Source organism: Bos indicus x Bos taurus, chromosome 3 (genome assembly GCF_003369695.1).
Source record: "Bos indicus x Bos taurus breed Angus x Brahman F1 hybrid chromosome 3, Bos_hybrid_MaternalHap_v2.0, whole genome shotgun sequence".
Lineage (NCBI taxonomy): Eukaryota > Metazoa > Chordata > Mammalia > Artiodactyla > Bovidae > Bos > Bos indicus x Bos taurus.
The window spans coordinates 9,304,622-9,426,608 of NC_040078.1; the positions used below are offsets into that span (position 1 = coordinate 9,304,622).

General features: G+C 44.5%; 4 protein-coding genes across 9 annotated transcripts; 2 read left to right on the top strand and 2 right to left on the bottom strand.

Moving 5' to 3' along the window:
* Positions 1 to 28,242: 28,242 nt before the first annotated feature.
* On the bottom strand, positions 28,243 to 30,357 carry NHLH1 (nescient helix-loop-helix 1). The gene has a single exon (XM_027528641.1). The coding sequence runs from the start codon at positions 30,345 to 30,347 to the stop codon at positions 29,946 to 29,948; it is 402 nt and encodes a 133-aa protein (XP_027384442.1). The 5' UTR covers positions 30,348 to 30,357; the 3' UTR covers positions 28,243 to 29,945.
* A 71-nt stretch (positions 30,358 to 30,428) lies between these two features.
* On the bottom strand, positions 30,429 to 55,716 carry NCSTN (nicastrin). 4 transcript variants are annotated; one of them, XM_027528617.1, is made up of 17 exons: positions 55,595 to 55,716; positions 54,047 to 54,151; positions 51,585 to 51,708; positions 51,039 to 51,160; positions 50,483 to 50,628; positions 49,568 to 49,718; positions 48,992 to 49,101; positions 48,603 to 48,755; positions 47,843 to 47,947; positions 47,585 to 47,662; positions 46,568 to 46,740; positions 44,702 to 44,804; positions 44,498 to 44,593; positions 43,929 to 44,016; positions 43,503 to 43,657; positions 43,046 to 43,258; positions 30,429 to 30,519 (listed from the first exon to the last, which is right to left on the bottom strand). In XM_027528617.1, exons 1-17 carry the CDS (start codon positions 55,677 to 55,679, stop codon positions 30,475 to 30,477), a joined length of 2,052 nt encoding a protein of 683 aa, XP_027384418.1. In that variant the 5' UTR covers positions 55,680 to 55,716; the 3' UTR covers positions 30,429 to 30,474. The 4 variants fall into 4 exon arrangements, with proteins under 4 accessions (XP_027384418.1, XP_027384399.1, XP_027384428.1 ...); XM_027528598.1 differs by lacking the exon at positions 30,429 to 30,519 and adding an exon at positions 40,689 to 40,922; XM_027528627.1 differs by lacking the exons at positions 30,429 to 30,519; positions 55,595 to 55,716 and adding exons at positions 40,689 to 40,922; positions 55,093 to 55,483.
* COPA (coatomer protein complex subunit alpha) lies at positions 55,477 to 99,881 on the top strand. 2 transcript variants are annotated; one of them, XM_027528585.1, is made up of 33 exons: positions 55,477 to 55,937; positions 61,118 to 61,231; positions 61,417 to 61,490; positions 64,696 to 64,776; positions 66,250 to 66,326; positions 67,061 to 67,170; positions 71,380 to 71,489; positions 73,060 to 73,159; positions 74,006 to 74,141; positions 75,435 to 75,517; positions 80,813 to 80,963; positions 81,903 to 81,969; positions 82,915 to 82,990; positions 84,894 to 84,976; positions 86,048 to 86,187; positions 86,900 to 86,985; positions 87,100 to 87,238; positions 90,225 to 90,387; positions 90,489 to 90,635; positions 91,375 to 91,564; positions 91,687 to 91,782; positions 92,935 to 93,023; positions 93,413 to 93,536; positions 94,421 to 94,510; positions 94,677 to 94,786; positions 95,596 to 95,673; positions 95,840 to 95,908; positions 96,425 to 96,561; positions 96,793 to 96,979; positions 97,069 to 97,179; positions 97,717 to 97,878; positions 98,779 to 98,973; positions 99,230 to 99,881. In XM_027528585.1, the coding sequence occupies exons 1-33, from the start codon at positions 55,898 to 55,900 to the stop codon at positions 99,287 to 99,289; spliced, it is 3,675 nt and encodes a 1,224-aa protein (XP_027384386.1). In that variant the 5' UTR covers positions 55,477 to 55,897; the 3' UTR covers positions 99,290 to 99,881. The 2 variants fall into 2 exon arrangements, with proteins under 2 accessions (XP_027384386.1, XP_027384377.1); XM_027528576.1 differs by having other exon boundaries at positions 55,792 to 55,937; positions 87,073 to 87,238.
* Positions 99,882 to 105,086: 5,205 nt separating this feature from the next.
* On the top strand, positions 105,087 to 110,547 carry PEX19 (peroxisomal biogenesis factor 19). 2 transcript variants are annotated; one of them, XM_027528652.1, is made up of 8 exons: positions 105,087 to 105,177; positions 106,563 to 106,672; positions 107,084 to 107,249; positions 107,683 to 107,768; positions 107,984 to 108,145; positions 108,869 to 109,045; positions 109,204 to 109,248; positions 109,417 to 110,547. In XM_027528652.1, exons 1-8 carry the CDS (start codon positions 105,108 to 105,110, stop codon positions 109,498 to 109,500), a joined length of 900 nt encoding a protein of 299 aa, XP_027384453.1. In that variant the 5' UTR covers positions 105,087 to 105,107; the 3' UTR covers positions 109,501 to 110,547. The 2 variants fall into 2 exon arrangements, with proteins under 2 accessions (XP_027384453.1, XP_027384463.1); XM_027528662.1 differs by having other exon boundaries at positions 107,105 to 107,249.
* The last annotated feature ends 11,440 nt before the right edge of the window (positions 110,548 to 121,987 follow it).

Sequence of the window (121,987 nt, forward strand, 5' to 3'; positions counted from 1 at the left end):
ACATGTGTGTGCTAACTCACTTCAGTCGTGTCCGAGTCTGTGCAACCCTATGGACCATAGCCCGCCGGGCACCTCTGTCCACAGGATTCTCCAGGCAAGAATACTGAAATGGGTTGCCATGCCCTGCTCCAGGGGATCTTCCCAATCCAGGGATTGGCCCACGTCTCTTTGTCTCCTGCATTGGCCAGAGGGTTCTCTACCACTAACACCACCTGAGAAGCCCCTCTGTTCCTCACCTATCCCCAAGCTTTACTAGTCCCTATGCGTCCAATCTTTATCAAGTGTGAGCTTCCTCAGATCCCATCCTATTATCACCAATTTTAAAAGTTGCCTATAATTAAACCAGTGGTTCTCAACCGTGACTGCAGATTTTAATCACCAGGGAAGCTCTGAAAACATACCAATACCCAGGACCCATGCCAGACTAATTAAACCAGAAACTTCCAGGTTGTAGCCCAGCTATCAGCACTTTTGTGTGTGTGTAACACTGGATATTTGTTGCTGCACAAGGGCTTTCTCTGGTTGTGGTGTACAGGCTTTTCTTTGCAGTGGCTTCTCTTGTTGCGGAGCACAGGGCTCTAGGGTGCTAGGTTTCAGTAGTTGTAAAGCATAGTTTAGGTGCCCCGTGGCATGTGGGATATTCCCAGACCAGGGATTAAACCCATGTCTTCTGCGTTGGCAGGCAGATCCTTAACCACTGGACCATAAGGGAAGTCCCAGGTAAGTTACCTTAGTAATACTAATGTGAGAACCACTAAATCAAACTCTTTGTGATACTCTTCCTCCTTTCTTGGCACAATGAATGCCCCCACCTCCCTTGCCTAGGACTAATCCCTCCATATTTCATTAGATCCTGTCCATTCCCATTTCCAACTCTTATCCCCAGGCTCTCCTGTATCTATTATAACTTCCAACTCTAGTAGCAAAATAAAACATCTCCCACCACTCTGCAGCCTCTTCTTGCTTCAGCCCTCTCTTTTATTTTCTTATCGTCCAGTGTTCTCTAAACAGTAGGTTCCTCTCTTGCACATTGGTGGGAATGTAAACTGATATAGCCACTATGGAAAACAGTGGGAGACTTCTTTAAAAACTAGAAATAAAACTACCATCAGTTCAGTCACTCAGTCATATCCGACTGTGCAACCCCATGGACTGTAGCACACCAGGCTTCCCTGTCCATCACCAACTCCTGGAGCTTGCTCAAACTCATGTCCATCAAGTCTGTGATGCCATCCAACCATCTCATGCTCTGTCATCCCCTTCTCCTCCTGCCCTCAATCTTTCCCAGCATCAGTATCTTTTCCAAGGAGTCAGCTCTTCACATCAGGTGGCCAAAGTATTGGAGTTTCAGCTTCAGAATCAGTTCTTCCAATGAATATTCAGGACTGATTTCCTTTAGGATGGACTGGTTGGATCCTATTGCTGTCCAAGGGACTCTCAAGAGTCTTTTCCAACACCACAGTTCAAAAGCATCAATTCTTTGGTGCTCAGCTTTCTTTATAGTCCAACTCTCACATCCATCCATGACTACTGGAAAAACTATAGCTTTGACTAGACAGATCTCTGTTGGCAGAGTAATATCTCTGCTTTTTGATATGCTGTCTGGGTTGGTCAGAGCTTTTCTTCCAAGGAGCAAGTGTCTTTTAATTTCATGGCTGCAGTCACCATCTGCAGTAATTTTGGAGCTCAAGAAAATAGTCTGTCACTGGTTCCATTGTTTCCCCATCTATTTGCCATGAAGTGATGGGACCGGATGCCATGATCTTAGTTTTTTGAATGTTGAGTTTTAAGTCAGCTTTTTCACTCTCCTGTTTCACTTTCATCAAGAGGCTTTTCAGTTCCTCTTTGCTTTATGCCATAAGGGTAGTGTCATCTGCGTTATCTGAGGTTATTGATGTTTCTGCCAGCAATCTTGATTCCAGCTTGTGCTTCATCCAGCCCAGTATTTCTCATGATGTACTCTGCACATAAGTTAAATAAGCAGGGTGACAGTATACAGCCTTGATGGATTCCTTTCCTGATTTGGAACCAGTCTGTTGTTTCATGTCCAGTTCTAATTGTTGCTTCCTGACCTGCATACAGATTTCTCAGGAGGCAGGTCAGGTGGTCTGGTATTCCCATCTCTTGAAGAATTTTCCACAGTTTGTTGTGATCCACACAGTCAAAGGCTTTGGCGTAATCAATAAAGCAGAAGGAGATGTTTTTCTGGAACTCTCTTGCTTTTTCGATAATCCAGTGGATGTTGGAGATTTAATCTCTGGTTCCTCTGCCTTTTCTAAATCCAGCCTGAACATCTGAAAGTTCACAGTTCATGTACTATTGAAGCCTGGCTTGGAGAATTTTGAGCATACTTTACTAGCATGTGAGATGAATGCAATTGTGCAGTAGTTTGAGCATTCTTTGGCATTGCCCGTCTTTAGGACTGGAATGAAAACTAACCTTTTCCAGTCCTGTGGCCACTGCTGAGTTTTCCAAATGTGCTGGCATATTGAGTGCGGCACTTTCACAGCATCATCTTTTAGGATTTGAAATAGCTCAACTGGAATTCCACCACCTTCACTAACTTTGTCCATAGTGATTAACCCTAAGGCCCACTTGACTTCATATTCCAGGATGTCTGGCTCTAGGTGAGTGATCACATCATCATGGTTATCTGGGTCATGAAGGTCTTTTTTGTATAGTTCTTCTGTGTGTTCTTGCCACCTCTTCTTAATACCCTCTGCTTCTGTTAGGTCCATACCATTTCTGTCCTTTATTGTGCCCATGGTTGCATGAAATATTCCCATTTCATGTCTCTAATTTTCTTGAAGAGATCTCTAGTCTTTCCCATTCTATTGTTTTCCTCTATTTCTTATAAAACTAAATAGAGTTTTCTATTTCACATAAAACTACCATATAACCCAGCAATCCCACTACTGGCCCTATACCCTGAGAAAATCATAATCAAAAAAGATGTATGTGCCCCAGTGTTCATTGCAACATTATTTATAATAGCTAGGATAAGGAAGCAACTTAGATATTCATCAACAGATGAATGGGTAAAGATGTAGTACATATATACAATGGAATATTAGTCATAAAAAGGAATGAATTTGAGTCAGTTTTAGTGAGGTGGATAAACCTAGAGCTTGTTATACAGAGTGAAGTAAGTCAAAGAGGGAAAAACTAATAATGCATGCATATGGAATCTAGAAAAACCGTACTGATGAACCTGCTTGCAGGGCAGGAATAGAGATGCAGACCCAGAACAGAATTGTGGATACAGTGGGGGAAGGAGAGGATGGAATGAATTGAAAGAGTAGCATTGAAACACACACATTATCATATGTAAAACAGATAGTTAATGGGAAGTTGCTTTACAGCACAGGGAGCTCAACCTGGTGCTGTGTCACAGCCTAGAGGTGTGGCATGGCATTCGAGGTGAGAGCGACATTCAAGAGGGAGGGGCTGTATGTACACTTACGGCTGATTCATGTGTTGTATGGTAGAAACCCACACAATACTGTAAAGCAAATATCCTCCGATTACAATTTTTAAAAAAAGAATAGGTTCCTTACCACCATCCTTCACTCTTCAGCTCCTTATAACCAGCCTTCCTCTCAATAACTCCCCTTTTCCTGATTTCACATATCTATATTTCGAAGAATGCAGCCTTTGGCCCCTTGACTCCTTACCTTAAATGCTCTCCCGAAGTAATGTCATTCTCTCCCTTAGCTTCAGTCAGTACTTATTTATTGATGTTGTTCAGTCGCTAAGTCGTATCCAACTCTTTGTGACCCAATGGACACAGCACCGCAGTCTTCCCTGTCCTTCACTATCTCCTGGAGTTTGCTCAAATGCATGTCCGTAGAGCTGATGATGCTATTTAACCATCTCATCCTCTGCCACTCCCTTCTCCTTTTGCCTTTAATTCTTCCCAGCATCAGGGTCTTTTATTGATGTTCCTAAATCCAGATCTCTCTTCTGAACATCAAGCTCATATTTCTAGGACATTTTAACTTGCCTATTCTTTGGGTCCACTAAATGTAATAGGTTTAAATGAAACATATTATCTTCCCTCCCCCATCCCAAGTCCTTTGGCTTATTCAGACCTTTCTCACTTCCAAACTTGGATCACTCCCTTCTACTCTATCTTTCTCTCTGTTGCCACTGTGATTTTTCTGAAAGAGAAATCAGTCTACCCCTCCATTGCCTAAAACAATTCAGTGACTCCCCACTGTCCACAAGATGAAGTCAAAACTTCTTGGCACTCTGTGTAAGGACCTTGAGTCTCCTCCTCCAGCCTTATCTCCTATTGCTCCTTGTGTATTCAAATCTCAAACTTGCAACATGCACATTTTCTAACTAGACCCACCAACTGGTTGTTCTACCAGCTTGAGGCTTTGTTACTGCCTCTGCCTTTACATGGTATCACAAAAGTCTTCGCGACTAAAACAAAGTACTCCCTTTACATCATGTTTTTTTGCCTGATATCTCATCCCCCTCCTCTCTGCCTAGAGATTCTGTATGTCCTTCAAGATTCGGCTTTGGTCTTCTTTTTGTGCACGTGTGCTCAGCTGTGTCCAACGCTTACAGCCTGGAGTGGGTTGCCATTTCCTTCTCCAGGGGAATCTTCCAAACCAGGGATCAAACCCACGTCTCCTACATCTCCTGCATTGGCAGGCAGATTCTTGACCACTGGAGACTTCAGGGATGCCCCATGTCTCCTCCTTGACTCCTCCTCAACTTTCCTGAACAGAATTAGATGTTCCCTTCCCTAGAGAGCCTCCTTTACACTCTCAGAGCTCTGCATTTTATGACATTCTATGGTGATTTTCTATTTACTTTTCTCTCTGTCCTGCTGGTCTGTGAGCTTCTGGAGTGAAAGAAGCAGTGCTTAATGTATCTTTCGACACCCAGAACTTGGCTCAGTAAGTGAGAGTCAGCAGTAAATGTTGTCTAGTGAAACAGAAAGAAGAAGAGTATGAGAGGAGATAAACTAGAATGCTTGATGTCAAAGGGATCTTTCTGTATTTTACAGATAAGGAAATAGGGGTGGAGCAGGTAACTCATTGTCCCAGAATCATACAGCTAATTAAATGGCAATACCAAAACTGGAAACTAAATGTCCTGATTTCTTGTTCAGTAGTCTGTCAACTATACCATATTAACTGAATATTCATTGTTTCACGTCAAATAAAGCTACAAGGCAGTGGCTCTTAGCTTTTTGTGGACCCATGCTCTCTTTGAGACTTTGGTGAAAGCTACAGGCTCTCTCCAAAAAAAAAAAAAACTGCACGTAGAATTTCACATTCATTTTCAGGGGATTCAGGAAGTTAGTGGTTGAGTGAAGGATGACTGGAAGGAAGAAGAATCTAGAAATGGAGAGACCGGTGGAAGACTAATGCAGTAGTTGAGGAGTGAGACAGAACAAGCAGGCTGCAAGAGTAGGGGAATAGAAATGAAAGTCCAGCTTTCAGATGTGACCTGCAGGTGGGATGCACAGAGCTGAGAAAAGAGGAAGCATTTAAGATGACTCAGGTTTCTGGTATAGATGTTAAGGAAGATGGTGATGCCACACATCAAAGTAGGAGCTGCTGAGAGAGTAGGTTTGAAGGGTAGATAAGGTGTCTCATTTGACAGGTGTCTTAAATGTCTGCAGGCCATCAGGGTGGGGATATCTATAGGAAGCTGGCAACAGCACAAGTACCTTCCACATCTACTCCCCCCACTCTTCCTCAGGCCATCTGGATGATCTATTTTTCCCCGAACCAGATGCATACTTTCCTGCCTCCATCCCCTTTGTTCATCCCACATACCTTACACTACATTCACCCTTATCCAAAATATTTCAAGGTCCAATTCAGGCGCTGTTTTCTCTGTTAAGTTATTCCTGACACCACCAATGTGATCAGTTTAATCTCTCCCCTCTCTAAAATCCTAAATTTTTCTCTGAACTTCTCTTACCATATTTTCTATTTTGAATTTCAGTTGTCTTATTGAGAAAAGGGCAGAAAAAGAGAGAGAAAGAAACCAAGGAAAGATATCACAAATACATGACAAATAGCGAGATGGAGAATTTAAACCTAGCTATATCAATAATCATATTAAATGTAAATGGTCTAAACACACCTATTAAAAGGCAGCATTTGTCAGACTGAATTATAAAGAGTGATATTAAACTATGTACTGCCTACAAGAAACACCTTTAAATATAAAGTTATGAATAGGTTAAAGGTAAAAGGATGGGAAAATATATGCCATGCTAACACTAATCAAAATAGAGTTGGAGTTAACTATATTAATACTGTGCTACTGTACTAAAGTAGATTCCATGGCAACCTACTCCAGTACTCTTGCCTGGAAAATCCCATGGACAGAGGAGCCTGGTAGGCTGCAGTCCATGAGGTCGCTAAGAGTCAGACACGACTGAGCGACTTCACTTTCCCTTTTCCCTTTCATGCATTGGAGAAGGAAATGGCAACCCACTCCAGTGTTCTTGCCTGGAGAATCCCAGGGACGGGGGAGCCTGGTGGGCTGCCGTCTATGGGGTCGCACCGAGTCGGACACGACTGAAGCGACTTAGCAGCAAAGTAGATTCCAAGGCAAAGGTATTAATAGAAATAAAGAGGATCATTTTTAAATAATAAAGAGGTCAATTTATCAAGAAGACATAATAATTCTAATCATGTGTACGCCTAGTAACAGAAATAAGTACATGAAGCAAAAACTGATAGAACCACAATGAGAAATTGACACAGTTATAATCAGAAATGTCAATAAACATCTCTCAACTCATAAGACAAGAAGACAGAAAATCAATAAAGATATAAAGGACTTGACCACCACTATCAACTCACTTGACCTAATTGACATTTATAGACCATTCCACTCAACAACAACAGAATACACTTCTTTCTCAAGTGACATGGAAGACTGTCAAAGATAGACCATATCTTGGGTCATAAAAATAGGCTTGATAAATTTAAAAGGAATCAGATGGTACAAAATATATTCTCTGTCCAGAGTAGTATTAAATTATATATCAATAATAGAAAGATAGCTGGAAAATCTTGAAATATTTGGAAACTAAGTAACACATTTCTAAGTAATTCATGGATAAAATAAGAAATCAAAAGAGAAATTAAAGTTTTTGAACTGAATGAAAATAGGAACACAAACATAATCAAATCTGTGGGATGTATCTAAAGCAGTACTGAAAGGGAATTTATAGCTTTATCAGCCTACGAACAGAAAAGGAAATATCCTCAAGTCAAAGATACCAGCTTCCACTCTACAAAATTAGGTGAAGAGTGCAAGTTAAGCCCCAAGTAAGTGAAAGAAAGGAAATAATAAAAACCAAGCAGAAATCAACGAAATAGGAAATTAACAGAGAAAATCAATGAAACCAGCAGCTCGTTCTCTGAGAAGATAGGCAAAAGAGATAAATCTGCCAGACTGATCAGAAAAACAAGGGAAAAAAAAAATACAAATGACTAATATCAGTAATGAAAGAGATGACATCACTGCAGATTCTAAAGGTGTTAAAAGGATATTAGAAAATAAGTATGAAGGTGGCTCTACGCCGATAAATGTGACAGTTTAGATGAATGTAAAAGTCTCTTGAAAGTACCAATATGTCAAACTCACTCAAGAAGAAATAGATTATCTGAACCACCCTGTAACTATTAAAGAAATTAAATTGTAGTTAAAAACCTTCCCACAAAGAAAACACCAGGTGTAAATGGCTTTACTGGTGACTTTTACCAAATATTTCAAAAAGAAACAATATCAATTTTATACAAGCTCTTCCAGAAAAGTAGAACACAGGGAATACTTACCAAGTCATTATATAAAGCCAGCATTACTCTGACACTGGAATAAGACAAAGAAATTACAAGGAAACTACAGACCAATATCCAATATAAAATAGTTAAAGAATCCTTAACAAAATTTTAGCAAGTCACATACCACATCATGTAAAAAGGATAATACATCCGGACCAAAAAATTCTAGGTGGATTTAACGTTTGAGACATTGAAAACATTTTAAAAGATTAAAAAGGAGGCAAAGGGAATACATGGTCATCTCAATATCTATCAAAAAAACATTTGACAAAAATTCAATATCAATTTTTAATTTCAAAAAACCTTTAATAAATTTGGAGTGATAATAGTGGGCATCTACAAAAAATTATGGGTAACATCATATTCAAAGATTGGTTCTCTTAAGATCAGGAAAAAGGCAAGGATGTACATTCTCCCCACTTTTGCTCAACATTATGCTGGAGGTTCTAGCCAGTGTAATATGTGAAAAAAAAAAAAAAAGCATTGGAAAGATTGGAAAGGAAGAAGTAAGATTGTCTTTATTCAGAAACAACATAATCAGACTTCCCTGATAGTCCAGTGGTTAAGAATTTGCCTGCCAGTACAGGGGGCACAGGTCTGATCCCTGGTCTGGGAAGATCCCACATGCCGTGGGGCAACTAAGCCGTGTGCCACAACTACTGAGCCTATGTGTCACAACTGCTGAAACCCACATACCTGGAGCCCATGCTCTGCAGTAAGAGAAGTCACTGCAATGAGAAACCCACGCACTGCAAGCGGAGAGGAGCCCCCACTCCTTGAAACTAGAGAAAAGCCCATACGCAGCAATGAAGACCTAGCCCAGTCAATAAATAAAGGAATAAATAAATGAATAATTTTTCCTGCTGCCGCTGCTGCTAAATCACCTCAGTCGTGTCCAACTCTGTGCGACCCCACAGATGGCAGCCCACCAGGCTCCCCCGTCCCTGGGATTCTCCAGGCAAGAACACTCGAGGGGGTTGCCATTTCCTTCTCCAATGCATGAGAGGGAAAAGTGAAAGTGAAGGCGCTCAGTCATGTCCGACTCTTCGCGACCACATGGACTGCAGCCTACCAGGCTCTTCTGTCCGTGGGATTTTCCAGGCAAGAGTACTGGAATGGGTTGCATTACCTTACATAATCATCTTTAAAGAAAATTCAATGACATCTTTTTAAAAAGTTATTAGAACTAATAACTAAGTTTAGCAAGTTTTCAATATATAAAATCAATATGCAAAAATAAATTACATTTCTGAATACTAGCTATATGAATTTCCTAAAGCTGTCAAAACAACAAAATATCACAAACTGAGATGGTTTCAAACAGCAGAAATGTATTATCTCACAGTTCTCAAATCCCTTATGATTATATGGTGGAGGTAACCAGTAGACTGAAGGGATTAGATCTGGTACACAGAGTGCCTGAAGAGCTATGGACAGAAGTTCATAACACTGTACAGGAGGAGTAACCAAAACTATCTCCAAGAAAAAGAAATGCAAGGCAAAGTAATTGTTTGAGGAGCCTTTAGAAACAGCTGAGTGAGATTGAAGCTTCCCTGGAAGCTCAGATGGTAAAGCGTCTGCCTACAATGCAGGAGACCTGGGTTTGAAAATGGCAACCAACTCCGGTATTCATGCCTGGAAAATCCCATGGACCAAGGAGCCTGGTAGGCTACAGTTCATGGGGTTGAAAAGAGTCAGACACGACTGAGCGACTCACTTCACTTCATACAAAGAGCTGAGAAAAGAAGAGAAGCCAAAGGCAATGGGCAAAGGGAAGGATTATCCAACTAAATGCTGAGTTCCAGAAAATAGCAAGGAGAGAAAAGAAGAAGTGAAGTGAAAGTGAAGTCACTCAGTCGTGTCTGACTCTTTGCAACCCCAAGGACTGTAGCCTACCAGGCTCCTCCATCCAAGGGATTTTCCAGGCAAGAGTACTAGAGTGGGTTGCCATTCCCCTCTCCAGAGTATCTTCCCGACCCAGGGATTGAACCCAGGTCTCTGGCATTGTAAGCGAGACGCTTTACCATCTGAGCCACCAATGAACAATGCAAAGAAATAGAGAAAAACAATAGAGTGAGAAAGACTAGAGATCTCTTCAAGATAATTGGAGATAGATCAGCCCTGGGATTTCTTTGGAGGGAATGATGCTGAAGCTGAAACTCCAGTACTTTGGCCAACTCATGCAAAGTGTTGACTCATTGGAAAAGACTCTGATGCTGGGAGGGATTGGGGGCAGGAGGAGAAGGGGACGACAGAGGATAAGATGGCTGGATGGCATCACTGACTCGATGGACGTGAGTCTGGGTGAATTCCAGGAGTTGGTGATGGACAGGGAGGCCTGGCATGCTGAGATACATGGGGTCTCAAAGAGTTGGACACGACTGAGCAACTGAACTGAACTGAGGGAACATTTCATGCAAGGATGGGAATGATAAGGGACAGAAACAGTAAGGATCTAATGGAAGCAGAAGAGATTAAGAAGAGGTGGCAAGAATACACAGAACTATACAAAAAAGATCTTAATGACCCAGATAACCACGATGGTGTGGTTACTTACCTAAAACCAAACGTCCTGGAGTGTGAAGTCAAGTGGGCCTTACGAAACACCACTAGGAACAAAGTTAGTGGAGGTGATGGAATAACAGCTGAGCTATTTCAAATCCTAAAAGATGATGCTGTTAAAGTGCTATACTCAATAGGCCAGCAAATTTGGAAAACTCAGCAGTGGCCACAGGACAGGAAAAGTCAGTTTTCATTCCAATCCCAAAGAAAGGAAAGGCCAAAGAATGTTCAAACTACCGCACAATTGCACTCATCTCACATGCTAGTAACATTATGCTCAAAATCCTTCAAGCTAAGCTTCAGCAGTACATGAATCAAGAACTTCCCGATGTACTACCTGGATTTAGAAAAGACAGAGGAACCAGAGATCGAATTGCCAACATTCATTGGATCATCAAAAAAGCAAGAGAGTTCCAGAAAAACATCTACTTCTGCTTCATTGACTATGCTAAACCCTTTGATTGTGTGGATCACAACAAACTGGGGAGGATTCTTAAAGGGACAGGCATACTAGACCACCTTACCTGCCTCCTGAGAAACCTGTGTGCAGGTCAAGAAACAACAGTTAGAACTGGACATGGAACAATCAACTGGTTCAAAATTGAGAAAGGAGTATGACAAGGCTGTATATTGTCACCCTGCTTATTTAACTCATATGCAGAGTACATCATGTGAAATGCCGGACTGAATGAAAAACAAGCTACAGTCAAGATTGCCAGGAGAAATAGCAAAAACCTCAGATATGCAGATGTTGGTGTTCAATTACTAAGTCGTTTCCCACTCTTTGTGATCCCATGAAATGCAGCACACCAGGCTTCCCTGTCCTTCACCATCTCGGAGCTTGCTCAAATTTATGTCCATTGAGTCAGTGATGCCATCCAACCATCTCATCTTCTCACCCACTTCTCCTCCGGCCTTCAATCTTTCCCAGCATCAGGGTCTTTTCCAATGAGTCATCTCTTCACCTCCGATGGCCAATGTACTAGAGCTTCAGCTTCAGCATCAGTCCTTCCAATGAATATTCAGGGTTGATTTCCTTTAGGATTGACTGGTTGGATCTTGCAGTCCAAGGGACTTTCGAAATCCTTCTCCAACCCCACGATTCAAAAGCATCAATTCTTTGGCGCTTAGCTTTCTTTATGGTCCAACTCTCACATCCGTACATGACTACTGGAAAAACTATAGCTTTGACTATACAAAACTTTGTCATCAAAGCAATGTCTCTGCTTTTTAATACACTGTTTAGGTTTGTCATAGCTTTTCTTCCAAGAAGCAAGCATCTTAATTTTATGGCTGTAGTCACCATCTGCGGTGATTTTGGAGCCCAAGAAAATAAAATCTGTCACTATTTCCACTTTATCCCCATCTATTTGTCGTGAAACTGGATGCCACGATCTTCATTTTTTGAATGTTGAGTTTTAAGCCAGCTTTTTCACTCTCTTTCATTTTCATCAAGAGGCTCTTTAGTTCCTCTTCACTTTCTGCCATTAGAGTGGTATCATCTGCATGTCTGAAATTGTTGATATTTCTCCTGCCAATCTTAATTCCAGCTTGTGCTTCACCCAGCCCGCATTTCACATGATGTACTCTGCATATGAGTTAAATAAGCAGGGTGACAATATACAGCCTTGTCATACTCCTTTCTCAATTTTGAACCAGTTGATTGTTCCATGTCCAGTTCTAACTGTTGTTTCTTGACCTGCACACAGGTTTCTCAGGAGGCAGGTAAGGTGGTCTAGTATGCCTGTCCCTTTAAGAATCCTCCCCAGTTTGTTGTGATCCACACAATCAAAGGGTTTAGCATAGTCAATGAAGCAGAAGTAGATGTTTTTCTGGAACTCTCTTGCTTTTTTGATGATCCAATGAATGTTGGCAATTCGATCTCTGGTTCCTCTGTCTTTTCTAAATCCAGGTAGTACATCGGGAAGTTCTTGATTCATGTACTGCTGAAGCTTAGCTTGAAGGATTTTGAGCATAATGTTACTAGCATGTGAGATGAGTGCAATTGTGCGGTAGTTTGAACATTCTTTGGCCTTTCCTTTCTTTGGAATTGGAATGAAAACTGACTTTTCCTGTCCTGTGGCCACTGCTGAGTTTTCCAAATTTGCTGGCCTATTGAGTATAGCACTTTAACAGCATCATCTTTTAGGATTTGAAATAGCTCAGCTGTTATTCCATCACCTCCACTAACTTTGTTCCTAGTGGTGTTTCGTAAGGCCCACTTGACTTCACACTCCAGGACGTTTGGTTTTAGGTAAGTAACCACACCATCGTGGTTATCTGGGTCATTAAGATCTTTTTTGTATAGTTCTTCTGTGTATTCTTGCCACCTCTTCTTAATCTCTTCTGCTTCCATTAGATCCTTACTGTTTCTGTCCTTTATCATTCCCATCCTTGCATGAAATGTTCCCTAGATATCTCCAATTATCTTGAAGAGATCTCTAGTCTTTCCCACTCTACTGTTTTTCTCTATTTCTTTGCATTCTTCATTTAAGAAAGTGAAAAGTGAAAGTGAAGTTGCTCAGTCGTGCCCGACTCTTTGCGACCCCATGGATAGTAGCCTGCACCAAGCTCCTCTGTCCATGGGATTTTCAAGGCAAGAGTATTGGACTGGGTTACCATTTCCTTCTCCAGGGAATCTTCCCAACCCAGGGATCTAACCCAGGTCTCTCACATTGTAGACAGACGCTTTACCATCTGAGCCACCAGGGAAGTCCCTTCTTATCTCTCCTTGCTATTCTTTGGAACTCTTTTCTCATGACAATAGAAGGGGAAAAAGTGGAAGCAATGACAGATTTTATTTTCTTGGGCTCAAAGATGGAGAAGCTCTATACAGTCAGCAAAAACAAGACCAGGAGCTCACTGTGGCTCAGATCATGAGCTCCTTATTGCCAAATTCAGACTTAAATTGAAGAAAGTAGGGAAAACCACTAGACCATTCAGGTATGACCTAAATCAAATCCCTTATGATTATACAATGGAAGTGAGAAATAGATTTAAGGGAGTAGACGTGATAGATAGAGTGCCTGATGAACTATGGACGGAGGTTTGTGACATTGTACAGGAGACAGGGATCAAGACCATCCCCATGGAAAACAAATGCAAAAAAGCAAAATGGCTGTCTGGGGAGGCCTTACAAATAGCTGTGAAAAGAAGAGAAGCGAAAAGTAAAGGAGAAAAGGAAAGATACAAACATCTGAATGCAGAGTTCCAAAGAATAGCAAGGAGAGATAAGAAAGCCTTCCTCAGCAATCAATGAAAAGAAATAGAGGAAAACAACAGAATGGGAAAGACTAGAGATCTCTTCAAGAAAATTAGAGATACCAAGGGAACATTTCATGTAAAAATGGGCTTGATAAAGGACAGAAATGGTATGGATTAACAGAAGCAGAAGATATTAAGAAGAGATGGCAAGAATACACAGAAGAACTGTACAAAAAAGACCTTCATGACCAAGATAATCACAATGGTATGATCACTCACCTAGAGCCAGACATCCTGGAATGTGAAGTCAAGTGGGCCTTAGAAAGCATCACTACGAACAAAGCTAGTAGAGGTGATGGAATTCCAGTTGAGCTATTTCAAATTCTGAAAGATGATGCTGTAAAAGTGCTGCACTCAATATGCCAGCATATTTGGAAAACTCAGCAGTGGCCACAGGACTGGAAAAGGTCAGTTTTCATTCCAATCCCAAAGAAAGGCAATGCCAAAGAATGCTCAAACTACCACACAATTGCACTCATCTCACATGCTAGTAAAGTAATGCTCAAAATTCTCCAAGCCAGGCTTCAGCAATATGTGAACCATGAACTTCCAGATGTTCAAGCTGGTTTTAGAAAAGGCAGAGGAACCAAAGATCAAATTGCCAACATCTGCTGGATCATGGAAAGAGCAAAAGAGTTCCAGAAAAACATCTATTTCTGCTTTATTGGCTATGCCAAAGACTTTGACTCTGTGGATCACAATAAACTGGAAAATTCTTCAAGAGATGGGAATACCACCTGACCTGCCTCTTGAGAAACCTATATGCAGGTCAGGAAGCAACAGTTAGAACTGGACATGGAACAACAGACTGGTTCCAAATAGGAAAAGGAGTACGTCAAGGCTGTATATTGTCACCCTGCTTATTTAACTTATATGCAGCGCACATCATGAGAAATGCTGGGCTGGAAGAAGCACAAGCTGGAATCAAGATTGCCGGGAGAAATATCAATAACCTCAGATATGCAGATGACACCACCCTTATGGCAGAAAGTGAAGAGGATCTAAAAAGCCTCTTGATGAAAGGGAAAGAGAAGAGTGAAAAAGTTGGCTTAAAGCTCAACATTCAGAAAACGAAGATCATGGCATCCGGTCCCATCACTTCATGGGAAATAGTTGGGGAAACAGTGGAAACAGTGACAGACTTTATTTTTTTGGGCTCCAAAATCCCTGCAGATGGCGACTGTAGCCATGAAATTAAAAAACGCTTGCTCCTTGGAAGAAAAGTTATGACCAACCTAGATAGCATATTGAAAAGCAGAGACATTACTTTGCCAACAAAGGTCCATCTAGTCAAGGCTATAGTTTTTCCAGTGGTCATGTATGGATGCGAGAGTTGGACTGTGAAGAAAGCTGAGCGCTGAAGAATTGATGCTTTTGAACTGTGGTGTTGGAGAAGACTCTTGAGAGTCCCTTGGACTGCAAGGAGATCCAACCAGTCCATTCTAAAGTAGATCAGGCCTGGCTGTTCTTTGGAAGGAATGATGCTAAAGCTGAAACTCCAGTACTTTGGCCAACTCATGCGAAGAGTTGACTCATTGGAAAAGACTCTGATGCTGGGAGGGATTGGGGGCAGGAGGAAAAGGGGATGACAGAGGATGAGATGGCTGGATGGCATCACCGACTCAATGGACATGAGTTTGAGTGAACTCCAGGAGTTGGTGATGGACAGGGAGGCCTGGCGTGCTGCGATTCATGGGGTCGCAGAGTCGGACACGACTGAGCAACTGAACTGAACTGAACTGAAAATCACTGTGGATGGTGACTGCAGCCACGAAATTAAAAGAAGCTTGTTCCTTGGAAGGAAAGCTGTGACAAACCTAGACAGCATATTAAAAAGCAGAGATATCACTTTGCTGACAAAGGTTCATATAATCAAAGCTATGGTTTCTCCAGTAGTCACTTACAGATGTGAGAGGTGGACTATTAAGAAGACTGAGCACCAAAGAATTTATGCTTTCGAATTGTGGTGCTGGAGAAGACTCTTGAGAGTCCCTTGGACTGCAAGAAGATCCAACCAGTCCATTCTAAAGGAAATCAACCCTGAATATTCATTGGAAGGACTGATGCCAAAGCTCCAATACTTTGAGCACCTGATGTGATGAGACTATTCATTGGAAAAGACCCTGATGCTGGGAAAGATTGAAGGCCAGAGGAGAAGGGGGTGAGAGAGGATGAGATGGTTGGATGGCATCACTGACTCAGTGGACATGAGTTTAAGCAAACTCTGGGAGATAATGAAGGACAGGGAAGCCTGGCATGCTGCAGTCCATGGGGTAGCAAAGAATTGGACGTGACTTAACAGCTGAACACTTCCCTGGTGGCTCAGACTGTAAAGCGTCTGTCTACAAAGCGGGCGATCTGGGTTCGATCTCTGGGTCAGGAAGAATCCCTGGAGAAGGAAATGGCAACCCACTCCAGTACTCTTGCCTAGAAAATCCCATGGACGGAGGAGCCTGGTGTCCATGGGGTCGCAAAGAGTCGGATACGACTGAGCAACTTCACTTCATTTAGCAGCTGAACAACAACTCGGTTCTGGAAGCTAGAGGTCTGATATCAAGTGGTTGACATATCCATGTCTCCTCTGAAGGATCTGGGAGAGAATCCTTCCTTGCCTTTTTTAGCTTCTGTTGTTTTCTGGCAAGCCATGGGTTCCTTGGCTCATAAATGCATCACTCCAATCTCTACCTCTGTTTTCACATAGCCATCTGTTCCCTGTGGATTTTTACATTATCTTCCCTCTCTGTATGTTTGTGTCCAAATTTCCCTCTTTTTATAAGGACACCAACCATATTGGATTAAGGACCCACCCTACTTAATAAGTATGACCTCATCTTAACTCTAATTACATCTGTAGAGAGTCTATTTCCAAAGAAGTTCACATTCATAGGAACTGGGGGTTAGAATTTTTACATAACTCTTGGGCGAGATACAATTTAGCCCATAACATTAGCAAAGAACACTCAAAAAATTAAAATTATAATCTATAACATCATTAAACAATATAAAGTATTTAAGATAAGTCTGAGAAAAGATGTGTACTGGAAACTAGAAGACATTGCTCAGATGAATTAAAGATGACCTAAATAAATGGGAAGATAAACACTGTTTATGGGTCAGAAGACTCAATGTTGTTAACATTTCAGTTCTCTCAAAACTTATCTAAATATTCAATGCTACCCCAAACAAAATCACAGCAATCTTTTTTTAATATAAACTGACAATATGATTCTAAACATGATATAGAAATGCAAAGTACTTGGAAGAGTCAAAACAACTTTGAAAAAGAAGAATGAATTTGAGCAATTTATATTATATAAATTCAATATTTATTATAAAGCTACAGTAATCAAGACAGTAGAGCATAGGCAAAAAAAGATAAATAGATCAGTGGAACAGAATAAGGAGTTCATAAATAGATCACATACATATGATCAACTGATCGTTGATAAACATGCAGAGGATAGTCTTTCTAATATAGAGCATTTGGGTATCTACATATCCAGGAAAAGAACATCAATCCATATCTTGCATCATACATAAAAATTAATTCAAAGTTGATCACAAAACTAAATGTAAAACATAAAACTTCCAGAGAAAATGTAAGAGAAAATCTTTGTGACATTTGGATGGGAAAAAAGCTCTTAGATATGACATTCAAAACATGGTCCTTAAAAGATACAAAATGATAAATTGGACTTTACCAAAATATAAGAACTTGTGCTTTCAAAAGACACATCTAATAGGTGAAAAGATAAGTCACAGACTCAGGGGAAGTATTTGCAAATCACATATTTGATAAAGAATTTATCCAGATTATAAAAATAATTCTCAAAATTAAAAAAAGAAGTGATACATAAAAATATTGCAAAGGTATAAATAAAATTGCTCTTTAAAAAAAAAGATGGATTGTTCAATAAATGGCATTGGGATAATTAGCTAATCATTGGGAAAAAGAAAAATTGGATTACTATCTCATTTCTTATATCTAATGAAATGCAGGTAGATCAAAGGGCCAAAGGTAAACAGCAGCAACACTAAAACAATAATTATAAATACTAGAAGGAAGCCATGGAGTTTCTTTTTTATCTTATGATCTTGGAGCAGGGAAGGCCAAGGCTTAAATACAGAGTCCATAAAAGAAAACAACTATAAATTTGACTAAATAAAAATGTTTTGCATGGCAAAATAGTATCTATAATTCCATAGATTTTACAACCCTATAATCCTACAATCAATTAGAAAATCCCCAACAATCAAACAAAACAGTAAAACAATACTTACCACTTTACCTCTACCTGAACAGCAAAACTTACAAGCAGAATAATGTCACTTGCTGCTGAGGTGGTAGGAATTAGAGACCATCACAAGCTGCTGGTGTGAAGGTGCATTGATACGTCTTATAGTACAGTTTAGAGGTGTCTCATAAAATTAAATATGTGTGTACTCTATAACCCAGTTCCATTCCTAGGGATATAATCACCAAAAATGACCTTGCAAAGGATAAATAAACTGATATATTCAAGGATATCCATTGCAGGAAAAAACTGGGGGAAGATCTTATATAATGAATACATGGTATCAATAGAATATGCATATGGCATATGCAGATAAAAAAAGAACTAGTTCAACATATGTTCAGTTACTTCAGTCGTGTTAGACTCTCTGCAACCCTGTGGACAGTAGCCTGCCTGGCTCCTCTGTCCATGGGATTCTCCAGGCAAGAATACTGGAGTGGGTTGCCATGCCCTCCTCCAGGGGCTCTTCCTGACCAGGGATCGAACCCGTGTCTCCTGCATCACCTGCACTGCAGGCAGATTTTTTTACTACTGAGCCATCAGATCAGAACAGATCAGTCACTCAGTCATGTCCGACTCTTTGTGACCCCATGAATCGCAGCACGCCAGGCCTCCCTGTCCATCACCAACTCCCGGAGTTCACTCAGACTCATGTCCATCGAGTCAGTGATGCCATCCAGCCATCTCATCCTCTGTCGTCCGCTTCTCCTCTTGCCCCCAATCCCTCCCAGAATCAGAGTCTTTTCCAATGAGTCAACTCTTCGCATGAATTGGCCAAAGTACTGGAGTTTCAGCTTTAGCATCATTCCTTCCAAAGAACTCCCAGGGCTGATCTCCTTCAGAATGGACTGGTTGGATCTCCTTGCAGTCCAAGGGACTCTCAAGAGTCTTCTCCAACACCACAGTTCAAAAGCATCAATTCTTCGGCGCTCAGCCTTCTTCACAGTCCAACTCTCACATCCATACATGACCACAGAAAAAACCATAGCCTTGACTAGACGAACCTTTGTTGGCAAAGTAATGTCTCTGCTTTTGAATATGCTATCTAGGTCGGTCACAACTTTCCTTCCAAGGAGTAAGCGTCTTTTAATTTCATGGCTGCAATCACCATCTGCGGTGATTTTGGAGCCCAGAAAAATAAAGTCTGACACTGTTTCCACTGTTTCCCCATCTATTTCCCATGAAGTGATGGGACCAGATGCCATGATCTTCGTTTTCTGAATGTTGAGCTTTAAGCCAACTTTTTCACTCTCCACTTTCACCTTCATCAAGAGGCTTTTTAGTTCCTCTTCACTTTCTGAAGCCCATATATTGAGCTTTAGATTCCATCTCACAGGAAACGCAGAATAGGATTTTAAAACACAATGTTCAGTAAAAATAAAAAAATAAGATATATTATACATCACAATATTGTCCTGAAATATAGAAACATGCAAATAATGTAATGCACTGATCATGGATACACTCATGCATCAATAAGGGGATGAAAGGGAGATTCAAAGACATGCACTAAGTAAATGAGTAGATTCCTGTGGGAGGGGTGGCAAGGAAAATAGGGTCAAGGATGGGGAAAGAGGGTGCAACAAAAAGTGGGGCATGGACAAATTATTCAATGTGCCACAAACTGAGGCATTTATTTGATAAAATTATTGCAGTTGAACAAAAGCAGAACAGAAACATTTTTGTTTTACTTAAAATCAACTGTATTATTTTATTTTACTCTTATGCATTTATTTGGCTGCTTCAGGTCTCAGTTGCAGTACAGCAGCTTAGCTCCCCACAGCATGTGGGATCTTAGATCGCCAACCAGGGATCAAACTGCATCCCCTGCATTAGAAGGTATATTCTTTATCACTGAACTACCAGGGAAGTCCTCAATTGTATTTTTAAAAGCAAAAATATTGCATAAAAATTTTAAAAGATAAATGAAGAAGCTTTTTTCAATAAGTCAGTGAAATGAACAGGCAATTCACAGAATAAACACAAACATCTAATAAGTATATGAAATTATCGTCAACCTCAGATAAGGAAAGTTCTTGTTGAAGAAAAATTTGATATTTCTTTTGCCCATAAAGTTAGAAAAAATTTAAAAAGAATGATAATATCCTTTGCTATGAAGGGTATAAAGAAATGTACACTTGTGTGTGGTTGGAAATAGTATAGAAAATAACTTATGAGAACTTCATCTGAAAAGTCAAATGGACTGGAATAGATGAATACATATTCTCAAGGTAAATGGTAACGGGTGCGTGTTCAGGCAATATAGCAACAATAAAAGCATAATTTCTCTTAATATAACCACTGCATATTGACCTTTGTTATGCATTAGCATGGGGTTAGGGGCTTTACATGTTATCTCTAATAAGAATACAGATATTTGAAGATTTCAAGTAACTCACTCCAGGTCACACCAAAACCCATGTGATAATAGGTAGATGATCTCAGTACAATTCAACTTGGTGATTGAGATGTGCACAGAAACATGCATTGAAAGCTAAGAGGAAGCAGGAGGAGCCAAGTTTGGGATGTCCTGGAAGAGAAAACATCTCTGTTGTCTTGAAGAGTTGAAACTATCTCTGTTGTCTTGAAGGGTTGACAGACATAAGTGCAGTAAGTAGAGGAACCACGCAAGCCAAGGCACAGAAGCTGGGAACGATGTGGAGTGTGTCAGAGACTTCCTTAGAACATCAGAGCACAAAGTGTGAAGGATGGGATAGTATTAATAGTTGGGGGTGGAAAGGTTTGCAGGAGCTGCGCCATGAAGGGACTTTCATGCCATGTTGAAGAATTTGGATGTTATTCCAGAAACAATGTTGTTGTTGTTCAGTCTCTAAGTCACGTCCGACTCTTTGATTGTGGACTGCAACACACCAGGCTTCCCTGTCCTTCACTATCCCAGAGTTTGCTCAGATTCATGTCTACTGAGTTGGTGATGCTCTCTCATCATCTTATCCTCTGCCGCCCTCTTCTCCTTTTGCCTTCAATCTTTCCCAGCATCAGGGTCTATTCCAATGGGTCAGCTAGAAATAATAGGGAGCCACTAAAGGATCTGATGAGTTTGGGTGAACTCTGGGAGTTGGTGATGGACAGGGAGGCCTGGCGTGCTGCAATTCATGGGGTCGCAAAGAGTCGGCCACAACTGAGCGACTGAACTGAACTGAACAGAAAGGATCTGAGTCTAGAACTGTCCTGATTAGATATGCACTGGGGGTGGATCACTGCTGGCAGTCTGGCGGGTGGACTTAAGGAGAGGAAGCCAAGAGGCAAGGAGACAGCTTGGCAGCTGCCGTAGTCCGGGCAGACAAAAGCAGGGGTGGTACTGGTGGAAATACAAAACCAGTTTCAAGTCTGCTTTAGAAAGCAGAATGGATAGATGTTGATGATGGACTGGAGGTAGGAGCAGAAGGAAAGCAAAGTGTGACAGTCAGGGCAATTGCATGTGGATGGTTCATTATTCATTTAAGAATACCAACGGAAAAGTTGAGTTGAGCGGTGGAGAGAATAAGGAGGCCAGTTTAGGGTTATGAAGGTGGAGATTTCTGGGAGGTATCCTAGTAAAGAGGCCCAGCTCTTTAGTCACAAACCCAGAGAACTAGCTTCTTTCTGGACAGCTCCTCAATGGCTCTTAAAACAAAAACAAAACTATGTATTGATGTGGCTGCACCAGGCCCTAGTTGCAGCACTCGGGAACCTCTCGGTTGTGTCATGCGAACATTTAGCTGCCGCATGTGGGATCTAGCTCCCTGACCAGGGAGAGAGCCTGAGCCCCCTGAATTGGGAGCACGGAGTCTTAGCCCCTGAACCGCCAGGGAATCCGCCCTCAGCAGCTCTTGTTCATCGTGTCCTTCGTATATCACCACTATTGCCACCATCCCCGCCGCAGCCTCCGACGGTCCCTCCCTCCACTTGGTCGGTTTTGGAAGGTAGTACCACCATTCATTCGGGCTCCCAAGCCAGAAACCTGGGAGCTGTCTCCTAACCTAACACGTTTCATAAATCACCAAGTCCCACTGAACCTACATTTAAACAGCTTTCCTAAATCTGTCCTCTCCTCTCCATTCCCTCTGCCACTGCCTAAAGAGACTCTCTTTTCCTCTCACCTGACCCTGTAAAACTGTTCACAGCACAGAGCCTACTGCTGCTTGTCTGCCTTCAGAACTGACCTTAGAGTGATATTTCTAAACTGCAAATCTGATGGTGTTTATCCACCCTGCTAGACAACATTTACTGGGCTTCCCAGGTGGCTGCAATACAGGATACACGTGTTCCATCCCAGGGTCAGGAAGATCCCCTGGAGGAAGGCATGGCAACCCACTCCAGGATTTTTGCCTGGAGAATCCCATGAGTAGAGGAGCCTGGTGGGCTACAGCCCACAGAGTCACAAAGCGTCAGACACAACTGAAGCAACTGGAAACGCACTCACAGACAGCATTTACTATTTTCCCATCTCCATGTGGCAAAGGACATGCTCCCTAGCATAACAAACACCACTGCCATTCATCACTCTCCTGCCACACCAGCCCACTGTATTTTTAAGTCCTAACAATACCAGACTGTTCACAGTGTACCGTTGCTCACAAGGCCTCTTCAGGCCTCCATGCCTTCCTACGCACAGTGTCTTCTACCTGGAATACCGCTGTCTCAAGTAGGGTTTCCTGGAAAAGAGATTCTTACACACTGAGGTATACGCAGGAGGGTGCTTCCCGGAGGGAACTCGGGAATACCTGTTAGGTGTGAGAGAGGCTGGATTAAGCTGCAAGAGAAGTTGAAATACACTGCGATTGCAGAAGAGGCATCCGGCAATCCCATGGGGATTCTCAAGCTGGGCTAGCCCTTCATGGTTGTCCCCGGAAGGGGGCTGTGTAAACCCACACACCAAGCAGTCCTTGCGTGCACACTGCCTAGGGAGGGAGTGCAGCCTGAAGCAAGATGGCTTTCCTCCTCCACAGGCAATTCTGGAGAGACTTGGCTGTGAGTCAACACTGCTGTATCTGGGGAGGCGAATGCTTTGTCCAGTGAAGGAGGAGATTTGTAAAGGGGGGTCCTGGCAACATACTGCAGAATTCTCTGCAAGCACCTTCATAGATCTGGCAAATCCCCTTCAGTCTTTGAAACCCAGCTCAGATTTTACCTGCTTCCTTCCTCATCAACACTCCCTCTGAATAAAGCCTGACTTCTGTTCCTTGCATAGGCTTTTCATCCTCAGGAAATGCATGTTTCCATGTCTGCCGCCCCAGCAGATAGTGAGGAGAGTGTAGGCCTGTATTTCAGAAACTACAACAGTGTCTAGCCCACATTGGCTAGTTAATAAATGGACAATGTACTGAATTAAATGGGATTGACTCGTGAAGGAGACAGCTACAAGGTTATAAAAGAAGGCTGGAGTATAATTGCCAGTAAGGATGGCAGAGAAGTACTCATCTCAGGTCCCTCTCACTTCACTTGGGAACCAGGTGAAACCCAAGAGTCCCAGATTAAAGCAAAACAAGGCTCTCCTGCTTGGAATAATCGAAGCAGGGCAGGAAGACTGTCACTTGTAAATAACCATGAGGCTGATGGAGCTGAGAGGCAGAAGTAAGACCTAGACGGAAGGAGAGGAAGTTAAACAGCTTCAGGCCTCTGCACCATACCTGACAATTGTCACTTAGATTCCAATATGAAAAATGACAGAAAACAAGCACACTGACATATGCACATACAGCCGCCGAAAGAGCAGCCAAGCGTCCCCAGAGACAGAAAACACACACACACACACACACACACACACACACACACACACAAAATGAATAAAAATGGACACAGGAAAAAACAATCTGAAAATTATAGAGCACTGTTATATGTAAATGAAACACCTATGAATTTCTATATTTATCCCCAGACAGCAATCAACCCACATTCACCTTCCAGAAACCTCTGGCAAGAAGAGGAGTTTGGATTGCAGGTCCCACCACATCTCCTTCATCCTTTGTCCCCAGTCTAGCATGGTCTTCTCTTTTCCTGTTTCTTAGCAGCTCCCACGTATAAATGCTTAAGCACAGCACAGCATGTATATGTGTATTTATAAGGGCTTCCCTCGTGGCTCAGACCGTAAAGAATCCACCTGCAATGTGGGACACCTGGGTTTGATCCCTGGGTTGGGAAGATCCCCTGGAGGAAGGCATGGCAACCCACTCCAGTATTCTTGCTTGGAGAATCCCCATGGACAGAGGAGCCTAGAGGGTCGCAGTATCGTCCATGGGGTCGCAAAGACTGAGCAACCAAGCACAGCACAGCAGCTCCCAGCCAGAGGGAGAAATGTGAGAACATCCCTGACTATGGCCAGCAGGGGGCAGTGCTCCACAAGAAACAATCAGAACTGGCTTAAAGAAACCGGCTTTATGTGAAGAACAGGGAAGAGCAGGAGCAAGAGGTCCAACCAACACAGCGTTCTGATCATATTCCCTGACCCAGGGCTCCCTCTTTTTCAGCTTCCTCAGCACCCACTCCCTCTTCTCCTCAACGGCACTGTCTCCATCCTCAGTTTAGCAGATGCCAGACTTTGGCTCTACTCAACTTTCCAGAGAAGCCTGGGCTAAGGGATCCCACTCTCTAGTGCCCCCACCAAGTCTCTTGTCCCCTCCTACTGTATCATGGTTTCCAAGATGGTCAGGACTCTCAAGTTTTTGGTTGGACTCCTGACTGATGCCCAGGAACCCACACGGGGAGCTTGATTCCAAGGCCACCTCTTGGAGGAGCCATGCATCCTCCCTGGCACCAAGGGCACAGCTAGTCTGGTGGCCCCTTCTCTTCTCTGGCCTGGCACACGGTACGCTGCACAAACTGGGCAACAGTACAGGTTGGCCCTCTTACTTACAGCCCCTGAGGTGCCCTAAGTGAGCACGTATTCCCTGGTGGCTCACATGGTAAAGCGTCTGCCCGCAATGCGGAAGACCTGGGTTTGATCCCTGGGTCGGGAAGATCTCCTGGAGAAGGAAATGGCAATCCACTCCAGCACTCTTGCCTGGAAAATCCCATGGACGGAGGAGCCTAATAGGCTACAGTCCATGGGATCGCAAAGAGTCGGCCACGACAAAGCCACTTCACTTCACTTCACTTCATCATGCTAAGCACCGCCAGATGATCTCATTTAACCTTCCTAACTAACATCCCTGTGTTGTTGTTCAGGGGCCAAGTTGTGTCCGACTCTTTTCGACCCCAGGGACTGCAGCATGCCAGGCTTCCCTATCCCTCACCATCTCCCGGAGTTTGCCCAAGTTCGTGTCCATTGAATCAGTGATGATTCAGCATCCCTGCGAGGCAGGTCTTACCTTCACATGCTGCAGAGGAGGAAGTTGAGGCGCAGGGAGGCACGTGCTTTGCTCATTATGGCACAAAGCATAAAAGTCGAGGATGGGGCTAGGCCACAGGGCATTCTCTCCCCTCCGGCACAACGCTGCTGGTTCTGCTGTGGCCACCACACCACCTCCCTTCTCCCCAGCTCCCTCTCTGCTCTCTTCCCGCTTCTCTCTGGCAAACTAGCATTCAGGGATTGTGACCTTCCTGTCAGCTTCTTTCTCCTGCCTCCAATCCTCACTCAATCAGATTTCAAGAGCTTATGGAAAGGACATAAGAAAGCAAGAGTCAGAAAGAGAAGGCAAAGAAGGCCAGCACCGCACTGGGAAGGAAGGAAGGTGAGTGAAAGAGGGAGAGGAGCGCTGTGCCCAGATGAAAGGGGCACAGGCAGGGTCTCCATTGTGTGGGTACAAAGGGGCCATATGCCTGGCAGCCTACACAGTGTGTGTGTGTGTGTGTGTGTGTGTGTGTGTGTGTGAGGGAGGGAGGGGAGGAGTGGCTAAGAGGTCCCCTTCATCCTCTCAAACCCCTGAGGCCCTGCTGTCTGTCACTAGGGGTGGAGTTTACGGATAAAAGGGCAGAGGGGAGTAATTATGACAGACAGCACGGGAGGGTCAAGGCTGGAGTCAACCGGGGATAGCAGAGGACTTGGAAAGCTGAAAGGGGCGGGGCTTGATGGGAAGGGGCTGGAGGAGGAAGGGGTAAGACCCATTTGCCAGGTGCCTCCAAACCACCCCTGCCCACCCACTGGCCCCACGTGCTGCATTTTGGAGGTTGTGAAATGAGGACCCCCTAGATGCTTCCTCTTCTAACCTTCTGTTCCTTCCCACTCCCTGAACGTTAGCCCTGGAGTGCCCTCTCTCCCCTCATCCAGGGACTTCTACCTCCCTGAGAGTCTCCTCTCCCAGGGCCTGGTCCCCTGCTCCCTTCCCCCTCCCACTCTCACCTCCTTCATCTCCAGTCCTGTGGAGCAGAGCGGCAGCCGAGGCCAATTGATTATCTGAAGAAATTCGGAGCTAGCAGTAGAACAGCTGCAGCTGCCCCCTCTCACCACGTCCAGGCCCTCAGGGATCCTTGAGGGGAGGGGCCCAGTAACCCCTTCTGCTTTCCAGTGGGACACAGTGTTGAGAGAGAGGCAGGGCGCTCAGGGGACTGAGGTTGCTGTGCAGGGGAAAGCACAACGATCTCGGGGCCAGGAATGGAAGACACCGGTTCTAAATCCACCATCGTGAAGGAGTTCCATCCCCTTTGCATTTTACTGGCTCTTTAACAAGGGTGTTGGAGTCAGCAAATTCTTGTTCCCTTCCAGCCCTGGCCCCTTGTAGTCCTCAGATTCTCCCTGGTATCTGTTCAGCCCTCCCTCTTGCCATGCTCTAGGCAGAGCACATTTCATCTAAATCAGATGGGAAGGGAAGATGTCAGCCTCTTCCTCTATGGGCGTTCCTCCCTGAGTCTAACTCAAACTGCTCCTGCTGCTGATGTCATTCTTTGCCCATCAGAGATGACAACAGCACCTATCAGGTGCTGAAGGACATCCCAGCATTTTCCACCCAGTGTTGGGACCTTAGGGTTGAAAAGGATCATCAAGTCTACCTAGCCAGTGTTTCATCTCTGCAGGAATGGCTCACTGGTAATGCTGCCTATTTGGACTCCTCCTCCTTGAGGCAGGCACTCCCACTGCTGGACAGCTCCAGATGTTGCAACGTTTTTTGGAGTTAAAAACCTGTTTCCTGTCACTTCCACCTGCTGGTCTTCATTCTGCCTCCTGGGGCCTCATAGAATGTCTGTTTTTGTTTTTCTTTCAATATTTGAAGATGGGTATCCTATTATCCCTAAGTCCACACTTGTAAAGGGCTTCCCTGGTGGCTCAAACAGTAAAGAATCTGCCGGCAGTGCATGAGACCTGGATTGTTCAATAAATTCAATCCCTGGGTTGGGAAGATCCCTTGGAGAAGGAAATGGCTACCCACTCCCGTATTCTTGCCTGGAAAACTCCATGGACAGAGGACCCTGGTGGGCTACAGTCCATGGGGTCACCAAAGTTGGACACAATTGAACAACATTCACTTTTTCTACACTTGTAAAGACACATAGCCTCCGTGTTTCACCTGCTCCTTCTGTGAAGTTATCTCCAGACTTCACAGAAGTGAAGTGTGTGGTGCCTTCTTGACCGCACAACTCTGAATACTCTCTAGTTTATTGAAGTTCCTGTTAAAAAAGGAGCCCATAGAGCAGCACCTGGCAGGCTGGGTCATTTCAGAGAAGCAGAGAAGTACTGGCAGAATACAGGACATAGAAAAATCTGGGTGTGAACTTCCTCTCTTCCCCTAACTAGCTGTGTGACTTTAGGCAAGGCTCTTTTCCTCTCTGGACTCTAGTTCCCTCAACTATAAGGTAGCTTTAGAGCTTCTCCCAGGACTCCTTTGCTATTCCTTCAGCTCCCCTTTGCAGCCCTGCCCCTATTTCCCTCTTAGTCCCGGGGGCTCCACTGTGGTCTTTCCTGTATCCAAAAGCTGAGAAACACAAAATGGGCCAAGAACTGTGACTGCGAGGAATTTTGACCCAGCTCAGAGGCAATAATGATTCATAGCCACGGCATGAATTGTTGCATAGCCCAGCAGCGGGGACCCACAGACACACGTTTAACATGGGTTTCACTAGGACACTCAGCTCCTTCTCTGATCCACAGAGCACAGGAGCAGAAGCACAACATCAGAAGAGTCAGTAGGTGTCCCTGGATGGGGATCAAGATGGAGGTACTCCACTCTAGGTGGAGGAGCCTGGGACCTGCTACACATTCCCCTACACATTCTGGCACCCCTCATCTCTCTTTTTTCATTTTCCCACCATAATGAGCTCTCGTGACCCCATAAAAGTCTTCAAAGCTTGGGACCCTTAATGCCTGCCCTACCACAACCTGCAAGCCAGCGTCCCAACCCGGTCGAATGATCCACAGCCGTACCTGGTACTAGAATGAGGTCACTTTAATTTTTCCTTGTATATGAAATCAGAATTTCAACAGGAGGGACTCACACACAGGACACAGACCCCTGAGGGCCCACTGTTGGGGAGGGGTTCTTAGGAAGAAGTGAGGATCCTGGGGGAAGGTTAGAAAGAAAAAAGAAGCAGGCAGGACTGGGGTGGGATTGTCTGGGGATGAAGGGAGCTGAAGAAGGATCCAGGAGCACTGGAAGGGTAAAGGGGGTATCATCCCAAGGATTAGGGTATCAGGACAGATGGGTCCTAGGAGGGGATATGGGTGTGGTGAGGGAAAGGGATCCCCCACACACCTGGAGCTGCAGAAGGAACAAGAAAGGGAAGGGAATAAGCAGGGAGGAAGTAAGAGAGGCCAGGCGAGGGCTGCCAGGAGCCTCCTCACTCTACCCCAAAGTGCACGACTCGGCAATAAATAGTAATATTTATAAATAAATAAGTAAATAAATAGATGAATAAATAAATACGTAAATAAATAATATCCTTGTAGAGCTAGGAGTTTGGTGAGAGGGAGGTGGAACATGGGGAGTGTGGGAGAGCATCTCTTCTACACAGGTTCTCTGGCCCTTCATTCCATCACTGACCCCAGCTAGTGAGCAGGTGGGCTCAGCAACGTGGGGGGAGGGTGGGGACAAGAGGGCCTCAAGGTGGGGTGGGATAGGGGTCTCCCCTGCTAAAGGCAGCTTAAGGAAAGAGAAAAAAATACAATAAACAAGTCATGGGGCAAAAGAGCTGAGCTTTCCCAGAGGGCAATAATGGGGCATAACCCCTGCACCCGACAGAGAAATCAGTGTGGGCTTCTCACATCTTTGTGGTGGGCGGGGGAGGAGGAAGCAGACATGAGATCCAGCCCACCCACTGCAGGGCCCTTTTGCAGATACTCTGGGCTGAGTCTGGGGACATGCTCCCCTACCCCAAGATCTAGGTTTCCCTTTCTCTAGCTGCACACAAGGAGGAAGCAAATCAGGATATTTGGGTGGAAGGGGAAGGGAGAGGGCCAAATAGCTCAGAGAGGGCAAGGCACTCACTACCAAGTAAGAACCGAGGTCTGTATATGCTAAGCCTCAGGAAAGACATAGAAAACAGGGAGTTTTCCCACAATTCCCAGCTACTGAGATGCTCCTCAGAGGAGTTAACTCCCTGAGCCCCTGCCTCCCAGGGCTAGACTGAGATGCTTAAGAAAAAGCCCACCCCACTCTAATCCCAGCCTTCCCCCTTCCTGTTCTCATGCCCCCTCCCTACTATGGACAGGAGAAGCTGGAACAGGGTAGAAAGAGGGTGGGAGGCAGAGTTGGGGTCTGGGGAAGGGGCACAGAAGTCTCTGAAAATTTGGGACTAGGAGGAGAAGAGGCAGCAGCCCATGAGCGAGCCAAGGGGGAGACGCCAAGACTATACCCACCACCCCAGCAAGCTTTTCTAACCAGCTGGGCCCCAACCACTAACCGTGGAAGGTACCCATGAAAGGAGCCCTCTGGGTGCCTGGGTGAGTCAAAGAAAGTCGCTTTCATGACCCACCAGTGGGCACTCTGCCTGGGCCCGGGGCCTGTGGGTACATGCCATGCGAGGTACAGGGGTTCAGGAAGGAGAGGCCGTTCTAAGCAGTGAGCGGGTGAGAAGGGACCCCAGCGAGACCCGGGGAGACGGGTGAACCCAGCGGGGAGGCAGGCCATGTTCACACATCCAGCACGTGGTTCAGGTAGGAGATGTAGCAGATGGCCAGGCGCAGGATCTCAATCTTGGAAAGCTTCTTGTCGGGGGGCAGCGTGGGCAGTAGCTTGCGCAGCTCCGCGAAGGCCAAGTTAAAGGCTTCCACACGGATCCGCTCCCGCGTGGCATGGGCCGTGCGGTACTTGGCTGTGGCGCGCCGCCGGCGCCGGCGCTCCTCACGGCTCAAGTGCTGCAGGTCTTTCCGGCCCGGCTCTCCAGGTTCCAGGCCGCGGGCCGGGCCCCCTCTCGGCCCCCCAGGCCCCGCCCCGTCAGGGCCCGCCCCGCCCCCACAGTCGCTGAAGCCGGACTCGGTCTCAGAGTGGGTGAGAGGCAGGTCCAGCTCCATGGTGTCTGAGTTGAGCATCATGATGGATGCCCCCCGCCCTGTGAGATCAGGACCCCCTCCCCACCCCTCCCTCTGGGAGCCTAAAAGCTGGTGGCGGGAGGGGCAGGAAGGGCCTGGGGTGGGGAGGTCTGCCACTGAGCTCAGGAAGTCAGAGCCACTTCAGGGTTCCATGGTCAGGGTTCTGGTCGGGAGTCTGGAAGAAAGAAGGGGAAATGAATAAGGTCAGAGGCAGGAAGGAGGGGACAGCTCAGAGATGTGGAGCCAGGAGGAAGGTTTAAGATGGGCTGGGAGGGGGAAGGTACTGTAAGCTTGGGGAAAGGACAGCAGAACAAGGGGAGGATTGGGGGTGGGGGGCACAAGATAGAGGAGCAGGTGGCCCCAGGGTAAAGAAGTAAGAGGAAAGCTGGAAAGAAAGGAGGAGACCCAGAAAGTCAGCAACTGAAAAGGAGGAGAACCGGTGAGAAGAATACAGGGCAGGATAAAACTAAACAAGGGGATTAAAGACCTACATGTAGGACCTAACGCTGTAGCTCCTAGAAGCAAACGCAGGGGGAAAACTTCATGACGTTGGACTTGGCAATGATTTCTCACGTATGACACCAAAAGAACAAGTAACAAAAGCAGAAATAGACAAATGGGACTACATCAAACTTAAAGTCGCCTGGGTATCAAAGGACACAATCAGCAGACTGAAAGGGCAAGAATATTTGCAAATAAAGGGAGAGAATGTTTGCAAATAATATGGATGATAAAGGATTTATATCCAGAGTATTATGAAGAACTCCCACAGTTCAATAAAAAAAAAAAAACTTGACCAAGAAATGGGCAAAGGACTTAAAAGACATTTTTCCAAAGATGATATACAAATGGTCAGCAAACGTAAGAAAAGATGATCAACGTCACTAATCATCGGAGAAACGCAAATCAAAATCACAATGAGATGTAACCTCACACTTGTTAGGATGATTATTGTCACACACACACACACACACACACACACACACACACACACACACACACCAGGGATAGGGAGACATTGGAACACTTTGCCCTATTGGTGGGATTGTAAAATAGTGCAACTGTTTTATGGAAAGAGTATGCAGTTTCCTTTAAAAATTAAAAATAGAAGTACCACATGATCTCACAATCCCACTTCTGTGTATATGTCCAAGAGAATCGAAATCAGGATCTTGAAGAGATGTCTGCACCCCCATGCTCACTGTAGCATTATTCACAATAACCAAAATAGGGACACAACCCAAACGCCCATCAAAAGATGCACGGATTAAAAAACGTGGCATATACTCACAATGGAATATTATTCAGCCTTAAAAGGGAAGAAAATCCTATCACCAGTGCTACAAGATGGAAGAACCTTGAGGACATTATGCTAAGTGAAATAAATCAGTTGCAAAATTACAAATATCCTATGATTCCACTTCTGTGATGCAGCTAAGTAGTTCACAGAAAGTAGAATGATGCTTCAGAGTCTGAGGCCAGGAGTATGGGAGGTATCACTAAAAAGTTACAGAGTTTCAGGTTTACAAGATGAAAAAGTTCCCGAGCTCTGTTTCACAACAACATGAATATACTTAACATTACTGAAGCATACACTTAAAATTTCTAATTTTATGTTATGTGTTTTTATCACAATAAAAAAATGTTTAATAATTAAAAGGACAGAGGACTAAGCAAGACTGGAGGAGCCACAGCTCCAAGAGAGATGGGCTATGGCTCTAAACCTCTCCCAGTTGTGAGGGGAACGTTGCAAGCCTTGGCCCTGCCAGCCCCTCCCTCCCAGGGCCCCTCTCCACCCTGGCTGCTTCCGGACGTGTGTGTGCAGGGGTGAGGGTGATAAGCACGCAGATTGCCCTTTGTAGAGTGGACTGGGGCATATGGAGCTCAGCACTGCTACCCAGCTCAGTCCTTCCCAGCCCCCAAACCCCACACAACAGGACCATAGCAGACATCAGATCCTACCACCCTGACCACTAGAATCAGGGGGGCGTAGCTCCTTTGGCAACAGTCCCCCTGCCCAAGACAGCCCCTTCCTCCAGCTCTGTCATCAACACTCTCGACCTTGCTGTTCCCTGGCCCTTTTGGCAACTGTGCAAGGAAGACTGGGGAATGGGAATGTAATCAGCTCTCCATTCCACATCCTCTCCCAGCTCAAGGGCAGTTCAGAGATGGTCTGCAGAGGAGGATATGGATAGCTTTTAGGGACCTGTGTTTGGGGCTTGGCTAAGGTTTATTTGTCTCTGAGAGCAGAGGAGGTCAGGGAGAGGCAGCTGGAACATGGCCCAGGAAAGGCTGAGGAAAGGGCTTCGCTCTGGGGGAATGTCAGGCTGAAACAGCAGATCGCTCATTGTGGGCCCTGCGGACTTAACTTCCAGAAACAGAAGCACAGAGGCTCCTTCGCCATCACCGTCTCCCCTTCCTCTCCAGCCTGAGTTCTCCTGCCTGAAGCAGACCTTCACAGGGGTCAGGACTCGCCAGCCTTGCCCCGCCCCACCATGCAGAAAAGAGGCTCAACCTAGTAGCTCACTAACAGTAAGCTCTGAGGGTTGACGGGTGTGAGATCATCACCATCTGATGCATGTACACACACAACCATAACACAAAACAGAAGAAGGTGAGTGCTGAAATTTAGGCGACAGCGTAGGAGGCCCTGAAGTCAGCACCTCCCAGTATGTGTTAATGCTGCAACTCCCCACTCCATGCTCCAGGAGTTCAGTGCCGGGTTCTCCACACCAGTCACAGCCCGGTTCCCCCTCTCCCTGGCCCCCACATTCCTTCATCCCTGATCACTTTACCCTTCCTTCCCCCAGCCCACTCCATCTGCTTCCAATCTGACCCCAGTCCCATTTCCACCTGCCCCACTGTCCTCCCCAACTCCAATCTGCACAGCAGCGTCTATTTACCCATCAAGTCAGTCCTCGCCCCAAAATCCACTTCTGCTCTCAAAGTTCCAGGCTCCGAAGATCTGCAATTCCAAGCATCCGGGGAAGGACTTCCTGCCCCGCTTCTGCCATCCCCAGCCCCACTGAGAATGATAGGCACAAAGAGTCCAAGGGGAGAAGTGGGTAAGAGGGAGGTCCAGGGATGCAGAGAGACACAGCACGAGACAGAACTAGAGGGAGGCTCTGGGAGGGGACTTGAGCCAGAGAGTGGGAGGGACACGCCCAGCCTTCCCAGCCCATGGTTCCCCCTTTACCTAGGAGGACCCTGTGAGGGGATCCAAACTGGCAGGACAGGGGGCCAGCGCTGACAGCCCCAGTCTCCTCTGGCTGCTCAGAGCTCATCCGTCTGCAAAGTTACTGACCAGCTTTCTAGACCTCTCCAGGGCAGCGTGGCATGGCTGTACAGGCTCCGGGGCAGATGAGAGGGGTACACATGTTGGGGATAGAGGGCCCAGGTGGTAAGCTTAGCCAGGTACTGGGGCCACCCACACTCACATGCACACACACACTCACAGACACACACCTGAGCTGGCCCAGCCCTATGTATATATATGGAGATACACACACACACCCCCAGCTCTCCATTGGCTGGCCCAGCCCCCCTTTCTCATCAATATTAAACAGTCAGGCCAGGCAGCCATTGGCAGAGAGATCTGGGAACCCCCCTGGGAGCTGGGGGCGGGGGCTGGCCCTGAGGGGGGCGGGGAGTGGGGGAGCAGGGACATCTGTTCTCCATGCATATTTCATAAGCAAGAAATGGAGAGCTGGGGAAGGGGTGGGGCTGGGGCGAGAGCCAGGGCAGGATCACAGATGAACCCCCTCAGTCTCTCACACCAGAGGCGGCAGGGACAGAGGCCCCTGGCAAGCCAGGTTAAACCATGGTCCCATTCTGAGTCCCAGCTGGACTATGATAGCCCCTTCCCGTCTCCTTTTCCCTGGGAAAAAGACTCCCCAAGGTACTAACAGGGAAGTCTAGAAAAGAGCAAGTGGACAGCACTAAAGCATGGAAGAGGACCCTAGAGTCCTTACCCTCACCAAGCTCTCATTCTTCGTAAGGCTGGCTCCCACCAGCCCCCTTGCCAGCCTACCTGGGACTACTGTTCAGGCCCCTGCCCTCGTCACCCCCTGGGACTCACTGCACCCTCTTATCGCAGCCCCCAGCCTCCCACCTATCCCATCACCAGAGGAGGAGTGGGGTCAGATGCCTGATGCAGATCCTATGAAGAGTTTTTCTAGGCTGGCTGGCCCCATCGGACCCACTGGGAATTGGGGACTCTCAGGAGGAAAGAGGTGAGGCTAAAAGGAGCAGAGCACAGGAGTGCCGAGAGAGGAGGAACCGGGGTGGGAAGGACACTGGCGGAGGAGGGCAGGCACCTAGGCAGGCGGCAAGCATGCTGGGGTATCAGATGAGCCACGCAGAACACCAGCTATAAAACAATATGCAAATGGGCATTGATTGAGTTCACATCAATAGCTCAGCTGCCTCCAGTCTGGGTGTGCATGTGTGTGCGTATCTGAGGGGGTGTGTGTGTGATGCAGGGTGGCAGGAGCAAGGGAGCAAGGGAAGCACCACAGAGAGGCAGTAGGCTATGCTTCAGTACCTAAAGTTCTCTTCCCCAATCAGCTGTTGAGCGTCTTCACTGAACCTTTGTGAAGATCCAGCAATGAACCGTGGCTGTGAAGACTCCCAGAGACTGTATGCTACAGTGAAGAAAGCTCTGTCGGCTGTGTGACTTTGGACAAGTAACAACCTCTTGAGCCTTAGTCATGTCCAATTCTTAGCGACACTCTGGACTGTAGCCAGCCAGGCTCCTCTGTCCACAGAATTTTCCAGGTGAGAATGCTGGAGTGGGTTGTGATTTCCTTCTACAGGGGATCTTCCCGACCCAAGGATTGAACCCACATCTCTGGCATCCCCTGCATTGGCAAGTGGATTCTTTACCACTAGCACCACCTGGGAAACCCTCTTGAGCCTCAACCCTTCTTTTCTGTAAAATGGGGTTAACTATAGCTGCCGCTTAGGTTGCCAGGGAGATTAAGTAAGATAATGCATGTCATAGGCCTGGACCTTAGTAGGTGCACAGCCTACCTTCAGGCTTCTGGAAGCACCTGCCATTTCCCTGTTGCTGATCAACCTCTTCTGGGCTTTCTCCAGGGTAAGGCATTCCCAAAGGGGAGTCCTGTAATTCTTTCCCAAGCTCCCCCACCACCACCCCCACTCCCAGGTCTGGGAGGTGCCAAATCCCACCTGGGCAGGCCCAGACAGGTGCCCAGGCGCCAGCAGATGGGCTGAGCTGGAGGGGAAAGGAGGTTTGAGGAGGGGGGCTGGGGGGCAGGGGATCAGGTGGCATCTCAGCTCTTGCATCATCATTGCCATGGCGCTGATTAAAAACCAATCTCTACCTAATGAGCCCCCAGCAACAACAATCCTACCTCCCCCACCCTCCTGCCCTCCACCCCATCCAAGGAAATTGGGCGACTAAGAGATTCAGAAGAGAGTGTCATGGAGGAGAGGAAAGATATAGAACGAGTGGGAAATGGAGAGGAGACAGAGGAAAGGAAGCGGGAGACATGGGGAGACACTGAGACAGAGAAAGGATGAGAAAGCAGCGTCGTCAGGGCACAGACACGGGAAAGATGCAGAGGAGTGGGAAGACTCCTGATGGGGAGATGGAGGGGTAGGGGGGACAGAGACCAAAGAGAGAAGATGGAAGCAGAGCTGCCAGGCTGCCAAGGCTTTGTGAAAGACTCGGGGATGCAAGATATAGGGGGACAGAGATGTGGGGAGAGACATGAAAAGAGGAGACGGTTAGGGAGACACAGAGCTGGGTGAACTGCGGATGTGGAGAATAAACAGATATTCAGGGATGGACAGAAACTGATGCTGGGAAAGTCTTGAGGGCCTCTGAGACAGCATGGAGATACACAGACACGAGGGAGGCAGAGCGCAGAGGGTTGTGAGGAAAGAAAAAAATGAGTGGAGACAGGGAGACAAGGCGGGGAGACAGGACAAACGGAGTGAAAGTGAGGACGTTACTGACACGGTCAGGCCTGGCTTCAAGGGTGAGACGGCGAGAACAGCAGAGCCTGGAAGGACCCAAGAGGCAGAAAGGAACCGTGGTAGGGTGGAGATGGGAGACAGAAACCAAATCCTGCTCCCAGCCTCCTGCCTTGTAGGCAGTTTGGCTCAGATACAGTGGCTCTGCAACCTCCATCCCTGGAGCACCCGCCCAGGCTGTGCCCAGCGTGAGTTGAGGGCTGAGGGCACAAACGGGCAAGAGAGTGCTCCAGGACCACCTCTGCCTCCTCTGCTGTCCTTCCAGGATCCTGCACTTTGGAGCCTCCAGCCCCAGTCTTCACTCACAGATCAGTTTCTGTTCCTTGGGAGAGCAGCTAAGAAGAACATAAGCATGTGATAAAGGGCTTCCCAGGTGGCATTAGTGGTAAAGAACCCACCTGCCAATGCAGGAGACACAAGAGACACAGGTTCGTTAATCCCTGGGTCAGGAAGATCTCCTGGAGGAGGGCACGGTGACCCACTCTGGTACTCTTGCCTGGAGAATCCCACGGGCAGAGGAGCCTGGCGGGCTACAGTCCACAGGGTCGCAGAGTTGGACAGGACTTAAGTGACTTAGCATGCACGCATGCGCATGAGATGGTCATTGTGGTTTATTTGCTAATTCACATCCGACTCTTACGACCCTGTGGACTGTAGCCCTCCAGGCTCCTCTGCCCGTGGGATTCTCCAGGCAAGAGTACCGGAATGGGTCGCCGTGCCCTCCTCCAGGGGATCTTCCCGGCCCAGGGATCCAAGCCGGGTCTCCTGTGTTGCGGGCAGATTCTCTACCGGCTGAACCACCGCGCGGTGATGAGGAGCTAAAAACAAGCCGTGGTGGGCAGAGCTACTAATTCCACTGAGCTTGGGGCCGGCAGACCGGGTCCGAGTCCTGGTGATCTTGGGCACATCATTAACCTTGACTGAACCTACGCTGTCATCTGTGAAAGGGTGACACTGTCACCTCCCTCACAGGGCTTTTGTGCCACTGCGCATGGGGAAGTGTTAGGCCCCCTAAGCCCTTAGGGCGTGCACTGTGACTCAAAGGTGGCAAGAAGCTTCTCTGCACATGTATACGAGGCATGATGACTGAGGGAGGCTGGGGGGAGCTTGGAGGTCAGCCTGGGTTGCCAGCAGCCCCAGGCCCTGAGGGGGAGGAGAACCCTGGGAGTTGTTTAAGGGCCTTTGCTGTGTGGGGGGCAGGAGGATGGGGATGGGGGTGGGAGGGTCAATGTGGCTCTCTGCCTTCATTGCTGTTTTGCATTTTATAAGGCATTCACTTTTTTCAGATTGTTCCTCACCATCTCTTTTCATCACTGCAGTACAGGCCTGTGAGGTAGGTGGTGAGGGAGGAAGTGGGGGTGAGGTAGGGAAGACACAGGGGCAGGGGCCTGCTCCTTGAGGGTGGGGGTAGGGCCTGGAGAAGCTGGAAGCCGTGGGTTTGGCAGGAGAGGGGGTGACATATGTGGGGAGCCCTGGGGACCCAACCAGGCAAGCGACTGGCAGGGAGAGCAGACGGCGTTAACCCTCGCTGTGCCACACCGCCGGACCCTTCCCCAGGAGTGGCTGGGGGGCGGGGCTGTTATCAGCTGTGCTCGGGGTCACAGGAGCCTCGGGCAGGAGCCGCTGTGTGCCTGGGAAGCAGCGGCTGTCTTGGATCTCCTTCCTTCCTTCCTTCCCTCCCTTGGCTGCTTCCAGGAGCTCTCCCTCTGTCTCCCTGTCTCCACCCCTGTGCCCCGAGGTGACAGCGGGTCTCTACCACCCTGGCGGACAGCAATCTGTCCCTTTCTCTGCCGCCAGCCCGCTGGAAGCCCCTGCGCCCTCTCTCACCCCCGACCCCCTAGGCCTTGTCGCCTTTGTCTTCCCTCCTCTCTGCTCACCTCTCCCCAGCTCCAAGCCCATCCTCAATCTCATTAGGGCTTCCTCCGACCACTGCCCACCCCCCGCCCCCCGCAGCCTCTCCTACCCCCTCCCCCATCCATCTGTCTCCCCCAAGCCCTCCTCTTTGTGTCCACCCATCTGTCACCACCAGCTCTGCGCCCACTCCCCCTGGCCACGCCTGCCCGCCCGGCCTCTCTCCCCTCAGGCTCAGCTCCCTCGCAGGCTCCCCGGCTCCTTCCCTCCTTCAGCCCAACGAGGACTGCCTACTGCCACTTGCCCTTCCCTTCTTTCTTTTCCCAGATATCCTTTTGGCTCTGTTGTTCCTTCTTTCCCTCCAGTTTCTCTAACTCCTCCTCAGCTGATGGGGGAAGAAAGAGGGGACTCTGGGGTCCCGGCCCGCAGCCCCTGAGCAGCCAGCCGGCCAGAGCCAGCGCTGGTAACATTTACTCACAGTTGCATCATCTCCTCAGGCCTCCTGAGGTGCCCCCTCCCCTTCTGCCTCCATGGCCTCTCCGGATGGGGACAGGGGCTCCAGCTGCCCCCTTCACCACAGCTAAGTGCAAGCCCCTCTACCTTCTGAGTGTGGGGCTCCGGAAGAAATCAGATCCCACCTGACCCTGACCTTCCAAGGCTCTCTGCTTCCCAAAGGTCACTTCAGCAAGCCCCACCAAGCTTGTTTTGAGTTGGGGAGGCTGAGTTTCAGGATGGCTTTTCTACCACCCCACACCACTACCCACAGTCATCTGTCCCTGTGTTAGAGGGCGATCAGCCCCCCACTCCTACCCAGGCCTCCCTCTCCCATGGGAGAACTTTGTAACCACCTTAGAAAGCTCGTGAATCAGCCAACCCTTCAAGCCATCCCCTGCCCTGAGGGGTTTAAGATGAAAGGGAAAAGGGAAGAGAGGTGGCCAGAGCAGGGCAGGGCCTCAGATGACAGCCTGGTCTGACTGCACACAGATGAAAACACTGGGGCCCAGAGAGGGGAGTGCCCTTTCCAAAGTCACACACAGCACTGGAGGTATTTGAAACTCCTCCCTACAAGCCTGCCCAGAGCAAACCCTCCATCCTCTGAACTCAGGTAGAACCTGTTTATAGCACTGATTTTGCACGGAGCAAATACTGCCTGGCCTGGTTATTTATCCCATGCTGCCATCAAGACTCTGGATCCCAAGTCTCTATGGGAAGTTGCCGTATCTCACACTCTTTTATGATGCTGGGACAGAGTGCCTTGCCCATTGTCAGGCTCAATAAATGTTTATTACCGCTGTAGCTGCCAGTGCAGATATAAGAAATGTCTCACACAGCTCTAATATGCTGTGGAGCCTTCAGCAAGCCACGTCACTCCTCTGAGCTGCCGTTTCCCCATCTATCAAATGAGTTAGACCATAAACACAATTCCTAAGGTCTTAGTATATGGTCCCTGGAAGAAACAAAGTCCTTTTGAACAAGGTGGGATGTTGGTGCAGAACACTAGACTCTGGATGGGAATACGTCCTCCCAGGGTGCGCCTCTGGGAGCAGTGACCCGGATGTGGGAAACAGGAGAGTAAACCCTCTACTCGGAGAAGCTGGGAAGAGAAACCAGGGAACAGCAAAGCCTTCGGTCTAGTCTCCAGGGACCAGGCGTCTCAGAGTGGAGACAGGACAGACTGGGTCCCGGAGTAGGGTAGTCAGTTACTCAACTGTGCACAAGGGTTGAGTGGAGGAGGCGCAGTGTGAACTGGCAGTGGGTAGGATGCAAGGAGAGAAGGGAAGGAGGCAAGGTGCAGGGAGGGGATGACAAATTTTAGAAGGCACAGGACTGAGCGGGGCCTTGGACCGAGAGAAGAGGGAGGCTAAGGAGTTAAGTCTGTGGCCTTACGATGCTGCTGGTCAGTCCTGTGTGGTTTCCAGGACACAGAAGGAGCCAGGGGAGGAGTCAGACTGTGGTCTCAGAGAAGGGACCCCAGTGAGGGTCTATGCCCCTTCCATGGAGCCCACAAACCCATGTTCTTTGGTTTTGTAAGTTTCAGGGAGAGGAGGGAGTGTGGGGTAGGCATAGTGTGGAAAGCAAAAGACAAGCTTCGCTGCAGATTCCTCCCCAGGTGGCAGGGACTGACATCCTGTATCCTTCTCTCCTGCCCACCCCGTCCCTTGATTCTTCCCAACCCTCTGCTTCCCTGTTCAGCCCCCTCACTGGTTCGCAGCCACTTCCCCACTTCCCGAAACTGCCAGCAGGATGAGGGAGCTTAGTGCTCTGTCCGCTGGGAGACCTGTTGGCCGAGGGAGGCGTGGAGTGGGCCCAGGCGATGGTGGCAGCTGTGCTCAGCTCCCGCCAGCATGGAGCAGCTTCTCCAGCTCAAACCGGGAGGGGTGTGGTGGAGGGAAAGCGGCGGGGTTTATTTCCCCCACGGCCCCAAACCCCAAACAGCCCCCTGAGGGAACTTGGGAGAGAAACCTCGAGAAAAATCACCTCCTCTCAGCAGGATTTGCAAAGGTAAATAGTTCTATCAGGAAACTACGAGGAGTGCTTAGGACTCTGAAAATGGCCAGTTCGTTTCCATCTCTGCTGTCTTCACGCACGTTGGAGACAGGCTCTTGGCCAACAGTGAGGGGAGAAGGCTGGCTTCAGGCGCCACTCCTGCAGGTTCGCTTCCACGCTCAGCTGATTCAGCCCCTTCCCAGCAACATCCAGCAGCTCTGCCATACTCCCGAATTCTGCCTGTGAGGACCCAGGGAATTCGAGTTCCTCCCTAGCACACAGAGATCCTTTCTAGAAGCCTGTAAGACTACTCATTTTGGTCTACAACATGCCCACTGACGGAGCCCAGACTGCTTAGCATGCCACCCAAGCGTCTTTGTGACCTGCCCCAGCCTCACTGCCTGTTTCTATGGCTCAGGCACACTGAACAACCTACAGTTCTCAAACGTGACCCATGCCTCTTCCTGGCTCTGTGCTTCCACACCTGGTGAGCTCTAAATCGCTGCCCAAGGGCCTCCTCTCTGCAGCTTTCTAAATGCCATCACACTGCCCTGAACCCCTCCATGTGCTGCCAGAGCACTGTGGAGAGGCTGCGATTTCTCCATTTACTGCACCTAGCTGTGAGTGTTTCTCCCTTCACCCCAGACGTGAGTTACTCAAGGGTCAGGGCTGCCTGCTGTACTCCCTTCCTCTCTGTGCCCCAGCTTGGGTATCAGATAGGGAAAGAAATGTCTGTCAAACGCAGAGTCGCAAGAAACTGTTCACATCACTCTCACGAGAGGAAAACCAGGGGTCAGAAGGGAACTCTTCTGCTAGAGTGTCTGTGGTTTTTGACAGTCATACTCCTGGGGCCCTCTGGGGACTGAGAAGAAAGCACGGGAGGTTGCAATTCTACGTCTCTAATCTAGGGTCACAGAACAAAGGGGCTGGGGAAAAAAATAGGTAATGGTACGGGTTGTGTGGGGCAGTCTGTTTTAATGAAACTCGCTATTTATATATTTACATACACACACACATACACACACACAAAGAAAAAAAAGGAAACAAAAATAGATATTACAGCATAATAAAAATTACAAATGAGTACTGTGGGCTGGAGGTGGGATACCCACCCAGCAGCACAACCCCCTGATGTGCCATCTAAGGGCCTGGAGACGGGACAGCTGGAGGGAGACAGAAGGCTCAGCCCACAGATGGCCCTATCCTCCTGAGGGCTTCCTTGTCATTTGTTCCTGGCATTCAACCCTTCATGTCCTTCCTGGTCAGGAAGGGAGAGGGGGGAGCAGGGAGCATGGGGAGGTACAAGCAGGAAGGAGAGAGAAAACAGACGCTGAAGAAGGGGAAGTTAGGGCAGGCAGCTCTGAACCACCATGGGGCAGGAGTCAGACAGGAGCAGGAGGCTTCTATTCATCATCCCAGGATCAGGCAGGGGCAAGGAAGAAGGAACAGGGAAGAGCAGACAGGAAAAGGGAGATGCGGGCGGTGGGTGACTCGATTATCTCTCACGGTCTCTTTTGGGCAGTTCCGCTTTATGTCAACGTCAAGTCTGAGCCAGGCCCAGAGAGGTTCCATGACAAACTAGTGGTTTATGTCCCAGTGGGACAGATGATCTAGGAAGCGAACTGCAGAGCTGGAGGGAAAAGCTGGGGTCCTCTTCAGTAAGACACAGATCCTGGTTCCCGGGGAGTGATGAAAAGGACATCGGCTTTGGCATTGATGCAGTAGGTGACGATGAGAGAGAAGACAAGGATGCCGAAGCCCACTATCAGGGTGATAAACTGCAGGAGGGCGTGGGCAGGGGAGGAGAAAGGTGTTCTCAGAACTCCAGGCAGCTGTGGTAACTGCTCGGGGCGGGGAGGCAGGGCACTAGAATCCTGGAGCTGGCTCTAATCACCAAGTACTGAACCATGACAGGCAACATCTCCCCAGTCTGGGGACTCAGCCTCCCCATTTGGAAAGAGGAGTAAAATACCTCTGTCCTTGCTTTTCATTTTTTACTTAGATTTTAAGCATCCTGAAGGCAGGGCCATGACCTTGATTCTCTGGTGGCCAATAACGTGATTGTGACCGGTGCTCAGTAGGCATTAGAGCAACGTTCTAGCTCCGGTAGGTGGGTATGCCGGGCAGCAGTGGAGCTGGGGAAGGGCTCATACTGTCCCCTTGGGTCTCCACGGGTGCACACGGCCAGGACGAACACATACGCAAACTGTCCGTGGGGACAAGCTTCCTAACGGTGCATGCTGGCTGACCAGGGACAGACGTGCAGCAGGTTTTGGGGGCAAATGGGAGCTAGCAGGGGTAAGAGACAAGAGGCAATAGAGAGAGGTCAAAGAGACCTCTGCCACCCACCCTCCCCATCTCACCTCCAGCTCTTTGCTGGCTATCAGAAATATCCGGGCGCGGATGTCTTTCCAGCGGCTCTCGGTCCACGTCGAGTATTCGGTAGAGCCCCACTGCTTCAGTTCAAAGGCAGGGGACAAGGCCCTGGCCAGGCGTGCCGTGGAACGCACACACCGGGGGAGCCGGTCCGTCTCATTGGCGTTCAATGGGCCCTGAACCCAGGTGTACTCGTACAGCTGCACAGGACACAGGCCACAGCAAGGGGCTGACGCAGACCTCTCTCACCCACTCCCTTCACCGTTTGGTTAGTCCGTTTTGACCCAGGCTGCTGCCTCTTCAGTACTCGAGTTCAACGGGCTGCATCCCTCCACCTCTCCACCCCAATCCCTTGGGTCCAAGCCTAGGAGATCCAGCAGCCTTCCCAGTGGAAGGCGGGTACAGGGGGCCCTGGGGTCACCTCTTATGTCCACTACCACTCACATCCTTGTTTTCAGTGGGGACTTGACTCGGGTCCTGGCACTGCTCTCGGGTAAGGTCAATCACCTTGCCGGTCAAGTTGGCCAAGGCATACTGTACAACATAAGTGGCATTGGTGGGGCTGGAGACGGCGATGTAATGCTGAAGAGGCCCATCACCTGGGCGGAGACCACAAGGAAAGGGGGGATTCAGTGGGTGGCGGGGGGCGGTGGTGAGGCGCAGATGGGCAGGGCCAGAGAGAGCCCAAGATTGGCAGCAGCCAGAGAAGAGAAAGTCAAGAGAAGAGAATCCAACAAATTTCAGGAGGAGGAGAGGAAAACGGGGGGCAAGAAAATAGGAAAAAGAAAGAAGTAAAGATTAAGTCAAAATGATGACTTTTTCTGTATCCCTTCCCTTGGTTAAGGACTCCACCCCACGCCAGGTACTCACCCAGGTAGGACCTGAGGTCCGGCCTGAGGATAGACTGGAACCATGAGTTGTTGGCTCTAACCAGGAACCCATAGAGCAGGCGGGTAACCTAGGATGGGGATATGGGGGAGACTTGGAGCCCAAGCAAAGTTTTATTAGTAGAGATTTCCGTCATGGGGTAGGAACCAGATTGGCCAGACACTGGGGTAGGGAAAATGGTGGCTGGTGAGAAGACAGATGAGGCCCGCTGGGGGAACGCCCAGGGCATCAGCGGTCCTCACCCGCACGTCCAAGCCTGCTAGATGCCAAGGTGCGGGAGACCAGGAGGGGACCAGGATAAAGGATGCGGTAGCCCACTGTGTGCCAGGGAAGTCACTCAGTCGTGTCCAGGTCTTTGCGACCCCATGGACTGTAGCCCACCAGGCTTCTCCATCTGTGGAATTTTCCAGGCAAGAGTACTGGAGTGGGGTGCCATTTCCTTCTCCAGGGGATCTTCCCAACCCAGAGGTCCTCCATTGCAGGCAGACGCCTTACCGTCTGAGCCACCAGGGAAGACAGACAGAAAGGAACAGGGGCCCACTTGCTCCTACCGTGTGGGGATCAGCCTGTATGGTGTCATTGAAGCTGGCTCCTCCTGCGAGCCGGTATAGGGCGCGTGCCAGCACCGTGGCCACACCTGCCAGAGCCTGCGGGAGGAGAAGAGGGGCTGAGTGGCCCAGATCCCCTGACCCCCAACACGAACATGTAAGCCTCGTGCACTGTGGTCCCCGTGCTCCCCCCAGCCCGGGCGCTACCTTGGCAGTGTCTGTCACAAAGTTCAGGTCCTCTTCAGGGCTCTGCCCTGCAGGGTAGGTCACATTAATGTTCTCAGCAGTGTCGTAAATGCTTTGGTAATAGCTGCCATGAAAGCCAGAATGAGCGTTGGCTGCACTCAGCCAGGGCCCAGCCCTTTCCTCCCTCCACTGTCCCTCCTGTAGGAACTTGGGGGTCTCATTTTTCCTCATCCAAGGATGAGGGAAGAGAGAAAATCAGGGTCCCACATTGAAGAAGGAACAGAGGATGGGGAAGTATGAGCGCAGGTGGGAGTGCTTGAATACAAAGACTTGTGTGACCGACAAGACAGAAGAGGCAAATGAGACCAAAATGCAGAATCTGCGCCTTCCTGGGAGGTCCTAAAACATCAGCAACACTTCTGTGTCATTTGGGTCAGAGATACAGAAGGGTGGCTGAGAGCACGCATTATCAGAGCAGTCGTATGATCGTTTCAACGCACATTCATAGTGAAGGTGGCTGGGAGCAGAGGGTGTCGAGCAGGCTTGTCCACAGACATGTAACACTACACAAGGTCAAACCACCTCAGTACTCATTGGAGCCCCAAGGAGGCAGATCTCAGAAGAGAAGGTAGGAGGAGATAGCTCCCAGCCTCTACCATCACTGAATAGCCTGCTCTACAAGGAATCAAGTCAATCACATGGTCAAGTCCAACGTGTGTTCAAATGATGGATCACCTCTCACCACACAGCAGTACAGAAGATAGGTTTGGAGAAGAGAGCTGATCTTACGTACTGGAACTTTCACCACCCCAAATAAATGAGAAGGTGCTACTGAGCACAGGCTGGAGAATCAGAGCTTATGCATTTTGACTCAGAAACTCACTTGGGGGTTTCCCTGGTGGCTCAGTGGTCAAGAATCTGCCTGCCAATGCAGGAGACATGGACTTGATCCCTGGTCCAGGAAGATACCACATACCATCACCAACTAAGCCCCTGCACCACAACTACTGAGCCTGTGCTCTAGAGCCCAGGAGCCCCAGCTACTGAGACCACACACCACAGCTACTGAAGCCCTCGAGCCCTCGAGCCCGTGCTCCACAACACAATGAAAAGCCCATGCACTGCAACTAGAGCGGTCCCCACTCGCTACAGCTAGAGAAAAGCCTGCAGAGCAACAGAGACCCAGTACCACCAAAAAAAAAAAAGTAAGTTAAAAAAAAAAGAAACTCACTTGGCCTGTTGAAGGGAGGCTGGGGGCCTAGCAATCCAGCCTGAATAAAATCCCATTGCCCTAGGCATCGAGTTAGGGGCAGTTTAGGGGTGTCAGGACTGGCAGAAAAGTGACTAGCATGGCCTTGCCCCGTATCTCTGGAGCCCCCTCAGCTGCAGGAACATTTTCACACCCACACTGAACCACACGCAGTTGCCACACAGTAAGAACATGTGACATTTCAGGGTGAGTACCGTCTGTGTCCCCGGTGGGCCAGCCCCGGGCAGGGACAGCTCCATGTCCTCCGGCCACGGGCTCCCCATCACCACTGTACTGTGCATTTGTAACGATGCCCTCTGCTGGCAGCCCTGGGGAACTCGGGCCCCCGGAAAGCATGGAGAGGTGGAACCACGGGTGAGGAGTACCGAGCTACAAAGGGACTCAGCTGAGGACTATTTTCTAAAATGAACATCTCATCCAACAAGAGGGTCGTGTGAGATGAGAACAGGACACTGAACAAAGAATACAGATTGACCTGCGGTTCTGGAGAGGATGGCATGGGGACAGGGGCGGGCAGAGGCTCCTCTTGACAAAGGGACACTGTCCCTCTGCGGGCCTCAGACTGCAGAACAGACCCTCTTCAGGAATGACAAGGAGGCGGGCTGGGCAATGCTTACAGGTTATGGAAGGAATCAGAGTGGTCAGCAAGAACAACGCCAGAGACGTTTCGCGCTCGAAGAAATCGCTGCAGAGAAGACGGTGGCAGAGGCTGGGACTGATTCAGCCTCCTGAGGACGACGGTGGGGACACCAGCGCCACTCTGCTCCAGGGTGCTCAGGAGCACCTCCACCTGGGAGAGGAGGGGCATGAGCTGACGGAGGCTGCGAGGGGAGGAAGCAGGAGGTCCCTCAGTCCTGAAATGCTCCCCAACTTTCAAAGCAGCCCTAAATCCGCCTGGATCTAAATCCTGCAAGCCTTTTGGGATCAAGCCTCTCTGGATTTTCCTGCAGTGTCTACTATCCTGCTTAAATCACCACACAAAGAAGGAAGAGATCTGTGGTTGTTTTTTTTTTTTCTTTTCCATATTTATAGGTAAACCCAACTGTCCTCAGGACATTGTCTTAGCCGATGTCTTACTAATTATTTACTGTGCAGAACTGGAGGAGCAAAAAATAATACAAAACAGTGCTGCGTGCCATACCAGTAGTCCAGTCTAGGCTGTAAGAGGAAGGGGTGATAGTGAAGCTGGGCTGGCAGGAAGAGGACCTCAGGGATAAAACAGAGCTATAGCTGTACTTTGAGGGAGGGAGGGTCTTGAACAAGGAGTGAGGGAAGTGGAAAACAGTTTGGGTAGGGAGTCTGACACAGCCAGGAATGGGGCAGGGTAAGCAGGACAGCCGGGTCCCTGGGGTAGCAGGGAAGAAAGGAGACACTCACACCCTGTCTTAAGTGGGCAGTGATAGCTCGCTAGGTACCAGATGATCAGAGAACTACCCATCCCAGGGAACAGTGACAAGAGCTGAGCTTATGGTTTTCCCAGGGAACTGGAACAGGTGGAGAGTTCACCCTTTTAGTCAACACCCAACCTAAGGTCCTGTCTCACACGCCCTGGAGGCCGGTGGGGATAAGGCCAGGGCAAGCCCATATTTTGAGCTGCTGAAACAGGAAGTGAGGGGGAGAGATGCTCAGGTTACCTGGTTTAGTACAGTTTCATTTTTCTGAGACATGGGGTCGGTGTGCATCCAAAGCTCTAGTGAGTTTCTTAAGGCCACCTGGAGGTAAGATGAAGGAGCAACGTTTATAATTAGTCTCCTCTTCTGGCCCATACCAGGAAGAAAGGAGTGGGAGCAGAGGTCAAGGGAAGAGGCGGCAGTACCTTCAGTGAGGATGAGGGAATAGCTGAGGGAAAGCTTTGAGGAGGCAAGGAAGAGGGGGGAGGAGACATGCCACACCTGTCCCAGCTCCACAAATGAGTCAATGTTTTCTAGCTGCACAGGAAACTTGCCATTCTCCATGTCGTAGACCATTCTCGAGCTGCCAATGTAGTCAAAAGTTTCCTGAGGGGCACAGACGAGTGGGAAAAGGAACAGAGATCCCAAAGCATGAGGGCAGCCTCAGTGACCCAGGGCCAGATCCTCAGAGCCCTAGGCACAAAGGCTACTACTGTCTGCGTTATCTCAACTGCTGGCTAGCCGAGTCACTCGACCCTGCCCTCCTCCCGACCCCGCCTCCCAGCTGCGGCGAGGCCTCACATGTGTGTGTCACAGGACTTCCTGAGCCCAGACATGGGGAGAGCAACAGTGCATAGGCCCAAGGCAGACACCAGCTGTTATGTGCCTGCTTCTTGCTTCTCCCCTCACCTCCACCCACTCAGCTACAGTTGCTGGTTCCCCTACTCCGTGGCCAGGCTGTGGTGGCGGTAGGGAGAAGCAGGAGCCTCAGGGCTCCTGGGTGAAGGAGGCAGGGGAAGGGTGCACAGAATAAAATAAATAGACTGCACCAGTGGGGGAGTGAGGTAGTCGGCAGTTTAGCAATTCTGGGTCAGGGTGAAAATGCTTCCTGTGATGAGGGAGCCTGAAGGGGAGACACGTAGACTTTTCAGAAGCTGAATAGCAACTGGGCCAAGCGCTGAGATCTTCCCCACACCACAGCCCCTCCCACCTTTACCACCTGCTTCTTCCCGCCATCCCACCCCAGCGAAAGAGCCCTCACCCCTTGGAAGAAGACAAACATGACGTTGCGGGGCAGGGTGGCCGCATCAGGTGCCTTCTGCAGGGCTTCAGCTGCGGCCAGCTGCGTGATGAAGGAGGCCACGGCGCTTTCAGCCCCTGGGGCCACGTTCCAGAAAAAAGAACGGCTGTCCAGCTGGATGCAGCAGACAAGGCAGAGGGGGTGCACTTTGAAATTGGAAACTCGGGCCAGATCCTAGTCCCCCCTTCCCCTGCTCTGGCCAAGAAAACATCCATATCCTGGGGCAATGGCTAGACACCCACAGTCCAGATCCTGCTCTGTCTGAGGCTCCCCACAGTAGCAACCTAGAGGCCTGACAAGCCTGTCCTCTCTGTGGCAGTCCTGCCCACCCTGATCGGGCCAACACTCACTCGAGTGGCAGCCACCACCACCCTGTCGTCGGGCTCCAGTGTTCCAGATGTGTTTATAGGCTTCAGCAGGCTCCACACGTTGTAGTCGGACAGGGGGTCGCAGACGATTTCTGAACAGGACACAGGGAGAAGGCGGCTACGGAGGCGGCCTCTGACCAGGGCCCACGAACTCTGCGAGTCACTTCTCCGGCTCCGTTCTTCCACGTTGCTTTCTCTGCCGCTGGAGACAACCTACCTCGATTTGTGTGGAACCGGTCCCGCTTCTTCCGCCCTATGCTTCCTGCTCTGCCCAGCGCCCCCTGCTGGGCCCACCCTGCCCCTACAGCGGTCTCAGCCACGCTCGCTGGCCGCCTCTCCAATGCTCCCTGCTCTGCCCAGAGCCCCCTGCTGGGCCCACCCTGCCCCTACAGTGGTCTCAGCCATGTTCTCTGGCCGCCCCTTCTGCCCACCTGATGTTCCCTGCTCTGACCAGCGCCCCCTTCTGGGTCCACCCTGCCCCTACAGTGGTCTCAGCCACGCTCGCTGGCAGCCCCTTCAGCCCACCCCGGGCAGCCAGCTCGCCCTGACGTGCCCCACCTGGGCTGATGCTGAATGAACTCTGGATGAGGCTGCGCCGCATGCAGGTGACGGTGCTGACGACAGCGTGCATGTGTGAGAAGAGCTGCATGGCGCACAGCGGGAAGGCCGGCGCTGAGCCGTTCGGACTCAGGTTGTGATCTCGGTAGCACTACATGGGGAGGAGGACCCTGGTGAGGCTGGAGCTGTAGCGTCCCTCCCACACCCAACAAAAGGAGGAGGGCCCGGCTCCATCCTTCAGCCGCTCCCACATCTGTCCCTGAGCTACAGGACTGTACCCTGTCTGGTACAACCACAGGGGCTATAAGGTCAAAAAGAACAAGTCACCAAGAGGTGCCAAGGGTCACAGACTCAACGACTTAGCTGGGGCTGATGAAATTACCCTATACCAAATGGCCTGGTTCAATATGGAGCTTTGGTCACTGTTTCTAATGTGATTTGCTGTAAACAGCACCAAACTGGGAGATGAAAAAAGCAAATTCAAGACAGCCTGGACATCAACTCACCATTAAACTTTTGCACAAACCTCTTAACTGCTCTGTGTATAAAAATTAGAGAATATTAGCTTAGAATTAGAGAACACTAGAGCTAAAAAGAACTTCAGAAATTACTAAACTGAATCTCTCAATTCCTAGTCCAATGCTCTTACCATACCGTGTTCTTAGTCATGGCTCTACAGCTTATCTCATATTGAACATTCTTTATGTTTTGTTCTAGTCTAAAAGCCTTTAATGTTATACTTTAAGGCAGAAGAGAAATAGGAGAGGGGAATATGAAAAAAATAAACCTCTTGGCTCTTCTTGGAGCAACGGCCTTTCAGAGGGTAGACTAGTACAATGAGGCTCCCTCCAAACAGGAGGAGAGCCTGACAAATAATTCTAAGTAAGAAGTGCTAAGAGCTGGCAGAGTCATTACCTGCTTAATGACATTAGTTTCATTTTCATCTTCAAGAAGAAAGATGGGGAAACTGAAGTCTTCATAAGCCAAGCCGTCACCCACCTTGTTCCACTGAAAGGCTCTGCAGTGAGCAAACTGTGACCCATAAGAGTTGGAGTAAACACCTGAAAGGGAGGACAGGGGATAGGATGTTGGGACACCAAGCACTTAGAAACCAGGTAAGGGAGGATGGCTAGGATATCACAGGTTTGGGACTAAGAGTTCCAGAGGGAGTGACTCAAAAAGAAGCAAGCATCAACTTCTCATCACCTACAGTAAAACAGACACTGTATCAGGGACCCCTAGGATAGCCAGTTGGGGATCTGAACATGTGACAGAAAGGGAGAATGGAAGGTAAACAGGATAGGGGAGCAGGAGACAGAAGAGATGAGTGGCAAAGACAAAGAAATCCTGTTTGGCAGTTGCTCACCATACACACAAACACATACTCCTTCACAACCTCCAACCCCCAGAGAACGAAGCAACGATGAGCTCTGGGTGACAGCAGTCTGCCCTGACCCACTGGGGCTCTTACCAAACCCATCATTGGGACACTGCACACTGGGAGAGAAGCCTGAGGCAGGACTGGGCTTGGCTAAAGACACTGCAAGACCAGCAATTCGGCCGGATCTCCCCTTCAGCTTCTCCATCACATCCCTGGAATGGGGCAACAATGCCATGAACGAAGGGAGGGAGATTATCAGGCAGCCTGACATCCTGCCCTCTAGGGTAGAAACAAATGCAGAATTAGGGGAATCACCACTGCTGACTCATTTCTTGTCTTTTCGGTCTTTTAGTTTCTGAACGAAAACTATGACCTAATCTGAGCTCAAGGCTTCATCTCATCTACCCCTCTCTGTACATCCCTTTCCTTCCTGGGGTCCTTACACACCTAGAGTTCTACTTACAAGGTCACCGAGACTCCTTTTGATGGCTCATCTTTTGCTCTGAGCACCAACCCACCCCCTGCCTGGCGGGACCAGGGAAGCTGAGGGCAGTTTACACTCACAAGCTGGAAGACTGTTCCCTGACTCTCCCCTTCTCTGGATGCATTTCCCCAGCAGGAACACCGAGTTCTTACCTGGTAAAGAGTGTGCCCTCTAGCAGAACCACGTAAGGGGGGTTAGGGCCATCAGTCAACACCCACTGCAGGTCCTCTTCCTTCTCTACTACATGGATAACCCCTGTGTCCCCACTAATGGAAGCTGCCAGGATAGAATGAGTCAAATTAAAGCATCCACAGCTAAAAATTCTGACTTTGCCTTACTGATTCTGCAGATTATTCACCACCCCCACCCCCACCCCGCCCCGCCCCACTTCCAAAATGTCACAAGACGTTGGGTTAATGCAGCCAACTCTAGAGTGAAACTGAAGGGCAGAACTGCCCTGGTTCCATCGGAAGATTACTAGGAAAGAATGGAGGACAAAAGAGCTCAGAAGTCTTACTACAGGCCTTGCTTGTTAAATGTCAGAAAGGCTCTGTGATCTTCATTTTCTTGTCCTCTTCCCTCAACCTCACTAAGGCTTATATATGAGATTCTGTAGCAGTAGACACCAAAGTTTTTAAATATGTGTTTTCTCCAGAAAATGACAGGCTCTAGACATCAAGCTTGGCGTTCCAGCACTAAATCTTCCTTTGTGCAGATTTCCGTGCCCTCATAGCCTCCATGGATCTCCATTCCTTTGCCCTATTTGGGTAAGACTTCACTTGCTTTTGGTCAGTTTTGGGTAAGGTTAAATCAAGAGGTTCAAGGAGATCTGTAGAACAGAACTTCCCAAATGATGGTCCTCAAAGAGATTAGATGTGCTGATATTAAAAGTCCTCTCATTTCTGGGGACCAAACATCTCCAAAGAGCTTGGCTGTTCACCCCAGGCCAGGAGCAGACACATATATTACCCCAGGATGCTTTATGGATAACTTGGAAGTATCTCATTTTATACGGAAAGAGTTAAAGAAAAGGAAAGGAAAGAAAGCTATAGATTACCCCTTTTGAGCACCTTTAAAAGGGTCCAATTGAAACAGAGCATTAGAAACAGAAAATCAAATCTAGGTCTTTTACTCCAAATTTAAGAGGGTGTAGCTTGCTCAGGATGGACAGATATGAAGTAAGATTTAGAAATAAGTAGGCTGAAAAGGAAACAAGATCCTAATGAGGAAGTGGCCAGAGACCAGCCCCTCCCCTCTTGCCTCTCCATATTGGCTCCAGGCTTTATCTCTACAGGCTACTGCTTTGCTTCCCACAGGGCTGCTCTAAGGACATGTAGCAGAACGACTCAGTCCCAGAGGAGATATTGTAGAGCTCAGCTTCAGGAGGATGGGAGCCTCGCTTTTTGCACTAAAGTGGAGTTCCAGCAAGACCATCAGTACAGTCTGATCTCAGTCCACACTGGACCTGGCTCCCTTCTCCTCACAAGCCTAATTTAAGAACAAGGTCCAACAAAAATTTTAACTGGAGCTGTTTGGAACCAGTTAACGCACTCCCAGTACTTGCTGTAACAAGGACATGGATAATTAACACAGGATATAGCCAGGGGATGGGTGGGTAGAAAAACAGTAATTGCCACCTTGAGCAAGTCCTTCACTTCCAGTGTCTAGTTTTTTTTACAACCAAATGAGGTTTCAGACAATTACAAAGTACTGCTGAGACGGCACTTAGCATCACCAATAAACATCTATTAAAGGTGCTCTGACTTTCAGCTTTGTGCACTTATATTCTAACCATTTTTACGAGAATGAACAGATTCAGAGGGAACCAATTTGATGAAGAAGCCAAGATCTGACTCTGAGTTTCCTGCTTCCCTGTAAAAAACTACATTCTACCAAAGCTACTATCCAACAAACAAAATCTGAAGACAACAGGTTAAGTAGCAAGGAACTGGAGAATTCGGCCTTTTGATTACAACTTTTTTCCCTCATAGTTTTATAACCATATCACGTTGACATGGGACACATTTACAAAACACAAAGACAAATTTAAATGCTTTATTATTTCCTCTTGCAACTATTTGGCTTTCTCAATGTCTTCTTCTTCAAAGGGTTCACTGCCTTAAAGAAGCTTATTTTGGTTCCAAAAAGAGCATTCAGAGTGCAGATGATGACTGGACTTCATAGAGTATGAGGCTTCTTCTCCTAAGAAAGAGTATGGCTTTCTACCTAACTTACTGGGTGGTTAAGAGTCCTAGATTAGAACTTAGACCACCAAATCCAAGCTTCATCACTGACCAGCAGGACAATCTTGGAAGTTACTCACTTCTCTAAGTCTCTGTTTCATATTGGTAAGATGCGGGGTAATAACAGGGGCTACTTCATGAGGTTGTTGTGATGGTTAAATGATATGCACACATAAGAAGTTTAGTATGTAGTATTTCCTCAATGTTTGTTCTTATTAATTACCTCGCCTGGTTTGACCAATGGTTCTCTACCACCTACTACCCTCATCGCCTAGTTTGTGTTGAGGTTACCTACAAGACTTGAATCATTACACCCAGGGCACAGACTGAAATGTCAACAGCCACGAACACAGTTCCCAATCTCAACTTACACTGGCAGCCAATCTGATGAGTAGCATTAAGCAGACGGACACAAGGAGCTGTTTTATTTAAGGGGATGTAGATCTTCCTCTCCACTGAGTTTCCTTCACACAAACCTGATCAGAAGATAAAAAATGTAAGAAGAAATTGGAAGACATTGGTGCTAGCCTGTCATACCACAACTAGGTTGAACAGTTTTGGGTATATCATACTTCCCAAAATGGGACTGATGTCTACCCTTCTCACCTCCTAGGAACATTACTGGAATAAATAAATGCACTCAGCTATGTACCACAGAGGGTTGCTACAAATCATAAAGCGACTGACACTGAAGCTTAAAGAGAAAACACTTGATTCATCAAAGCAAAGGCATTTAGCATTAGATGTACCTGCTTCTGGTTGCATACTCAACCACACTTCCATTTTTCTACTCTGTATATACATCACTAATTAGTTAATAAACTGGTGCCAGTCTAAGAATATAGATTACAACAACAACAAAAGTCTCCCTGAGACATTTTCCCAGGAAATCTGAACAGAACTGGGAGAAAACTTATGCCATATACCCTGTCAGTTAATTTAATATTAGTAAGTAATTTGTGTGTGCCCACAGTGTGGGGCAGCTAGTTTTCCCTTTGTTGTTGTTGTTTAGTCACTAAGTCTAGTGCCACTCTTTTGTGACCCCATGGACTGTAGTCCCCCAGGATCCTCTGTCCATGGGATTTCCTAGGCAAGAATACTGGAATGGGTTGCCATTTCCTTCCCCAGGGATCTTTACCGACCCAGGGATCTAATCAGCGTCTCCTGCATTAACAGGCGGATTCATCACCACTGAGCCACCAGGGAAGCCCAGTTTCTCCTTTGGAGATCTTTAAACAAACAATCTCAATTTGGGGGAAGGTATCATCATGTCTATAAACAGGCATGTTTGCATTTTAGGCCCTCATATACCAGAAAGTAAATGCGTGTAGGCAAACACCTGTGCACATTATAAATGCCTAAAGTTCGTTGAGTCATTATTTCACTGCATAAACAGTTAAGAGAACTAATATCTTACCTTAGTCTCACTTTATTAATGGGACAAACGGAGGTGAAGCACAGGGACGCGGGTTTACGATGGAATAAAACGAGAAAGAAATAAGGCATCTACCTTCCTTAGCGCCGCAATGCACCCACAGAACCAGGCGCTTTCATCTTAAAAGTCTAAACGCATTGGAAAGAAAGCTGAACTCTTAACACTTGTCCTTTCTGATTTTGAGTGGGGTGGCTGGGCCGTGGGGGAAACGATGTATCCGGACAAAGTGGGAGAGAGTTGAGCTGGAAGTTCAAGAAGAGGCCTGGAAGAGGAAATCGGGAGACTTGACCTGCCGCGGGGGAGAAGGGACCCTCAGGTCCAGGCAAAGGGGGAACTTTTGTCGTAGGAACGAAAAAGAGAGGATTTACAGGGTGGGGGGACGGAGGGGCTGCGGGGACCAGATGGGAGACGGCAGCCCTCGCGGCTGAGCAGATCCGGAGGGTTCTCCTTACAGACTGGAGCTCACGGGCAGGGGAGGCCTCACCTGCCAGTAGGACGCAGAAAGACAGAAGGCGAAGAAGACTCCTACTTCCCGGGTCGGCCACACAGCCGCCCCCAGCGGTGGCCATCTTGCCTCTCAGCTGAGCGGAAGCCTCAATTCCCACCTTCTCCGGCAGTGGCCTCTCTAGGCCAACCCTGGCTCCGTCTCTATGGCCCGGAGCTCCTGGGGCCGGAAGTTCGTATCCGTGGAACTTCCGGGAGTCGATGCGGAGGGACGCTGACGTGGAGGCAACCATAGGGCGGCAGGGAGTGTCAGGACTCGGATTAACAGCTCGGAACCTGAAGGATGCTAACCAAATTTGAGACCAAGAGTGCGCGGGTTAAAGGTAATGGAGATTAAAAGAGGGAGCGCGGAGGTTGGATGTCGGGGCAGCCCTGTCACTGCGGAAGAGAGAGGGAAGATTTAACGGGCTGAATTGGGCCCACCGTACGAACCTAGAGGAACCTGAGACAGAGGGAGGCTATTAGGCCTGGCGGGCGATTCACCTGCAGTCCGGTCGCCTTTAGTGTGCCCTTGGGATTTGGTTTAACTGCAGTGTTAACGCACCGCAGGAGGTTCGTTTGGCTCGCCCCCTGTTTCTTTCTCCTCCCCTCTCCCGGGTCCTGTACTGCTACTTTTATTCTCATCTCACAGCTCTATACAGTCAGGAAAAACAGGACCGGGAGCTGACTGTGGCTCAGATCATGAACTCCTTCTTGCCAAATTCAGACTAAAATTGGAGAAAGTAGGGAAAACCACTAGACCATTCAGGTATGACCTAAATCAAATCCCTTATGATTATACAATGGAAGTGAGAAATAGATTTAAGGGACTAGATCTGATAGACAGAGTGCCTGATGAACTATGGACGGAGGTTTGTGACATTGTACAGGAGACAGGGATCAAGACCATCCCCATGGAAAACAAATGCAAAAGAGCAAAATGGCTGTCTGAGGAGGCCTTAACAAATAGCTGTGAAGAGGAGTGAAAAGCAAAGGAGAAAAGGAAAGATACAAGCATCTGAATGCAGAGTTCCAAAGAATAACAAGGAGAGATAAGAAAGCCTTCCTCAGCGATCATTGCAAAGAAATAGAGGAAAACAACAGAATGGGAAAGACTAGAGATCTCTTCAAGAAAATAGAGATACCAAGGGAACATTTCATGCAAAGATGGGCTCGATAAAGGACAGAAATGGTATGGACCTAACAGAAGCAGAAGATATTAAGAAGAGGTGGCAAGAATACACAGAAGAACTGTACAAAAAAGATCTTCACGACCCAGATAATCACGATGGTGTGATCACTGACCTAGAGCCAGACATCCTGGAATGTGAAGTCAAGTGGGCCTTAGAGAGCATCACTATGAACAAAGCTAGTGGAGGTGATGGAATTCCAGTGGAGCTATTTCAAATCCTGAAAGATGATACAGTGAAAGTGCTGCACTCAATATGCCAGCAAATTTGGAAAACTCAGCAGTGACCACAGGACTGGAAAAGGTCAGTTTTCATTCCAATCCCAAAGAAAGGCAATGCCAAAGAATGCTCAAACTACCACACAATTGCACTCATCTCACATGCCAGTAAAGTAATGCTCAAAATTCTCCAAGCCAGGCTTCAGCAATACGTGAACCTTGAACGTCCAGATGTTCAAGCTGCTTTTAGAAAAGGCAGAGGAACCAGAGATCAAATTGCCAACATCCGCTGGATCATCAAAAAAGCAAGAGAGTTCCAGAAAAACATGTATTTCTGCTTTATCAACTATGCCAAAGCCTTTGATTGTGTGTATCACAATAAACTGCAAAATTCTGAGAGAGATGGGAATACCAGACCATGTGACCTGCCTCTTGAGAAACCTATATGCAGGTCAGGAAGCAACAGTTAGAACTGGGCATGGAACAACAGACTGGTTCCAAACAGGAAAAGGAGTACATCAAGACTGTATATTGTCACCCTGCTTATTTAACTTATATGCAGCGTACATCATGAGAAATGGTGGGCTGGAAGAAGCACAAGCTGGAACTAAGATTGCTGGGAGAAATATCAATAACCTCAGATATGCAGATGACACCACCCTTATGGCAGAAAGTGAAGAGGAACTAAAAAGCCTCTTGATGAAAGGGAAAGAGGAGAGTGAAAAAGTTGGCTTAAAGCTCAACATTCAGAAAACGAAGATCATGGCATCTGGTCCCATCACTTCATGGGAAATAGTTGGGGAAACAGTGGAAACAGTGTCAGATTTTTTTTTTGGGGGGGGCGGGCGGTGCTCCAAAATCACTGCAGATGGTATTGCAGCCATGGAATTTAAAGACACATACTCCTTGGAAGGAAAGTTAAAACCAACCTAGATAGCATATTAAAAATCAGAGACATTACTTTGCCAACAAAGGTCCGTCTAGTCAAGACTATGGTTTTTCCAGTGGTCATGTATGGATGTGAGAGTTGGACTGTGAAGAAAGCTGAGTGCCAAAGAATTGATGCTTTTGAACTGTGGTGTTGGAGAAGACTCTTGAGCAACTGTGAGCAACTGAACTGAACTGAATTGGATTTGAATTTCAGATAAAAAGCAAGTAACATTTTAGTATTGTTGGTTATCTGAAGTTCAAATTTAATGGGACGTCTTTTATTTTTATTTCCTGAATATGACAGCTCTAAAACTTGTGCGTCACTGAATGTAGGTGGATTGCAAACAACTGATACTGCAATAGTAGTCTCTTAGAATGTTAGAATGGCAGAGGCAGAGATTTGGGGAAAATATTTGTACCTTGACTCTTTACTAATATAAAATTTTTTTATAAAAGATGCAGCATAACAAAGTGGTTAGAAACTTGCTATTTGGAGTCATATGGGCTTACTTTGGAATTCTGAAACATTCAGTAATGAACTTGGAGAAGGCAATGGCAACCCACTCCAGTACTCTTGCCTAGAAAATCCCATGGACGGAGCAGCCTGGTAGGCTGCAGTCCATGGAGTCCCTGAGAGTCAGACACGACTGAGCGACTTCACTTTCACTTTTCACTTTCATGCATTGGAGAAGGAAATGGCAACCCACTCCAGTGTTCTTGCCTGGAGAATCCCAGGGACGGCGGAGCCTGGTCGGCTGCTGCCTATGGGGTCACACAGAGTCAGACACACCTGAAGTGACTTAGCAGCAGCCGCAGCAGTAATGAACTGCAGGACTTTGGGCAACTTAACATTTCTAAATCTATTCCCTTATCTGTAATACATGAATAATTAACATTCTTTTTTAGAAGGAATTAAAATGAGAAAGTATATAAAAGATGACTGGTGTAGACTCAATAGCTCAAAAACTGGAGGCCATTGTTAATGTGAGAATAAGTTTTGAGAAGTTTCTTTGTCTCTTGGGAATCTTGATCATAAAGAAGAGTGCCCTTAAGAATTCCTGGATGGTTGAAATGTGTCTTTATAATCCTAGAGCTTTCTCTTCTGCTCCTAATTTCCTTATCGGGCATAGGGAAGAAAATTGGCCAGAGAGGGAATATCAAGATATTTGAGAGTTAATATCTATTAATGAATGTTCCTGTATATAATGGGAAGGAGAGTGGGGAATGAGCAACCTAATGGAAAATGGACAGCTTAGAAGAAGAAATAAAAGTTTTAAATAAATAAATGAAAATACTCTTTACCTCACTAGTAATGAAAGAAGTGATGTTAGAGTACTAAAACAAAATAACAAATAACTGATAACATCCCATTCTTAGTACCTTCAGAAACTTGGTCAGACTATATGTTGATACAGTCTTTTTGCAATCAAATAGTATCTACCAAAATGTTAAATGTACATACCCTGTTCCTGAACAAATCTGATTTCTAGTCTTTAGTGTAAATCAGTAATAATACAAACAGACTGGATTATGTGTGGAAACATCTTCATTGGATCATCTTTTCTGGTAGATAAAAGGGGAAAAAACTTAAATGCCCATTAGTAGAATAGTTTAAAAAGTGGTATATTTGTACATTGCAGTCATTAAAAAGAAAGAGGCTAAGTCTAGATGTACTTAAAATGTTATGAGATACATTATATGTAGTTAAGTGAAATCAAGTTTGTAAAACATTAAAATGTTATCTCCAGTTTCATAAAACAATATGTATTGCATTAAAAACCTGAAAGTATACTCTCCGAACTTCTGTGGACTCGCATTTCCAGTCATAATGGAGTAACAGAGACCAGGTTTATCGTCCCACCTTAAATACCTGCACAACTGAACAAAACGTGTGAAACCAAAGTTTTTCAGACATTGGAAAACAGGCGGTGCAGGAGAGTGATTCTTGCTTGTTCAGTCACTCAGTCATGTCCCAACTCTTTTGTGACCCGGATGGACTGTAACTCACCAGACTCCTTTGTCCGTGGAATTTTCCAGGTAAGAATACTGGAATGGGTTGCCATTTCTTACTCCATGGGAATGACTCTTGAGAAAAGGGAAATAAACAAGATGAGTCCGGCTTCCCTCATGGCTCTGTAGTAAAGAATGCCTGCCAATGCAGAAGACACGGGTTCAGTCCCTAGTCTGAGAAGATCCCACATACCACAGAGCAGCTAAGCCCGTGAGGCTTAACAACTGTTGAGCTCGTGCTCTAGGACTTGGGAGCCGCAACTACTGAGCCCATGTGCCTCAGTACTGAAGCTCGTGTGCCCAAGAGCCTGTGCGCCACAACAAGAGAAGTCACTGCAATGAGAAGCCTGCACACTGCAATGAAGAGCAGCCCTTGCCCACCGCAACTCGAGAAGAACCTGCACAGCCCCAAAGACCCAGCACAGCCATAAATAAATAAGTAAAATTACTTAAAAAAAGAATCAAGATGAATCCTATGATTGTGTTAGCTTGTTACCTGGAGAGAGTTTCCAGGCTGAAGTACAGGGAGGAGGAGAAGAGCCCTGTGGTCTCACTGAGAAGACAGAGTTTAGAGTTCGGGGAAGCCAAGATAGCTAGAATTTGCTGGACAAAATACTAGAGAAGGAAGAGGAACTGCACAGAGGAACTTGAAGTTCTGCAGGGGATCCTGTCAGGCCTTTGTCCGAGTACTAATGCATGTGAGGAAATAAACCAAGGCCTGGGAAAGAACCACTGGAGAGGAGAAGGCAGAACTATCCGTGGAGCTCACATAGAGCTGGGAATAATTTGTGTTCCCACTGGCCAGTATAGACCTCCTAATACTATAGGGCATCATATAGAAATCTCAAAAGGGTATTGCTTTAACAGTGATGCCAGATTAGATCTAGGCTAAAGGCTGCTGTGGACCCATCCAAAACTTAAAAAGCATGCCTCAAAAGGATCAACTAATTCCAAGTGACTGCATCCTAAATCAGAGCCCAGCAGTATTTAAGGTAATATAACAAAAAAATCCAACACATGATACCATATAAGTCACAATGTGTGGCATCCAGTGAATGAATATATGAACCCAGTTTTTACCTAGCTGTCCCATTTTCTTATCACAGTTGGCAGGAGGTGATATTGTGGGGCTTTGCTCATTGGATCGTTGTTTTTTTTTTTTTTTTTTTAATCCAGGACTCAGCTTTCACCCCAAAAGACCCTGGATCCTGACCAGTTTACACAATGGAGTCATCCAGTTATGGGACTATCGGATGTGTACCCTCATTGACAAGTTTGATGAGCATGATGGTAAGATAACAGTTTCTAGGAAGAAGCTAAAAGAAATATAAGTATTGTCTTCTGGAGTAGTTTAAGCTTTCTTTAGGATTAAAGAACATGGGAGGGATAGAACTGGAAAATTCTGAATAAGAATCACCTTAGAGACTCGAAGCATAACTGTCTTTTTAACATGTATTGCCTGCTTTCTTCCCTAGGTCCAGTACGAGGCATTGACTTCCATAAGCAGCAGCCACTGTTTGTCTCTGGAGGAGATGACTATAAGATTAAGGTATAGCGGGCTTGTCATGACTGGGAGTAAAGGACAGGCAATGTGAAGTTTGGGAATCACAGAAGGGACTGAAAAACCAGATGTCTCATTTGTATAGAGCTCAGGCTTTTGACGTTATCCAGAGCATCCAGTGAACATTTATTGAATGCTTACTATGTTGCAGATGCTGTTTTTTATTTTTAGAATTCAAAAGTAAATAAGAAATGGCCTCTGTTCTCAAGGAGCTTTTATTCTAGTGGAGGAGTTAAATATACACCCTAATAATGACATGTACAGATTAGTGAATATACCATAGATAAACAAAGTGAAATGGGTAAGGACAATCTAAGTACAAGAACAAAAAGCATGACATAGCTGGATACATTTGAGAAACTATAATTAGTTTTGGATAAAATCTGGAAGAAGTGAGAGGAGCAGAAGATGAGAAGGGCCGGATTATGGAGGACCTCTCTGTAGTACTCAGAAGTTTGGATGTTATCATACAAATAACAAGGAACCATTAAAGGAGTTTAAATAGAGGGGTGATACTAGATTCACGTTTACGTACTTATTTATTTGGCGGGACTGGGTCTTTGTTGCTGTGCAAGCTTTTCTCTGGTTGCTTGAGTGGGGGCTACTCTAATTGCTATGTGCAGGCTTCTCATTGTGGTTTCTTCTCTTGCTCTGGGGCGCAGGCTCTATAGTGCACGGGCTCAGGAGTTGAGTGTGTGCACAGGCGTAGTTCTTCCGTGGCATGTGGGATCTTCCCGGACCAGGAATCGGACCTGTGTCTCCTGTATTGGCAGGCCGTTTCTCACCACTGAGTCACCAGGGAAGCCCCCAGGTTCACACTTCTTTTAAAATAAAAAAGGTTACTTAAATGGCAATATAGAGAGAAGATTGGATGACTCAGGCAAGACTGGAGGCAGATACTAGTTAGGAGACCATTACAAAAGTCCGTGTGCGAAAGGGACAGTGTGAGCTTCGGCCGTGACATTAAAAATGCAGAGGAGATGACGTATCCAACCACACCAGAGAAATTTACTTCATGGAAAAAAATAATCTTTTTCAGAAGCTACCTTAGGAGGCTATAAATTATACAGTAGGACTTATGTAACAGGCGTGAGGAGTGACAGCTATCAGTAGAGAAAATGTGCATTAGAATGACAGGGAGCACAGCTCCTTCCTAGATTTTAGGCACTGATCCTGGAGGCAGGCAGTGGAAGCTTGGACCACCTGATGGACCTCAGGAGCTCTTCAGGCTGTCTCTCCTTGGTCTTATTTCTAGAAAAGTGATGACCACTGAGTATTACGCATGGTTAACTTGGGTTCTTCATGATCTGTTTAAGACAAACACTGAGTGACATTTAAGAAAACAATTTTTTCCCAAAGTCATTAGTACTTTTGAAAATGAATTATCTTTCATTTACTTGCAGTGTTCAGATCAGTAGAGCAAATCAGTAGAGACAGTTGATTAATGGTTGTCTGGAGGTTGAGGGGATTGGGAGAAAATGAGGAATGACTCCTAATGGGTATAGTTTTCATTTGGTGGTAATGAAATGTTCTAAAATTGATTGTGCTAATGGTTAAATAACTATGTATTAAGAACTACTGTATTCTAGAATGGGTGAATTATATGGGATTTGAATTATATCTGAAAGATGTTATTAAATAAAGAAATTAGCTAATTGATGGGTATGTAGTGCTGTCATGCTGGGATTTATATTTCTCTGATGAAAGTAGGAGCATCTTGAAAAGTCATATTTGTGGACCATCATATTTTTTGCTACACCCAGATAAATGTAGCATTAGTATAATCCTGATTTACACAGAGTAAGATAGGAATCACAAATGGCTCGGGTCTAAAAACCCTATAGGTCTTTCAGAATTCATAGTTCTGGAACTTGATAGAGGCCTATAAAGGAATCAAGATGATCTGAAGCAAGAAATAATGAAAGTTTAAAAAACTGAACTCTATAAGGGGGAAAAAGCTAGTTAACACAATAGTATTTATGGTATAGTCTTAATTTTTGTGTGAAAGTCAAACTCCACTGTATACATGTGTATTTATTTATAGATGACTCAACAGATGAAGGTGAGGATATTCTAATATTTTCACTTTTTGTGTTATTTATCTTTTCTCATTTCTGCTGTACATCCCTTTTGTGCACCTATTAAGTGTTAACTGCTACATTAGATGCTGGGGGTGTAGTTTTGAGCATGATGGACAAGGACCCTGCCTTTAGGGAGCTTACATTCTTGTTTGGAAATGCTGGATTTGGGGTTATTCAAATTTGTTACAGGAAATGGATCACTTGTGATTTATGAAAGAAAACAATTTTTAAGTGAAAATAGGAAAAAATAGTAATAGGCTGGCCTGGATAGATTATGCTGCTGCTGCTGCTAAGTCACTTCAGTCGTGTCCGACTCTGTGCGACCCCATAGACGGAAGAAGCATTAAATTTTATAGAAGGAAAAAAGGCATCTGTTTTCTTTTTATACTTTTGGGAGTTTTTCTGGATGGGAAGTGTGAGCTGTCTTACATTTATGGTCTTGGTTTCAGCGTCTTTCTCAATTGTGTCCATCGATGCCTGATACTTGGATAGCTGTCTTAACTTCTTATCTAAATATGATATTTTTCTGCTTAGCTCAGTCTATCTGAGCAATGTTGTATTTTCCATAGTGTTGAGTTAAAGTATATTTGCATGATAGGTGAGTACAGACCATGAATGTATGGGCATCATTTGCCATCAAGCCTAACAAAAGATGATGCTATATGTTATATTATTGTTTCCTTTGAAGTCATATCCATCCTACTTTTTTTTACCCACAATTAAGGTGATAGGTAAGCACCAAGTAAGGGGTCTGTATTCAAGCTAAGAACACAATTATTCAGTAGAAGAGTTTCAAGCTGAGCCTTAGATAAACATTTTGTCTTATTAAATAGACATGATTTCTTCCCAGAAAAAAAGAAAAACCTTTCCATCATTTTATCTTTTAGGTTTCCTTAGCCTTGCTTTTTCCTCTCCCCACACATGTGTAGCTGACTTACATTTTCATTCATAGTCTTTTCCCCTCCAACCTTAAACAAGATTCCCTGTCAAGATTTCTACCTATTTAAAGATGCCAAAAGATAAATCCCACCTTGTTTATTGAGAAACCTGGGCCTTACGGAGGCTCACAACTTTATGTCCTTATTCCTTTAGTTGAATTTTTGTCTTTGCAGGTGTGGAATTACAAGCTTCGGCGCTGTCTCTTCACATTGCTTGGGCACTTAGACTACATCCGCACTACATTTTTTCATCATGTAAGTAACTGTTGTAGCTCTAGCTTTGGAGCATTCTTCAGTTTCCCTGTAGGAATCTTCTCCATGCTCCTGAAGATTGCTTTTGATGACAGAATCACATTATTGATTCTTCTAGGATCTGTGGAGTGTCGGCCTCTCTGCTTTGTTTGCTTCTGTAAGAGGAAGCACTCGGGGTTATATTTGAATTTAATTGGATTCAGTGGCCTTTATGAGGAAGGCATTGATTCTCTGTAAGGAAAAGTAGAGATTTGATTTTAAATTTGCTGAACTGGCAAACAGAAGTTTGCAGGCTAATCACATGTGGGGTGTTACTAAGTAGGTGTTTCTTGGAGGAATGTCAAGATAAGATGTCATTTTGATGCTAACCAATGTTTTGAAGCATTGACAATCATGTGCTTTTTATCCTAGGACTTTAGGGTCTGGTAGAGGCTGTTCCCTGAGCCAAGTTTACTACCTTTTTTGATTTTTAGGTTTCATAGCAGACAGATACTGAGTTAAAGATTAAGACTCCCAGCCTCTTAATCTCATCCCATCCTGACTGGATTTCTCTATAATTATTAATATATGCTATTAGAATTAACTTGTACTATTTTAGTAAACTTAAGTCTCTTGAATTAAGTAAGAAAAAGTATAACAAAATAAACAATAAATTCTGGGCTAATTACACTCTATTTCCTTTTTTAAAATTAAAAAGAATTAGGGTAGAATAGGAGAAGATGAATGTGAAAATTATAGCTGAAATAGTTGAGAATGACAACCATTCAATAGGTAACTTATTCAGAAGGAACTGTTTGTCATTGCCACGAAGGGCTCACTGAAGACTCTTGCCCAGAACAAGTTACCATTCAGCTGTGAACTTACGAAAAACTTACTTCCTTTTATTTTTTTCAGTTTAGTAAGTGTGTGCTTACTTGTGCTCGTTAAGTTCTCTGCTAAACACCGGAGAGACAACTGTGACTAAGAAATACTTCCTTCTCTTAAAAAGTTTAAAGACTGTAGAAGGGATGAATTGTTTTTACATGTTACTTTCTGCTTTCTTCTCTGAGACTCTGGAATTTTTTGAGACTGGATGGTCTGGCAGGGACAAGTCAGACTTTAAAACAATATTCCAATCTTAGAGTTAAGTAGAGATCCTTTCACAGGATCTTGATTTACAAGATTAACTGTTTATAAATATAAATCACATATACATAAGCACATATGTAAAAGTAATTGTAAATATATATTATACTATTTGTCTCTGAGAATCTATCATGGTCTTGCTTCCACTCTTAAACCTTATAGTTGAAAGTACCAACGTTGGGAAGAGCTGGTAGCATGGTAAGGAGGAATAGACCACTAGCCTGGTAACTCAGAATCAGTTAGAGACTAGCTGAGATGTCAGACAATGAAATATTTCCTCCAAAGAGAGAAATGGAACCTGGAAGAACACGTCTGTTAATGTTCAAACCCTTTGTCTGAAATATTTTTCAGGAATACCCTTGGATTCTGAGTGCCTCAGATGATCAGACCATCCGAGTGTGGAATTGGCAGTCCAGAACCTGTGTCTGGTAAAGCAGGAGACAGAGAGCTCAAAAAAATCTTCGTTTCTAGTTTTCTTATAATCAGCTTCTCTTTAGAACAATCATCTCCTGTCCCTAATGGGCTATGTCTGCTGATTAATTACTGATTGTAAGACACTCTTGTATATAAAAAGATAAATACAGAAGCAGTGTCATTAGTAATATGTGAACCTGGATTTTCTGATCATTTCTTTCCAGGGGAAAGAAGTCATATAGCTAGGCTTTTGGGACAAAATTTTTAGCTGGTTTTCAGTTCTGTTTCCGAGAAACCTGAGTCAGGGTCTAGACCTCTGTCCTGCCTAGTGTTTGGTTATAGAGCTTTTTATAAGTATGTACTGATCTGATAAGTATGTAAGGACCATTTAAAGTGACGTCCTTTAAAAGGGATACCCCCTTAAAAGCTAACAGATAGTTTTAGTATGAATAAGATTTCATTTATTTTGATAGTTTAATGCATCTTTAATGAGAGGAATGCTGTGCAGTCTCAGTTCTTTTGAAACTAGTAATAAACACTGAAACATTACAAGCGAGAAGAGAGCCAAGCTTGAAACAGCCGACTCTGCTTATTATTGTTAATTCAGAATTGTTAGGATGACTTGCCTTGGCCTCCAAAAGAGTGTATTTGGACGTGCACCTGTTCGGTGTGGAATATGGCGTTTGACATGTGGGAGCCTGTTGGTTCCGGCCTCTGATTTGGTGTTGTCTTTCTTTCCCTCTTGCAGTGTGTTAACAGGGCACAATCATTACGTCATGTGCGCTCAGTTCCACCCTTCAGAAGACCTGGTCGTGTCAGCCAGCCTGGACCAGACTGTGCGCGTTTGGGATATTTCTGGTGAGCTGCCCAAGTTCAGGGGACAGCCTGGTTGTGTCTGGCGCAAAACTGCAATTGCTTAAAATAGTGAGGGTAGTTGAGTTGGAACAGAAAAATTTAGAGTATTCTGTTTTCATTTAATAGTGTCTTTGTTTCTGAAGATATTAAATGTGCTTTGATGGTTCACGTTAGAAGTATTCTCAGGAAAGTGGTTGCTCTAGAAAATTTAATTTTAAGAAAATTCCACTTCTTAGTTAAATCAGTCTTTGTACTGTTGGGAGTATTTAAGAATCAAGCTTTCCACTAAAATAAGAAAAATCTTTGACAGAAATGAAGTTGGGGAATAGATTAGTACAGGGAAACAGGGCTTTTAGATCCTGTGGCTTCATTTAGAAATAGGAAAATCCTTCTATTATATACCGTCTACTGTAAAGAGAATGAGGGTTGGAGGAAGGATTTTCATGTCCAGAAAACCTTTTAACAGGCAGACTTCCAGGATGAAAAATTAAATAACTTGTAGATTTTGAGTAGTTGGGATAATTCCTCCTTTCATAGTTTATATACAGTATCTTAATTTGGGGATAAGAATTTAAATTTTTAGGACTGTATAGAGGAGAATTGAGAATTTAAATGCAGAGAAAGGGTTGTACCTATGAGATTGACATACTAGAAAAATGGAAGTGCTTTGTTGAGAAATGCAGTAGGGAAATGAAACTAAATGCTATAGTTCTCTGCCCAGTTAGATTTATTTAGCAGTTGCTAAATTGTTTCTACTTGTTTGTTGCCTTAAAAACTCTTAGAGATTGGACTCTGAAAAGTCCATGGCTAGTCCACAGAGCACTGTTTCCATTTTGTGAAAAGGACTCCTCGTAGGTCTTTACCTGGTTCTTTGTGGTAACAAAGAAAGTTGATAACTTTTCCCAACTCCTTGTGTTGTGGTGGGCTGGAGCAGTATGATATTAATACTTGCTGTTCTAACCATTAATAAACAGCAAGTTGAAAATTTGGATTCCTGGGAGCAACATTTGGAATGTTGTAATAGCAGTTATTTAAGATTCATGTAGTATGGAAACAAGCCAAGGGGAAGATGAGGACAGTTGGAAAGTAAAAGCTCTGCATCATGCTCTGCAGTTTTCAAAGGTTCAGAATCAAGAAAGAAGTGGTAGAAACAAGATTGTATTGGAGATAGGGCAGTCCTACTCTGTTCTCCTAAGGGCTTCTGCCATTGCAGTTTTTCGTCAGACTAGCTAGGTTTTTTGAAGTACACCCAGATGTGACCAGCCATGCCAGCAGGAAGAGGTAGGCACAGGCACTGTGGATCCTGTGCCCTCTCCTCACTGCTAGTACCAGGGAGCTTATTATTCACTCCTCCAGTAACCAAGCTTTGACTTTTAATAGTTTTTAACTGTGCACACTTTCAAAGCCCTCTCTGTCTCAGCATTTAGGAGCCAAATGGGGCTGGATCCCAGTTTATGCTGTTTCAGCTGACCAGGGGCAGTTACTTAGAATAGCCTTTCTCAACTGGGGATCTGTGAGAGAGTTACCTGCTACTAAGACAGTTTTTAGTGACTGTTTTCTCAGTTCTAAGAATGGTGTACAAGTACTTCCATTCTAGATCACAGAGAAGTGAATTTGTTATATGCATAAACCAATCCTTAGACCACTGGGGCTTAAATCTTCCCTAGAGCATGGGGATGAGAAGGGCCTTATACTGCTCCACTCTTTAAGAGTAGTGTTTATGCCACCTGAAGCTGGCAGAGCAGTTTCCTTGTAACCTAGCTAAAGCAATTTGGGGTCCTTAGGTAAATGGATTCTCTTTGGTCTTCATGAAATGCCCAGGGTAAGAAATTATTTTCTTCACTTTCGTAGGAAAACATTTGCATCAGAATCAAAGGCCCTAAATCAGAGAAGAGAGGGAGAAAGTTTGACCCCAGTTGGGGTTTATGCTTGCTCTTGAATGTGTAAAGTGCATGGATTACTATATAATACCATTATAATTGCTATACTTAGTATATGTGGTACTGAAAATTTTGTACTAATGTTACTAATGTTAATGCTCTCTTTACCATTTCTAAGTGTTTTTCTGTACTCACAACTCTCTTGATTTCCAGTAACCCCTTAACCAGAGTGGAAGGAGATGCTTTGGTATTTAACCAAGTGGAAGGAGCCTTTGGGATAGACTTACACATTCTTTCTCCTCTAGAAGTCAGCATACTCTTTTTAGCAGGGTTCTTTTGCCTTGGTTCAAATAAATCTGAACACAGGAAGAGAAATTAGCAGTCAGCTTTGTTAGGAACTAGAGCTAATATTGACAGTATTTCCAAGAGGAAAAAATTAGTTCTGAGTCAGAAGACAAAAACCCTCAAATCTAGAGGACTGGTTAAAATTCTAATCTTTCTGAGTACCTCTCTTTGAAGAGGGACACTCTCTGCACTAAGTAAATAATAAGAAAACAGAGATCTTTAAGGAAAACCTGTGTTCTAGATACCTCTCCCATGAGGATTAAGCCAGGGGGCTTAGTGTAACCTGATCTTTTGTATTAGCCTGGCAAAAGATATTTGTTTTAAAGGGAATATATTTACAACCTAGATTTTAAAAATAAGTTATTTTTTTTAGCTTGAGCTTCCAAGTAAACTGACAGTGAAATTATTTTAATGTGCTTATACTTTTGCATGTCAAGCCAGGCTTAATCTTTGAAATGACTACTAAAAAAGTATTAATTTGCTGCCAAATCCTGTGCTCATGCCTCTCTTTTTTACTACTTCCCCTGGTTCCCATTGGGAAGTGTGCATCAAACTGGTCCATTCTGAGAGTGTCCTCCCCTCCCTCTGGATTTGAGTAGCTGCTGTAGAAATTTTCCATCTGTCGTTCAGTCCTAGTGAGTAGCTTGTTGAAGGCTCAAATATTTCTTCTCAAAGTATCTTTTCACTGCCTGTCACTATTCATCTGTCTGTTTTTGCTCTTCCCCTTTTCCTGGATCGTTACAAGCAATCACAACAAAGGCTTCCATTCTGTCATACAGCTTTCCTTTTAATGTGTTTGTTGAAGCTTATTGGAGGTGAAGTTCCTCACAGCTGTCTGTCTTTGTATCTTCCTTTGAATCTGTTTCATGCATCAGACTCATTAGAAAAAGTTGACAGATCCCATTAAATGGATAAAGTGAAATAAGTGAAAGGAGGCATCCCTGTAATAATGTATTTATGAAGCCTTGGAAGAATGCTTCTTTTATTTTTTTAAGCATTGGCCTTATTTCTATCAGTTGGCTAAATACTTACCATGGACAGGGTGCAAGATAAGTAAAACTGTTGTGCCCTTTTAAGCACTTGCTTCTCTAATGCTGATGTTTATATGCCATTATAATAGAAAAGTTATTTTGTAACTTTAAAACAGTAAAGATAAATACAGTCATTGAACTTAAATTTTTTGTACTTTCTTACAGGTGCCAACATTTAGACTTAAAACTACTTTAGGTTTTGTTTCCAATGATAGCTTTTCCCCCTTCTATTACAGATATTTGGCTTTTTAATTTTGTAAATGCCAAGTAGTTTCATTTTCTTCTCCCCACCTTCCAAATACTCCAGAAGATAGGATTTTAGTCCCAATTGCATTTTCTCATCTATAAACTGGTATTATTATATCTGCTTGCCTACCTCAGAGGGTTAATCAGATCAACTTTGAAAACTGCAAGATGCTTTTCACCTGTAAGGTAGTCGTGTTATCGTAATTTGGGTTCTGACTATAGCACAGATAATTCAGATTTTAAAGACAGATTGTTGTTGAGCCATAGGTGTTGGTCCTATACACATAAGACTGACCTTATCCTGGTGTCTTTTTTCTGTTGTTTTCAAATTACAGGCTGGTTTCTCCCTGTAGCCTCTGAAAATTTTAATGACAAAATACATATATTCAGATCTATAACCAGTCTCTTGAGCAAGTGTTTAAAGGAATAATGAGAGTTTTAATCATTTTGTCCACTGCCCAAGAGTCAAGAAGGAAATAAGAGTACACTTTTTGCAGTTTATAGTTTTACAATATCATCCACCAAATAAACTGTTTTATATTTGAGATACATAAGAGCTCTTGCGTCTTTCTTCAGTCTCCTTAAATTTCTTTTTCCCTTCTTTTTCCTTAATTTTGGTGTATCACTGTACCTTTGGGTGCTTCAATTACTGTGCTCTTTTTGGTAACATTATGTTTACATCTTTCATCCCACTCCTCACCCCTTCAAAGGTCTAAGGAAAAAAAACCTGTCCCCTGGTGCAGTGGAGTCGGATGTGAGAGGAATTACGGGGGTTGATCTGTTTGGAACTACGGATGCAGTGGTGAAGCATGTACTAGAGGTACTTATCTCTCTAGCCAGTGGCTGGATGTGGGCTCTTCTCCAGGGAAGCAGTGACAGTGTTCTGTTCATGCGTTCATTCCTTCACCAAAGCTTATGCAGGGCTTATTGAGTGCCAGGTGCCATTTGAGGCACTGAAAATAGAATGGTAGGTGAGCCAGTAGGCAATTGAAGTTTAAGTGCTACCTGAGCGAGAATCATGTTACCTTTTAAACCCACTGGGGAGAGAGGGAGAAAGCTGGCATAGGCTCCATCACCATCCCAAAGCAGAGTCCATTGTGAAGCCTCTGGGGAAAGGGGAGGATAGTTAATCAAAGTTATTGAGAACCAGCCATGTGTAAGTAACTTGTTTGCATGGTGGGAAAATAGAAAGGCATAAGGGAAAGAAACTAGATTTTTTAAAGTATCTAATCTTTACAGCTGTCTGCAGGTAGAGATACTATTAACTGCCTTTTGCAGATGAAAAATTTGAGGTTTAGAGAAAGTAAGTTATTTACCAAAATCTACTTGTGTCTTGAAGAAGGAAATGGCAACCCATTCAAGTATTCTTGCCTGGAGAATTTCATGGACAGAGGAACCTGGCAGGCTACAGTCCATGGGGTTGCAAAGAGTCGGACACAGCTGAGTGACTCACACACACACACACACACACACACACGTGTCTAGTAAATTGAAGAACTGAATTTTGAATTTTTGAATTTTGAATTTGTGTCTGTCTGACTCCAGAACCCAGGTGTTTTTCACCACAGTATGGTACCTCAAAAATACTGCTAATTTGACACTACTTTATCTGTGATTCAGATACAGAGTATAAACTTATAAATAGGTTTATAAGGTATCTTATAAAAGATATCTTAAAATCAGCAGTTCTTAAACTTTTTGGTCTGAGAACCTTTTTATACTCTTAAAACTTATTGAGGACCCCAGAGAGTTTTTATGTGCATTATATCTGTCAGTTTTTACCATATTTGAAATTGAAACCAAGAACTTTTAAAAATATGAGATATATAAGGATATAGTCTATTAGCCATCAAAGCAATGACATCATCACATGTCATGTAACCTCTGTAAAACTCTATACTCATGGGAGAATAAGAGTGAAAAGGGTATATAGCATTTTAGTAGTATTATGAAAGTAATTTTTAACATTGCTGGGGTTTCCTAAAAAGTTCTTGGGGATAGAGTTTCTTGACCACACTTTGAGAATTTCTTCATTAAGTTATTAAATTGGTCTTTATTTTTGAGATGCTAATAGCTGGTTGGAGAAATACAATATAATTGGCCAGAAACAAAGCAAGACAGTATATCCCAAATGCAAATGAAGCTGAATTTAGAGGAGAAGGGATTTGGGAATTCCCATGAGAGTTTGGGAATACTATTGGATAGACTGATGTAGTTAGTGACTCATGGTCAAATCTTACAGCAGCGGTCCCTTGAGTCTTTTTCACATGGAGTGAAAATCAGAGACATTTTTTATGACCATGAGCATGGTCCACTGGTCCATTGCTTTGAGTAATGGATATGAAGAATCACTTTTTTTGGTTTTGCAAACCACTTTTTTTTTGGTACAGGGTCATGATCGTGGAGTTAACTGGGCTGCATTTCACCCTACTATGCCACTCATTGTATCTGGGGCAGATGACCGTCAAGTGAAGATCTGGCGTATGAATGGTGAGTGAGGTAACAGTGTTATCATACCTAAAATATTGGCTGCTGACCAGCAAGCTGAAAAAGTCAGGTGTTCTGGATTTAGTGACCCATTTTTCTACCTTAGGTTGTTAGGCTTATCCTGGGAACATGACAGTTGCTCTCTTCCCTTTTTTTCATTTGATGGTATCCTGATTTGGAGGAGTATGAACGTAATTTTAATAAAGAATTCCATTTATCCAACAGCTATTTATTGAGTACCTACTTTGTATTAACCATTGTTCAAGGCTCTGAAGATACAGTGATGACTAAACCAGATAAAATTCCTGCCGTATGAAGCTTTTATAATGGCAGCTAGTGACAAGGCAGGGTAAGGAGATGAAGAATGACAGAGAAGGGGTGCTATAGTTCATCTTCTTTATGAAATAAAGAAATACTTAGATTCAGAGTCATAAATGAAGGAAATTGACCTATTAGAAAGAAGTGGGATACTACTTAAGATTTTGTAGTATCTAGCATTTGGTTGGCACCCCACTCCAGTACTCTTGCCTGGAAAATCCCACAGATGGAGGAGCCTGGTAGGCTGCAGTCCATGGGGTCGCTAAGAGTCGGACACGACTGAGCGACTTCACTTTCACTTTTCACTTTCATGCCTTGGAGAAGGAAATGGCAACCCACTCCAGTGTTCTTGCCTGGAGAATCCCAGGGATGGGGGAGCCTGGTGGGCTGCCGTCTATGGGGTCGCACAGAGTCGGACACGACTGAAGTGAGTTAGCAAAAGCAGCATTTGGTTAAAGGATGTCATAATTCAAAATCCCAAACTTACAGTAGTAGGGAATTGTGGTGACCTAATTCTTTTTTGTCTTTCAGAATCAAAAGCATGGGAAGTTGATACCTGCCGAGGCCATTACAACAATGTATCTTGTGCTGTCTTCCACCCTCGTCAAGAGTTGATCCTCAGCAATTCTGAGGACAAGAGTATCCGAGTCTGGGACATGTCTAAGCGGTAAGGGGGTTACGGTGGTGTGTGACCAAACCCAGGAGAAAGCCCCTTTCTCTCTTTTACTCTGTTCTTTTAAAAAATCAGATTAATAATTTTTGTTTCTTATCATCCTCTGCATATAGAAAAATCAAATTATATTTTATGAAAACTTGAAGGTGAGAGGGTAACAGGCAGGAAGGCCAGGGGTCTCCAAACAGAGCAAATAGCCTGCAAGTGTCAGACATTTTTATCTCTCTTAAGCTGCAGGAGGAAACAAACTAGCGATATTTTTTTCCTTCTCTATGCAAATTTAAAAGGAGATTTCTCTTAAAATACTGTGTTGCCATAATGACACCTGGTTTCACCTGAAGTTAACTATTCCCAAACCTTGAGATAACCAATGCATTTTTTATGGAAGTGTTTGTCTTAAGTTATGCTAATATACTATACATTTACCCCAAACTCTGTCTTCAAGTTGGTCCTGCCTAATAGCTCAGAACCTACTTGACAAACCAGTATGTTATACTCAGATATTGTTGCCCTAATCTATGTAAATGAAACTATCTGTATGGTAACCTGTCCTTCTACAAGATTCAAGTTAATCATTTTATGGCCTAGGATGAACCATTTGGTGCCAAGATTATCCCAAAATGCATCTTATGGGTGAGGGGCCTGGTGCGATTCTGAGTTTTAAGACATTCCTTTCTTTTATTAACAGACTGCTAGTGTTATAACATCCAGCTGAAGACTAACAGGGGGGTACTCTTTCTGCCCCCTTCTGATGCCTATGTCAAAAGCTTTCTCTATCTCCTTTATACTTTATTAAAACTTTATTACACAAAAGCTCTGAGCAATCAAGCCTCGTTTCTGGCCCCAGATTGAATTCTTCTCCTCCGGGGGCCAAAAATCCTGGTGTCTTTGTGTGATTCAACAACAACCTTTCAAAGGGACCCAGAGATTAGGCATCATTTACAAATTTTCCATCAAATAGAAATTTCTGCTTGTGTTCTTTTTCTGCTTTATATTTAAGCAGTTTCTTCTGTAGCTACAGAAATAAGGAATATTAAATGAAAACAGCATGGTAGAAAATTATGATGAGTGGGGAAGTCTTAATACCAAAGCAATAGAGTCGGTTTAAAGTCCTCTTTCTGTTCTTTGGTAGAATTTGTGGCTGTCTTTATTTAAAATGTGTCCCTTCACTGTACTTGGTTTACTTTTTATCAGTGTGTTGGCCTACAGCTCAATACTCTTGCATGTGATAGGCTGAAGTTTTCTTGGAAATTAATATTTTTCTTTGTATACCTTTTGCTTTCCTAGCACTGGAGTTCAGACATTCCGCAGGGACCATGATCGGTTCTGGGTCTTAGCTGCCCACCCTAACCTTAACCTCTTTGCAGCAGGTAAGGGCCACTTCTCTTGTTCACTTTGGTTCAGTTTTTAAGACTTGAGAGTGATTCTCCATTAACTTTGTCTCCAGTAAGTATATGGTAGGATGACAAGGCAAAGTAAAGTCTAAGAGCCATGTAGTTGAAGCTTTTCTCCTTTTCCCCCCTATATCTTCTTGGCACAGTGTTCTTTTTCCTCCAAAATTCATTTAATAATGAAGCCCATTCTCTCTCTCTCTTTTTTTTTTTTTGCGGGGCGGGGGGTGAGGGGGTGGGCACACCATGTGGCTTGTGGGATCTTAGTTTCCTGACCAGGGATTGAACCTGGGCCCTTGGCAGTGAAAGCACTGGGTCCTAACTACTGGACTGCCAGGGAATTCCCCTACAGCGCATTCTTCTTGATTAGTTCCTTAGTTCCTTTTTGATTAGGAGACTTAGAGACTAATACCGGACACTTGAGGTTCTCAGACTGAGGAGCTAGAAGCTGAGTGTTACTCATCAATTTAGCAGATGCATACTGAGTATCAGCCCTAGTCTGGGTGCTGGTATTCTAGCAGTGTATAAAACAATGTCCCTTAGTTTATGGAACTTTTTGAGTTATAATAATTTAATATATTGTATTTGGTTTGTTAATATTTTGTTAAGGATTTTTGCATCTATGCTCATCAAGGATATTGGCCTGTTTTTGGCTTCTTATGGTCTTTGTCAGCTTTTTAGTATCAAAGCAATGTTTTACTCATTAAATGAGTTAGGAAGTGTTCTTTCCACTTCAGTCTTTGGAATAATTTGAGAAGGATAGGTATTAACTCTCAATGTTGGTAGAATTTACCAGTGAAATCATCTGGACCTGGACTTTTGTTTTTGGGGAGTTTGTGGATTACTGATTCAATTTTGTTAGTAGTATTTGGTCTATTCAGGTTTTCTGTTTCTACATGACTCAGTCTTGGAAGATTGTATGTTTCTAGGAATTTATCCTTTTTTTTCTAGGTTGTCTAATTTGTTGGCATATCATTGTGGTATTCTCTTATAATCCTTTGTATTTCTTTGGTATCAGTTGTAATTTTTCCTCTTTCTAATTTTATTTGGGCTTTCTTTTTTTGTGATGAGTCTGGCTAAGAGTTTGTAGATTTTATCTTTCAGAGAGCCAATTCTTAATTTTTTCCTTCCTTTTTTTTTTGGTTTCTATTTATTTCTGCTCTAATCTTTATCGTTTCTTCTTCATACTCACTGACCTTTGCTCATTCTTCATTTTCTGGGTTTTTTAATATATTTAGATTGCTTGACATTTTTCTCGTTTCTTGGAAGTAAACCTCTTTCACTGTGAACTTCCTCTTAGAGCCGCTTTTGCTGTGTCCTATAGATTTTGTTTCCATTTTCATCTTTTTCCAGGTATTTATTTCTTCTTTGTTATTTTTGTTGACCTACCTGTTGTTTGTAGCTTATAGTTTAGTCTCTATGTGTTTGTGTTTTATCTAGATTTCTTCTTCTAGTTGATTTCTAGATTCATACTTTTATGGTTGAATAAGTCACTTGAAATTATTTCAGTCTTAAATGTATTGAGCCTTGTTTTGTGGCCTAGCTTGTGATCTGTCCTGGAGAATGTTCAGTGTGCACTTGAAAAAAATGTTCAGTTCAGTCGCTTAGTCATGTCCGACTCTTTGCAACCCCGTGGACTGCAGCATGCCAGGCTTCCCTGTCCATCACCAACTCCCAGATGGAAAAGAATGTATTCTGTTGCTTTTGGATGGAATGTTCTCTATTAATTCTGTCTGGGAATGTGTCATTTAAGATCAGTGTTTCCCTATTGATTTTCTGTCTGTATGTGACCTGTTCATTGATGTTGGTAGAATATAATGTCCTTTACTATTATTGTGTTGTCAGTTTCTCCCTTTATGTCAGTTTCTCCCTTTATTTCTATTAATGTTTGCTTTATGTATTTAGGTTTTCCTGTGTTGTGTGGTTAAATGTTTGCGAATATTATATCCTCTTGTTGGATTGACCCCTTTATCATTATGTAATGCCCTTTGTCTTTTGATATGATCTTTGTTTTGAAATCTATTTTGTCTAATATAAGAAATGTCCCAATTTTCTTTTCTCTTACATTTGCATGAAATATCTTTTTCCATTCCTTCACTTTCAGTCTGTGTGTCTTTAAATCTAAAGTGAGTCTCTTGTAGGCAGCATATAGATAGATCTCATTTTTTTTTTTAATCCATTCAGCCACCCTAAGTCTTTTGGTTGACACATTTAGTCCATTTACATTTAAAATAATTATTGATAACCATTTGCTTATTGGAGGAGGGCATAGCAGTCCACTCCAGTTGCCTGGAGAATGTCATGGACAGAGGAGGAGACTGGAGAGCTATAGGCCATAGTATCGCAAAGAGTTAGACACAACTGAAGTGACTTAGCAGAGCACAGCATGGCATGTGCTTATTGACATGATGTTAATTTTTTTCTGGTTGTTTTTGTAGTTCTTCTCTGTTTCTGTCTTGTTCTCTTGGTTTCTTCCCTTGCAGTTTGATGGATTCCTTTAGTGTTAGTACGTGTGGATTTTCTCTTTATTTTTTGTCTGTCCATTGTTTGTTGTTACCATAAGGTTCATATATACTGAACTGTATATATATGTCTATTTTAAGCTGATAGTCACTTAAGTTCAAAGAGATTCTAGAAGCGCTCCATTTTTAACACACACCTCATTTGTTTTTGATGTCATATTTTTATTTTGTGTATCCCTTAACTATTTTTTTAAAATTTTTATTTATTTATTGCTGTGTTGGGACTTAGTTGCAGCACACAGGATCTTTCGTTGCAGTGTGCAGGCTTCTCTCTACTTGTGATATTCAGGTTCAGTAGTTGTGGCTTGGGGGCTTAGATCTCACACCCTGCATGTGGCATCTTAGCTCTCTGACCAGGGATTGAACCCACATCCCCTGCAGTAGAAGGCAGATTCTTAACCACTGGACCACACAGGGAAGGCCCTCCCTTATCTATTTATTATAGTTGATTGTACTACACCTGACCATTTAACAGTGTGGAAACTGGGGGCACTGACCGTCTGTGCAATCTAAAACCTGTGTATAAGTTTAAAGTCGAATCTCTGGATGTGTTGTTCCATATTTGAAGATTCAACCAACCATGGATTATGTAGTATTATCATACATACTTGGTGAAAGAGAACTGCATATAAGTGAGCCAGTGCAGTTAAAACCTGTATTGTTTAAGGGTCAGCTGTTCTCCCTGTCTTTAACCTTCATATTAGCTTTTTAAGTGGTTGATCCACTGCTTTTACTATGTGTTTGCTTTTACTAGTGAGATTTTTCCTTTCATGTATTTTCTTGTTTCTAGTTGTGGCCTTTTCTGCTTAAAGGAGGCCTTGACATTTCTTATAAGGCTGCTTTAGTTGTGATGAATTCTGTTAAGGTTTCGCTCGTCTGAGAAACTCTCCAATTCTGAATGATAGCTTTGCTGGATAAGTAGTATGTCTTTTCCTTTAAATGTATCGTGCCATTTCTTTTTGGCCTGTAAAATCAGCTGATAGTCTTACAGGATTTTTCTTGTATGTGATTGTTTTTCTCTTGCAGCCTTTGAGATTCTCTCTTTAACTCTTGCCATTTTAATTAAAATACGTCATGGTGAAGATCTCTTTGGGTTCATCTTATTTGGGAATCTCTGCTTCCTGGCCCTTGATATATATTTCTGCAGGTTAGGGAAATTTTCAGTCATTATTATTCAAATAAATTTTCTGTTCCTTTCTCTCCTTTGGGAATCCTATAATGCAAAAGTTAGTATGTTTGATGTTGTCCCAGAAGTCTCTTAAGCCTCCTCACTTAAAAAAATTTTTTTTGCTGTTCCAATTGATTTCCACTCTTCTGTCTTACAGATCGAATATCTGTTCTTCTGTTTCATCTAATTTGTTGATTCTCTCTAGCATAATTTTTCAGTTATTGTATTCTTCACTTGTGATTGGTTTTCTTATATTTTCTTTGTTGAAGTTATCACTGAGTTCTTCCATTCTTCTCTCAAGTTTGGTGGGCATTATTATGATTGCTTCTTTGAACTCTTTATCAGGTGAATTACTTACCTCTTTCATTAGGGTTTTTTCTGGGGTTGTTTTGTATGGAACATCTTGTCTCTTCATTTTGAATGACTTTTGGCATTTGTTTCGGTGGATTTAAGCAAAACAGCTACCTCTCCTGGTCTTCACAGAGTGGCCTTGTGTGAGAGCATCTCCTGTGTAGACTGCACCTGGTGCTTTGGCAGGCTGGCTGGAGCTGGAGTGCACATGGGCAGGCGTAGGCCCTGGGGAGTGTGGGCCGGTGGCATCTTGGTGGGGTGGCTGGGGCTGGAAATGGGCCTGGGGCAGTCCCTGGGGAGCGCTGTGCCTGAGGCCCTGGAATTTTTGTTTGTAGTGAAGGGAAATAGACCCATAAAACAATGAATATGTGTAACATTGTATGGTGAAAACTGCTTTAAAGGAGAGTTAAGCAAAAGTAGGTGGGATAGAGAGGGAAGAGTGTAGGACTGCCGCTTTGAAAAAGTGAAGAGGAATCACATATGCATTGACAATAGGAACAGCAAATACAAAGACCGTGATGTGAGAGATGTTTAACATGTTGAGGAACATCACAGTGGCCAATAATAGGTGAAGTAATAGAAGGTAAGACCAAAGCAGAATGGACTTTGCCTTGTAGGCCATTCGAATTTAAGATTTTATCCTGAATGAATGGAAAGCCATTGGAAGGTATTGGGTAGGGGAGTGACATGATCTGGTTTATGTGTGGAGTGCACACTTGGAGGACAAAGATTGAAAGTTTTTCTGAAGGATGGATAATGCTGGTAGAGAAAAGTGAAACATTTTTAAAAAACAGAATCAGGAAGTCTTTTTAAACTAATATTCATTTATTCAGCACATACCTTTTATGTTTATTATATGATAGTGACTGGGGAATGATGGAAATTATTGTAATTTATGCTTTCAGGGAGCTCAGTGTATAGTGGGGGTGATATACCTAAACAATTACAGTGCAAGATAAGTGCTATGATGGAGGTTTGTACGGGCTGTTAGAACATGAAGGAGGACTTGTCTAATGTGCCAGTATGATAGAGTGAGTATTGGGGAAGGATTTACAGGTGTTCACTTGAATAAAGATGCCAAGAATTGTGGGCATTCAGACAAATAAAGATTGCATTTAAATGTCTTAACTTTGTTTGTAGCATACATACACAGTCATTATCTTCATGTATCTGCTGTTGCCAGTTTTCTTTCTTACCTGCAACTAATTCTTCCTCCCTTGCCCTGTGGCCCAGGCCATGATGGTGGCATGATTGTATTTAAACTGGAACGAGAACGGCCAGCCTATGCTGTTCATGGCAATATGCTCCATTATGTCAAGGACCGATTCTTACGTCAGTTGGATTTCAACAGCTCCAAAGACGTAGCTGTGATGCAGTTGCGGAGGTAAATTAGACTAATTTCTTCCCTCCAAATTGTCTCATCTGTTACCATGATACAGTACCTGCAAACTGGACTCTTGTTCTTTTAACAACATTTTGGATCTCATCTCCTGTCACAGATAGAATCCCCAGGAGCATGTTGGGCAAGGTCATGAGACGAATGGGAGCGCCCCTGTTAAGAATGTTAGAGATCCTGAGGAAAGGAAATCGTACAGCCAGTTTGGCAGGTGTCTTGAAAACTGGAGAAAGTTTCCTGGTTGAGAGTAGCCCAACTTGGTGACAGACCTGTTTGCCTTTATTTGGCATTTCTTTTCTATAACTCTTTCTTTGCTTTTCAGCAAAATGCACACAACTCTAAACCAGAATATATGTCTCTGGAAACTCTTAACTCTGAAGATACAATAACCTCTGGGGTGCCTGGGAAAAGGAGCTATCCTCTTGGAAAGCCAGCTGTATTAGCATGCTGAAACATTCATGGTAGCAAGCTTTGGCATAAGGGTTTGACAGTCACCCTCCAGCATTACTACAATAAAGAGATGGGTTTATGTTAATATTCCAAGGGACAGGAGAAACTAGCCCGAAGCAAATCACATCATGTTACTCGGTGGTGTCCACTGCAATTATGTGTAGGAATTTGTACCCAGGAAGAACCAGTCTCACTCACTACAGTGAGTGCTCACCATACCTTCTGTTGAATAAGTAGACTTGTACTAGGTGAGCTTTTTAAAAACACTTCACTCAAAGCTGAAATAGGGGAGTCCCTAAGTCTTAAAGGAAGGAAGAAATAGATGCATTATTCATTAATTTTTTATTCTTGATTATAAAAGTGATAAGTATATGTGTAAAGATTAAATAAGAAGGAAGTACAGGAGTAATTCCTTTTTTCCTGTTTTCATTATATCTCTTTCCTAAATTTCTCTTTTCTTGGTATACATATCTCTAGTGGTTCCAAGTTTCCAGTGTTCAGTATGTCGTACAATCCAGCAGAAAACGCAGTCCTACTGTGTACAGTAAGTAAACCTCCTGGCATTTCCTCATTTCCCATAGGTCTGTTTCATACCCGTAGAGGATCTCTGATGGCTTCTTAGAAACTATTTAATGGTCATTTTGAGAGAGCTGAAATAGTAAACAAAGGCTCAAACCAGGTAGACTTCTGTTCTCATGTTCAGGGTTTGTGTACTTACATCTGTCATAAGGCTGACAACTTCTAAACTTAATGGAGCATCAAGTCAAATCACCCAAATCACTAAAAGTAATTTGAAAGTATGTTTGGGACTGTATCCTATGCAAAGAAGATGCTTATCTTGATCTCTCTATTTGGGTGAAAATAGTAGAGCTGATTTTGAGAGGCATTCCTTTCGTTATTGTTATCTTGGGGCCTCATTTCTTGCCATACAATTTTTTAAAAAAGGAAACAACATCCTAATTTTATTGCCCTGGTTGCCAAATCAGAAGAATGAAAACTTATTTTTCCCAATAGGACTTCTAGTTTCTGATCCCAGTCCTTTTTCAATATCTTAACTGTCCCATATTTTCCTCCTGGCAATTTTCTTTAATGTCTTTTTTTTTCCCTTCAAACAGACTTTAAGTTGATGAGTTTACTCAGGTGGGGCATTGGAATATTGGTTTCTTAATCTGTTAATTTGTGGAATAGAGAGCAGTCCTTGCTTTCATTCAGAAATTATGTCTTTGGAAGATAAAAGGAAAAGTTGCGAAGAATTGGACATGACTTAGCGACTCCAACAACAGCAACAAAACTTATGTGAATGCTGAGTTCTCTGGCAAAGAGCCCTATAATTTTTAGCTGTAGAAGCATCCAAATGTCCTCTGAGTGAAGGGTGTGAAGAGTATAGTTTCAGATTGCTATCTGTGTAATGATACTGTTTTCTATGTCAGAGTAAACTGGTATCTTGGGGACTCCTACTAACAATTTAATTTCTCCCATTCCTCTACAGAGAGCCAGCAATTTAGAAAATAGTACCTATGACTTGTATACCATCCCCAAGGATGCTGACTCCCAGAATCCTGATGGTAGGCATTCTCTTTGTGTTCCCAGCTCTGCTCCTAGCTCTCCTCACCCGAATCATCTCTTCTCTTCAAGTTTTTCATTCCATCCCCAGGCCATGGCCACATCACTCATGTCGTTGGCAGGTGCTGCTGCCAATTGCATCAGAGGCGACCATGGTGTGAAATATTCATGTTCCTCCTCCATTTTATTACTCCAGCTAGATATATATATTTTATAATTTGGTTATTAGACACTCTCCGTTTTCTCTTTCAGCACAGCATGTTATCCTAGTTTATTGTCAGCTGATATGACTTTCACCCTGGTAGTTTCATTTATTTAAAAATGTGGTTCCAATCTTGCAATGTCTCATCCTGGGACTAGGGATTTATGCTCTCCCATCCATATCCAGATCCGATTTGCTTCCTTTTGCATGTCAAAACGATGAGGCTGTTAACAGCCCCACACCCCACCAGGGATCCCAGGATCCAGCTGAGACCCTGCCTACCTCTTCCATCACCACCATCCCTTGTTAATGTCCTTACCATTAGCACTTGCTGACAAAACATTCTCAGAATAGATTGGAGTCTCCTTTAGTGTACTTCCTCCAGCTGATTTGTAGGTCAGAGGCTTGTACCTCAGGTCCCTACTCTTAACAGCATACTTCCATGATATTTTAGACCCCATCAACAGAGTCTGAGAGATACTTTGCTAGTTCTGCCCTATTGTGGGTGCTCCTGTGTCATTATTGCTGCTAATATGATCACTGTTCTGTAAGTGTGGTCATGGTGAGAAGAGAAAACCTATATGTCTTTGGTATCCATAAATGAAAAGTCTCCCTTATAAATTAATCAGTTGAGCCATTTCTGACCAATTTTTTTTATCTAGTCCCTGCTTATCCATCCCCTTGCTTCCTTTCCCCATCTGTTTACAGTTAATAGAGTCTAAAATATTTTTGCTTTCTCTTATAACCACTTTTATTTTCTCCTTTCCATTTTATGAGGGAGATGGTAATTATTAAAGGAATAAAGATAGAGTCCAATGATAGGGAACATAGAGGAAGAGAAAGAGCAAAAGCTGGAATAATGTGGTTCTCCAGCCCCTGGAAAATGGGACTGTTGGTTGTGATAATAATTAATTTTGTTAAAATTGCCTGAGACCTCTGGTTGTCAAGGGGTGGCCTGGCAAGGCTGGCCAGTGTGTATTGTCCAGTGTCCTGCTGATACTGATAGATAAGAGTATTTAGTGCATCCTTCTGTGTATCCCCTTTGAAGTTTCCCAGAGGGTGGAGTGCCTATTTAGAATTCTAATTAGTCAGTGAAATACTTGGAAACTGAGAAGCATTTTGTAACTTTCTTCCTGGTATTAAGAATGATTGATTGACATTAATGGAGCAACAACTTGGTGCAAAATTCTGCCCAGCATAGAACTGCCTGGATTTAGTTAGGAACTCTGTGCCCCACCCTGCTCTACTAGGAGGTCTGTATTTGCATGTTAAAAGCAGCAGAGCAGCTGGGTCCTGGAGAGAGAGCTGTGTCTCTCCTCTAGCTTGTTGAGACAGGAGGTCCAAGATACTCACAGGCTGCTTGCTTTGTGCCACAGCTTGGCCAGAGAGGCCCTGCTCGTTAACTTGATGGAGTGTGCTGTCTCCCAAGATGGGTGGTCCTTCTCTGCCAGTATATGGTGTTGGCTCAAATCACTTGGCCTAGAGAAAAGAGGCTTGGCAGGGGTAGAGGTTGGAGTTTGGAGGGGACTGGTGGGGAAAAGTCCCTGACAATAGCCTCAGGTTATGGCTGAATTAGTTAGGAAGCAGCTGAACTGGCAAAGCCAGCATGGCAGCCAGCAAGACTGGCAGCTTCATGGCACCTGACTGTGTCACCTGCCAGTAGCTTACCACATGCTCCTGCCCTTTGGTTTTGTTCTTCTTAGCTCCTGAAGGGAAACGATCCTCAGGCCTGACAGCTGTTTGGGTTGCTCGAAATCGGTTTGCTGTCCTAGATCGGATGCATTCGGTGAGTTAAGACTAAAAAGGGAAATTAATTTGGGGAGTGTGGTGGCATTGACCTCTGTATTGCAAAATGAAGAGCATGATTTTTCTCTTATTCTCCCTTGGGCAGCTGTTTTCCTGTGTATTGGCTTCTTTCTCCTAAAAAAAGTGAAAGTGTTAGTCCCTTGGTTGTGTCCCCACGGACACAACAAAGCGTTAGTCCCCTTTGCGACCCCACGCACTGCAGCCTGCCAGGCATCTCTGTCCATGGGATTCTCCAAGCAAGAAGAAGTAGGAGTAGGTAACCTTTCCCTTCTCCAGGGGATCTTCCCGACCCAGGGATTGAACCCAGGTCTTCTGTACTGCAGGCAGATTCTTTACCGTCTGAGCCACCAGGGAAACCCTCTTTCTCCTTAGTTCTACCCCACACCCCTTGGGGAAAAAAAGGCCTTAAAATTGATTTGATTGGGTGGAGGATCACTGTGGCTCTGGGCTTAAGAACCAAGCTAAACTCACTCTTGATAACACAGGGGCCAAAGAAACATCAAATTTGAAATAGGTGAGCTGGTAAGTCCCAGTGGTTAGGACTTAGTGCTTTTACTGCCGGGGCCAGAGTTCAGTCCCTGGTCAGAGAACTAAGATCCCGCAAGCCGTGCAGCTTGGGCCTGTCCCCCTGCCCCACCCCCCCGCCCCAAATAGGTGAGCTGGATAAGGAGTAGATCCTCTGCCTTATCCTACTACATCCATTGGTATTTAAAATATAATGGATTCTAAAAGAGTTAAGCAAAGCTCTCTCAAGAAAATATTTAACAAAAATTTAAGCCCCAGAAGTGCTCTGTTCTCTCTCTGGTTGATTAAGGAATTCAGATTTTAGTTAGACTTAGGATATTTCAATTGAAGAAAAAAGAAGGGCTATTAAGACCCTATCAAGAGGATCTTAGCTAGAGTGGTCTACATATAGTGGTGATTGACCTGGACAGCCAGAAAAAGAAAACAAATGGTTTATCAAAGCTGAGGAATAATTGCTAAGGGACATTGTCACCTGTCGTCATCTTACATGTATTCCTCTTAACCCCACCTTTTATACTCATTTCAGCTTCTGATCAAGAATCTAAAGAATGAGATCACCAAAAAGGTACAGGTGCCTAACTGCGATGAGATTTTTTATGCTGGCACAGGCAACCTCCTGCTTCGAGATGCAGAATCCATCACGCTCTTTGATGTACAGCAGAAGCGGTAACATGTCAGATATCCCTAAGCAGACAGGTTTATAGTGGGGGAGGGTGGAAATCTTTAGTGGGAGCTTTTTTCCCCAAGTGAGTTTGACTTGTGGCTTGGCCAATTTTTGTGCTATAATTCCAAGGCTCTTTCTCATCAGTTTTTTCCCTCTGTGATCACCCTCCATCCTGTACACACACACACAACAAGCGTTACAAGGGGCTTGTTAATTTGTTTTCAGAGCATTTATCTGAACAAAGATTGCTCTTGGGACTTAGAATAGGATCACAGGAATGAATGGCATAGTTCCTGTACTTAACAGAGCTTATGGTGCAGTGGTGAAAATAGACATACACAAGTTCCTAATAACACATGGGAATGAGGGTCAGGGAGTTGAGGAAGGTGGAAGTGTACAGTGTGAGCCAAAATATTTGTCACCGAACTGTAATACAAAAATGCTTATTTGGTGTTAAGAAATTAGGGGGAGAATGGATACATATGTATATATGGCTGAGTCCCTTTGCCAGTCACTTGAAACTGCCACAACATTGTCAATCAGGTATACCATAGTACAAAATGTTTTTGGTGTTAAAAAATTAATTAAATGCTAAAAAAAAAAAAAAAAGAGAGAAATTAGGGTTTACATTAATTTGAAGATGAAGAGGCGGTAAGTCATAACCTGGAACAAGGGGATCAGACCCACTCATGTTTGCCCTTCTCTCTATCCCAGGACTCTGGCATCTGTGAAGATTTCCAAGGTGAAATATGTTATCTGGTCAGCAGACATGTCCCATGTAGCACTACTGGCCAAACATGGTAAGTCTTGATTATATCCACCCTGATTTGAGACCAGCCCCTCCCTCCCCGTCCCTGCCAGCCTACTTCACTCACCCTGTCCAGCAGAGCACTCATGTCCTATGCCTCTTACAGCCATTGTGATCTGTAACCGCAAACTGGAGGCTCTATGTAACATTCATGAGAACATTCGTGTCAAGAGTGGGGCCTGGGATGAGAGTGGGGTATTTATCTATACCACAAGCAACCACATCAAATATGCTGTCACCACTGGGTAAGTTAATTATCTGAAATACAGAATGGGAGAAAGTGGCTTCTGAAAATCACTATCCTGTCTCAAGAGACATACTGAAGTCCTCCTTGAACTGTCTTTATGGAAAAGCATTGTTTGGCATATATGTGCTGGAGGCATCAGAACATTCTTTTTTCAGCTGTTTTAAAATTGTGTGAAATATGACACAAATATAGAAAATTATATAGGTTATAAATATATGAAATAGCAAACAGTTATATAATGAACATCTGTGTAACTGCCACCCGAGTTAAGAAATAGAACATTTCCCTTTGCCATGTGGTCCCTATTGATCACAACTCTCTCTCTTCACCACACAAAGAAAACGTTATTCTGACTTTTATGATAATTTCTTCCTTGCTTTTCTTTGCAATTTTACCACCATTATTTTATCAATAAAATAATGATTTAATTTTGCCTGCTTTTGAACTTCATATTAATTAAGTCATGCTGAATATATTTTATATTTTGCTTGTTTTGCTCAATATATTGTTTGTAAGATTCATCCATGTTATAGCTCTAATTTATTTGTTTTCATTGTTGTATAATACTCGCTTATATGAATATAGCACAGTTTATCAGTTCTATACTAGACCAATAGTTGGGCGATTTCTAGGTTTTGGCTATTAGGAACAATGTTCTTTTAAACATTCTTACATGTACTCTGGTTCATATGCACATATATTGCTCTAGGGCGTTTCCCGCGAGCAGAATTGCTGGGTCGTAGAACACGCTTATCTTCACATTTGCTCACTAATGTGAAAGAGTGGTTTTAGCAATTTGCATGCCCCCCAGCATTGTATAAAAGTTTCCTTGCTTGTCACCCTGGCGGGCACTTGCCTTTGTCAGACTCATTTTTGACTGGCAGATATGGGATGTATTTTGTAATTTTACGTTGCTATTATCTGATTCCCAAGGAGATTAGACAACTTTTTTTATTTAGCCATCCATCAGTATTTCCTTTCTTATGAATTTTGTTCAAGGCTTTTATCTTTCATTTAAATAAGTTATCCTTGTTCTTTTATTATAGGAGTTCTTTATTTATCTGAACATCAGTCCTTTTGACGGCAGTGTATTGCAAGTACTAATATCACCTCCCATTCTGCTGCATATTTTTTTATTCTTTTGAGATCCTTTAATGAACAGAAGTTCTTAATGTAGTTGAGTTTATGCACCTTATCATTTATGGATATCAAGTTTTGTGTCCTAGTTAAGAAATCTTTATTGACTCCAAGATCATAAGAACATTCTTTTACCTTTCCTATGACAACTTTATAGTTTTGCCTTTTGCATCTAGGTCTATAATCTACCTGAAGTTGATTTTTGTATATGGTATAAAGTGTAGTGGGCTCAGCTTTCCTTTTTCATAAGGACACTCAGGGAGAAGGCAATGGCACCCCACTCCAGTACTCTTGCCTGGAAAATCCCATGGACGGAGGAGCCTGGTAGGCTGCCGTCCTTGGGGTCACAAAGAGTCGGACCTGACTGAGTGACTTCACTTTCACTTTTCCCTTTCATGCAGTGGAGAAGGAAATGGCAACCCACTCCAGTGTCCTTGCCTGGAGAATCCCAGGGACGGGGGAGCCTGGTGGGCTGCTGTCTATGGGGTCGCAAAGGGTCGGACATGACTGAATCGACTTAGCAGCAGCAGCAGCAGCAGCGTGTATTGAAAAATACCAACTTTTCCCCATAGTTCTGCAGAGCCATCTTTGTGATATATGAATCACGTTTACAGAAATGCAAAGATCTGTTTTCTTGTGGTCTTTTGTCTATCTGCGATCGAATTCTGCACTGTCTTGAGTGTTATAGTTTTGTAAGTCTTTACATCTGGTAAAAGAAAGTGAAAGTGTTAGTCTCTCAATTGTGTCTGACTGTTTGTGACTCTGGGGACTATAGCCCCCAGGCTCCTCTGTCCATGGAATTCTCCAGGCAAGAATGTTGGAGTGGGTTGCCATAGTAGGTCCACAAATCTTTTCCACTTTATTTTTAGTTTATTAGGCTATTTTCAAATAATTTGAACTTCTCTATTGTATTTTTGTTTTCTATTTCTTAATTTCTACTATTGGCTTTATTCTTTTCCTTCCAAGTATATTCTTTGTTTTAACTTTTAAAAGAACAATAAAGTCTTTGAGATGGATACTTATTAATTTTTAGTCTTTCTCCTAATATTAAACATATAGAGCTCATTAATTTTTGAGTATTCTTCTAATATGTGTGTACTTAACACTATAAATTATCCTTCAAGTATTGTGTTAGCTATAGTCATAAGTTTTCATTTGTAAACTTTTAATTTTTGTTTAGTTTAAAACATTACATGCTTTGCATCATTTCTTTGTATGTCAGAAGTCGTCACACGTACCTGTCTTCTACTTTCACTTATAGCTTATAAGGAAGGATTTAGCTGTTGATAGTAGTCTAGTGGTGCTTCCCTGGTGGCTCAGCAGTAAAAGAATCTGCCTGCAGTGCAGGAGACCCGGGTTCAGTCCCTGGGTCTGGAAGATCCCCTGAAGGAGGGCATGCCAACCCAATCCAGTACTCTTCCCTAGAGAATCCCATGGACAGAGGAGCCTGACAGGCTACAGTCCCTAGCATCAGAGAGTTGGGCACAACTGAAGTGACTAAGCAGTAGCAGCAGCGGGCTAGTGATTATATATCAGAACTTAAGATTTTTAACTTTCAGGTCTGGTTCTGATAGCTGTGTCTCTTAGACTGTAGAGTATTAGCTTATAAAGAGAAATCATACCATCTGCCCCACCTTTTCCCACTTCACACAAGAGAATCAAATAAGTCTGGCATTTAGTTCTGCTGTTTTTTGACTCACTTCACATCTATACCATTGTTCAAATGGCACTTGAGAAAGGGGTAATGAGAAGATAAAAGATTAGGTCCTAGACTTGTCTTACTTCCTTATAGGCTGGGTTTACCCATGCATTTGCTGAAAATTGTGCTCTTCAACTCTTATTCTCAGGGACTACGGGATCATCCGAACTCTGGATTTACCTATCTACGTCACGCGGGTGAAGGGCAACAATGTATATTGCCTGGACAGGGAGTGTCGTCCTCGGGTGCTCACCATTGATCCCACTGAGTTCAAGTTCAAACTGGCCCTGATCAACAGAAAATATGACGAGGTATGAAATGAGGAAGCATATTAGGAGTATTGAGAGGGGCAGTGCTCCTTTTTTCCTATAAATGATCTCTATTTCCTGCCTACCCCACCCCAAATGTCTAGGTGCTACACATGGTGAGAAATGCGAAACTTGTAGGCCAGTCTATCATTGCTTATCTTCAGAAGAAGGGATATCCTGAAGTGGCACTGCATTTCGTCAAGGATGAAAAAACTCGCTTTAGTCTGGCACTGGAGTGTGGAAACATTGAGGTGAGAGAAGTAGGGTTATAAGCCCCTACTTTGTTGCAGAGGAGGCGAGGGGGTTACGGTGGCCTTGGGAAGACATTACTCTGGGCTTGCTTCTTCAGCCAATGTAATGAATTTTAGGATTTTTTAAGTTGTGGAGCCATCTTCCTGTTGCTTATTTGCCCATTTTTGCTTCTGCCACAGCATTTCTACTGTTGTTGTCATTCTGAGTTAGTCTGAATTCAATAACTTTTACAACAGAAGCATGATAGGATAGAATTAGAAAAATCTCATTATTTCCTTGACATTGATTTGCCGATTGGCTGCTTGGATGAAGGAACACTTACTAAATGTTGAGGTGTAGAGTCTGTAAACATTATTTTTAAGTGGGTGGAAATAGTTCTGAACTTCCTTCTTCCATTACTTCTTCTGAGGAGCCACACTGTTCGTCAGACCTGGCAGATAGGAAATATGATAGCTAAGCAACAATTGACTGTATGAAATCAGTAACTGCTAGAAGATGATTTTGTTGTAAATTTCTGAGGAGGAAGATAATATGATCTGACACTTTGATCCATGGATCCTAAGGGATCCCATTTGTTGATTGAATTTTCAGTAGAATTACTGAAAGCAAAGCTAGGTGGAATGAAGTATAAAGAGTTGCTTGGAAGATTTATTTAGAGATGGACATTTTGTCTGCAGACTCTGGTTTTCAGTCATAATAACCTCCAACTTGTTAACTCTAATCCTGGGGATTCTTTAGATTGCTCTGGAAGCAGCCAAAGCACTAGATGACAAGAACTGCTGGGAAAAGCTGGGAGAGGTGGCCTTACTACAGGGGAACCACCAGATTGTGGAAATGTGTTATCAGCGCACCAAAAACTTTGACAAACTTTCCTTCTTGTACCTTATCACTGGCAACCTAGAGAAACTTCGCAAGATGATGAAGATTGGTAAGACCCCAGAAACTAAGGATGGGAAGAGGGGTCTTTGTGGGGAGGAAGACGGCAAATAGAGGCAAGAGAGAACTTGAGAGAGAAGACCTAACTGAGTGCCTCTTACTGTCTTGGTGCAGCTGAGATACGAAAGGACATGAGTGGCCATTATCAGAATGCCCTTTACCTGGGAGATGTGTCCGAGCGGGTGCGGATCCTGAAGAACTGTGGGCAGAGTAAGTATCCAGAACTCACATGGGGTGGGGGGTGGCCTCAGGAAGTACTTTCTTTATGGCAAGTTATTCATGTATAGTGGTGAGGGGATTTCCTTCATTGCACATTTTTCAGAAGAGACCGCATGCTCCTACCATGCTCAGAAGACTTTCTTCAAAGCCAAATGGAGGGACGGCCAGAAAATATAGTTTCTGTAGACACTGGTAGGAAAATAGCTAATATCACTGGGAAAGTGGGTTTTAAAAGGTCCTGGAGCAGATACTATAGTAAATGTAGTTGGTTGAATGCCATTAGAGTTTTATTATTTACTTCAAGTCTGGGGGTTTTACTCATATATTTATTTTATATTTAAGGGATATTTTTTGAGAACCCACGGTATATACCAAGCATCACACTAGCACTTGAGATACATTAGGGAATAAGAAAGGTGAAAGATGTGGTTTGGACCAAGGTGCTGCCTGTGAACAGCTGAGCAGTGGTCAGATTTGGCATATATTTTAAAGGTTGAACCAACATAATTTGTTGAAGGGGACTGATGTGGGATGTGAAAGAGAAGAGAAAGGAATGAGTTCAAGGTTCTTGTTAACACTGATAGATCTTAAGGATAAGCAACTGTTTTAGTTATTTATCACTGTATAGCTAGTTACCCAAAACAGTAGTTTAAAACAATAAACATTGGTTATCTCAGTTTGCAGTGTGACTTAGCTGAGAGCCTCTGGCTCACTAGCTTTCATTAGGCTGCAATCAAGGTGTTGGCCAAGACTGCAGACTTCTCAAGGCTCGAGTGGAGGAGGATCCACTCCCATGTTCACCGTGTGGCTGTGGGCAAGCCTTGGGTCCTCGCTGGCTATCTGCTGGAAGACGTCAGTTTTCTGCTATGTAGGCTTTTCCATAGGGCGGTTCACAGTATGGCAGCTGGTTTCCCTTAGAGCAGGTGGGGCCCCTCAGATTAAGCCGTATCTTTGTATGCTGATTTCACAAATGACATCCCATCATTTCTCCCACGTGCTGTTCCTTAGAAGTGAGTCCATAAGTCCAGCCCACACTTAAGGGAAGCGGATTATGCCAGGACTTGAATACCAGGAGGCTGACATCAGGATGCTGATGGTACACTTGGAAATGTACCTTTACCACAAAGTCTGTTTTCTTCACAGAGTCACTGGCCTATCTCACAGCTGCTACCCACGGCTTAGACGAAGAAGCTGAGAGCCTGAAGGAGACATTTGACCCAGAGAAGGAGACAGTGAGTCTTTATGTAAAGTGTCTCTGATTACAGGATTAACTCTGATATCTTGGGACTATTTAAACTTACAAGGGGCTTCCCTGGTGGCTCAGAGGTTAAAGCGACTGCCTGCAATGCGGGAGACCTGGGTTCAATCCTTGGGTCAGGAAGATCCCCTGGAGAAGGAAATGGCAAACCCACTGCAGTATTCTTGCCTGGAGAATCCCATGGGCGGAGGAGCCTGGTGGGCTACAGTCCATGGGGTCACAAAGAGTCGGACACGACTGAGCAACTTCACTTTCACTTTCAAACTTATAAATGTCACTCCCACTGAGATCAAAAGAAGCTCCACAACCTCCCCTACAATGTTCCTGAGAGCTGTTTGCTTTTAACCTTCTCTTGCCTTCCAGATCCCCGACATTGACCCTAATGCCAAGTTGCTTCAGCCACCTGCACCCATCATGCCGTTGGATACCAACTGGCCCTTACTGACTGTGTCCAAAGGGTTCTTCGAGGGCTCCATTGCCAGCAAGGGTAGATGTCCACTTCTTCCATAGCATTTTTGTTGTGTGCTTGTTTTGTGAGAAACTGTTCTAGAGAGTACCCTTAGCCATAATGTCCTTTCCATCTATTCTTTTTTCTGTGTGACGCCTCATGGAGCACTGAAATGCCAATCAGAGTTATTGTACAGCCTTTTAAAAACTGAATAAAATCATGCTGAGATCATGAAAATTCAGAAAATAGGAGGGAAAGAGGTCTCTTGGTTCATGCTTCTAACAACCACTGTTAACTTTCGGTGTATTTTCTTAGGTTTTACCATATATGTAGTCATACTCTCCATTCTGTGTTTTATCATTCATGACATACAATCTTAAGATACAAACCTCAGCTGCCTCAATTCTGTCATGTGACTATACTCACTGCCACTCATCTTTACACTGTTTTCTTGGAAAAGTCTACTAATTTGTTTCTTCCGAGTTTCTTGGCAACTAAGAGCCTACTTAAATAGACCTTGGGCATTTTGTACCCAGCACTGCTCTTTCGTCCATATCCTCCCCTCTAACCTTTGTCCTCACACCCTGTTTACACAGTAGTGGTGCTAACTTAGCAAAGATCTCAGCAAGAAATGCCAAGAATTGGTACCGAAGGCTGGTTAGGAAAAGATTGTTTAAGAGGCAGTTTTTGCTAGCAGGAAGGTCAGTTGTTTTCATCTCTCTTCTATTCCTTCATTCTGTGAAACCTATGCTAACCTGCAAGTTAGCATGACATAGATACCACAAAAACAAATAATAAACAAAAACAGTAAGTAGACAAAGCATTGGCACCTGCTTCTTAGGGATACATCTTGCCTGCAGAGGAGGCCGAATCTCAGAGTTAACCGACTATAACCAGCTCCTTTCTGTCCCTTCCCACTGTAGGGAAGGGAGGCGCGCTGGCTGCTGACATTGACATTGACACTGTTGGTACTGAGGGCTGGGGAGAGGATGCTGAGCTGCAGCTGGATGAAGGTAAGATGCTCATCTCGGGCTGTTCTGGGCAGATGGGCTCCTTGGAGTGGGACTGGGCTGTGGGCAGTTCTGCAGGGTCCTGGACCATGGGATCCCAACATTTTTCTTGCCTTTGGCTAAAATTGTCATGTTGCAAATCTATTTTGTGCCTGGATTTTCCTTACAGATGGGTTTGTAGAGGCTACAGAAGGTTTGGGGGATGATGCTCTTGGCAAGGGACAAGAAGAAGGAGGTGGCTGGGATGTGGAAGAAGATCTGGAGCTTCCTCCTGAGCTGGTAAGTGGAATTCTCACCCTTGTATGGTTCTCTCCATTTACCCCTGTGGAGGTCAGCAGCCTTGTCACCCCCCGACCCCTGTCCTAAGGACCCCAAAAGGGCGGAGATCTAGATCCTCCTAATCTGCTCTTTATCTCCCACTTGAAAGATAGAAGAACATAACTAGGGTTGTACAGTGGCAGCTTATGAAAAGGCAGCAAGCTTTTTTGTTTGAATTGGAACTTTTCGTATATAGCTTTTGTTACAACTACTGAAATTTCTACTATTTTGAGAATCATCTTCCACAACCACCACCCCTCACCAGCAGAGGCTGGGAATAAGATAGTTTTGTTTAGATTTATCAGGACAAATTGATGCTTTTGAAGCATCAATTGAAGAATTGATGCTTTTGAACTGTGGTGGTGGAGAGGACTCTTGAGAGTCCGTTGGACTGCAAGGAGATCCAACCAGTCCATTCTAAAGGAAATCAGTCCTGAGTATTCATTGGAAGGAATGATGCTGAAGCTGAAACTCCAATACTTTGGCCACCTGATGCAAAGAGCTGACTCATTGGAAAAGACCCTGATGCTGGGAAAAGATTGAAGGTGGGAGGAGAAGGGGACGACAGAGGATGAGATCGTTGGATGGCATCACCGACTCATTGGGCATGAGTTTGAGTAGACGGGGAGTTGGTGATGGACAGGGAGGCCTGGCGTGCTACAGTCCATGGGATCGCAAAGAGTTGGATGCTACTGTGCGACTGAACTGAACTGATCAGGACAAATTGCTTGAATGCCTTAAAAAATGACTCATTTCTCTTTTTCCCCTAGGATATACCCCCTGGGGCAGCTGGGGGAGCTGAGGATGGGTTCTTTGTGCCCCCAACCAAGGGAACCAGCCCAACTCAGGTAAGCAGAGAAATACAGCCCTGGAGGGGTAAATGTTTGTGAGGTGGCTATACTTGATTACATGTGTAAAGAATATTGACACTCTTCTGTTACAGATATAGAGTAGGATTGTTGGGAAGAGAAAGAGCAAAAGTTCACTTGTCTTGGGTTTTCTGTTCCTTGTTAGATCTGGTGTAATAACTCTCAGCTTCCAGTTGATCACATCCTGGCCGGCTCTTTTGAAACAGCCATGCGAGTGAGTCTTAAAGTTACCTTGGCCTTCACCGAATGTGCCTGGGGTCCCAGGGGGATGGCTGACTCATCTTAACCAGATGGAAATTATTATACCCACAAGGGCAGAGGTGTATATGTATCACCTCTCATCTGCTTTCAGTACGGCTTAGTAATCTCTTAAAGAGGATTCTTCCAGCCATTTTCCACTGGTTTATAGCCTGCTTTCTGGCTCACATCAATGAAGTCAGCACCCCTTCACCCCTTCATGAACAGGTGTATGTTTTGAACACTAAGCCATGTGCTGTGGTAGCAATAACAGTACCAACAGCTGCAGCAACCACTAACATCTAATGTTGACTGTTTGCCAGTCACTATCATGAATGCTTTATGGGTATTATTTAATGAAGTAGGTCCTATAATTAAATATAATTTATTGATGAGGAACCAAGTAGAGAGAACTTAAATACCTTGCCCAGGGTCAACTAGTTTTTAAGTAGCAGAGCTCAGATCCTTATGTTTTCTTCCTCTTGTATTCCAGCTCCTTCACGACCAAGTAGGGGTAACCCAGTTTGGCCCCTACAAGCAACTGTTCCTGCAGACCTATGCCCGAGGCCGCACCACCTATCAGGCTCTGCCCTGCCTGCCCTCCATGTATGGCTATCCTAATCGCAATTGGTAAGGCCCCTTGCTTCTCTCTGTTCCAGCTTGTGGTAGATATTTCAGATGGTAGCCTCAGGGAATATCAGCATTGTCCCAGAGCTGATGTTTCCTAGTAGGAAAAGATCTTTGACTTGGCACTTTTCCCTGGCTTTTTTCACTGTAGGCTGTTGTGATCATGTTTCCAGAAGAAGTTAGGTTGAGGTGGGCTCCTAATCATCCTGTCTTCTTTCTACTTTTCTCTTTCAGGAAGGATGCAGGGCTGAAGAACGGTGTACCAGCTGTGGGCCTGAAGCTTAATGACCTCATCCAACGGTTGCAGCTGTGCTACCAGCTCACCACAGTTGGCAAGTTTGAGGAGGCTGTGGAAAAATTCCGGTCCATTTTACTCAGCGTGCCACTTCTTGTTGTAGACAATAAACAAGAGATTGCAGAGGTGAGAGCAGTCTAGCTGCTTGTCACAGTGCTAGGCACCCCCCCAGTCGTGCATCTGTACCGTGACCTTCTTTTGTCCCCTATCTCCAGGCTCAGCAGCTTATCACCATTTGCCGTGAGTACATTGTGGGTTTGTCCATGGAGACAGAAAGGAAGAAACTGCCCAAGGAAACTCTAGAACAGCAGAAGCGCATCTGTGAGGTAAGACCTCTGAGCAGTACAGAGGCATCCTCCCTTATACCCTCTGAATGAATAAATAGTAAGTCACTTCAGTCGTGTCCGACTCTTTGCGACCCTCTGGACTGTAGCCCGCCAGGCTCCTCTGTCCATGGGATTCTCAAGGCAAGAATACTGGAGTGGGTTGCCATTTCTGTCTCCAGGGGATCTTCCCTACCCAGGGATCGAACCAGGGTCTCTTACCTCTCCTGCCCTGGCAGGTGGGTTCTTTACTGCTAGTGCCACCTGGGAAGCCTCTATGGAGTCTGAATTCTTTAGGTCTCAATGTGGGGAGTAAGAGAAATTTGGGCCTGTTTCTGTGACAATAGAATGTATTTCTCCACCTTTCTTTCTCATCCCATAAGTTCTCTATAACTAGGAGGCAGAAGCTTTCTCTGTTTTATAGCCAGTCTGGTTTTTATTTGGTTGTTTTGTTGTGTTTTTAATGCATGTGTAACAACTTATAAATGATCTAGCCTAGCTTTAGCATCAGCCTGACATGTTCCTCCTTCTGTCCACCAGATGGCAGCCTATTTCACCCACTCAAACCTGCAGCCAGTGCACATGATCCTGGTGTTGCGTACAGCCCTCAACCTCTTCTTCAAGCTCAAGAACTTCAGGACTGCTGCCGCCTTTGCTCGGCGCCTGTTGGAACTCGGGCCCAAGCCGGAGGTGGCTCAACAGGTATATGGGAACTCCTTCAGTGAGCATAGGAGAACTGGATCTCCTCTTACATGGAGGGGGTCAAAGACCAAGGTTCTTGTCTCAGAAACAAAGTGTTGTATTACAGCATTCAACAAAAGAGCCAACAAGATGCCATCCTCTGTTTACATACAGAGGATGAGGACCTCTGTATGGCATGAGGACCCCCTTTAACTCCTGGAAACTAAGCAAATACCTTACTCAGACATTGCTCCACTGTGAGAATGTGACCTGTGACATCAAATAGCTCCTCTGTAGCTGAAAGTCAGCCCCGCACTGTCCTTAAGTTCAAGGTTTCTCCTTACCAACACCAGTTACCTCCATATATATACATGTCCCATTACTTGTGCTTTCTGAAAGCTTTTTTATTTGGGCAGTGAAAGCCAGTATTAACCCTTTCCTGGCTAACCCTGACAATTCTCAGACTTCGTGGAGAAGTATGGGTCTAGTTGGCCTTCCCCTGTGGCTCAGCTGGTAAAAGAATCCACCTGCAGTGCGGGAAACCTGGGTTCGATCGCTGGATTGGGAAGATCCCCTGGAGAAGGGAAAGGCTACCTACTCCAGTATTCTGGCCTGGAGAATTCCATGGACTGTATAGTCCATGGGGTCGCAGAATTGGACATGACTGAGCGACTTTCACTTCACTTCACTATGGGTCTAGTTCCATAGAGCCACTTTGGGATAGAAAAGGAAAAACCGTGATACAATAGGAATGGCAGTTATTATTCCTTCATATGACCTGTGCGGAGGACATATTCTGTATTCACTCAGTACAATTGCTTCTTGCATCAAAGAAACTGCTAAACCATGGTGTTGAGGTCATTTGAGTTGTGGTGTGCAGTTTTCAGTCCTTTTAAATAAAACATTCCTTCCCTCCCTTAGACCCGCAAAATCCTGTCTGCCTGTGAGAAAAACCCCACAGATGCCTATCAGCTCAATTATGACATGCACAACCCTTTCGACATCTGTGCTGCATCTTATCGGCCCATCTACCGTGGAAAGCCAGTGGAGAAATGTCCGCTCAGTGGGGCCTGCTATTCCCCTGAGTTTAAGGGTCAGATCTGCAAGGTCACTACGGTAAGTACTGTCCTTGAGAAATGAATCTAGAGTATTGAGGGAAGGGGAAAGAAGGCATATTGGTCCTTTTGTTTCCTGTATTCCCGCCTCACACCTTAAGGTAATGACATTGGAGAAAGGTAGAACTTCTCCCCACCACTCCTTACCAATCAGTAACCATAACAAAGCACTCGCCTGTGCTCACTAGGAGGGCAGGGAGTAGACTCTCTAGGCTTCTCACCCTCAAAAACCCCTAATCTTTTTTCTTCTTCCACAGGTGACAGAGATTGGCAAAGACGTGATCGGTTTGAGGATCAGCCCTCTGCAGTTTCGCTGAGGCCCCTTTCTGTGTGTAGGGTGAAACACCATGTTTCCTGCAGAGTCTTTATATTCTTCTAGCTCTTTCTTCCTTAACTACTCTTCGTGTTGGTGTTTAGTTCTCCCTGCCTTAAAATCTAATGTCCTTTTCTCTTCTTGTATGGCTAATCAAGTCTAAACCTGACTTTGTTGTTGTTGTCGCCTCTGAGAACCTCTCGTCTTCTCAAGGTGACTTATAGTTGTGGTCACACTTAGCCTTGCCTTTCCAGCCTAGATCTTTCAAAGAACATTTGTGATGAACATTTAAATAGTAAATTCCTTCAATATTTATCCTTTCCCTTTCCACCCCATGTGTACCTTTTGTTAGAAAGGAATGAGATGTAATAAATAAGATAGCGTCTTTAACTCAGTCATACCAAGCTCTTAGCCATCCCCATTTTCCTTGGGCATTTAAACTCCTAGGCAGATATAGCCTCTCTGTGCCCAGAAACTTAAAGTCTGAGAAGAAACTGTTTGTTTTCCCAGAAATGCATATCACCTTTTGTTGATTCTTTCCAAAGATTGTTCCTGTATTTTGTTTCTCACACGAAATAAAGTAGATTTTTATGAGAGTTTTGTGGTTTGTCATTTGTTTCCTGGACACGCTCACATTCCTCCTTACTTCATGTAGCTGCCCCATCCAAGCAGATATCTTTCCTTCAATAATTATTTTTAATTACAAAGATAGTAAATACCCATTGATTTTTTTAAAGTAAACTGCTGTGAGAATGGTAGAAAGCAAGTAGTTCCCTATTCCATTGTTGACTGTAACCTTCCATCTATTGCTAATTAGTAATACACTCTATATAGTACAACATATTTTGCTTGTCATGTAATAAGATTAATTTGGTAGTGTGATATAATGCACCTTTGATGAAAATATGTACTGTCATTTCAAATTCATGTTTTCAATAAACAGTACATTTAGTTCACAAATCAATAAATTTAGAAAGCTATTCAGTGATGTCTTCCTCCTCTGCTTTCCCTCAGCCACCCAGTTCCTATCACCTTCCCCAAAACAGGTAACTGCCATTGTTAGCTTCCTTAAATCCTGCCAGAGGTTTTTTTTAAAATGTATATACAAGCAGATGTCAATGTGTTCTTCCCTATCCCCCTATTTGTATCTAAATGGAAGCATACTACTTAAGGATTTTAAGTTGTCTTTTTATTGATGGATATACTTATTGATTGATATTTGACTATTATAAACAGTGGTGCAATGAATATCTTGAACATACATTGTACAGGTGGGGAAAGTGAGCCTGGAGGATAAACTCCTAGAATTGTGTGATTCCTACATCAAAGAGTGCAGGCCTATGTATCTTTTTAGCTTTAAAAGATGCTTTCTTGGTACTTCCTTGGTCCAGTGGTTAAGACTGTACTTCCACTCTATGAGGCACAGGTTCAATCCCTAGTTGGGGAACTAAGATCTCACATTTTAAAATTTGTTTTAAAAAGATGCCTTCTTAAACATAGTATCCCCAAAATAAGTCTGCCTTTTCAAAAAATTTGCATACTAATTTCATAACAGTTATAAACATTCTTATTGTAACCTAGGCAAATTGATTATTTTGGTAAAAGTTTTTTAAGTTTAAAACTTAAATTATAAAATTAGTTTTGCATATCAATATAAACATAATGAACTAAGGGATATGAAAAAAGTGGACAATCCTCATGAAGCTTACATAATCTTAGTTCAGCTTAGTCGTGTCCGACTCTTTGCCACCCCATGGACTGCAGCACGCCAGGCCTCCCTGTCCATCACCAACTGGGAAACAAAATGGATAAATGTGAAGTAATTGAATACCAGACAAGAATTTGAAGCTGATTAATAAACAGTGGAGAACCAAAAATGTCCTTAATCAAGAGAGTAATACAAAGAAAAGGCTGTAAAATATTCTTGCAGCAGTGTTCTGATTGCTTTGCCAACAAAGGTCCATCTAGTCAAGGCTATAGTTTTTCCAGTGGTCATGTATGGATGTGAGAGTTGGACTGTGAAGAAAGCTGAATGCCGAAGAATTGATGCTTTTGAACTGTGGTATTAGAGAAGACTCTTGAGAGTCTGTTGGACTGCAAGGAGATCCAACTAGTCCATCCTAAAGGAGATCAGTCCTGGGTGTTCATTGGAAGGACTGATGCTGAAGCTGAAATTCCAATACTTTGGCCACCTGATGCGAAGAGTTAACTCACTGAAAAAGACCCTGATGCTGGGAGGGATTGCGGGCAGGAGGAGAAGGGGACGACAGAGGATGAGATGGCTGGATGGCATCACCGACTCAATGGACATGAGTTTGGGTGAACTCTGGGAGTTGGTGATGGACAGGGAAGCCTGGCGTGCTGTAGTTCATGAGGATGCAAAGAGTTGGACATGACTGAGCGACTGAACTGAACTGAACTGAATAAACAGTGGAGAACCAAAAATGTCCTTAATCAAGAGAGTGATACAAAGAAAAGGCTGTAAAATACTCTTGCAGCAATGTTCACTATACATGAAAGGTAGGAGATGAGTAAATACTGAGATGAGGTGTTAGGCGTTTCAGTAGTAAAGCAAGTTTAATGGACTTCCCTGGTGGTACAGTGGATAGGAATCCACCTGCCAATGAAGGAGACATGGTATCAATCCCTGGTCTGGGAAGACTGCACATGCCATGGAACAATTAAGCCCATGCACCACAACTATTGAACCTGCACACCTAGAGCGTGCGCTCCACAACAAGAAGCCATGCACCGCAACTGAAGCGCAGCCCCCTGTCTCCATAACTAAAGAAAGTGCATACACCAACAAAGACCCCGTGCAACCAGTAAACAAATTCATAAAAAATGGTAAAGCGAGTTTAAGAAATAGAACAACCATGCCTATTTTCAACTCCATTCAATTATCTGATACTTTCCTTATTAGCATACTTATAGTACTATATTAATGTGAAGCCAATAGAAATACCTGTAACATGTGCTTGTTGTAACTACAGTTGTATTAGAGAGACACATATAAGCAGTTTGGAGTTAACCTGGAATAGATGTTACAGCTATTGGGGAGAAAGAGATTAATCAGGGAAGAATTAGATTACAGAAGTTTAGATGTGAAAACAACCTTAGAGTTTCAGCTTTCATGTTTTGTTTTGTTTTGTTTTTTTTTAATCATATTTGTAATAGAGTCCTAGAGTGGAGAAAGGTTTTGAGCAAAGCAATTTAATAACAGAGTTGAGACTAGCATTTAGGTCTTCTGACTTCTAGTTCAGAGTGTTTTTCCCAAGTTACAGTACGTGTGCTTGGACGATCACAGCAGGTTTTGCACAGGTATGACTTTAAAAGTATGTGCCTTATATGTCAAGGAAAGAGTAAGTACCTAATCTGGTGCTTGACATAGTACTCAAGTGTGTTTAGGAAGCTAAGGATGAAAGTCAGGAAGTGAGTTTTTTCATTTAGATGTGGTTTCTCCCTTTTAAACTTTATGATACTTTATCCTGAATTCTTATAAGACAATGACCTTGGCCATACTTGCTGTGTCTATGTCTATACCCACCTCCAGCCTAATGCCCAGACAACTACCTTAACAGCAAGGGCTGGTCCTGATTTCTCTCTCTGTCCTCCATGGTGCCCCACATAGGATTTTGAACAACAGCAGATGCCCTCTAAGTGGTAAAGTAGGTTTGTCTAAGGCAGTTGATGCATTCTGGCAGATCTAAATAGAACAATTCCAGAGAAGGGAAGGGATGTCTGGAGTTGTCTTTATCTGAGTCTCCCCCAACTACACATGATTCACTTCTGTGTAGAGAAAAGGCTATAAGTCAGGGAAGTTCACTTCAGTCACTCAGTCATGTCCAACTCTTTGTGACCCCATGGACTGCAGCACACCAGGCTTCCCTGTCCATCACCAACTCCAGAAGCTTGCTCAAACTCATGTCCATTGAGTCGGTGATGCATCCAACTATGTCATCCTCTGTCGTCCCCTCTTCCCCCTGCCTTCAATCTTTCCCCGCATCAGGGTCTTTTCCAAGGAGTCAGTTCTTTCTATCAGGTGGCAAAAGTATTGGAGTTTCAGCTTCAGTATCAGTCCTTCCAATGAATACCCAGGACTGATCTCCTTTAGAATGGACTGGTTGGATCTCCTTGCAGTCCAAGGGACTCTCAAGAGTCTTCTCCAACACCACAGTTCAAAAGCATCAATTCTTCAATGCTCAGCTTTCTTTATACTCCAACTTTCATATCCATACATGACTACTGGGAAAACCATAGCTTTGACTAGATAGAACTTTGTGGTAAAGTAATGTCTCTGCTTTTTAAAATGCTGTCTAGGTTGGTCATAGCTTTTCTTCCAAGGAGCAAGTGTCTTTTAATTTCATGGCTGCAGTCACCATCTGCAATGATCCTGGAGCCCAAGAAAATAAATTCTCTCACTGTTTCCATTGTTTCCCATCTATTTGCCATGAAGTGATGGGATCAGATGCATTATCTTAGCTTTCTGAATATTGAGTTTTAAGCCAACTTTTTCACTCTCCTCTTTCACTTTCATCAAGAGGCTCTTTAGTTCTTCTTCACTTTCTGCCATAAGGGTGGTGTCATCTGCATGCCCGAGGTTATTGATATTTCTTCCGGCAATCTTGTTTCCAGCTTGTGTTTCATCCAGCCCAGCATTTCTCATGATGTACTTTGCATATACGTTAAATAAGCAGGGTGACAATATATAGCTTTGGTGGATTCCTTTCCCGATTTGGAACCAGTCTGTTGTTCCATGTCCTGTTCTAACTGTTGCTTCTTGACCTGCATACAGATTTCTCAGGAGGCAGATCAGGTGGTCTGGTATTCTCATCTCTTGAAGAATTTTCCACAGTTTGTTGTGAACCACAGAGTCAAAGGCTTTGGTGTAGTCAATAAAGCACAAGTAGATGTTTTTCTGTTCAGGGAAGGGAACTCTACAGTAGCCTTTTTGCTTAATCCAAAGTCCAAGAGTCACTTTTCTACCCAATTTGATTAATAATCGAGTTCTAAGTTCTTGGCCCTGTGATAGTTTTAATGGGGTACAGGAAATGTGAGATAGCCAGTAGATTCTGCAGAGAAACATGCCTCTTTAGGATCTGAGAGAGCAAAGAGTAGACAATGAATGCCTAAGTTTTAATCCCTAGCCCAGGAGCTAGGGATGCAGCACTGAAGATGACAGATGAAAATCCTTGCCATCATCGTGCTTAAATTGCAAAGGGCTTAAGGGGAGATAGAAATGATAAATAAGTAAAACATACAGTATGTCAGATAGAGGTAAGGGTTGAGAAAAATGGAGGGAAAGTGGACAGGATTTGTATATGTATGTGTGTGGGAGGGGTTGCAGTTTTATTTAGTGAGGCCAAAGAAGGCATTTCAGAGAAGATGACATGTGAGTAAAATACTGAAGTGAGATAAAACTACCATGTTGGGTATGCCGTAACTGCAACTGCCTTACTGATTACAAATGCACAGCTTCTGGTGGCTCGTAGGCAGTTTGTCCCAGTTTGGCATACCCACAGCTCTGGAAAAAATAATAAGGAAGCCAGGTAATGTGGGAAGTTGAAAGAAAGGAAGCCAGGCCAGTAAAAGAAAAAAAAACCTGGCAGAAGGTAAGAGTAAACTCACCTCTGTTAGGTCAACGTGTCAGTAGAAAGAAGAGAGGTGGCAGGGGTGGGAATTGGAGCCTCCTGTCCCTTTAAAAATGGCGGCCTGGCACGGACCAACAATACCATTGGTTGCGCGAGCAGAGGGGCGGGCTCGGGGGCGGGGCGAGCGGAGCTGCGGAGTCCCACCTCCTACGGCAAGTCAGAGGTGGCAAGATGGCCGCGGCTGAGGGGGACGGTGGTGTCCGGGCCGAAGCTGACCGGGAATTGGAAGAGCTTCTGGAAAGTAAGAGCCCGTCATGGGAAAGCCCCAAAGAGGGCGGATGTAAGGGTCCATTCAGGGGGGTAGGTAAACCTGCGATGTTTGGGGCGGAGCAAGTAAGGCTCGCCAAAGGCTGGCCGGGGGCGGAGAGTCTGACTGCGACCCTCGAGAAAATCTCTGGGTCACCCTCTCCTTCCTCTACAGCGGTAGTTGAGGAGTTCTCTCTGGGTCCCTGAACGGCCCACACTGTTGATCACTCTGCCGGAGGGGAAACTAACCCAGAGGACGTTTCACGCTCCCTCTCCAAACTCCCCTTACTTTAGTAAGTTCTGAAGTCCTGACTCTCCCCACCAGCAGCAGCATTTGGTCCTCGGGGGGCAGCGAACCGAACAACCACGGATTGCTTCCATTAACTATTAGCAAACCTGTAGTGCGTTCTTCTGTGCACGCTCCTGCCCTCCTTAATAGAAAAGACACTCCTTTCTTTCTCCCAGTCCTTTCATCCACCAGGCCCCTTTCCAGTTCTTTCATCATGTCAGAGCTCAAACCCTTCCCATTATTTTGAAAAACAGGGTGAGACAGCCTCAGGGTAAGACAGTTCTCTTTTGAAAGGAGGTGGCTGTACTTTTCCTTCTCAGCCCTGCCATCCACTCCTCTCTGGTTTGGTTTCTTGTCCAGAGTGGGGCTGGTGTCTTACTCCTAGGCCTGGCAAATATAGTGGTGGTGAGAACAGAGGTTTTTCAGGGTAGAGGTGAATACTTTTTGTCTCTTGCTCAGTCACAGAGTGGGCAGGTGGAAAGATAAACAGAAATGGTGAGAAGTGCTAAGTGACTGTGTGAGTCTGCAGAGATGAGGCCACAGGGAGCTCTAGCAACTCTGGGGAGGGAGAGCTAAATTGAAAGAGAAAAGAGAGTTCAGGGCCCTCCGGTGGAGTATAATATGGAGTCCCTCAGTTTGTACCAGGACCCATGGGAAGCTGGGTGAAATATCTTAAGGCTTCTGCTCTCTTGCCAAAGATTATTCCTTGTAGGGCTCCAGAGTGAGTTCTAGGGAGGTTAAGGACATCTGTGTTCTCTGTTCCCCTTGAATATCTGTATGGGATTTCTAGGAACCATTAAAGTATGGCAAAGAGGCATCATGTAGATGAACTGTCGTCTTACAGCTTTGAGAGATGTTTTTTCCACCTTAAGAGATTTCTTCCTCTATGATTACAATACATTAGATAATGGGGAGGGGGAGGGAGAAGCTTATTGAAGAGTGGGTCAGGAGAGGGAGACTCAAAAAAGGAGAGCATTTTAGGAAGGTTGGCAGCTTGAAAGATTGTTTTCTTAATGCTTTGCTCAGAAACCCCTCTAGCCTTGCATTCTCATCCATCACCAACATATACACTGTGTCTCTTGTCTCTGAAGGTGCTCTTGATGATTTCGATAAGGCCAAACCCTCCCCAGCACCCCCTCCTACCACCACGGCCCCTGATGCTTCAGGGCCCCAGAAGAGATCGCCAGGAGACACTGCCAAAGTATAAATTCTACCCACTTAAGGGATGGGGAGGGGATGGGTGTGCAGCTCCAAGCAGAGGTGGGGCAGGCCCTTGTGGGCCAGAAGGGAGTCGGGGAGGGTGCCTTGGCCTCACATTGCTGAGTGCTCTTGCAGGCCTCAGTCCTTGTGAAACAGGGACTTGAGATTAAGTAGAGGGATCTCAAAGAACAGATTTAAATGGTTGGATTGGGAATGCCAGCCCATTGCCTTCCCTCAGTGGCCGGATGCCTTTTTGCTGTTCTCATAAGGAGAAGTAGTCAGAATGTCCAATTGAGGTGGGTAGGAGGGAAGCACTGCATCTCCCAGAGCCACTGCCTGTGGCTTCTGTCAGAAACCATGTACAGTGGGGCGCCAAGTAAGAGATGTACTTTGGCCACGTTGTCGCCTGCAGGATGCCCTCTTCGCCTCCCAGGAGAAGTTTTTCCAGGAACTGTTTGACAGCGAGCTGGCTTCCCAAGCCACTGCAGAGTTTGAGAAAGCAATGAAAGAGTTGGCTGAGGAAGAGCCCCACCTGGTAGAGCAGTTCCAAAAGCTTTCAGAGGCTGCTGGGAGAGTAGGTAAGGAGGGGAAACAGTGGGAAATATCTGAACAAACCTCTTGGGTTATTGTCCCTTGACAACACCAAAATTTTTTGTAAAAGTTGACAGGAATTATGATACCACTGCCATGGTATAGGGGAGGAGATGGAAGGAAAAAGGAGACCCTGTTTAATGAAAGGGGTGAGATAGGTTGGAAAGTAACAGAAAAGATTATTGAAAAGGGATAATTTTAAAGATCAGTGTTAATGTGGGTGTCATTGTAGAGAACAAACTGAGACACAGTCCACGTAGATTTGTGGAAATAACTATGAAGATAAACGTAGAGTATTCAAAGATTTGGAGTGTAGTAATTCACTAATAAATGCTCCATGTCCAAGCTGGTAACCAGGTCAGTCTAAGCAAGCAAACAGTTAAAATCCTAAATGACTTAGGCTCTTTTCATCTCTCCTAGGCAGTGATGCGACTTCCCAACAAGAATTCACCTCTTGCCTAAAGGAGACGTTAAGTGGACTAGCCAAGAATGCCACTGACCTTCAGGTGAGGGGGAAGAGATAGGGAACCACAAGGGTCCCACTCACAGAGACTTCACCGGCAGAGTCTCAAAAGACAGACTCTCTTGGCTATCATCTCAAGTCTGTTCTTGCCTCACTATTTTGCTACAGGCATGTTTAAATAGTTCTTTCCCACCTGAAAAGTTGGTAAGTGTCCCAAGAAGGTGGTATACTTGCTCATTTCTCTTCTGTCCTTTCCAGAACTCTGGCATGTCAGAAGAGGAACTGACCAAGGCCATGGAAGGGCTGGGCATGGACGAAGGGGATGGGGAAGGGACCATCCTCCCCATCATGCAGAGTATCATGCAGAACCTACTGTCCAGGGATGTGCTGTACCCGTCACTGAAGGAAATCACAGAAAAGGTTTGTGAACTTCTGTTTATGCTTTTCCTCCTTATTCCTCATTGTATCAACTCCTATGGGCTACTTTGTCTATTTAGAGACTGTAAAGACAGTAACTCAAGTGTACAAGTTCATCTTTTTTTCTCCTTTGTTTATTTATTTGGAGGGGGAGAGTTAGGGAGGAGTTGTGTCTCCAAGAGAGTAAAGCTACTTTACTGAGGATATTTAAGGTAGACAGGGAAATCCTTCAGCTCTATTAATAGTTTTCTATAAACTAGTCTAAGACTCTGTTGTTGTCTGATCAACTCCTTCTTGCATTTCCAATTTCATTCATTTCTCCAACAAGATGTCACTGATGGTTTACTGACTTTATGCTGTGAACAATTTTAAGAGTAGTTTAAATGATGGTCTCTGCCATCAAAGAGTTTATAGTGTTACTGGAGAGACTTCTAAAAGTTGTTAAACACAAAAGAAGGAATATGTGACTGAAACCATATGTGGCCCTTAAAGCCTCAAATATTGACCATCTGGCTCGTCACAGAAAAAGTTTGTCATAAATGGTGACCATAAAGGCTAGCATAGCCAGGTGATCTGATTGAAGTCAGTGCTGCTTCTCATGCTAAACTTGCTTATTTAGTTTTTCCTTCTCCTCTCTTTCTGGCCCCTTCGTGTTCTTCGTATTTTATGACCCTTACTTACGCATTGTTCACTTAATTCTTCACCACCCATTCTCTGTTTACTTAGTATCCAGAATGGTTGCGGGCTCACCGAGACTCTCTACCTCCAGAGCAATTTGAAAAATATCAGGAACAACATAGTGTCATGGGCAAAATATGTGAGCAGTTTGAGGCAGAGACCCCCACAGACAGTGAGGCCACTCAGAAGGCTCGTTTTGAGGTGGTGCTGGATCTTATGCAGCAGGTAAGGCCTTTCACTGTCTGCCTGCTGCTGCTTTCTGCTTGAGTGTTCATTGCAGGCAGATCCTGAAAGGAGGCCACACAGCCGAACCAAAGTTGGGGAGGGCGCACAGGGGAGGCCACAAGGCACGGGCTTATCTCGTGTTCCTCCTTATTTTCCAGCTACAAGATTTGGGCCATCCTCCAAAAGAGCTTGCTGGGGAGATGGTGAGTATACCATCTTGTAGACTTTAATCTGAGCCCAAGTTTCCATTATTCTGTAACCTTTAGAGATTCCGCCTAAGGTAATAATAGTGGCTGCAGGGGATAGACCTTCAAAAGCTCTAACTTTTTGAAATGGGAGGAGTTATCTGAGTCCCTTCATCTCTTCTCCAGCCTCCTGGCCTCAACTTTGACCTGGATGCCCTTAATCTATCGGGCCCACCAGGTGCCAATGGCGAACAGTGTCTGATCATGTGAAACACAGCACACTTTCTTCCCTGATTCCCAGCCATGGGGGAACGTCTGGAGTCAGAAGAAGCACTGAGAACTGAGGCAGGAGTGTCGTCTACCAGAGTGGCTGCCCACTGCCATCTGTCATCCCACCCAAGATTGTGTCATACCAGCTGAGGCTTTTTCTCTTTGTAGGAATAAGGCCTGTTCTGCAGATCATTACTGTGAACCTTTCCATTGTGGTTTCTGCTGCTAGCAAAGGCCCAGCTACCTTCCAAGTGAAGGAAGGCAACTCTTTGGGGGCAGGCACCTTTTTCCCTCTCCCAAAGTCATGTTACACAGGGCCACACTGATGTTCACTTTTGTACCCGAGGTCTTCGTGCCTTGTCTCTCCTCCCTCTCTTGGACCTGGGGATCAGGGACAGCGTCCTAAGACTCTGTATTTCTGTACTTCTCTTAAGCAGGGCCTTTGGGAATGAGTGCAAAGAAACTTAGCCTGGGCTGGGGCCGTAGGTCTGTCGCCACACCCTCTTGCCTTCAGACTGTTGTGAATTCTCCAAAGTAAGTGGGGGCCTTTTGCATCTAATCACAGGTTGAAAGAGAAGCCCTGGAATTCTCTCTCCAGGTACAGAGTCCTCAGCTCCCTGTCCAGCCTGAGAACTCAAGCAGCTGCCCTGGTTCTTTCTATAATGCTATGTGATCTGGGTGAACTCAGCCCTTGACCTTCCTTTACCCCCTACCTCTCCTCTCATCTCTCTACTTTAAATACCTCTTTATTCCAACCCTTCTCTGAGCCCAAACTGTGAGGAAAAAGTCCTGTCCTGTTTCCCCTGTTCTAGTCCATCCACCACTCTCACCAGCCCTGCTGTCTCGCTGGCAAGCCTGTAATTATAGTGTGTCTAGGAAGTGAATGACTGCTCTTCCCCAGTTGCATACCGTTTTCTTTTACACACGTACACTTCTGATTTCTTTGACTGCTGCCCATTGATTCAGGGAGGTAGCTTGGGAAAAGGGAGGTGGGATGCTGCCTGCGCCCTTTTTCCTGACAAATAAATATTCTGAGTGAGGACGGTAGTCTGTATTTCATCCAGCTCTTTTCCTAATCTTCCTCAGCTTCTCTACGCTGCCGTGTGAGGTGTGTTAGCTTAACACTGCTGGGTTCTACCATCACGTCTCTTCCCAGCTCAGTCTGCACCTCAGTTGGTAGAGCAGACTGAATGACCACCATTCCTCATTTTCTCTGTTTTTGAAGCCTTTCAGTTGGTATTGTATTTTAACATTTTACATTATTATGTTAATATTAGTAATGTATTGTTAACATGTTTTCTAAATTTTTTTTGTTGGAGCTGACCTTGCCTTTCACTATGGGAGCCAGTGGATCTGTAGATCTTGGGTACCACATGTTGGTGGATATTCTGGTTCAGACCAGCTGGCTGTCCTCGTTCAGCACTCAGAAAATAACTACCAGAGCAAATTTGTACTTACCATTTGTGGCACTCTGATCACCTGACATGACACTTTCCCTTGGGTTAAGACTTGTCTCCCCTTAAGATCCCCTACACGTTCTGTGGTATTGGTGAGGAAGGAAATATTTTTAAGACCTCAGGCTGTTTAGGAAGGTCCAGCTATTGTACCTCACAGTAGGGAAGAGCCCAGGCCTGAGTCTGAGACTCCTCGCCTCTGCAAGAGATGGGAAAGTACAAGCAGACCTGTGATGGTGGTCACAGGACATGAATGGCCAAAATTGTCTCCTTATAGCTCTAGCCAAAAACTGAACGAGGATGGGAAGGGGGGTGGGAAGGACAGAAGGGCCCTGCCCCTTGATCCATGTGCCAGTTTTCTTTTACACATTCTCACTTCTGTGGCCTGGCCAGGACTTACTCCAGAAACCTAAACAGGTACCACCTTAGTTTTGTTCCTGAGACATTCATTTTCATTTTCATTTTCATTGAACATGATTTGATTGGCCTCAGGTTACTGTCTGTTCCAAAAATACTATTTGAACTCTTCTAGGGCTCATGGAAAGATAGAGCAGTCTTTCTCAGACTGGTAAAGGTCCTTTGGTAAAGGACCAGGTGTTCTGTTTTACAAGTATCCTGTCCTTTGCCCACCAGTATGTTTTCCATATGCACAGTTCATATTGTGGGCGACCCACCATATAAGTTTGACAACACCAAACTGACCAAATCCCTTCTGCCTGATAAAGCCACTCTTTATGCGTTCAGATATTATAGCAATGTTGGAATGCTGGGGACTTCCTTGACAGTCCAGTGGTTAAGGCTCGACGCTCCCAATGCATAGGGCACCAGTTTGATCCCTGGTCGAGGATTTAAGATCCCACATGCCACACGGCACAGCCTAAATGAATATGAAAAAATAAAATGCTAAAAAGTTTCTAAAAACTGAATTTCTAACTCGTCTTGTCACAGAGTGGTAAACTACTCACAGATCAGTACAAATTTCCAACTACCTGAGTAGCTCTGCTCTGGGGCCCTCCTCAGTCTCTCCACAGCTGCATCAGCCAAATAGATACATTTCTATACTTGTTCCATCTGAGTGTTGCTTTTAATGAACTTTTTCTTTAGCAAGAATGTGTCACTGTAAGGAAGTTTCTAGTATTTTTCTAGCCTTCCTTTTGCTACTTAAAATAACCAGTACAAAGCTTAGTTTTCAGTTGTGCATGTTTATGCTGCTGCTGCTGCTGAGTCGCTTCAGTCGTGTCTGACTCTGTGCGACCCCATAGACAGCAGCCCACCAGGCTCCCCCGTCCCTGGGATTCTCCAGGCAAGAACACTGGAGTGGGTTGCCATTTCCTTCTCCAATGCATGAAAGTGAAAAGTGAAAGTGAAGTCGCTCAGTCGTGTCTGACCCTCAGTGACCCCATGGACCGCAGCCTACCAGGCTCCTCTATCCATGGGATTTTCCAGGCAAGAGTACTGGAGTGGGGTGCCATTGCCTTCTCCGGTTTATGCTACTGTCATACTTTAAAGGAAATGCCCCCTTGCTCCAAAATTCTGTACATTAGAAAACAAATTCTTGGTTGTTTAGATGGTTTAATGAATTAAGAATCAAGTTAATACTGTGATAATGGGGTCCATTTCCTATGATTTTTGGAACATCCTAATAAGGGCCCCATGTGTGTGTACTAAGTCGCCTCAGTCATGTCTAACTCTTTGCGACCCCATGGATTGTAGCCTGCCAGGCTCCTCTGTCCATAGGATTCACCAGGCACAAGAATGCTGGAGTGGGTTGCCATGCCCTCTTCCAGGGGATCTTCCTGACCCAGGGATCGAACCCGCAGCCCAAGGATCCCATGAGGCACTTATGCTATTGAGATGGCTTTTGGGGAGCTTAGGAGAAATGATGGCCCACAGTAAGTCAGGGAGAAATGACAGACCATATGAGAAGTGATCAAAAGTCTTAGCGGAAGTATGCATGCAAGAATGAATGTATATGTCACTGGAAAATCCACCTGCTGACTGTTTCTCAGGAAGGCGTTGGGAAAATTTTTTATAAAGGAAAGGCCCTGATGAAGGGGTCACCAGCATGTTTGAGAAGTTAAGAAGGGTTGTCTCTGGGTGGAGGCTGATGGAAGAGGATGTTGTTTAAGAACTTGTTTCCCTGGTAGTGGTGGGGATGATAGGATCCTAGCATTTGCCTCTGAAAGCAGAGACCAAATGGCAACACTTCACTCTCAGAAGCAGAGTGAATGAATTTCCATAAGGGCAGCATGGTCAAAGAGGAGGGGACTAATGGACAGTGAGTCCTAGAGGCCATAGATAGTCAAGGAGGATAAATCAATTTACATATAATTAAGAGTAACCAAGAATGGTGGAACAGAAGACTGAGGTCAGTAACTTCAATGAAAGGTCACAATTCCTTGCCTAGTTTCTAGGCTTGAGACAATTTTCAGGCTAAATTCCTCAGTTGACCACATCATTTACCTAGTTAACCACACACTCAGGAAAGAAGACTGTCCACATTTTTTTAGTTGGAATACAAGGATACAGGGTCTGAGTTGACACTGAAACCCAGGGACTTAGAGCACTGCCACACACCTCCTATCCCTGCAGCCCCCACCCCAACCCAATTACAGTAGGAAAATAGGGGATCAGGTAATAACTGGAGTGCTTGCCCAAGTCTGTCTCACGGTGGGTCCAAAAATCTATAGTCATTTTTCCAGTTGCGATAGGTAATCTGAATGGACATATTTGGCAGTCGGCAGAAAGCCCAAGTAGAATCCCTAAAACTACACCCCCACCTCTGCCGAGAATAGTAAATAAGTACTATTGCATTCTGGGGGAAATGGCAGCAATTAGTTATATTCTTTAAGAGTTAAAAAGGGTACAGGGTGTTGGTCCCCATCATATCCTCGTTTAGTCTCACCATCTGGCCCTTGCAAACACCGACTAAACGGACTGCTGTAAACTTGCGCAGTTAGTAGTCCTGACCCTTACAACTGTAGGGTCTGTTCTGGCCCTTACAACTAGACTTGATATTCTGGTTGAACACAACAAATCTTACATTGGATGAGCTTCATCTCTGGCTTGTAGAGATAACAAGACTTTTCACCTACAAACACATGTTGAGTCCACGAGAGAGAAACACACTCCCTTGTGGCCCATCTCGTAAGAGGTTGGACACATTTACTGGAGAGTGACACAGCCTCTGATACAGGTATGTGGCTCTTAATTTGTACTATTTGGCCTTTTTTTAACAGAAAGTTTCCCAATCTAGTGAGTATGTTCTTTCAATATTAATCAGGAAGAAGTATCAGAATTAGTTGGAGCGGCAGTTGATGGTCAACAATATATGTTTTGATTTTAATATAGAGTTATGTTAGTTCTTCCTCTCCCTGTCACAGTACAGTCCAAAAGAATCTGGATATTCTGTAATATATCCCATTTGTTTGCTTTATTAAGCTTATACTACTCAGGTATTGAGGATGTACTAATCAGATCTGATGAACAAACAGTGTCAATTATTCTGGATTCCTTGTTGAGACACATACACTCCAGAGGGTAGAAGATAAATTTTTCAAAAGACGCAGGGCCCTGCCATGTTGGTTAAGTTTCTACGTGTCCAATGATCCTTTCTAAGGTAAATATAAGTTATTGTATCTTGTGCCTTTTATCCTAAGAAGTTCAATACCTTGGTAGGCATATTACAGTTTTGGAGGCAGCATAGTCTGAGCTTGGGAATACAATACTGGCCTTCACAGCAGGTCCAGACTACCATACAAGCAGTCCTGCTGCTTGGGTCATAACACCTGGAAAGTTCCATGGTACTAGAGGTACCTGTGGTAAGAAAAGATGTGTGAATTGTCTGGCAATCCACAGTAGGAGAATTCCAGCACAGATCTCTAGGGTTCTGGAGTTAGGTGGTTGTTTCTGCAGTAGAGAAAGTTTCACCATTGCAAAGCATCTCCTGGCATACTGTTAGGTCCTGAAAGAAATTCAGTGTCTGACCACAAAATATCAAGTGACTATGTGACCAGTTGCCCATATAAACAGCGTGTTATTGTCAGACATGCCAAGTCATAAGATTCGGTGGATACAATAACAATATATTTTACAGTGGAAATTGTTCACTTTGGAAGAAGCCCAAGCAAACTTGGCACAAGAAAATTAAACAAAGGGCCTCAGGCCTTCATATTACCTATATCTGTTGCACTAAAACCTTTCTTGTAGCTCATACCTATGGCAACATAAGAATTCCTTCAACCATTTGACAGAGGAAAAAGTCCAAGTCTGGTTTGTGGATGGCCTAGCTTGATCATGTTAGGGCAAACTAAGCCAAGTGAGGACTGCTGCTTCTCAATAGCCTTTTCCTGAGTGGTCCTGAATCCTAAGAGACAGTGATGAGGGGAAATTCTCTCAATGAGTAGGACTTTAGGCAGTTTAGTTGACCATCCACTTTGGAGAAAGAAGTGGCTGGAGGCAAGGATATACATGAACTCAGAGTCAGTGGGCTGGTTGGTCAAGGACCCAAAAGGAGCAAGATCAGAAAATGGGGTCTGGTAAAGAGTGTTTAGGTGGATCTGTGAGAGTGAGACTTGTATTCCCCAGAAGTGGGACTTGTATTCACTAAATAAATAAACTGTATGGATAGGATAATTTAGTTGGGACAATTTCAGCTATCCCGGTTCGTGCATAGTGTGGTTATAAATAGAATCTCTGTGGTGGCAGAAATGGAGCCTGTTTTTCAACCTGTTAACATGAACTCCTTTCTTACCCAGGCTGACTGAGCTCTGCTGTTTCTAAATGTCTGTCTTGTCAGCATCAAAGAGCAGTGCTGATCCCCTTGTTAAGTACCACTGTTCAATGAGAACAGCTCACCATTTGGTGCCAAGTTGATTACATCAAACCTTTTCCATTCTGGAAAAAACAACAGTTTAACATTCTGATCAGGACTGATATATTTTGCTTTGCCTGTAAGTGCCTGAGCCATTTGCTGGCATTGGGCCCTACGTAAGAATGCCGTGGAACAAGGTTCTCAGTTAATGGCAAAGCAAGTACAGTAATGGGCACATGACAGTGGGGCCCACTGCTCCTAAAAATACCTTTTTACCAGAAGCTTCTGACCTGGTAGAGTAGTGGGATGGCCTTTTGAAGGTGCATCTGTGGTGCCATTAAGGATGGAGTGCTGTCCTTCACAATACAGTATAAACCTACATGACCATAATAGGGTGCTTTATCCACAAAAGGTAGAATTCATGGGTTCTGGAACCAAGGGGTGGAGATAGGCGTGACCCTGTTCAATATCACTTCCGTGAGCCACTTGAAGCATTTGTACTTCCTGTCCTTGCAACTTTAAATTCTGTGGGTCTGGAGATCCTGTTTCCCAGAGTGGAGAGGCTTCTACCAGGCACAGCATAAGAATCTTAATAAAGGTATGGCTGCCATCTGGTCACTTTGGGCTCCTAATGCCAGCAGATTATCAGGCAGAAAACTTGCCATACTGTCTGGGATAATTAGCTCTGTGATGAGGAGTTAGGATCACTTTTACATCATGAATACAAACAGAAAAGTGTTTGATGCACATGTGATCCCTGGGTTAACTTTTAGTTCTCCTGTACTCAATTTTAACTGTAAATAACTAAACACTTACGGCCTGGTAGGGCATGATCTTCAGGGGCCCAGAACCCTCAGGGATGAAGATCTGGATCACCCCAGAGGTAAGCTATCTAGACTAACAAAAATTGTAGTCAGCAGGAAGATGAATCTGAAATAGGTGTCACTGAAGGAAGATGATGAGTGTCATCTGCAATTTCTGGACCAACTGCAAACCCTCTTGTGTTTCCAGAAATTGTGACTAACTTGACTTATGGAGAAACTGCTTAGATATAGAGAACTTTGTAACACAAATGGCCCCAATATAGTAGACATTGTTGGTACTCTGTTCAAAGCCTCTTTACCAGGAAGTGAGTGTTGGCTGCTAATAGCTCACTGCTGCATCTTCTTGGGAATCACTCTCTGCCAACAAAAGCCACTTCTGGAAATCCCTGGAAGGTTGTTCCTTCCCAGGGATAACACCACAGTCAATGGTATGATATTAGTTCCTGTTCAGAAGTCAGTCAGGATTCTGATAGGGATTGCATTATCAGTGATGATATGTAATTAGTAATTGTGTTGTCAGCAAATGATACTAAGGTACAAAATTCCTTGCTTTCCTCAAGGTGAGCCATTTATGTGCCAAGAGTTCCCAGTGGAAGCTAAACTTATCAGCTGAACCTGTATCTTTGCCTAACTTTTCCTCTTGTCCTATCTTGCTTCACTCACTCCATTATAGGTTTTACTTGAGAGCACTCCCTCAATAAACCACTTGCACAGAATCCCTTTCTTGGACTCTGCTTCTAGGGAGAAAACAGGAGATAATAGTGTCAACTGAGAGATTTGAGTGTGACAGAAGTAGAGCAAAGAGCAAGTGTTGAGTTCAGTTTGGGAATGTTAAGGTGCCATTGGCTGGAATAGAAGAGAACATCCTCAATCTGGTAAAGTACAACTACACAAAAAATCTACAGCTAACATCATACTTAAGGATCAGGAACAATACAAGGATATCAGCCATAACCACTTCTAGTCAATATTTTGCCAGAGGTTTTCAGTTCAGTTCAGTCACCCAGTCGTGTCCAATTCTTTGCGACCCCATGAACCACAGCACGCCAGGCCTCCCTATCCATCACCAACTCCCAGAGTCCACCCAAACCCATGTCCATTGAGTCAGTGATGCCATCCAACCATCTCATCCTCTGTCGTCCCCTTCTCCTCCTGCCCTCAATCTTTCCCAGCATCAGGGTCTTTTCAAATGAGTCAGCTCTTCGCATCAGGTGGCCAAAGTATTGGAGTTTCAGCTTCAACATCAGTCCTTCCAATGAACACCCAGAACTGATCTCCTTTAGGATGGATTGGTTGGATCTCCTTGCAGTCCAAGGGACTCTCAAGAGTCTTCTCCAACACCACAGTTCAAAAGCATCAATTCTTCGGTGCTCAGCTTTCTTTATAGTCCAACTCTCACATCCATACATGACCATTGGAAAAACCATAGCCTTGACTAGATGGACCTTTGTTGACAAAGTAATGTCTCTGCTTTTTAATATGCTGTCTAGGTTGGTCATAAATTCCTTCCAAGGAGTAAGCGTCTTTTAAATTTCATGGGTGCAGTCACCATCTGCAGTGATTTTGGAGCCCAGAAAATAAAGTCAGCCACTGTTTCCACTGTTTCCCCATCTATTTGCCATGAAGTAATGGGACCAGATGCCATGATCTTAGTTTTCTGAATGTTGAGCTTTAAGCCAGCTTTTTCACTCTCCTCTTTCACTTATCATCAAGAGGCTCTTTAGTTCTTCACTTTCTGCCATAAGGGTGATGTCATCTGCATATTTGAGGTTATTGATATTTCTCCCGGCAATCTTGATTCCAGCTTGTGCTTCTTCCAGTCCAGCGTTTCTCATGATGTACTCTGCATATAAGTTAAATAAGCAGGGTGACAATATACAGCCTTGACGTATTCCTTTTTCTATTTGGAACCAGTCTGTTGTTCCATGTCTAGTTCTAACTGTTGCTTCTTGACCTGCATATAGGTTTCTCAAGAGGCAGGTCAGGTGGTCTGGTATTCCCATCTCTTTCAGCATTTTCCACAGTTTATTGTGATCCACACAGTCAAAGGCTTTGGCTTTAGTCAGAGGTTTTAGTCAGGGCAATTAAGCAAGAAAAAGAAAAGACATTGAGATTGGAAAGGAAAAATAAAACTGTATTTGCAGATATAGGAAGTCTTAAGGAATCCACTAAAAAACTATTAGAACTAATGAGTTCAGCAAGGTTGCAGGACTTAAGTTCAATATACAGAAATCAATTGTATTTTTATGATTTGCAGTGAACAGTCCAGGAAAGTGAGACTAAGAAAACAATTCCATTCACAAAAGCATCAAAAAGAATACTTGGGATTAAGGGAGAAGAATACTTAAGAATAAATTTAACAAAAGAAGTACTGTTAAAACTACAAAATATTGTTAAGAAAGATCTAAATAATGTTCATGGAGCACATTGTTAAAATGTCACTACAGATCTTATTCGATTTACCATGGGGTTATGTCCTGATAAACCCATTGTAAGCTGAAAATATCCTAAGCCAATACATTTAATACACTAACCTACCAAACTCATAGGTTAGCCTAGTCTACTTTAAACATGCTCAGAACACTTAATATTAGCCTGCAGTTGGGCAAAACCTACAAAGCCTGTTTTATAATAAAGTGTTGAATATCTCATGTAATTTATTGATACCGTACTGAAAGTGAAAAAGAATGATTTTAAGTGTATTGGTTGTTTACCCTCATGATTGTGTGGCTGACTGGGAGCTGTGGCTCACTGTTGCTGCCCAACGTCCTGAAAGAATATCCTACCACATATCCCTAGCCCAGGAAAAGATCAAAAGTCAAAGTACAGTTTTTACAGAATGTTTATCTCTTACACACCACCATAAAGTAAAAAAATAGTAAGCTGAACCATTGTCAGTTGGGAACTGTTCTACTCCCTAATCTCCATATTCAATGAAATCTCTATCAGAATCCCAGCTTGCTTTGTGGAAATTGACTAACTAATCCTAAAACTCATATGGCATCACAGTGGACTCAAAAGAAGAAAATAATCTTTAAAAACTTACCACAAAGCAATGATAATCAAAACAGTGTGATGAGGGCTTCCATGGTGTTCAGTGGTTAAGAATCCACCCGCCAGGGCAGGGGACACAGGTTCAGTCCCTGGTCCAGGAAGATCCTACATGCCATGGGGCACCTAGGCCTGTGTGCCACAACTACTGAGCCTGAGCACCTAGAACCTGTGCTCTCTACAATTAGAGAAAGCCTGCAGGCAGCGACAAAAACCCAGTGCAACAAAAAAACAAATCTTAAAAATGTGGTGATGGCACATAGAAAAGACATAGATACAAGTGGAGTAGAATTAAGACTCCAAAGTAAATCTATATATCTGTGGTTAACTGATTTGTTTTACAAAGGGGCCAAAACCATCCAATGAGAAAGAACAGTCTTTTCAACAGTTGCCCCGGGACAACTAGATAGCCACATGCAAAATAATACGTTCAATCCTTACCTCACCCCATATAAAAAACTTAACTCAAAATAAACAGCTAAAAGTAATAACTGTGTCCATGGGATTCTCCAGGCAAAAGTACTGGAGTGGTAGCCATTCCCTTCTCCAGGGGATATTCCCAACCCAGGGATCCAACCCAGGTCTCATACATAGTAGGCAGATTCTTTACTGTCTGAGCTACCAGGGAAACCCAAGAATTATATAGGACCCCAAAAGCATGAGCAATGAAAGAAAAAGATAAATTGGACCTCATCAAAATTAAAGTTTGTGCTTCAAAGGACACCATCAAAAAAGGGCAAAGACAGCTCACTGAATGGGAGAAAATATTTAAATCACATAACTGATGAAGGATTTCTATCTAGAAAAACTATGTACTATTACAACTCCATAATAAAAAGACAAGTAACCCAATTTAAAAATGAGCAAAGGAGGGCTTCCCTGGTGGCACAGTGGTTAAAAATCCACCTGCCAGTACTGGAGACACGGGTTCAATTGCTGATCGAGGAAGATCCCACATGCTACAGAGCAATTAAGCCTGTGCACCACAACTATTGAGCCTGTGCTCCGGAGCCTGGAAGCTGCAACTACTGAGCCCATGTGCCGCAACTACTGAATCCCAAGAGCCATAGAGCCTGTGCAGTGCAACAAGAGAAGCCATTGCACCACTGCAATGAGAAGCCTGCACATCACAACTAGTGACTAGGCCCTACTCGCCACAACTAGAGAAAAGCCCGCACGGCAACAAAGACTCAGCACAGCCATAAATAAAAACTTTTAAAAGAAAAGTGAAAGTCCCTTGGTTGTGTCCGACTCTTTGCGCCCCATGGACTACAGTTCTCCAGGCTAGAATACTGGAGTGGGTAGCCTTTCCCTTCTCCAAGGGATCTTCCCAACCCAGGGATCAAACCCAGGTCTCCCACATTGCAGGTGGATTCTTTACCAGCTGAGCTAGCAGGGAAGCCCAAGAATACTGGAGTGGGTTTTTAAAAGAAAAACAACCTATTATTTTAAAAAGTGAGCAGAGGACTTAAATAGACATTTCTCCAAAAGAAACAAAAATGAGCAATAAACACATGAAAAGATGCTTGACGTTGTTCGTCATCAGGGAAGTGCAAATCAAAAATCAAACCCATTAGGATGTCTGGAATCAAAAAGTTATTAAACATTGGTAAAGATGGGAAAAAACTGGAACCTTTATACATTGCTGGTGTGAAAGTAAAATGGTACAACAGCTTCAAAAAGCACTCTGTCAGTTCCTCAAATGATTAAACATAGAGTTAACCATATGACCCAGCAATTTAATTCCTAAGTATATGCTCCAAAGAAATGAAACATATGTCCAAACAAAAACTTGTATATACATTTTTATAGCAGCATTTTTTGCAATAGCTGACAGGTAGAAACAACACTAACATCCATCAACAGATGAATGGTTGAACGTATACAATGGAATATTTGTTTTAAAAGAAGTACTGTTACCTTCTATCAGTCAGTTCAGTTCAGTTCAGTCGCTCAGTCGTGTCCGACTCTGCGACCCCATGAATCGCAGCACGCCAGGCCTCCCTGTCCATCACCAACTCCCGGTGTTCACTGAGACTCACGTCCATCGAGTCAGTGATGCCATCCAGCCATCTCATCCTCTGTTGTCCCCTTCTCCTCCTGCCCCCAGTTCCTCCCAGCAACAGAGTCTTTTCCAATGAGTCAACTCTTCGCATGAGGTGGCCAAAGTACCGGAGTTTCAGCTTTAGCATCATTCCTTCCAAAGAAATCCCAGGGCTGATCTCCTTCAGAATGGACTGGTTGGATCTCCTTGCAGTCCAAGGGACTCTCAAGAGTCTTGCCCAACACCACAGTTCATTCTATACAATGGGTGAATTTTGGAAGCATGCTAAATGAAATAAGCC

Bases quoted from the DNA above. Each gene is read 5' to 3' on its own strand.
- NHLH1 (XM_027528641.1), bottom strand. From the start codon at position 30,347: ATGATGCTCAACTCAGACACCATGGAGCTGGACCTGCCTCTCACCCAC.
- NCSTN (XM_027528598.1), bottom strand. From the start codon at position 55,679: ATGGCCACCGCTGGGGGCGGCTGTGTGGCCGACCCGGGAAGTAGGAGT. The intron at 44,805-46,567 runs GTAAGCATTGCC...CTTTCATGGCAG, and splicing joins TCTGATTCCTTCCATAACCT to CTATTACCAAAGCATTTACG. The intron at 43,259-43,502 runs GTGAGTGGTAGT...TGTCCTGTGCAG, and splicing joins TCCCCACTGAAAACAAGGAT to CTGTACGAGTACACCTGGGT.
- COPA (XM_027528576.1), top strand. From the start codon at position 55,898: ATGCTAACCAAATTTGAGACCAAGAGTGCGCGGGTTAAAG. The intron at 61,491-64,695 runs GTATAGCGGGCT...TTGTCTTTGCAG, and splicing joins GAGATGACTATAAGATTAAG to GTGTGGAATTACAAGCTTCG. The intron at 66,327-67,060 runs GTAAAGCAGGAG...TCCCTCTTGCAG, and splicing joins CAGTCCAGAACCTGTGTCTG to TGTGTTAACAGGGCACAATC.
- PEX19 (XM_027528652.1), top strand. From the start codon at position 105,108: ATGGCCGCGGCTGAGGGGGACGGTGGTGTCCGGGCCGAAGCTGACCGG. The intron at 105,178-106,562 runs GTAAGAGCCCGT...TTGTCTCTGAAG, and splicing joins ATTGGAAGAGCTTCTGGAAA to GTGCTCTTGATGATTTCGAT. The intron at 106,673-107,083 runs GTATAAATTCTA...TGTCGCCTGCAG, and splicing joins CGCCAGGAGACACTGCCAAA to GATGCCCTCTTCGCCTCCCA.